This window comes from Saccopteryx leptura, chromosome 2, assembly GCF_036850995.1.
Source record: "Saccopteryx leptura isolate mSacLep1 chromosome 2, mSacLep1_pri_phased_curated, whole genome shotgun sequence".
NCBI classification, from domain to species: domain Eukaryota; kingdom Metazoa; phylum Chordata; class Mammalia; order Chiroptera; family Emballonuridae; genus Saccopteryx; species Saccopteryx leptura.
Genome location: NC_089504.1, coordinates 1,464,348 through 1,603,358, shown reverse-complemented (window position 1 = coordinate 1,603,358; position 139,011 = coordinate 1,464,348). Strand labels below are relative to the sequence as shown.

The 139,011-nt window shown below is 59.5% G+C and overlaps 2 protein-coding genes across 6 annotated transcripts; both read left to right on the top strand.

The window, feature by feature from the left end:
* The first annotated feature begins 35,850 nt into the window (after nucleotides 1-35,850).
* TMEM250 (transmembrane protein 250) lies at nucleotides 35,851-40,555 on the top strand. The gene is made up of 2 exons (XM_066366685.1): nucleotides 35,851-35,989; nucleotides 38,338-40,555. Exon 2 carries the CDS (start codon nucleotides 38,388-38,390, stop codon nucleotides 38,868-38,870), a length of 483 nt encoding a protein of 160 aa, XP_066222782.1. The 5' UTR covers nucleotides 35,851-35,989; nucleotides 38,338-38,387; the 3' UTR covers nucleotides 38,871-40,555.
* On the top strand, nucleotides 35,856-138,768 carry NACC2 (NACC family member 2). Of its 5 annotated transcripts, none has more exons than XM_066366680.1 (6): nucleotides 35,856-35,989; nucleotides 102,926-103,862; nucleotides 131,915-132,079; nucleotides 133,856-133,961; nucleotides 134,367-134,464; nucleotides 137,716-138,768. In XM_066366680.1, the coding sequence occupies exons 2-6, from the start codon at nucleotides 102,986-102,988 to the stop codon at nucleotides 138,219-138,221; spliced, it is 1,752 nt and encodes a 583-aa protein (XP_066222777.1). In that variant the 5' UTR covers nucleotides 35,856-35,989; nucleotides 102,926-102,985; the 3' UTR covers nucleotides 138,222-138,768. The 5 variants fall into 5 exon arrangements, with proteins under 5 accessions (XP_066222777.1, XP_066222780.1, XP_066222776.1 ...); XM_066366683.1 differs by lacking the exon at nucleotides 35,856-35,989 and adding an exon at nucleotides 48,146-48,215; XM_066366679.1 differs by lacking the exon at nucleotides 35,856-35,989 and adding an exon at nucleotides 58,657-59,397.
* The last annotated feature ends 243 nt before the right edge of the window (nucleotides 138,769-139,011 follow it).

Here is a 139,011-nt window from a genome sequence, read left to right as displayed (position 1 = left end):
GAAAGCCGGAAGAATTCTTCACCCGCGAACCCACAGGACAAGAAACGTTAGAAGGAAATCCTTCCAAAGAAAAGAAAATGATTATCCCCAGTAGCGAGATAGCTCCACCAGAAATGAAGAGCTCTGGAAATGGTCTGTGTGCGTGCATGGGAAATACTTTCTTTCTAATTAAGAAAGGACCTCTCACAATTATTGATTGTTTAATGATTTACTGATTGGTTTTAGAAAGAGAGCAGAGGGGAAAGAGAGAGAGAGAGAGAGAGAGAGAAACATCGGTTTGTTGTTCCACTTAGTAGTAACTCCATTGGTTGTTTCTTCTGTGTGCTCCGACCAGGGGTGGAACCCGCAACCTTGGTGTATTGGGATGATGCTCTAGCCAACTGAGCTACCTGGCCAGGGTTTAATTGATTATTTAAGACAAAAAGAAAAAAAGTAATAATGTATATAGTATGAAGCCTGTGATGTACGTAAATGTAAGAAACAACAGCACTCGACCAGGGGGGAGGGTGCAGGGATGTGCAGCACTGTGTGTGGTCCCTGGACGCACATGAAGTGGTGTGACATCACCTGGACACAGACTGTGATCACGTCAGAGTAAAGAGTCACCCCTAGGACCCAGATTCGAAACCACCAAGGTCACCAGCTTGAGCGGAGGCTCATCCAGCTTGAGCGCAGGGTCGCTGGCTTGATCGTAGACATGACCCCGTCCGTGGTGGCCGGCTTGAGCCCAAAGGTCATTGGCTTGAAGCCCAAGGTCGCTGGCTTGACAAGGAGTCACTGGCTTGGCTGGAGCCCCCCTGGTCAAGGCACATATGAGAAAGCAATCAATGAATAAGGTGCCACAAATATAAGTTGGTGCTTTTCATCTCTCTCTCGTCTTTTCTCTCTCTCTCCCCGCCCTCTAAAAAAGGAGCCATCACTCATAAGCTGACAAAGGAGCTGAGATGAAATCCTACAAACCCTTGATGACTCCAGAGGAAGGCAGATGAGGAGAGGGAAGGGAACGGGTACAGATAGAGAAGCAGGCTACAGGCGACAGCAACAGCCGCATTAAACGTAAAGGGTCCAAACATTCAGCGAAAAGACAATGATTGTGCCATTTGGCCTTTTAAAAAAGGATGAAAGTTGGCTGCATGTTACAGTGTGGATGACCCTTGGAAATGCTCTGCTCAGGGAGAGAAGCCACCACAAAAGACCCCATCCTGTAGAATCCCCTTGGTTGGAAGTCCCCAGAGCAGCCCAGTTCCCAGAGACAGAAAGTGGAATGCTGACTCCGCGGTCCCGCGGGAGGGAATGGGGAGCTGGGGTTCAATACGGGGCCTCCCCTCCGGTGGCGGTGACGAGAGCGTTCTGGAAACAGGGGGAGGTGGGGGCTGCACAACAGAAGGCATGTGATCAGTGCCGCTGAGTTGTACGCTTGAATGGTTAACGTGGCCCGTTTTATGTTGTATGTATTCTGCCACAATTTTAAAAGCTAATAATGTAGTACGTCCAAGCCCGCTGAGTTGCATGGTTTCCGTGGGTGACTTGAATGGCGTGTGAACTGTGTCTCAGTGACACTTTGCAAAAGAAAGGGGCTGCAGAATCGGTTTTAAAATCATCCAGCAGCGTGAATGCCAGGCTCTGTTCTGGACCCTGGTGACGGAGCCAGCAGGAACCCGCCAGAGCCACCCGGTCCACTGCAGGACAGCTAGACACCGAGGAGGAGCCGCTGTGGTGGATGTGACCAAAGAGGGGACGAGGATGACAGCAGAGAGGGGCTTCCGGGAAGGTCTGGGCCAGGAGCTCCGTGGGCATTAGGAAGAGGGTTTCGGCCTAAGAAGGCCCCTGGGATGGACCCCACATGGCCAATGTTGGCCACATCATTTATAATAGCAAAAAACCAGCATCCTTCCAAATGTCTAAATGTCGGGGAGACTATGAAGGGTTTTATGCTACAACCAATCCATGCAGGATTCTGCCATCATTAAAAATATATATATACTTTTCAAAAACAGTATTGAATAAGTTGGAAAAATGGTTGTTTCAGTCAGCTAAAAACATGAACTAAAATTGGTCATGTGATAAAATTATGGCACACAGCACAGGCTGGGCATGTGCACACACACAGGTGACATGCAGATGTATAAATATATACGCACATGCACACACACAATTGCACATAGATACACGCACACACATACATGCATATGCAGATGTAGATATGCACACGTGCACACACAGATGCACACGCAGGTGTAGCTATGCACACACACAGATGCATATGTGCACACACATGCACGCACACACAGATGCACACACAGGTATAGCTATGCACACACAGAGATGCACACGTGCACACACATACACGCACACACAGATGAACACACAGGTGTAGCTATGCACACACACAGATGCACACATGCACACACACGCACACACAGATGCACATGCAGGTGTAGCTATGCACACACAGATACACACGTACACACACATGCATGCACACACATACACGCACACACAGATGCACACGCAGGTGTAGCTATGCACACACACAGATGCACATGTGCACACACATACACGCACACACAGATGCACATGCAGGTGTAGCTATGCGCACACACAGATACACACGTACACATACATGCACGCACACACATACACGCACACACAGATGCACACGCAGGTGTAGCTATGCACACACACAGATGCACACGTGCACACACACGCACACACAGATGCACATACATGTGTAGCTATGCACACACAGATGCACATGTGCACACACATACATGCACACAGATGCACACATATACACACATGCACACACACACATGCACACACAGATGCACACGCAGGTGTAGCTATGCACACACAGATGCTCACGTACATACGCATGCACGCACACACCGCACACCTGGTGTCGCCCCTGCCTTTTCTGCTGAGGAACTGAAGCCTAGGGGATGTGACCAGCGCAGCCTTGGGCTGGTCCCCCTCGAGTCGGCCACTGGGGTCGTGCCCTCCGGTCCGGGATGCCTCTCAGGGTCTCTCCCAAGGTGAACCCAGCCCCCGTGTGGTGACACCTCCCCTCTGCCCCGCAGCCCCCTGCCACGGCCCCGTGTCAGGGCATGTAAACAGGACTCTGCCGTGCCCTCGGTGCGCCAGCCCTGTGTCCTCAGAGCAAATGAGAATCTTACTGGAATCCTCATAAATCTTCCCTTCCTGAGAAGCCCGGGGAGGAAGACGAGGGGACCAGGGGGAGGGGAAGGAGCGGAGTCCCTTGCTAATTCTTTCAAACTGCTGTTTATTGAAATGAGGCACCAGGGATCAACCCGAGCTGGATCGATGATGGTCTGTCTAATACAATCAGCGAGGGCCGCCTGCCTCCCGCCCCCACCCGCCGGCCCCTCGTCCAGGGGAGGGCCCGGAGCGAGGCCCAGAGGGCCGGCAGACCAGGGCCCAGACCCTGGTACCTGCCCCCACCCACGGGGAAGCAGCACGTCCATCTGTGGACATCAGGGTGGCTCCTCTCTCCCAGCTCCTGGCTGACCGGCCCCCACCCAGGCTCTCTGTCCCTGCAGCTCCCCGGCCAGCCTGCAGCTCGGCCACTCTGCACCCTCCAGCTGCCTCAGGGCTGGGGCCAGGGGCAGAGAGCATCAGCAGCATCTCCTGACCTGATCTCACCATCGTAGCCCACCTGGGGCGTCATGGGCCCCTCCTGGCTTTAGGTAACTGGCACCCCAGCCTGGGGCCTCTGGGACCTGTGTCTGGGCGTCCCCCACACGAGCTGTGGCCAAGCAGCCCCAGGCCTGGACCCTGGAGGTGGTTTCTTTTACAGGAGGGACCCAGAGGATGGCAGGGGGCCCAGCCCACTCCATGCAACAGGCTCACCTGGAGATCTTACCCCTCCACACCCGGTGCCCTGGAGACTGACCACAGTAGGAAGGCTCTCCCGGGGCAGTGGGATGGAGATCTTGTTCTGGGGGCGAGGGCAGTGGGATGGGGCTCCCATCTCTACCAAGTGGACCTGACATTCTCGGTGGCCTGGGCCGTCGACTGCCCAGCCGCGTGTCCTTATGTCCAGGCCACACGAGACCTCGAGGCCAGTCCAGCAAGGATGCAGGAACCCAAGCCCACTGTAGTGTCATGAGAGGGCTGCCTCCTCCCTGATCTGGAGACTGGAGGCGGGGGTCTCTTGGAAGAGCCTGGGAGGTGTGGGGGTCACCCACAGGCGCCGGCTGGAATCCCCGGTACCCCGGCTGCCGACTTCCCAGCGATGATCCATCCGCCCCCACCCCCGCGCTTTATTTTGAAGCTGACAGACAGTCTGAGAGTGACTGTGATGGATGGCTCGGGCTCAGCACTGAGAATTAGTCTCCGAGAGTGGATTCCTGGCTCTGCCCACCAGGTGAGGAGCATTAAAGGCGGGAGGAAGGACAACGTCCTTGTCCTCGTGAGGGGCGGTGGCCAGGTGAGGTACCAGCTGAGAGAGATGTCACTGGGAGGCTCAGCCATGATCTGAGAAACAGGCCCCCACCGGCTGCGGGCTGAGCCCACCCGGGCTGGAGCCATGCGCTTGCGTCCACGCCTTCCGTGCGAAGCCAAGTCCCCCCCCCCCAACCCCTGCCCTGGTGTAGCTCCATGTCTGACTTCCTGCCGACCCCCCCCTGCAGGCCTCAGTTTCCCTGTCTGCAGGGGAGGGGTTCGGGCAGCCCCCTCTGGCCCTGGCATGCTGAGATGAACTGGCAGGCAGTGCAGCCCAGGTTGGGGAGCCGGTGGGTGTGCTGTCTGCACCCTCTCTCCCTGAAGATAAAGATGGGGTTTCCTTGCGGTTGGTTTTTGCTTTGTTTCTTAAAAGCCCCCAGCATGGGACAGCCCCCAGCACGGGACAAGCCCCCAGTGCGGAACAAGCCCCCAGTGCGGGCTGGAGGGGCCACAACGGGCAGCAGGCTGGGTGGGCACGGACCCTCTCTTAAGTGGACCACCAGACACAGAGTGGCGAGCCCCCAGCAGAAGGGGGCAGCCTCGGTGGTGCCCCCCGCCCCGCCCCGGGATGGGGGAGGGCGGTCCTGGCCCAGCTGGCCCCAGGGCTCCAGAGCGGGGAGGGAGGGGGGGAGGGGGGAACACAGCAGAGACGGAGAGGAAACCAAAAGCAAATTATTTTCGGGATTATGGCTCTGGAGCCCCGGCAAGATAGTGCCCATTTTTCATAGCAGACAAAAGCATTTTCCAAGGGATCAATTTTGCCTGTAGAAGTCTCCTTCTTTCAACCCACAATCCATCATATTCCCCCATTTGCAATTTCTCGGCGTCTGAGTGTTTTAAGTTTCCTATGAATTATTTTATAAAGCCTCCTTTCTTCCTGCTGAACCAGGGTGCTCTGGCCCCACCGGAGGGCCGACAACAAGGGGCTGGGGGCCCCGGGTTCGATCCCCTGGGGGGCCAGTGGCGTCCGCCCGCCCGCGGGGCCTTGGTGGTGACAGGGTGCAGAACAGCCTTCCTGGTCAGAGGAGCCCCCGTCCTCTGTCGGCCCCTGATCCAGGTGGCCGGCATCTGTCAGAGATCCCGGGCGGACACAGGCACCCGGCCAGGCAGGTGGGGAGCTAGCCGGGAGGGGGGGGGTGAAGCCAGCCAGCCAGCCAGCGAGGCCACCAGCCACCAGGGGCCGGGGGAGGAAGCTCTGGGAAAGTTTGTGAAGAGATTTATTCCGATACGCTGTTGAGGGAGGGTCATCCTTCAAGAGGCAGCGTGTATAAAAATTTCCCGGCCTGTTGATTGGTCTGTCATAGTGATTTGTGGCTCTTCCCCCAAGGTAATGGGGAGCAACTGGGCTGGTGAAAGGCAGCCGGACAGATTGCTGAACAGGACGGGGTGGGGGAAGCCGCCGCAGCCCTGGCAAGATTTATTGACCTCGACCCAAGAAGGTCCCTTCAGCACTTTTAATCTGGCCTCTGAGCCTGTCACCGGCACTGATTACGGCCGGACCGCTCGCCGTGGGGACCTGGGGGGGGGCAGAGGCTCGGGAGCTGGCACGCCATCTGGCCCGCTGTCCCTGGGGTGCCCCCTCCCCGAAGGCGAGGATGAGGAGAGGGCTTCCTCCTTGCTGCCCTGACTTACCATCCGCCAAGACGGCTGCTCCGCTCCCCCCTCCCCCGCCGAAAGGAAACAACTTTATTGAGATAGAATTCACAGACCGTGCCGTCCCGCCGTGGAAAGCCGGCACAAGGCCCTGACGAGTGGATTCACAGATCCGGCGAGACCACTCCGGCCGAGGCTGGAACACGCTCATCGCCACAGGAGACCCCGAGGCCGTTCCCTATGGTCCAGCCACCTTGCTCCTTGGTATTTACGCTGCGGCGTGGAAGACTCACGTCCGCGTGGGAACCTGCACGCGGCTGGGCACCGCGGCTCTGTTCGCAATGGCCCACACCTGCGAGCGGCTGGCCTGTCCCTCAGGAGGGTGCTGGATAAATGAACCCGTGGTCCGTGCAGACAGCGCAATGTTACTTGTGTGCTAAAAAGACACCAGCTGAGAAGCCGTGAGAAGACCTGGCTGAACCTCCCATGTGACTGGTCACTGGAAGGAGACTGTCCGGAGAGGCCACGGACGTGCAAATGAAAACCCTGTCAGGTATCACCTGGACGAACCTCCCGTGTGACTGGTCACTGGAAGGAGACTGTCCGGAGGGGCCACGGACGTGCAAATGAAAACCCTGTCAGGTATCACCTGGACGAACCTCCCGTGTGACTGGTCACTGGAAGGAGACTGTCCGGAGGGGCCACGGACGTGCAAATGAAAACCCTGTCAGGTACCACCCCACCTCACACCTGTCAGAATGGCAATTATCAAAAAGACAAGAATAACAGGCCCTGGCCAGTTGGCTCAGTGGATAGAGCGTCAACCTGCCGTGTGGATGTCCCAGGTTCGATCCCCAGTCAGGGCACACAGGAGAAGCAACCATCTGCTTCTCCACTCCTCCCACTTCTGTCTCTCTTCCCCTCCCGCAGCCAGTGGCTCGATTGGGTCGAGCTTCAGCCTCAGGCACTGAGAATAGCTCGGCTGATTCGAGCATCGGCCCCGGATGGGAGTTGCTGGGTGGATCCTGGTCGGTACACAAGCAGGAGTCCGTCTTTCTATCTGCCCTCCTCTCATTAAAAATAATAATAATAATAATAATAATAATAACAAGTGTTGGCGAGGGTGCAGAGAAAAGGGATCCCTCGTGCCCTGATGATGGGAATGCAGACTGATGCAGCCACTGTGGAAAGCAATGTGGTGGTTCCTTAAAACATTAAGAATAGAGTATCCACATGACCCAGTGATCCTTCTGCCTGAAAAAAAAACTTGAAAAGATGTATGTGCAAGATATATGCACCTGCTATGGAAAAAAAAACCCAGTATGGAGGTTCCACACGTCAAAAAATTAAGAGTAGAATGACGTGTGATCCCCGCAATCCCAGTTCTGGGTATTTATTTGGAGGGAATTACATCAGGATCTCAAAGAGATCACCTGCACCCCTACGTTCATCACAGTAGTCAAGACGTGGAAGCAACCCGTGTCCACCAACGGCTGAGTGGATACAGGAGACTCCGCTCTCGGCTACGATGGAATACCCTCAACGCGGAAGAACTCCTGCCATTTGCAACAACACGGATGGGCCCCAAGGGCCTTCTGCTCAGTGAAAGAAGTCCGGGGGAGAGAAACACCGTGTGATCTCACCCTCAGAGGGGATCGAAACCAGAGACCTGATTGGTGGTTGCCAGGGGTGGGTGGGGTGACAAAATGGGCGGGGAGGGGCTTGTCAAAGGGCACAAACTAACAAGTTATACGATACAGGAGTCCTGGGGGTGTCATGTACGGCTCCGTGACCGGAGTTAAGGCTAACGATGCTGTGTACAGGGGGTCCTCGGGTTACGGCCGTCTGTCTCAACATATGACGTTACGAGTTTAGGACATTCACTCCCATAAACACTTAAAAAAATGGAGACGTGAGTGTTTCGGCCTACGTCCTTAGCGTCCTACTTATGGACGATGTGGGCGAGCCGCTTCGTTTGCGTGCGGAAGAATACGCAGTAACGCGTATGGGTGAGGGAGTTGGCGTGTAGTGTTGTGTGCGTGTGCGTGTGCGTGTGCGTGTGCGTGTGTCCGCTTACCGACGCCAGTTTGGACTGTCACTACAGGACAGTATATCGATGTCCTTTTCCTTCTTCTGTGGCGCAGCTGTGCGTTTTTGTCCTAGATGATGGTTTGACAACTGTGTTAGGATAGGTGAGGGGCTTAGTTAGGCCAGGGTGTGTTTCGACTTACACCAGAGTTCAGTGTATGTCACTGTTGTAGGGACAGAGCTGGGTGGTAGCCCGAGAACCCCCTGTATCTCGAAGGTGCTAAGAGAGTAGATCTTAAGAGCTCTTCTCATCAGGAGGAAAGAGGTGGCCACGCAAGGCAATGGTGTGGACCAGGTACTGTGGTGACCACTCCCCGGACACCCGTGCATCGGGCCATCGTGTTGTAGTCCTGGGACTAAGACAGTGCTACGTGTCGGTTATCTCTCAGTAAAACTAGGGATGGGGGGAAGGCCACATGCTGTGGGATTCCACCAATGTCATGTTCTGGAAAAGACTGACCGTGGGGACAGTAAGGGGTCAGGGGTGGCCAGGGTCAGGGTCCGAGGCGGGGTGAACAGGTGGCTCACAGGGAACTTCAGGGCAGTGACACTGCTCTGTATGATGCTCTCATGGTGGACACAGGACATCAGACATTTGTCCAAACCCACCACCAAGAGCGACCCTCCCGTCAACCGTGGGCTTGGGGTGATGGGGACGCGTCCAGACAGGCTCGTCGGCTGCAGCACACGGACCGTTTCCGTCCCTGGCCACCACGGCTCTGCTTTCTGTCTGTGGCTTTGCCTGTTCTGGACGGTTCACATCAGTGGGTCAGACGCCGTGTGGCCCGTGGTGTGTGGCTTCTTCCACGGATGTGACGCCTCCCAGGGCTCCGCCGTGTGGTGGCCGAGGAAACGGTCCATCTGTTTTTTTCCCTCCTCTGTAGACGGGCACACGGCGTGTCCACCTTTCGGCCGTCGTGGACAGTGCTGTTCCTCGCGTCCCATGAGTTCCTGTGTGCAGGGACGGTCTTGTTCCCCCCGGGGGACACCCAGCAGGGAGGTCCGGGCCACGTGCTGGGTTTCAGTGTGATTGTCCGAGGAGCTGCTCGCTTGCTGGAGGCTGCAATGTATTTATTTTTTACTCACTATTATTTTTAAATTTTCTTTTTATTGATTTTAGCAAGAGAGGAAAAGAGAGAGAGAGAGAGAGAGAGAGAGAGAGACAGGCAGGCAGAAACACAGATCTGTTCCTGTAGGGGCCCTGACCAGGGACTGAACCGGCCACCCCTGGGCTTCGGGATGATGCTCTATCTATAACCAACGGAGCCATCTGGCCGGGGCACTGGAGGCTGCAGTTTAGTCTTCCCTGACACGCTCATTGTGCTAAAATCTATCAAGTACGGAAACTTGTTGAGAAGCAGGAGGAACGCCTGCCCTCGCCCAGTGCCCCGGGAGGCAGGCTGACCGCTGGTGCCGGTGCCCTCACCCGCCTCTTCTCCCTGGCCCGTGTTCCGCGCTCACCGGGACCGCTCGGTATTCTCAGCTGTGCACTCGCCTTTCTCGTGGGGCTTCCGACTCAGCATGAGGGGCCTGCCTTGTTGGAAACCCTCCTACAGGTCGCTGGAAGTGGCCATCTATCAATCCAGCCGGGGAGGGGGGAGGGGGAGGGGAGGGGGAGGGGAGGGCCCCCCACTGGCCGTACAGTTCTTTCCAGGAGCCCCTGGGACCCCGGGACTGCCTTGCTGGGCCACCTGGGCAGAGGCCCTGTGTCTGCAGGGCTTGGACGGTGGCACAGGGTGATCAGAGTGTGTCCAGGGTGTCCCCCTGGGGGTTGGCCCCGGCCAGCCTTCCCTCGGGTCCGTGTGTGATCATGGCCGATGCCGGGGCATCTTGAGGACAGCGCCCTGCGCAGCCCCACGGGGAGGGGCGGGCTCAGCTGAGGGCCGTTGCCCGGCCTTCCTCGCACCCAAAGTTTCTGAGCCCCAAGCAGCGGGGTCTCCTGTGGCTTAGCTGCGTGGAGGACGGTCCCGGTGGCCGAGGGCAGTCCGGAGACCACGGCCACCCCCGCCAGACTTCTGAAGGACCAGGCCCTCTACGGGGCTGGGGCTGAAAGCAGGATTGGGGCCCCTTGCCCTGGAGTCTTGGGGAAACAGGGAAGCTATGGGGTGGTCCCCCTGTCACCTTCACGGGGACTGAAGTCTCCTTTCTCCAGAGGGCTGGGAAACCTCTTGCATCTAAAAATCAATAATAACTCCGGGTAAAACCAGTGTCCGGACGGAGACGTTGAAGGGAAGTGACACGGAGCAGAGAGCTCATCGCCTCTTCAGAGACACCTGTCCCCGAGGCGCCCCCAGGGTGCGGGACGTCCTGGGGGTGGCCTGCAATCTATAACCCTGCGCGACTTGGAAATTAAATTCCCTTTAGCCAAAGAGAGCCTGGGCTTCAATCAGCCTGAAGTGCGTCCTGTCCTTCTCCTCGGGGGGGGGGGGGGGGGGCCAGCCTGTCCCTCCCACCCGCGGAGGAGGCATCTTTTAAGTATGCAAATGGGGACACCTTGCTAACAGGTCAGCCCGATTGATTCTGCTGGTTTCATCAGGGAAATGAAATTAAAACGGAGCCGCGGCTGCCGGGGGCTGCCCCTCCCAGTCTGTCCTTCAGCTGCCCGGCTATTCTCCAGACACCCACCGCTCTCTCAGGCCCCGTCTGGCCCCTGACCCGGCCTCCTGGAGAACATCCACAGGGTACAGGGGTGAGGGGGACACGCCTGCCACAGGGCCCCCAGATGGGTCAGGCTGCACGAGCACCGTGGTCCCTGGTCGGGAAGGTGGGCCCCTCCAAGTGAGGGCCGGACCACACTGGCCGGGAACGTGACAGGAATTTGGGTCCCGGGTCCCACGGAAGACCGGGAAGGGGGTAGGTATTGCTGGAGGGGGGCCTCCCCTCCCTCCCCTCCCTCCCCTCCCCTCTCCCCTCCCTCCCCTCCCCTCTCCCCTCCCTCCCCTCCCCTCCCCTCCCTCCTCCCTCCTCTCCCTCCCTCTCTCCCTCTCTCCCGGGAGTCAATGTGGGAGCGCTCATTCTTCACGGCACTACCCACCCGCGTGCCCGCTCGTTTGTTCCGTAGACGGCCACAGGGTGCTTGCTGTCTGACCGGCGCCTGGTGCTGGACCGTGCAGACACAGAAAAGACCCTCGCCCAGAGCTGATGAGAAGAACGTTGCTGCCCCAGAGGAGCCCCTGGGAGAGGGAGGGGTCTCCAGGACCCACCAGGATGGCTCTGCGGTGGTGGGGTTTCCGGGCTGGGATGCGGGGCGCCTTCCCGGTGGGCGGCCGACTGGATCGGCAGTGGTCTCGGCCTTCATCACGACTCCCTCACCTCCCACAGCTGTTGGTTTGGCCATCGGCCTTCCTCCCACCCCCAATGTCGGCTCTGCCAGGCCAGAGACGTTGTGGTGAGCAGAGCTGGCCCCTGACTCAGCGCTGGGGACACTCCAGCCTCCGCGTGTGTGTGTGTGTGTGTGTGTGTGCGCGCGCGCACGTGTCCTGACCCCCCCTGCAGCCCCGCAGGCCTGGCTCCAACATTGCCCTGTTTTATAAACAGAACTGGACCCCCCGAGCCCTGTTCGCCGCCCTGGGGGGGCACTAAGTCCTCTCTGCCGGGAAGGGAGCCGGCTGACCGGACCGGGCGGCACCCTAGAGTGACCTGCTCCCTGTGGTCCTGCGTCCCGGGTCTCACGGGAGACCCCCTCCCCCGTGTCCCCATGCTGGGGTGGGATTTAGAGCTGTAACGTTAATTATCACACGCGCTTCTCACCGTGATTAAACTGATCCGATCCCAACAATCAAGGCTACGCTGCATAATATATTTAATTAGCCAGATTTCCCGTGCATGTCGGTGGGACGGAAACTGGCAAGTTCTCTGTGTAATACACTTAATTCTGAGATAAATCATTGTTTGGAGAGACGCACGCTGGGCCCACCCCACCCGGGGAGCAGGGGCTCTGGGGGGGGGCTCTGGCATCCACCGTGGCCCCCAAGCTGGAGGGGTCGCCTCTTCCCGGAGCAATCCTATCCTTCCTGGTATGTGTGTGTGTGGGGGGGGACACTGAGTCGGGCTGGGACCCTCGGGGGTGCTGGCAGCAGAGCCCCGCCGTGGGCTCTGGCCCCGGGCCCTGGGGGTGGCAGTTCTTGCTCTTGTCCTCAAAGACCCGAAAGGCACAGTGCCACCCCCTCAGCAGGCCCACCTTCCCTTCCCACCCCACGAGGACCAAGCATTTCTCCCTAACGGCTTTGCGGTCACTCCCCGGGGACAAGCCCTCGACCCTGGTGACTCCAGAGGGACGTCCGTGACTTTGGTGTTTCAGGAAAAGGCAGGAGTGACCAGGCTCTCCTGGTGGCTGGGAGTGAGGGGGGCCCCGGGGGCAGACAACACCGGCTCCAGGGACAGCTGGAAATAAGGTCCCCTGTCCCCAACTCAGCTGGGCCCCCAGTACCCTGCCACAGCCCAGCCCTCGCCGTCCAGCTGGGTGGCCACCTCTCCGAGGACACCCGGCTCCGGACAAGCATGCCCTGCCTGCCAAGCCCTCTCAAGGCGGAGCTAGGAGTCTCCTTTTTTGGGGGGTGCCCAGGTCCCCCTCTGAGCTCCAGGAGGACGAGGTGGCCGCCAGGGCCCGCACAACATCACGGGTGGAGAGGAGAGCCAGGCGCGGAGGGCCGCGCTGTCCCTGGGGCCCAGCTCTGCAGACTGCGTCCCTCACATGGGACTCTGGGACAGGAGAGGCTCCTGGGAGCGTGGCTCCCTCTTGACCGCGTGCCCGCCCCAGGCTCCGGTTACCATGGGCGCTGCCATCTGCCACCCATGGGGCTGGGCCTCCTGCATAATTCAGGCACCTTGGAGAGGCCCCGGCAAACGGTATTGACAAGGCCCAACTGGCCCGATCGGATGTCGTGACATTGGACACGCAGTGAACAGGACACACGTGTCCTTTTGCCCCGTCTGGGCAGCCGTGACGGGCTGGGCAGGGAGCGACGTGGGTGGTCTCCTCCCTGGGCCTAGGGGTCCTGTTGGCCCAAGACACAGCCATGGGATCAGGTTGCCTAGAGGGTGGGTGGCCGTGGGCTCGGACCCCAGCCTCTGACCCGACGTGTAGCTTTGACCAGATTACCACACCCTTAGCCCCCCAGCCTCAGTTTCCTCATTTGTGATAAGGACCCAGGACAGCAGCTGCTGCTCAAGGTTGGGGGGGTGTGAGGGGCACCCCCGCGTGAGCCGTCCCCAGGCTCCCGGAGGCCAGCAGCTTGGGGGTCAGCTCGAGGTTGGGGTCCTGGAGACCTGGTGACCCTGTGGCACTACGCACCCCCCCCCATGCCCTGCCCTCCTGCACGGGGAAACTGAAGAGGCAGCTGGCTCTTCTTCTCGTGTGTGACTCTGATGACATCTCAGCGCCCGGAACCACGGCCACCCGCATGGCCACACGGCCTCTCCAACGGGACCTCCTGCCGCATGCAGCCTGTGTCCTGGGCCGGTGTGGGGATCAGACACCATAGGAGCCCCGGGCGGGAGGGGCTCATCAAGGATCCAGGGACGCTTCCAGGATGCCCAGGGCTCGTGGGGGTGGAGGGGGGCTGGGACTCTGACCTTGTCCTTCTGTGACCGGGCTCAGCCCTCCGGGCACCACTCTTGTCAAGTGGGCACCCGCAGGGCGGGTAACCTGAGCCCGCCTCGCTGCTGCTGCTTTTTTAAGAAAAGGGGGATCCGTCCCTTAAATAATTGATGACGGGCATGAACAGTCACCCGGAGAACATCTGGCAGCTGAGGGCTCGCACCCCGTTGGCGGCATCAGGTTAAACTGACTCGGCAGAAGGGGAGGTGCTGGCGGGGGGTGGTGGGGGGCATGGCAGTGGGAGGGGCCGGAGCTGTGCCGCTGCCCGCTGCCCGGCCCGCAGGGCGGAGGTGCCCGGGGCGGGTGCTCTGAGCTCGGGGCTGCTGGGCTGAGTCCCAGCAGCAGCTCAGAGAAGCACACACACCCACTCAGGCCGGTTCGCAGGCCCCATGCATCACACGTGTCCGCGTGCACACTGCCACACACACGTGCAGACTCGCACTGGCACCTCCACGTCATCCGTGCACGCACACGCCAGACACACGTGCAGACTCGCACTGGCACCTCCACGTCATCCGTGCACGCACACGCCAGACACACGTGCAGACTCGCGCCGGCACCTCCACGTCATACGTGCACGCACACGCCAGACACACGTGCAGACTCGCACTGGCACCTCCATGTCATCCGTGCACGCGCACGCCAGACACACGTGCAGACTCGCACCGGCACCTCCACGTCATCCGTGCACGCGCACGCCAGACACACGTGCAGACTCGCGCCGGCACCTCCACGTCATCCGTGCACGCGCACGCCAGACACACGTGCAGACTCGCGCTAGCACCTCCACGTCATCCGTGCACGCGCACGCCAGACACACGTGCAGACTCGCGCCGGCACCTCCACGTCATCCGTGCACGCGCACGCCAGACACACGTGCAGACTCGCGCCAGCACCTCCACGTCATACGTGCACACGCACGCCAGACACACGTGCAGACTCGCACCGGCACCTCCACGTCATACGTGCACGCGCACGCCAGACACACGTGCAGACTCGCGCCGGCACCTCCACGTCACCCGTGCACGCGCACGCCAGACACACGTGCAGACTCGCGCCGGCACCTCCACGTCATCCGTGCACGCGCACGCCAGACACACGTGCAGACTCGCGCCGGCACCTCCACGTCATCCGTGCACGCGCACGCCAGACCTATACGCACATTCCCTCCCGCGAGGGACCTGCCGCCCCGGCCCTGACTCGGGGGACGCCGCCCTTCAGCAGCACCCAGGGAGTCTCTTCACCCCCGGGCGGCCCCTCTCGGGACAGAGTGAGCTGCTGTCCAAGCCCCTCCTCGGATTTCTCTCCATTCCGTCCCCATCACTGTTCTACGCTGAGGAGACCGAGGCTGGGAGCGGAGAAGCCTGCCCATCGCCACCCAGCTGCGCACCAGGTGGCCAGATGCCCAAATCCTCACTCTTACCTCCCGTGGCCCCCGCCCTGCCTAGGTCACACGGGGGCCTGGCACCCGGAGCAGCTGGTGTGGAGGCCCCAAGGGCAGGCAGCCCAAGCACGGGGCTTCCCACCAGGTGAGGGAGGCTGGGGTCCCACCTGTGGGCTGAGGGGGAGGGGCATTCCTTCCCAGCTCCGGAACCTTCCGGGACTCTGTCGCAGATTTAGGAGTGATGTCTGTGGAGAGGAAATGGAAGAGACCCCCAGGCCAGGCAGCACCTGCTGGGGGTGAATGAGGGAGAGGTCTTGTGCCCCCAGCCCAGGGGGCCCTGAACAGGTGGCTGGGGAGTAGACGAGCCAGCCAAGCGGGAGCCCCCGCAGTTCTGGCCTCAAGGCGCTGGAGTTCTTCCCAGAGAGCGACACCCCTGCCTGCCCCTCCGCCCCCCAGCCCAGCCCCCCAGGGGGCATCTCACGCTCTGGGCCCCACCTGCAGCCTCCTCCCCCCCGGTCCTGTGAAGGGCCCCCTTCCCAGCGTGCCCCCCCATCTCCCTGATTAACCTCGAGTCAGTGATTTTCTTATTACAGAAACACCGTGATGTGTCCCTTAATTCTGCCTGAGTTCCTGGACTCCCAAGGATGTCACCTGGTCGATGTCTCCGCTGACCGTGAACCTGGGCCACGTGTGCAGTCAGGGGAGCCCACCTGTCCCCAGAGAGGCCGTGTCCTAAGAAAGCTGGTCCCTCGGGAGATGCCTCCACTTCCCCAGCCAGCTGGCGAGCGGGGTCCAGCCACAGAACCAGCACCTCGGGCCTCAGTACTCCTGTCTGTCCAGTGGGGCTATCATCCCTCAGACCCTCTCACGGAAGTGAACACCCCTCCTGTCCTCCTCACGATCTGCCTCTAACTCACTGCCCTGTCCTCAGGGCCAGTGCTGCCTGCCTGGCCGGGGCTTTGGGGGGTGTCCACCCTCTTGAGCCCTCACCCCCACCCCAGGACTCCGTGGCAAAAGCCAGGCCTGTTTGCAGATGGAGAACTCAAGATCTGAGGGCCGAGGTTCCCTGAGCCATTCCTAAGTGGCTGGACTGGGCGGCAGAGCCGGCCACACAGACAGACCCCAGAGCGTAGCGAGTGGCAGTGGACTTGTGAGCTGTGCCCTTCACCCCTCCTTCCAGCCTCTGTCCGGGTCAGTCTGCAGTCCTGCAGCAGGGTCCAGGGACAGCGGGCCTGGTCACTGATTCCGCCAGGACACACCCACCTGCCAATCCCCTTTAGCACCAGACTGACCACCTCGAGGCCGAGCAGGGTGCCCTGCTGAGCGGGCCAGGTGACCTTTTCCAGACCCCTCCAGGGGACAAGCTCCCTGAAGCCAATCTCAGTCAGTCCAGAGGCCCGGGGGGAGACTGAGGCCAAGGTGGGGAATCATGGGCCTGTGTGTCTAGTCTTTCTCGGTCCCTGGTTGAGACTCAGGTGGGCCCAGCGCCGTGCATGGGGCACAGTAAGTACAAGGGCCACCCCTGGGATGACCCCCTGCTCATGTCCCGGCTCTGACGCCTGTGGCAGCGACGCAGATGCAGGTGTTGCAGAGGTCATGGTGGGGCGGGTGCGGCTGTCGAGCACCTCCGAGGGTGGGCAGTGAGCTTCGCACCCACACGGCTCTGCCACCCCTCACCTCCTCCGAGCAGGCCCCCTGGACTGTGAAGCCGAGGTGGGGCAGGTTGTCCCAAGCATCCGGGGTGAGCCGGCCCCCCTCCATGGGATGGGTGACCAGAGGCACCTGGGAACTAGATGCAGGGGGAGGGCAGACCCCGCAGCGGCCCACTCCTCCCGGGACATCCCCACCCTCTGCGGGCGCCCTGGTCAGCCGCCCAGGTCACCCAGGGCAAAGGCCGCCCGGGACACGCGGGGACATGAATCATGTTTGAGGTTTCTCAGTTTTACAACCTGGAGACGGGCTTTTAAATGGCTTCAGCAGAGGTGAGAAATGGGGGTCTCGCTTTTATGAGGGAGGCTGATGGGCCCCAGGCACGCACGCCAGCCCCCACCCGGGACACCCTCCCCAGCCCCCCGGGGAGCCCCTGGCCGTGACCGATGATGAGGGTGAGCCCGGGGGACCGTCCCTTCAGCTTCTAGAATAGTGATTCTGCCCCTCCATCATTGATTTCCCTGAGTTTTTAAAGGAAATTTTATTTGTTTGGGGTTTCTAGTCATTAGGCTAAAACCAGTAAAATAGAGCAAAATCAATACGTACGGGACAGAGCACAGCCAGTCCATACCACGATGTAAAGCAGACAGAATGAATTGCGGCCAGGATTCAGCCTGGGGTTGGGGCTGGGCACACGGGTGGACAGTGGACGTCTGTCAAGAGGAACCTCGGGTCGGTGGAGGGGGCAAGCCTCAGAACCCGGTGCCCTGGGTCCTGCCCGGGCCCCTCGAGCCCTCTGCCATGGTTAGAGCCTCTCCAATCCCAACACCATGGCGGCGAGCTCGAGGGGTGGGAGCGCTGGGTGACTCGGCCCTTCAGAGCGTGGCCAGCTTTGCAGCCGGGTATCAACCGCACCAGCCCCCGCCCCAGTCTGCCCCTGCGTTTTGGGGGGAGAGCCCACGTGGACGTGGCAGAAGCCCTGCATATGGGTAACCCCCAGCCCTCCTCTGGGCGCCCGCTATGCGCCAGGGTCACTACCCCCCCACCCCCGTGCGGGACGCCAACGCAGCTGCATGAACACTTCACTGGGACAGGAGAGAGCAGGACTAAGCTTCAGAGAACGGCTGCAACCACACAGCTGCCGCCCCAGAAAGCTCCAGAAAGCTTCCCATGCTGCTGGGGAGGCCGGGGCTGGGCAGAGCTGAGGTTCTGGGACCACCGAGCAGATAGAATAGACCCCTGACCACCCCAGGCTGGGGCTCCTACAGCCTCTAGCTCAGTGGGAACCTTCAGTTGACAAAACCTGAAGTGTGTGGGGGGTGGGAAGGAGGGCGGGGCAGCAGTGGGGGGAGGGCAGTGGTGGGGGCGGGGCAGCGATGGGGGGCGGGGCAGCGGTGGGGGGAGGGCAGCGGTGGGGGCGGGGCAGCGGTGGGGGAGGGCAGCGGTGGGGGCGGGCAGCGGTGGGGGTGGGGCAGCGATAAGGGCGAGGGCAGCGGTGGGGGCGGGCAGAGGTGGGGGGAGGGCAGCGATGGGGGTGGGCAGCGATGGGGGCGGGGGCAGCGATAAGGGCGAGGGCGGCGGTGGGGGAGGGCGGCCGTGGGGGAGTGGGTGTCCTGTGGGACCTGATACCAGCACGGTGGGAGCAGACCTCCCCACTCCCAGAGGCCTGTGATTTCTGGGCGCCTGTCACGACAGAGGTGTCTGGCACTCAAATTCCACAGAAAATTAAATCAATTATTACAGCGTCTAATGAAGAAACCCAGGTTTTAATTAAAGTAGGCTTAATTAAATGGCGAGCATGGTTCTGTCGATGCCCTGATTAGGCCCGGAGCTGGTGGGGCTCCAAGGAGACGGCACCAGCCTCTGGTGGGAGGAGATTGATGGGTCCCACACCTGAGGGCTGGCGGCAGGTGTGGCACAGTCACGGCAGCCAGGCCCTGCACCTGTGTTTCTGCCCGTTAGCCCCGGGCCCTGCAGAGAGCCAACGACTTGCAGCCCAGCTGGACAGACCCGGCAGACAGCCCGCTCAGGGCCACCTGACAGAGGGGCAGAGGGCCCAGAGCCAGCGACACAGCAGGCTGGTGCCGGGGCCTCCCTATCCTTCGCCTGGGACTCTCTCTTCACAGGTGTCATGGGCACCTCGGCCACAGCGGCAGCCTGAGGGCACTCAGCATGGGCTTTGCATCTAGCCGGACCTCTGACCTGAGCTCCCTGCAGAGCTCTGGCTGGCGATGGATGAACCCCTCTCCACCTGCACATCCCGCCCTGATCGCCTAAGTTCCTCAAGCTCCCCTGGCCCTGAACCCCCGGTCGTCATGGTCAGTAGATGCAGAGGTCTGGTCGGTCAAAGCAGTTGTGTTTCCATAGAAACACCACCTGCTTCCCAGCCTTAGGTGTTCAATGGAGGGTGGGGGGTTCAAGGGTGACCTGGTGGACAGGCAGGATGGGGTGGCTGCCTGGTCGGCAGGGCACGAGGGGACAGGCCTGGGGTGGCTTCTGCGGGGTTGAGAGCTTGGGGGTACACGAGGGAGGCTTTGCCTTGGAGCCTGGGGAGGCACCAGCAGGGGCCTTGTGTGAGCAGTGGACAGACCTGCATGCGGGTCATTGTGACTTCACATGTGGGTGCTTCTGCAAACCGGAGGTGGAAACAGTGGGGCCCAGGGCCACGCTGGGCACAATGGCTGTTGGGGACCGAATAAATAAATGGTATTTTTGCAATCACATTTTTTCTATGAATAAAAGTGGATGTGCTTTGGGGTGCACGAACAGTAGAGCCTGTTTGCCGTGGCGTCCTCCTGAACCCATCTCTGTGTGTGTGTGTGTGTGTGTGTGTGTGTGTATCTTTAAGTCCCTGTTTATCATTTATTTCAATTCCATACCTTTTCCCGTTCGAAGACCCCGTAATAGACTCGTCATGGCTGGACCACGACAATTGGCGCCCATACTTGTGGCCATCGAAAAAGGGAAAGAGGAAAGGTTATGGAACTCCCCAGAAGTGTGCACATGGAGTAAGTATTATAGCTTCTAGAGAGTGAAGCTTTTAAGTCGAGTTTGAGGGGAGAGTATAAAAATAAAGTCACACGAAGTAAGTATAAAGCTTTTAGAGAGTAAAGCTTTTAAGTAGAGTTTGGTGAGAAAGTATAATAAGAAATAATTTGGGAGAAAAATAAATATGGGAGTTGTAGGATCAAAAGTGAGGGACCTTCTTCTTTTTGTACAAATGTTTTTATTTATTTATTTTTTATTTTTTTGTATTTTTCTGAAGCTGGAAACGGGGAGAGACAGTCAGACAGACTCCCGCATGCGCCCGACCGGGATCCACCCGGCACGCCCACCAGGGGGCGACGCTCTGCCCACCAGGGGGCGATGCTCTGCCCCTCCGGGGCGTTGCTCTGCCGCGACCAGAGCCACTCTAGTGCCTGGGGCAGAGGCCACAGAGCCATCCCCAGCGCCCGGGCCATCTTTGCTCCAGTGGAGCCTCGGCTGCGGGAGGGGAAGAGAGAGACAGAGAGGAAGGGGGGGTGGAGAAGCAAATGGGCGCTTCTCCTATGTGCCCTGGCCGGGAATCAAACCCGGGTCCCCCGCACGTCAGGCCGACGCTCTACCGCTGAGCCAACCGGCCAGGGCCTGTACAAATGTTTTTATTTGAGAAGAAGCTGTTTGAACAGAATGAGGTAGAAACAGAGGAATGTAAATATGAGAAAAACTTGGAGTCTGAGAATAACTCGGGAGATGAGACTATCACAGCTTTGGCCATTTTAAACTCTGCCTCCGTAGCTCTCTGCTCCCAAAGTCTTTGCCTCAGACCCCTGGAGATCCCCCTCCAACAAGCTTTGGATCGGGCTCAAGATGCAGGGGGGAAAATGGAGGAATTCAGCAATATTAGGCAAGGTCCTGATGAGCAATATCAAGAATTTGTTTCACAGCTGATTCCGGCAATTGAAAGAATAGTGATAGAAAAAGAAGTTTATATCAGAATATTCACTGATGTTGGGATTTCATACATGCAAGGTCTTGCTTTTGCCACAGCCCTTAAGGTGAGGATTCCAAGAATTTTTGATAAAAGGCAGGACAAATGAAAGAAAGAAGGTCAGGGAAATACTTCTGCCTGTGAATCTTGTTTCCAATGCGGCGGCTGGGCTGGGCCCAGACTGGTGGAGGCTGCAGCCAAGGGGAAGGTAAAGCAGGGAGGTGAACGGGGAAGCCTCCCCCCAACCCCTGGTAAACTAGGTCTGCCGCTCAGCTGGGATTGAGATGGAGGTTTGCAGCAGCCCTCGACTCGGCATGATTAGGGTGCCAGTTGCAGCAGCTATTGGAATTTGAGCTTTAGTAAATAAAAAGACGTAAGAGTTTGGGGAAATTACAGCTTTTTCCCATTATTCTCTAACTTTCTCTAAACTATCATTTTTTTTTCTTTCCTATTCTATGCCTGGAAAGAGGGCGAAGGGGGAGCCTGTTTGGATGTGCCTAAACAAAAGTCTCACAGGGCTGACTCGAGATTTTTCAAGAGAGACTTCTGTTTAGTATTTATCCTTACCACGTTCCTATTAAAATAGCCCTATGTAAGATCAAGCAGCCTGACCAGGCGGTGGCGCAGTGGATAGAGCATTGGACTGGGATGTGGAAGGACCCAGGTTTGAGACCCCGAGGTCACCAGCTTGAGCACAGGCTCATCTGGCTTGAGCAAAAAAAAAAAGCTTACCAGGTTGGACCCAGGGTCGCTGGCTCCAGCAAGGGGTTACTCAGTCTGCTGAAGGCCCGCGGTCAAGGCACATATGAGAAAGCAATCAATGAACAACTAGGGAGTCACAACGCGCAACAAAAAACTAATGATTGATGCTTCTTATCTCTCCGTTCCTGTCTGTCTATCCCTCTGACTCTGTCTCTGAAAAAAAAAAAAAGATCAAGCAGGCCACATTCTAATCTCTAAAATCCTGGGTTTCACTCTTGATTTGTGTAATGGTATGTGAAGTCTCTGTTTAATGTCTAAATGTGTCTGTTTTCAAGGCCTGAATTATGCTCTTGCATGCAAAAATTGGAAATGCTGGCTCTAATATTATAAAAATTATCATCCCTACAAATTTAAAATTTTAATTGGAACAAGTAAAGCACACTCGTTAAAATTTGGATAAAATAAAATGTAGATCCTAAACTTCCTAATTTGGCCAAACTGCTCCAAGCTAAAGTTGCTGCAGCTACAAAGCTTGAAGCAGGGTGGATTTGCTTAACAAAGTTGTACATTTTATTTATTCTTTTACTCTTTGAATTGCCTGTTGATTGATTGGGTAGAAGTGTTTTGATGGATGTGGGAATGCTGCTTGAAAGTGCATTTGCTGTATTTTGTTGGAGGTTGGCATTGAGACGGGTGTTTCTTGCAGTTTTTGAGGTCAAGGTGTTGTGGAGTGTACTCAACAAATGCTTAAGGGTCAATTGTAAATAATATAGAGAGGGGGCGGGATTCATGTCCTGGAACTCCTGCAAATCTATTTACTTTGAAGAATTTCTTTTGAATGCTGATGTACAGGAGACACCAAACCTCTTTCTTTTGCAAACTTCTACCCTCTTTTATTTGATCCATCTAGTAACACTGTTGGTCTTTTTCTAAATAGTTCCAGATGTACAGAAAAAGTTTATATAGGTGGATGTGGACCCTCAAAACCCTCAGAGAGATCTTCTGAGCATGGCTTTTCAGGTCTGTAATGACCAAGAGGAAAAGAAAAGGTAGACAAAGCCCAAAAGAGATCAGGAAAAATACCAGCTCTTGGCATATGCCCTTAAAGCCTCCAATGCCCCAAAGGGGCCTCATAGGACTCATCAGGGCTCTGCTTCAAGAGTGGAAAGGGAGGTGATTGAGCTAAAGCCTGCCAGGCTTCTCTGCCCCCACCAGGGCCATACCTTTGCTGTGGGAAAAAGGGACACTGGAAGGTAAGCTGCCCCCTCACTCCTCCAAGGGAGGGTTCAGTCTCTTCCAGCCCTGCTCCAGCCACCTGTGACCTAACCTTGCCCCACCTGCTGGGACTTGTCACTGAAGGCTAAAGGTGCCCAGGGCCATCAGCCCCATCTCACGTCACCGTGGATGAGCCTAGGGTATTTCTTCCAAGTGGCAGGTAAACTGATCTCATTTCTTGTGGACACGAGGGCCACTTACTATGCCTTGCTTAAATATTTGGATTTTTATTCATCCCTCAAAGATCTATGTTGTGGGTGTTAATAGTCTTATTTTCTGCTGCTTTGTTTAATATATAGTGTCTCCTTTATTCCTCCTGCCTCAATGCCCCATGCCTATTTTAGGCTGGGACCTGCTCCTAATTTAGATGAATTTACCTCTGCCACCCAGCATAGTGTATCCCAAGGTTCTCTTCACCACCCCACGGCTGCAGAGCTGCAGGGAAAGGCACCCTGGGTTCATCTCTCCAGTTTAAAGAAAACAGAAGCTCCGTCTCCATACATGCTGCAGATGGCTTTTCCAGTCTACCTGAATTTTTACCAGCTAGAAGCAGTGGTCATTGGGACTTGGACTCTAGCTGCAAAGTGTGGAAATGTGACCACAACTCCAGTGCCTTGTGGACTTTTCCTGAATGTGTGTGACTCCTGCTCTTTGGGACACTTCTCAGACTGAAGTGGGGTTGGGTTACATTTACAAATAATATGAAGCGGTGATGGTGTCAACATGGACTTGGTGAAATTACGCTTAACGTGTTAAGGACATTTAAAACTATAAGAATTTTATTATAGATCCCTGTTGTATTTAGTTAAGACTTTGCTTGATAATCTAATAAGCTCTAATTACTTAATTGTATTAGGATACTTGTTTTAGTATCTGTTAGCATTGGTTATTTCAATTTTGTTGTTTCTTTTATAGTTTTCCAGTCTGCCTCCAAATTGGAACATGGGAATTCAGATGAGTATGACTCACAGCACACGAATTCAAGTTTTAAAAAATAAAAATAGAAAGGGGGATCTGTTGGGGACCGAATAAACAAACAGGGTATTTTTGCAATCTGGACAGAGGTGCTGGGCCCAAACCTCACCTCACCTGCCTAGTTAACAAAGAGCTACACCTGATTCTCATCTGGCTCACCCGTGTTCTCCAGAGGAGGCTGGAAGCTAGTTTCTTATTAGTGTAAAGTAGATTTGGATGGTGTGGTGGGAGTTGTCTTTGAGTTGCCTTGGAAACTTACTTGAATTGCTGATGGACCACATTTTTTTTTCTATGAATAAAAGCGGATGTGCTTCCGGGAGCAGGCACGTTATGGCTCAGGACCAGTACAGACTGTTGGCTGTGGCGTCCTCCTGAACCCGTCTGTATATATATATATCTTTAAGTCCCTGTCTATCATGTATTTGAATTCCACACCTTTTCCCGTTCGAAGACCCCGTAATAGACTTGTCGTGGCTGGACTGTGACAATGGCAGAAAGAAGCTGACATCTACACACACTTCGTCCTGGCCAGACAGCTCAGCGGGTTAGAGCGTCGTCCTGAAGCACAGAGGTGGCCGGTTCCATCCCTAGTCGGTCAGGGCACATCCAGGAACAGATCTATGTTCCTGCCTCTCTCTCTCTCTCTCTCTCTCAAAACCAATAAACATTTAAATATAAATAAATAAAATCTACAAACACAGCTAACTCGACCAAAAAGCAACCCCAGCTGGTGGGACCCCTCCTGGACCCTCCCACCCGGCTCCTGAACCAGGCTGATGTCCCGAGGACATCTGGACACTCGGGCATTGTTTCCCACGAACGGTCGCCGCTGCTCGGGCAGATTCAGCGGGAACGGCGGCTTCAGGCGGCCCCCCGGGCAGCAAGCTGCCCCTCACCCCTGTGCCCTCAGTTGGCAGGCTGGGTCAATCCCCTCTCGTGCTGTTACCTCCAGAGGGAGCCCGCCTCCTTACCTGTCTGTCCAGCTGTGGACACCCCCTCCGGAGCACTGAGGCCCCTTGGGTCCTGCAAGCCTCCCCTCCCCTCCAGCTCTGTCCCATTGACCCCCTCCCCATTCTTGGGCTTACAAGCTGTCCCTACACCCCGTCCAGGCCCCCAGAATCTGATGGATGTATGTCCCCGTGATGCTGTGTGCTGTGAGCGTCCTACCTGGGTGCCGAGAACCAAACGGCATCATCATAATAATAATTTTTTTTTAAAAAGCACCTTGGCTGTGACTGTCTGATCTATATTTATCTCACACATGCCGAATTAATAAGATACCGGCTTTAAGGAAACCATGGCAACCGAATGCAGAAAGGCTTGTCCCGGCAAATAGATGAATTCATAAATAACCCTGAAGTGCTGATATCAACAGTCGCAGGGCCCTGCTGCAATGCTAATGCGGTGCGTACCTCATGCCCGCGTCCAGGCTGGGCCACCGTGGCATCGCCCTCAGGGGTGACAGACCCCCCAACTGTTACCTGGAGCTTGCGTGAGGTGGGTGAGTGCTCTGTGGCTGGTTGGGCAGGACCCCTTGCAGAGCTCAGTCCCCGCCCCGTGGGGACAGTGTCTGCAGATAAATGGCCCTGGGGTGGGAAGGGTGGACACACAGGGAAACCAGCTCTCTCCCTCCATCTCTGACAACCAGGTGGGGGCAGGGGAGAGGGGGGTGGGGCTCTGGTAAGGAGAAACTCCTTCATTCTTCCCACAGATGTCTACCGGCCTCCAAGAATGTGGGGGGCGGCCGGGCAGCAGCATCATGGGAGCCTCCCGACCCCGGAGCAGGTGACCCTGCTATGCGCACTCGGCGCTGACTGACAGTGCCCTGCAGGCTTCCCCTGATCCAGAGCCTGCCAGGACCCCCACCTCCTCACCCCAGGCCCCCAGGGACCCCTGCTTTGGCTGCCCGGGCCCTTCAGTTTAGCATTTGAACAACTCACTGGGGCCGATTGTGCCCAGAAGCATGAGCCCACCAAGGGGCCACCCGCAGAACATGACTAAGCCACGCTTTCCAGGTGTGTGTCCACGTGGAATTGGGCACTGCCCGCAGTGGGGTCTGTGAGACAAGGCCAGTGGTCAGGGCTTGGCCTGGTAGCTGGCCCATCCTGAGGGCGTGGGTTCCTTGGCCCCCAAGCCGGCATCTTCTCTTCTAAAGAGTGTGAGCCCGGCTCTGGCCGGTTGGCTCAGTGTGTGGAAGTCTAGGGTTCGATTCCTAACCAGGGCACACAGGAGAAACACCCATCTGCTTCTCCAACCCTTTCCCTCTCCTTCCTCTCTGTCTCTCTCTTCCCCTCCCGCAGCCAAGGCTCCACTGGAGCAAAGTTGGTCCGGGCGCTGAGGATGGCTCCATGGCCTCTGCCTCAGGTGCTAGAATGGCTCTGATTGCAACAGAACGATGCCCCAGATGGGCAGAGCATCACCCCCTAGTGGGCATGTCAGGTGGATCCTGGTCGGACGCATGCAAGAGTCTGTCTCTCTGCCTCCCCGCTTCTCACTTCAGAAAAATACACACAAAAGAGTGTGAGCCCTGGCCCCATCTAGACTGATTCCCAAGGGTGAATCCAGATGAAAGGGTGAGAGCCGGGTTGGGGGGGGGGGGACAGGGGGAGGGAGCACAGGGGACTTTAGGGTCAGAGAAACAGCTCCGAATGATGCTACAGTGGTGGACACAGGACACTAGACATTTGTCCAAGCCCGTGGAATATACACCGAGTGACCCGGAAGTCAACCATGGACGTCTGCATTGGTTCGTCCATTGCAATAAATGGGTCACTGTGGTGGGGAGGGGTGGTATGTGGTATGCATGAGTGGGGGGAGGGGTGAACAGGAAATCTCTGTTTTTCTCAGTTTTACTGTGAAGTAAAAAGGAGTGTGTGTGTGTGTGTGTGTGTGTGTGTGTGTGTGTGTAGCAGAACCCTCTGGGTGGGCCTCCACTGCCGTTACTATTCATGCTCCTATCAGACCATCTCCTTATAAGAGGCCTTCTCTGAACCCCCCAAGTGGCCCCCTAATGGAGCTGTTTTTCCCAGGCATCACTGGCCTGGGTGTGAGGCCCCCTCGTGCCCGGAAGAATCATTCGCCCACCAGGTATAAATGTTTGTCTCAACCCTGAGGAGCTGGGTGGGGCGGCTGGGGACACAGTGGGCAGGGCTAGGGCTGCCTGGGGTGGGACTAGACCCCCCAACAGCCCCGGGGAAAGGACACTGTGAGCCACTCAATGATGCTGCAGACTCCTGTCCATCCTTGCCCTGACCACCCCGGGGGGGGACCCTGGGGCCAGCAGTGGCCAGCAGTGGCCAGCAGCCTGGAGTCGTGAGGATGGAGTAGGGGCCACTCCTGGAAGGCCGCCAGCTTGTCCTTGGGGTCGCTGACTCTCTCAGCAACAGCTGGGCTGAGGGCTCCATCAGCATCCCAGTGGCCTGTGGACTGGCCTAGCTCAGCTCCCTTAACAGGGGACTGATGAACGCCCAACTCCCCGATGTGCCCCAGGCAGGGGAGCCTCCAGGAAGGCTGGACCCCTGACCCAGCCCTGACCTGGCCCTGAGTCCTAAGAAGGTGTCAGATGCCTGCCTTACCCCCCCTGCTCCCCTCCCTGCACAAGCGGGCTTCTCACTCAACTCCACGTCCTCCATCTCCTCACCTGTGGAGTGGGGTCCCCTGCCTCTCTCCCTCGGGGTGTCTGTCTCTGTCTCTCCCTGTGCGTGTGTGTGTGTGTGTGTGTGTGTGTGTGTGTCTCTCTGACCGTCTCTATTTCTGTGTCTCTCTGCTATTGATTGAGGAAGGGACCTTATGCTGCAGCCTAACCTGCCGCCTCTCCACGCCCACCTGATGACAACATTGTTTCAGGAGGGAGGAAGCCGGGACCCCCTTCAGGCCGCCCCGCTTGCGGGGGTGGGGTGGGGAGGGTGAAGGTGGGAGAGGGGACCTCTTAGCATTGGGGGGGTGGGCGGGGAGCTGCGGAGTAAGTCCTGCCACCTCCACCATGGCCACCCACATCTCCGGGCGCAAACCTGGGGTCCAGGGAGCCCGCGGGAAAGGCCACGGCCGCCCCCTAGTGTCAGCAGAGGGAGCTGCTCAAGGCCCCCCCCCCCCCCCGCTGACACCCCGCCCCCCCCACACCCCTACTTCCCACACACGCCTCCACGGGGGTGGGGTGGGGGTGGATACGAGCCTCCAGGGACAGAGACTACCCAATGAGCTCCTGCGGGTTCCCCATATCTGTGTGCCCCCCACCGTGCTCCGGGGGTCCCCATATACAAGGGGGTGCAGGTCCCTTCTGGGCTCACCCCTAATAGTGGGCACCCGAGATGCTCCAAGGAAGCCTGGGCCCCGGGAGCGGCTGCACCCCGACCCGCAGCAGCGCCCCACCTCGCCCCCGTCCCGCAGTCTTGCTGACGTCCCTGAGATTAGCTGGGACTCCAGTAGGAAACTGAGGCACAGAGAGAGGGAGCGACCCGACGTGCCCCGGGTGCAGAGCTGCCCAGCCTGCACGCGGTCTCAGGGAGACGCTGCGGCCCGAGCCTGGGGGACCCCGGCTGGAGCGGCATCCTGGCCCGGGGGCGCCCCCTGCCGGCCGCCGCGCACACAGCAACGCCGAGCGCAGGCGTGGAGCGGAGGCGCGGCGTGGGGACTCTCCTCGGTCCCCGCGTGGGGCGTGGCGAGGTCCCCCTGTGCCGCGGCGCGGGCACCCACAGCAGTGGTGCCCGGTTGGCGTCAGGGACCGCTCCTGCTACACTGCGCAGGCGCTAAGATGTGCACCTGTTCCGGTACGATGCACACCTGTCGGTGCTGACACCTCCCATGGTCCTCGCAGGTGAAGGGGGGACGATGCCAAGCAATATCTTCCGTTCTCCGCGGCAAATAAATTGATGGTGGGCCCGGGGGCCATGCAGTCCTTTTGGTTCATGGAGTTGGCAGCCCTGAGGGAGCGCAGAGGGCTGTGATGATCCCCTTTAACCCAGAGAACCTGCCCGAGGATGCAGCCTCTATAAGGGGCAGGCTCTCCACCCTCCAGGACTGAGTGTGAAGGGCCGCAGGAAGCCTCCCCGCAGACCCAGACCACGCGTGGAAAGGGAGCTCGTTGAACAGCCGGGGCAGCACAACACGCGAAGGTGGGCGTGGAGGCCCCCGCGCTGGGCGGCCTTCGGGGCGGGATCCATCCCAGCACCTGAGTCCGGGACCTGCAGACCCTCGGTGCTCCCTGGAGCCAGCAGGGGAGCCTCATGGGACCCAAGGACAAGAGGGATAAGAAGGAGGAGGTCTTCCATCTGCCGAAATGTCATCCCAGGCTGTCCTGAGAGCTGTGCTCTCCTGGACGTGATCATTGAGCGTAGCGTCTCCATCTAAACCCTTCGGTTCAGCTTCTACTGTCGGTATGTTTAAGTGTGTACAGCAAAAATCCAGCATTCTTTTTGGGCCCCTGGCCCTGTGCACACCCACCGTCTCCACCACTGTAACCATGGGACAGCACACATTTCTTCTGAAAAATGACCTCCTTCAGGTGTCTGTGGAGCCCACCGCCTCAGCGATGACGAGGGCTCTCTTTCCCCAAGGCCTGGGTGTTTTTTTATGGCTTGTTATGGAAATGACAGGAGACATGATTCCATTAGCTGGTTCTCAAAGCTGGTGTCTGTCCCAGGGAGAGGGGGTGAGGGTTGCAATGGCAGAAACTCAGGTCCCCAGCCTGAAGCCTTGCCCCCCTCGGTTATCTGCTGCACAGGGGCAGTGGGGGGCTGGCCATGGCCAGTCTCAGGAGGCTGGAAAAGTCAGTCCATGTCGACCACCCATCAGGAGGGACGTGAACTGTGCGTGCACACGGCGTGATTTATAAGAACAGAAACTGGCACGGATGCACGTGTCCAGTCAGGGAGGGGGGACGAGGTGGCAGGACACTGGACAGCAGATGCACGGATGCATGTGTCCAGTCAGAGAGGGAGGATGAGGTGGCAGGACACTGGACAGCAGATGCACGGATGCATGTGTCCAGTCAGAGAGGGAGGACGAGGTGGCAGGACACTGGACAGCAGATGCATGGATGCACGTGTCCAGTCAGAGAGGGAGGACGAGGTGGCAGGACACTGGACAGCAGATGCACGTGTCCAGTCAGGGAGGGAGGACGAGGTGGCAGGACACTGGACAGCAGATGCACGGATGCACGTGTCCAGTCAGAGAGGGAGGACGAGGTGGCAGGACACTGGACAGCAGATGCACAGATGCACGTGTCCAGTCAGAGAGGGAGGACGAGGTGGCAGGACACTGGACAGCAGATGCACGGATGCATGTGTCCAGTCAGAGAGGGAGGACGAGGTGGCAGGACACTGGACAGCAGATGCACGGATGCATGTGTCCAGTCAGAGAGGGAGGACGAGGTGGCAGGACACTGGACAGCAGATGCACGGATGCATGTGTCTAGTCAGAGAGGGAGGACGAGGTGGCAGGACACTGGACAGCAGATGCACGGATGCATGTGTCCAGTCAGAGAGGGAGGACGAGGTGGCAGGACACTGGACAGCAGATGCACGGATGCATGTGTCTAGTCAGAGAGGGAGGACGAGGTGGCAGGACACTGGACAGCAGATGCACGGATGCATGTGTCCAGTCAGAGAGGGAGGACGAGGTGGCAGGACACTGGACAGCAGATGCACGTGTCCAGTCAGAGAGGGAGGACGAGGTGGCAGGACACTGGACAGCAGATGCACATGTCCAGTCAGAGAGGGAGGACGAGGTGGCAGGACACTGGACAGCAGATGCACGGATGCATGTGTCCAGTCAGAGAGGGAGGACGAGGTGGCAGGACACTGGACAGCAGATGCACGGATGCACGTGTCCAGTGAGAGAGGGAGGACGAGGTGGCAGGACACTGGACAGCAGATGCACGGATGCATGTGTCCAGTGAGAGAGGGAGGACAAGGTGGCAGGACACTGGACAGCAGATGCACATGTCCGGTCAGAGAGGGGGGACGAGGCGGCAGGACACTGGACAGCAGATGCACGGATGCACGTGTCCAGTCAGGGAGGGAGGACGAGGTGGCAGGACACTGGACGGCAGATGCACGTGGCCCTTAAAGGGAAGTTAGGCGAAGAATGTTCACTAGCAGGGAACCGTTCATTCTGAGTCAGGGCAAGCCTGGTGTGCAGCACGGTGCCTGTTTTCACAATCAAACAGCACGAAGCACTCCACCTGGCTGCTGCCTTGCCGTCCAGGGTCCCGGGGCTGAGCCGGCCTGTCCTCCCAGGACATCCCACAGGGTTCAGGGGATGCAGGGGAGGCAGAGTATGTGCTGATGACGGTCAGAATGTGGGGACAGGGGTAAAGAGGGGTCCCGAAAGCACAAGTCCTGTGTGGGTCTCGGGGCATCAGCGGTCTGCCCGGGTGTGGATGGTCCCACTGGATGGACAGTCTTCTGCTGGTCAGTGTCCTGAGTCACGACCACCCACATATCCGGGTGTGCGCAAAACCTGGGGTCCAGGCAGCACATGCTGGGGTCCCCACCGCAGGGACCTCCTCTCCCCCCAGGTCCAGGTGTCAGGCACGGGTTCATCCCTGACCTGACTGCTTGTCACTGCACCTCCTCCCACAAAAAAAGGATTCAAGCCAGCTGAAGTCAAAACCCTTGTTTACTGAAAAATCCAAAGTAGGAGCAGGCGGGCTCTGAGGGAGATGTCAGGCGAATGGAACTATCCCAGGGACGTGCTTGTCCTCACTGTTCTGGAAAAGACAGAGGGAGCCAGAGCTCACAGCTGACGTGAGCACCGGGGCTTGGGAGCCCAGCAAACCAGAGTGGGATTTGTGTGAGGCGGTGATGTGGGGCCTGGTTCATCCATGTCACACACACACACGCGAAGGCCACTGTGTTCCCAGGACAGCCTGCCTATAGATAGACGCTACTACGTCCACGAGAGGGAAGGGAAGCAAGCAGCTGCCCACCCAGAAAAGCGTGGCCCCTGACCTCTGACCTCCGAGGTCCTGTCCCGTGCTTGCTCTACGGAGGAGGACGGAGGACGGAGGACGGGGAAGCGTGGCCCCTGACCCCTGACCTCTGAGGTCCTGTCCCGTGCTTGCTCTACGGAGGAGGACGGAGGACGGAGGACGACGGGGAGGGGGCTGCACCGCCCCTGCTCCCGGTGGGGGGCGTGCCCCATGGCCATCCATCATTTCCGGCCTCCAGATCATTCTGGGGCTGATTAAATTAGCGGATGCAATCATGCTCTGAAGCAAGTTAATTGAGAGAATTTATTTGGGCCTGACAGTTTTATGCATGTTTGATTAAGTATTATAAGGTTGGTTTTTGATTTTGCATAATTTAACTTTAAATCCTGCGCTGGGGGGGGCCCATCAACCACTAACGACCAAAATAAACCTCTTTTAAGATGCATCTATTTATAATTTATTTCTGAGAGCAATGTCTTTTTTTTTTTTTTTTTTTTTTTTGGTGCTGTTGTTGGAGTGACAAATATACTCCAAGTAACATTTTGAGCCATTGCGTTTGCCATCGAAATCTTCTGCAATGTGTACGATTCATTAAAAAGTTTTGAAAGAAGTGCCGGTTTGCATTTATATTGCAACAAGTGACATATAAAGGCCTGTGTTTGTCTTCTGAGCGTGCGGTAAAAATATACAGCCGCCTGGCCAGGCTCCTGGGAACCAGACAGAATGCTTACACCGGGCGATGACAGCTTGGCCACAGACCGTCCCTGCTGTCAGCACAGCCCTGCTCAATCACCAGGAGGATGAGTTGTGGCTTCCGTGAAATTAGCGCAGAGAAGACAGGCAGCGGACAGGGGGCCAAGCCAGGGTGCGGGCTAACCTTGAGGGCAAGCTGCCCATGCCCGTCGTGGCCTGGGTCTGGGTTTTAGGAGGGCACGTCCATGTACTGGCAAGGGCTTGCTACCTGGGAGGAGGAGGTCAGAGTCACTAAGAAGCTGGGCTGTGTGACTTCTTCGTTGTCCCCGGGAGAAGGTGGGGTCCGGGTGCTGTCCGGCTCACGGGGAAGGCTGCACACTTTGGAAGGGGAAGCCATTTGTCCAAACCCAGAGCTGGCTCCTATAACTTGGGGGGTAAGGGGGGGGAGGTAAGGGACACACTTCCGAAATGAGGGCAAATCTATAAACTATAAGCTATACTCCAGCCTCCCCGGACAGTCCCAGCATCAGTCACAGAGCCCGCAGACGAGGGTCCCTGTACCCTGCCCTGCGCACATGTGTGACTGCGTCTGTGGGGTTCAGACTGAACCTGGGTGGGGTGGATGTCATGGGTGTCACCGGCTGATGCCAGGCTCTCACCTGTTGCTCTCCACAGCCCAGGTGTCCATTTTATTTTATTTCTAAGATTATTTATTTATTTATTTATTTATTGACTTTAGCAAAAAAAGAGAGGAGACAGACAGACAGAAACATCAATCTGTTCCTGTAGGCGCCCTGACTGGGAATCGAACTGGCAACCTCTGCACTTCAGGAGGGTGCTCTAACCAACCGAGCTACCTGGCCAGGGCATCCACCTCCATTGCTTGAATGCCCAGCATAAGTCAGGCACTTTCATCGACTGATCAGTCCAGCAGCCCCCCCATGCGCTACCCCGCACACGATCTCCACATGACTGCCATCTGCTCCCCATGTGCTCCCTGTGTGCCCTCTCCTCCATGCGCCCCACACCCCCGTGACCAGCATCCCCCCCCAGCACCGCAGCTGCGTGCTATAAGGGAGCTTCCCGGGAAGTCGGGGTGGATGCCCCACAGCTGCCTGTGACCTTGTCCAGGAAATCATGGGGGGTCCCTGGAGCCTCCGGATCTGGTCACTAAGACAGCCCAAAGCCAAGGGGGAAAAGTCTCTGGATGGCAAGGTGACTGCAGGGCTGTTTCGGAGGTGATGCCTTGGCACCAGCAAGTGGGGGAAGGGGCTGGGAGCGCAGGGCACAGCCAGGAGCAATACCCCTTTAAAGGCCAGTCAACAAACTTCCCGGAAAGAGCAGAGAGAGATTTCCGGATCTCCTAGCCATTGGGTCTCGGTCTCGGGGGCGACTCAGCTCGAAAGCAGCCACAGAGAACCGGGGACAGGTGAGATTTGGCCGGGTGCGCCCTAGTTTACTCCTGGGGTCCCAGCCTTACTTGGGTCCTCATGGGGTACCCACTGCCAGTTCTGGTGGTTCTGTGGCACTGTGTTCACCTTGGCCAGCAGGTGGCATCAGGGGCTACCAGCCTCTCCGTGCTCACTGGGCGGGGGTGGGGGGTGGGGGGGGGTCTGGCCTGGGCTGACCAGGGACTGACCTGGGGAAAGGACATCCAGGAGGATGGAGAGTGAGATGGGAACCAGGGCAAGCCTGCGACCAAACACAGCGTGTGTCGGGGAGACTCCTCGGGGTCTGCCACGGAGCTGGCCCTGAGGACACGGCCCTGTCCTCCGTCTCCTGACCAGTGGAGGTCTGGCCACAGGGGGGTGTCATCCAGCACCTCTGCAGAGCGTGTGGCCAGAAGTATTGGTTTGGGAAGCTTCCGGAGTTGTTCAAACTCGTGCACGTGTGGGCTGGAAGGCGGACAGAGATCTTACTGTGGTGAGAAAACTGAGCTAGTGGGAGAGACAGGTCCATACAGGAATCTTCGCAGCTGTGGGGGTGGAGGAAGGGAAGACAGAATCCTCCCCGCCAGGGGTGGTACCCGGTTGGAGGCGGCTTCCCAAAGAGAAAGGGGATATTTGATTCAGGTTTTGAAGATTGAGTAGGAGCTCGGCAGGTGGAGGAGGGGCAGAGGGGCATAAAAGCAAGTATGCAGGAGCGAGTCATGGACTAGAACAATGCGGCGTCCTCACAGAGCTGAGGAGGGAGCCCTCCTGGGGCGTCCCAAAAGGAGAGAGGGCTGGGCCAGGGGCTGGAAGGGAAAACCACCAGTGCCCAGCTGGGGGAGCAGAGCCAGGGCCAGCTCAGGGACCCAGTCCCCAGAGGAGATGCCTGTTTAAGACACACTTCTAAAAACATCTCCCTTCTCTCATCCTCTCCTGTTGCTGCACAGCTACTCTGGAAACTTCTCAAAACTCTGGGCCTCTTGCCCCGGCTCCCCCTCTCCATCTGACCCTGCTGGACCCTCCCCACCAGCGGGGCAGGAGCTGAAGAGCCAGAACCACAGGTGCCAACAATATTGGGTCCTTCCTACACAACGGACGGAGACTGGGTGTGAGCCGGTTGGGGTCAGGGCTCAACTAAGTGACATGCAGCCAGGTAGCTCCTGCAGGTGGGAACGGCTATTTCCACAATCTCTGAACTTGATAGAATCCAGGCAAATGGAACTTGCTAGCTACGTTCAAATAGAAGTGTCTCCCTATCCTGACTCCTCCATTGGATTAAAATATTTTATTTTTTAAAGATGTTTATTGTATTGATTGGGGGGTGGGGGGGGGGAGACAGGAACATTGACCTGCTCCTGTATGTGCCCTGAACCAGGCAGGAATCAAACAGGCAACCTCTGCGCTTTAGGACGAGGCTCCAAACCAGCTGAGCCATCCATCCAGGGCAAGGGATTAAAATATTTTAAAACGTCTGCATAAAAAAAATCCGCATCCTCCTGGGATTAGGGCAACCCGAGCATGTGGGTGTCAACCAGCCCTGCGCGACTTCCTACAGTTGGGGACGTGTGCCCGTCAGCCCGCCCCTCCGGGCCACCGCGGGATCGGGTCCCTGCCCCACCCCAACGCCCCGCAAACTGCCCTGTGGGGTCGCAGACACCCGCCCCGCCCCCTCCAGGTGCAGGAGGCGGAGCGCCACTCCTAGCCCCGCCCACGGAGCCGCGCGCCTGCGCACTGCTGACCGCTTCGGTTGCAGCGGCGCGTGCGCAGATGAGCTACCTCGGACCGCACGCGCAGACCCCCTATCTGCGACTGGCTGAAGCGCCAGCGGGCGTACGCGGGGGTGATGACGTCAATGGAAACGTCATGGGGCGCGCGCCGCGCTCGCACGCACGGACGCACGCTCGCACGCACGCCCTGGGAAAACATCGAGTTCCGGGTGTTCAAAGTCGGCCCCGAACTGGGGCGAGGGAGGTGCTCTCGGTGTCGAAGTGGGCGGAGAGGCATGAGAAAAGTCCTACGGTGGCCGCAGAGGGACGGCGCTACGGCTCCCAGGTTGGGCCAAACGCCGCAGGCCGCCGGGCGCGGTAGCCTCTGGCCCTTCCGGGCAGGTGGGGACGTGTGAAGCCCCGGGCCCCGCAGCCACTGCACCGTCAACACCATGCGACCGCCCCGCTCCCGGAGCACGGAGGGACAGGGGGGCCCGCAGGCCGGGACGCCGGCGCGGAGAAGGCACCCGGTGAGCGAGCGAGCGGGCGGGCGGGGGTTGCCCCAGGCGTCTCCTGGGCAACGGGCTGGGCGCGGACGGGCCCCTGGGGGTCCTGGCTGGTCGGTCCTGCCCCCGCGGTGGCCGGTTCCCCCAGAGGCAAGCGGGCAGAGCTGCCTTTTGCCCGGGACACGTTGGTCCCGAGACTCGGTGCCGCCTGCGCGGCCCAGCGGCCCCCAGCGAGATGGTGCCTCGGCCTCGGCCACCTGCCCCGATCCCCCAGCCCCTGGCGCGGGCGTCTTCGGCTGCCTTGCCCCGGCGGCGAGGTGATGGTGACCGGACGGTGGCCGCGTCCCCGCAGCGATGAGGGAGTGAGGGGCGGCTGTCAGTGACCCTCCAGACGTGGGGGGGCAGCGACTGTCTGAATGCCGTTCTGGGCGGTGTGAAGCCTGGATGGATAGACCAGGTTCCGGTCAAACGCTGCGCGAAGGGCTGGGCCTGGAGGAGGACGGGAGGGGTGGACGCCGGGCCTCCTCACTCCTCCGCCTCTGGCCAGACCGGCAAGCACTGGGCGACCATTTGCTCCGACCAGTGGCTGGAGAGGGAGCTTGGAGCAGTGTCTGCAGCCCTTCAGTCCCGGTAACCTGTAACCAGCTTTGCTATTGCTACTTCACAGGTTCTGTTCCTATCAGGGCTTTCTTTCCACCCACAGATTGTTCAGGCAAGCTTCAGTTCAGCCGCAGCTACTAGGTTAGAACGAGAGAGCCACGCGCTGCCGCAGATCCCCCTGGCGGCCGGGTCTGCAGGCCCACTGCCCTGTGATGGCACAACCTGCCACCAGCTCTCAACCACCCTGCCAGGCACGGCGGGTCCTCAGCCTGCGTCGCAGCGCTGTGAGCCTACCCGTTTTGCAAAGCTGTCTAGTTCCCGGCACTTGCGTGTCAAGTTGCTGAAGCGAACTGCTGGGTGTGTGCCCAATGGGCACCGCCCTTCCTCCTCCCGGTACTGTTGTGGGGTGCCATCCACGGACTTTTATGCACCCTGGAGAAAGGGGCTTCAGAAGTCCAGGCAGGCCTGGGCACCCAGATCAAAGCCACAGGGAGAGCGAAGTGGACTGGGGAAGCCTGGGGAAGGGTGAGGCTAGCCAGGGCTCGTGTTGGCCTCCTGGGCTTCAGCATTGACTCCCTCCAGGGCGGTGGTGGGATTCAGCCAGTTCGCACCGGTTTCGCAGACCGGGTACCTTGTTATTTGCTGAGTTCGGCAAACTGGTTGTTAACATGGCAGGTGTCATCAGGGTTCTCTCTAAGGTGGGCGCCTGGGCAGCCGCCCCGTGTGGAAATCACAAATTTACATTCCTTCCTCTTTTTTTCTTTTATTGTTCATCTGCGCAATAGCATATTCTAAGCACCCGTAGTAATGTTCATTCTGACCACAGGTAAAAAAAAGTTTGACGGAACTATGCTTGTAACATTTATTCATGTCATAAAACTCATTATACCTTTGATGAAATACTACATTTTAATTCCCTTGCATTTGTTACTTCAGTAGGAAGTGAGGAGGCCAATCAAGAAGCAATATGGCCTGACCGGGCAGTGGCGCAGTGGATAGAGTGTCGGACTGGGATGCGGAGGACCCAGGTTCGAGACCCCAAGGTCGCCAGCTTGAGCGAGGGCTCATCTGGTTTGAGCAAAAGCTCACCAGCTTGAGCCCAAGGTCGCTGGCTCGAGCAAGGGGTCACTCGGTCTGCTGAGGGCCCACGGTCAAGACACTTATGAGAAAGCAATCAATGAACAATTAAGGTGTTGCAATGTGCAACGAAAAACTAATGATTGATGCTTCTCATCTCTCCGTTCCTGTCTGTCCCTATCTATCCCTCTCTCTGACAATGTCTCTGTTAAAAAAAAAAACAGCAACAATATGGAAATATCTTAACAGTTTTAGTATTTTTTGTCAGGTATTATTTAATATTTTTTCATTAGTGCTTTAAAACATTCTTATAATCTAGTTTTGTGTACCTCTTTTATTGCTCTTATTTAAGTATTAAGTTTGTGAAACAACAAACTACTTTTCCGTGTATCTTTTTTTTTATATTTAAAAAGGTCACTAGGGCAGAGAACCGGTTGTTCTATTATTTGAATACCACCGCTGCTCCAGGGGTGTCCCCAACCACTGTCCTGGCCCTTTTTCCCAGGGATTGTTAGCACTTTTGGTTTCCACTGATTGTGTGTCCTTTTGGAGTGCCCTTCTTATTAGCGCTAGTGGCAGATCTAGCGTCCTAGGCTTGGTTTCCCCAACTGGCAGATGTCGGGGACAGGGCCGCGCTCACTAGCCCGCTGCTCCTGGGGTTGACTCTGCCCCTCTGCTTGTCGCTCTCCTTGCAGGCGCGCGCCTCCCCAGGTGCTCAGCTGCAGGCTCCCAGGCCTAGGTGCCCATGACGCTGACCACCACCTGGACGCCACCTCTGCCACGAGCTAGCGCCGCCGCCCGGGCCCTCATGCCGGTCATGCCCATCCCGCGGCGGGTGCGCTCCTTCCACGGCCCGCACACCACGTGCCTGCACGCGGCCTGCGGCCCGGCGCGCACCTCCCGCCTGGCGCGCACCAAGTACAATAACTTCGACGTGTACGTGCGGGCGCGCTGGCTGTACGGCTTCATCCGCTTCCTGCTCTACTTCAGCTGCAGCCTGTTCACCGCGGCGCTCTGGGGCGCCCTGGCCGCGCTCTTCTGCCTGCAGTACCTGGGCGTGCGCGTCCTGCTGCGCTTCCAGCTCAAGCTGTCGGTGCTGCTGCTGCTGCTGGGCCGCCGGCGCGTGGACTTCCGCCTGCTCAACGAGCTGCTGGTCTACGGCATCCACGTGACCATGCTCCTGGTCGGGGGCCTGGGCTGGTGCTTCATGGTCTTCGTGGACATGTGAGCGCCCGGCAGCCTGGTCCGGGCTTGGTGACCTGTGGGTGAGTGGGATTGAGGCCTGCGGCCGGGGTCTCTTCTTGACGGTTAGTTCTGGGCCCTGGTCCTTCACGGTCCCTCCCACAGATAGGGGTCTGCCCGGGAGAAGGACGGGCTGAGCCGTCTCTGGAGGGGATGCTGCGTGCCCCCCTCCACCCCTGCGCTGGTTTTCTCTGACTCCCTGGTGTGCACATTCAGGTGCAGTGTCCCCTTGGCTGGCGCCCCGGGGGTTCCAGGCTGTGCTTGGAGACCCTCTGTGTCCCTGTCTCTCCTCCAGGACACTGGCATCACCGGTGTGACCACCCCCTTGGAGAGGTTTGCTGCCCAAGAGCAAATCTGGAAGGGGGTCCTCCTGGCCCGTGCACCCCGGCCCCTGCCCCAGCCTTAGGGAAGCGTCAGGCTCCAGTTCACCACACTGCCACAAAGCTGTTCACCCGCCCTGGGCCACCCTGGGCCTGGGCCAGTCTCCGGGGTCACCTTGGTTTGCAGGCGCAGTCCAGCAGGGAGCCACGGCCCTGGCAGGGTCGCAGGTCGGGGTCCGGCCCAGAGACGCCTCCTCTCCCTCCGGGCAGGGCTGTGGGGACCGCCAGCCCCTTCGGCCGTGGACTTCGGGGGTGGTAGCACAATTCCTCTCTGGCTCTGGGGGCTCCTTTTCTCTGAGGCGACGTGCGGAATTGAGACTTCTGTGTCGGGAACAGACGTCAGAGGACTTGGGAGGTGCGCTGAGTGTGCACCACGAACACGGGCAGACTGCTGAGAAGCACCTCTAGCGCTGAGGGCGGAGCCCAGGGCTGGACCTCTGAGTGAGGGGCCCGGCTGGCCCTTTGCTCCTGCCTTAGAAGCTGTCTAAGAAGTAAGAAACAGAAATGAATGTTGGCCGGGTGGTCCCGGGGTGCTGTTGGTCACAGAGAACGCACTCCAGAGGACCAGCATCTTGTCCAGACCCCTCGCTCTGGCCTCCTGCACCGGGGACGGGGTGTCCACGTGGTCTAGTGGCCGCTGTGGACTTCCTTGGCGAGTGAGGGCTCTGAGTAATTATCCTGGGACAGGACACAGGGCCAATGCTGCTCCACCCCAGGCTGCCCCCGCACCCCCCGGGCGTGGCAGGTGGCCCCTTCGACTCTGGCCAGGTGAGCCCGTGTCCCCAGGGAGCTGTCAGGACAGTGGTGTGCCGCTGGAAGAAAGCCCAGATCAGGTAGAGAAAGCAAAAAACACCTGGTGTCACTAACTTGTGCCCCCAGTTTGTAGCCTGTTCGGTCGCATGGTTGTCAGCCTGGGGCCCGTGGGGAGGCCCCCGGCAGGAAGGTACAGGTCGTGTCCGAGTCACTGGGCAGCAGGCGAGGAGCTGGACCCGGGGACCCCACTTCTCAGCGCTGCAGAGAATCTTTTTGCACTAAATCATGCTGTTTCCTAAAAGCTTTGTTTTGTGTTAATTGACTCATGTTCCTCAGATCCTTCGAAGCCCCTGGCAGGGGCGGGCACGTGCCCACGCCATCGGGGAGGCGGGAGGGGTCTGGCCGCGTGTCCCCTCGAATGTCTGTGGGGCAGTCCTCGTAGTTGACACGCTCAACATGAAGCTGCTCGGGGTCTTGAGTGCCTGTGAAATTCTCTATGAAATGAGCCACCTGCATTAAACTTATTTTTTTAACGTGTCGATGGAGTGGTTGCTTAAGGCTCAGAAAGTCGATTCTTCTTTTTAAGTCTATTGATGACTGAAAACAAGTAGAACTGGGTGATGCTGGGGGGTTAGGGGGAACAGGCTGCAGAGGGGATACCTTGACCTTGAGGCCGAGGGGGGGGTCCTGTGGCCGGAGCCTGCCCTGCGGACAGGACAGGGATGACGGAGAACCGGTCAGCTGCCCGAGGGGCCCATGAGGACTGAGTTCAACCCAACAGACAAGTGTGTGGCGTCCTTAAGTGAGATGGGGACACCCTCACGGACCAGGACGTGGGAAGAGGGTCTGGGTCTGGACCCACTCACTTTAGGGACGAAGCCCGTGCGCCGAACAGGAGGCAGGAAACCAAAGTCACGGCTCTCGTTGAACAAGAGAGCAGTCTGAGACAGGAGGGACACATGACTCCTCAGGAAATATCTCGAGAAGGTTCCCTGGCCCCTGCAGGGAGGGGACAGCGCGGCGATGACCAGGGGGATGTCCTTCAGAGCAGCCCCGGTGGCCAGAGCGTGTCCTTGGGAGGGAAGGTTGCAAACAGTTCGCGAGCAGTTTTTTTGTTTCGTTTGTTTTAGAGGGAGGAGGAGCGAGAAGCATCAGTTCATGTTAGTTGTTGCTTCTCACAGGTGCCTCTACCCGGCAGGCTCCGGGTTTCGAACCCGCCACCTCGGCGTTCTAGGCTCCGGTGCCTGGCCCATGGCACCCCTGCAGTGCAGGCTTCTGTGCACTGCTGCTGGGCGTCTGAGGAGCTCAGTGTTTTAGGAGGACACCCGCCTCGTTTGGGGTCCAGCTTCTGAGAGAGGAGTCAGTAGAGCCTCCCCACAGCCTCGGCCCCTGAAGCGGCGGAAGAGTTGTTCTGTCGGAGCCGCGCTGAGCCCGTGGGGCGCTGCTCCCCGGCCGGCCTCACCCGTGACCCGCGGAGGGCGCAGGAGTGTGCCTGCGGGGGAGCCCACTGCTGCCCCTGCGTCCTGTCCCCGTCCCCGAGGGGCCGAGTGGCGGCTGGTGGCGGGGGCCCTGCCTCCGTCCTCCCAGGCTGGCTCTCCCACGGCTCCGGGCCTCCCCACACCCAGCCCTGTCTGGTTGTCCCGTGGGTGTGGTGGCTTGCTCAGGGGCTCTCCAGGCCAGTGCTGTCCAGTGTGGCAGCCCCAGCCCCGTGGGGCCCCCGAGCTCGGGAACCGGGGCTGCTGTGACCAAGCAGCTGAAGTTTGAATAGATCTGGCTGCACGTGACTTGAGGTCCCCTTACTGGACGGGCCCTGCTGCTGGAGTGTAACAGTGTTGTGTGTGCCGCAGACGACTCCCCTTCCCTGGGCCGAGTTAACCTGAGGTCCCCTGTGTGACAGTCACCATCTCCAAAGACGACCAGCAGCGTGGCCGTCAGGGAAGGCAGGGCCTGCCCAGACCCTGGGCCCCCCCAGAGAGGGCTCTAGTTACCAGTTAAGGATCTCCCCAAGGAGGGGCCGGGGCCCTCGGGGCCCCAGGGAGGTGCAGGGGGCACCCCAGCAGCAGCACCCCAGGTGGAGCTGAGCCTCTGCCCTCGGATTCCTGGGACTAGGCATTGACAGGGATGCGTTAGAGCAGATGCACTTCTCACTATGGAAATGACCTGCGTGCTCAGAGGGTGGGGGCTGGTTTAGGAGACAGGGCTAGTCCTGGCAAAGCCTCCTGTCCTCAGCTGTTGCCCCCTCCTCACCCCTCAGGTGGCCCTGGCTGCACTGCCAAGGTGGAGACAGACTCGGGAGCACTGGAAGGGGGGAGAGGGTGGAGATGGAGACCCGAAAGCCCTGGAGTGCAAATGGAAAAGGAGGGGGAGTGCCCAGAGATCCTGCAGGGCGGTGGCCAGCTACCCGGCGGGGACAGCACCTGGACAGATGGTGGCAGTGGGTGTTGTTGATTCGGGGTCAGGAGCTGGGTGCCGAGACCCTGTCTTTAACCTGGGAGGTGGAGGGCGGGCAGGCGTGGACCCCACAGCAGGGTAACTGCCCGCGAGGAGGAGGAAGCCGGTGTGAGCCAGGAACAGCACCAGAAGGAGAGCTGGGTGGGGCGGCCGTGGGACTCAGGGGCACCTGACTGAGAGGCTGGGCTGGGGGAGGCACAGTCACACTGGGGGTGGGAGGAGAGAGGCAGGGTCTTCAAGACGGGGAGTCAGGGCTGGAGGTGGGAGGTCAGGGTCGAAGGTGGAGGGAGCGTTCTCCCCAAGGAAGGTCAGAGCCGCTGAGTGGGGCCGTCCCGCTGCAGGTGCTGAGGGCACACCATTCAGCAGAAAGAGCCCAGCTGGCCTCAGCCTGCAGGCTGGGCAGGAGGTGGAGAGGAGCAGACAGGGCCGGGCAGGAAGGCGTGGCGCTCCGGGACTTTCTAGAAGCCACAGGCTTGACTTGAGAAAGTCTGGGTACTGTCCAGGTTCCTGGCAAGGATGGCAGCCCCCCTGTGTCCCCCTTCCTCCCTGCCTCCCCCCCCCCCGTGGTGGCAGCTGGCTGGACAGCCTTGGGGGAGGGGGGATGGCCCAAACCAGAGTGTGACCCCAGTGCGGAGGGGGACAGGGCCGCCCAGGGCTGCCGCCTGCCCGCCCCGCGCAGGGTATTGATGTTCCCTGACCTTGAGCGGTCCCTGTCGCTCCCTACCAGCCTGTGATTGGACGAGGGGAGTGCTGAGTCGGCACTTTCTGGGGAGGGAACGTGCTCCCTCCATCCGCAGAAGCCTCCCTTCCCCTTCTCCCTTTTTGGTGTTGTTTGGAAGCTGCGGGCTGTCTCCGCGAAGCCCCCAGCCCGCCCGCCGCCCCGCCCCCGCCGGGAAGGCCCCTTCCCTCCTGCCCCGGGCTCCGTGCGGGGGCGGGGCGCTGGCTGCGGGAGCCTCGCTGCAGAACCCCCAGCAAGCTGGCACACCTCCCGACAGCTCCCCCGAAGAGGAGCGTCTGCCTGCCTCCCCAGCATCCTTGCCCGGGAGGGACGATGGGGACACACAGGGACATACGGTGCCGCTGATTCAGCGGCTCCTGACCGTGCCCCCCCCCCCCCCCCCGCCGCAGTGGGCAGCATGCCCAGACATGCTGGCAGCTGTGTCACACAGAGCCTCTGGCAGGTCGCTGTGGCTCTCCGTGTGTGGCCCGCACTGCACCCGCCCACCCGCCTGGGGGGCGGCAGGCTGATGCTGGGGGCGGGCTGCCAGGTGCCCCCCGCCCCCCAGTGCAGTCACACTTGTGCCTGCCCCCCCCCGAAGTGGCCCCACAGGAGGGTGCGTGGGTGAGCAGGCTACCGTGGGTCCCCAAGAAGAAAGAGTGTCCTTAGCCCAGAGATGGCGCTCCACCCCCTGGGGGCCCCATGCAATCATCCCAGAAGCCCTGGTCATGGGATGAGCTCCTCCGTCCCTGGCCTGTCCAGCCCTGGTCACTTGTCACCCAGCAGGGACAAGCCGAAAGGGGTGGGGACCAGCCCGCTGAAGCAAGCAGCCCAGGCCGGAGGGGGGCAGGGCCTGAGCCCGAGCCCAAAGGGCCTGGCATGGGCTGGCTTTTCTCCTGACTGCAGTGAGACACTTGCGGTGGCAGGCGGCCCAGTGGACACAGGGCAGGAAGGGGCCAGTGCCCTTGTGACTTGGAGAGGGGGCCCTCCTCAGTGTCCCTGGGACAGACCGGGTGGTGGGGACACCTGGACAAACCCCTGGAGAAGGGTGGCGAGCCGTGCAGGCCTGGAGCCCCCCGAGGATGGTGCGGGGGGGGGGTAAGGAGGGGAGACAGGTACCCCACCGGGCAGTTCATCCTGCCCCCACCAGTCCATGGTCTGCCGGGAGAGGCCTCAGACAGGAGGAGCCCTGAGTCTGTGGGCAAGTCTGAAACGTCCACACGCCACGTCCCGGTCAGCTGCGTGCTGACCCCTCGTTCTGCGAGAACGGTGGCCCGCTCTGCTTTCTTAGAATATAAATGGCCAGTCCTGGCTGAGCCGCCCCATGAATGTTGATAGAGAAATCTGTCAGTCTAGCCCGGCTGGGATGTCACAGGGGCAGGAGCAGCGAGCAGCATGGTGGCCCAAGGAGGAGGAAGTGTGTCTGTCCCCTGTGCCATGGGGGGCTGGACTCTGGGATGGGGGGACAGGTGACATCCACTGGGAGCCCAGAGGCCGGGCCAGGCGGCAGGCCCTCCTTCCTGGTGGGCCAGAAGAGGTCAGCTCTCCTGCAGAGGGTGCCCCTCCTCAGGCAGGCAGGGAGCGGTGACTCCTGCCCTCACCGGGGTCCGGACATGCAGAAACGGGCAGTCTGGGCCCAGGGCCAGGTACAGCCAGGTGTGCGGGGTGGTGTGGCCCGTGCTCCTGGGGAGCCCCACATACAGCCTGGGGTTTGGTCAGTGCTTCCACGCCCCGATGGGTAGGAACATTTCGGTCACTCTGACCACGTGATGCTCCCAGGGTCCACAGGACGGAGTGTGAGGGCTTCCGGCTTCTTCCGGCGCACCAGCGGTGCGTTCGTCCCTAGCTGCGCTGCAGCCGTGGCTGCTGCCCGCTGTCAGGTGCCCCCCATGCACGGGACCGGTGTGCTTTTCAGCACCAAGGGGGCCTCTGCACCGTGCTGCTGCCCAGGGCGGGGACAGCCTCCCACGATGATGTGTGACGTGTGAATTCTTTTTTTTTTCCCTGAAGTGAGAAGTGGGGAGGCAGTCAGACAGACTCCCGCATGTGCCCCACCAGGATCCACCCGGCATGCCCACCAGGGGGTGATGCTCTGCCCCTCTGGGGTGTCACTCTGCCGCAATCAGAGCCATTCTAGCTCCTGAGGCAGAGGCCATGGAGCCATCCTCAGCGCCCAGGCCAACTTTGCTACAATGGAGCCTTGGCTGCGGGAGGGGAAGAGAGAGACAGAGAGGAAGGAGAGGGGGAAGGGTGGAGAAGCAGATGGGTGCTTCTCCTGTGTGCCCTGGCCGGGAATCGAACCCGGGACTTCCACACGTCCGACCAACACTCTACTGCTGAGCCAACTGACCAGGGCTGATGTGTGAATTCTTAATGGGGGCACGAATTATCTGTACATTTTCAAAGTGTCCTGTGAGGGGCCACATTTCTGTTTGATCCTCCTGCCATGCAGCTGGGGTGCACATGCGTGTGTGCACGTGTATGCATGCACATGCATGCCTGTGTGTGCATGCATATTGTCCACTGTCCTTGGATTCCAGTCCTGGCCCCTGAATTCTAGTTCAGACCGGGCAGGGTGTGGGTCCTGGCTCCCCGCCCTCTGTGCTCCGCACTCCTTCTTGGCGAGAACGGAGGGGCTCCAGCTCGCTCGCCCCTGCCCCCAGCCGTGGTCGTTAGTCTTCTGTTCCTGTTCCTGCCAAGTAAACAGCCTTTGACCGAAGCCAAGAGCGGCGAGGGCACAGCCCCGACCGCCGTGCCCACATCTGGGTCAGATGGGCAGTGTCTGAGCCGGCGCATAAAGAAGGTTCTGTTCTGGCCGCCCGGCTGCGCGGGCGGGTGGTGTCCGCTTCTCCACGCCCAGCCCTTCCTGTGAGATAAAGAGGAGGAAGTTGAGGGCCAGCTGGACTCGAGGCCTGCAGGGCACAGGGCTCTGGGGAGGGCAGCCCAAGGCCAGCATTCTCCCCCCGCCCCGGGTGTAGGTGGGGTGGGCAGCCAGGGTCCAGCCTGCTTACCCTGGGCTGGGGCAGCAAGGCCCTCAGGGGGCCCAACCTGTTCCTGGGCTTTGACCTCAGGGACAGGGGACAAGGGGCTGGCCTATAGGAAGAGCCAGCCTTCCCATGGAGCACTGTGCACACACACAGCTGCCGGAGGATGAGTGCACAGGTGAGTGAAGGAGGTGGCCCTGTCTCGGTCCTCGGGCTGCTGTGGCCCAGGGAGGCTTGGGGACAACAGACGTTACTTCCCCGTCTGGAGGGTGCAAGTCCCAGGTCCTGGTGCTGGCAGATCTGGTGTCTGGTTCGCGGGTGGCCGTCTTCTCGCTGTGTCCTTACTGGGCCGGGGGGCCAGGGGGGTCTCTGGAGCCTCGTTCACGGGGGCTGCACCCGCACTGCCTGCTCACTTCCAGAGGCCCCCCCCCTCGCCCTTCTCCTTGGGGCTCAGCACTTAGCACGTGAATTTGAGGAGACACACACATTCAGACAGTGGCATGTCCCCTTCTGTTCCCAGGGCCTGTCACTCAGTAGACCCTGGTGCACACTTTCCGCAGGACCGCGTACAGGGTCACTCCATGCTCTATGAGCTGAGCGGCGGGAGGTCTCCCTCCAGAAGTGTCCACAGGAAGGGGCGCTTCCTGAGCGATCCTGGCAAGGCGGCCCCACCGGTCAGGATTGGGCCCCGGAAGTCCTCCCCCTTGTCTCACCTGTGTGTCTCCAGCTGCTGTCCCTGAAGCCTCCCCAGGGGCCCATCGGGCCTCACCTCCGGTCAGTGGGTGCCCAGCTCTCACCTGAGTCCCAAAAGATGCTGACCACCCCCCACACTGTGTGCCCACCCTGGCGCGGACCCAGAGGAGGTGCCCGGGGCAGCCGCAGGACCCTCAGCCTCTCAGGAGGCGGGAAGCAGCAGCTGCACAAACAGCTGCAAAAAAAAAAAAAAACCGAGGGAAATTTAGGACGACAGAGGGAGACGGCGGCTGGAGGAGGCACACACAGCAAACGTGCTGCCCTGATTCTCACGCAGGAACCAAAATACTCACCCAGTTTCCCTCTGTGCACGGGGCCCAGACGCGCACGACAGGGGGCTCGCAGGCGTCCCCGTCCCCACAGCCGCCCAGGGCACGGCGGGCTCTCTCGGACCAGTTCATCTGGCCCGCGGGCCCAGGCCGGGCTGAGGTGGGAGGGACTGGGGCACTGGAAACACGTGGACCGCCAGGTAACCCCTCCCTCCCACCCCAACCCCTGCTCGAACCCTGTGGCCCTGGGAGGCGGAGCCCGACCCCGCTGGCCTGGGCGGGGCTGCGCTGGAGCGAACGTGTGCTCTGGCCGCTGGCCCGCCGCCCTGCGCCCTCCGCCTGCCGCCCCACCAAGTCAGTCCGGTCCGGGATGCTCAGGCTGGACAAGGTGGTCCAGTGGTGGGAGCAGGGGCCGCCCCCAGACGAGGGATTTCGGGAGGAGTCGGGGGACCAGGTGAACACATCTTGGTCTCCAAAGCAGCCCTTCAGCAGTTTGCAGCCACTAGAGGAGGGACCCGCCCTCAGTGCCACTGCCGCTGTCGCTGCCGGGGGTGGGCTGCCCTGTGAGTCAGGACGGCGGGGAGGCCGCTCCCCCCACCCAGACACTACCCTCCATGGCAGGCTCTCTTCACAGCCCTGCAGTGAGATGCTGGCACCGTCCCCACGCTGGGCGCCGGGCAGGTGCAGGAGCAGCAGGCCGACCCAGCGCTGACCCCTCCCTCTGGGGAGTTTAGGGACCTCTGCTCTCTGAAGCCCGTTTGTTGAGGGGCTGAGTAGGAGTTGACCCTCATGCCTTCCTGCCTGGTCCTTAGGTGAATTAAGGAGAATCCAACGTGCTCTCCCCGGGCTCTGGAAGTGGGGGTGTGGGTGTGGTGTGGTGAACACACAGTATTAAACCCAGCTGCCTGTTCATCCTTCAGCTGTGAGAGAAGGGCCCGGGCGCCCTCCCCAGCGGGACTGCAGAGGGTCAGCCGAGGCCGGCTCCAGCGTCTGCTGCTGCTCATGCCCTTGGGAGGGAACCAGGTGAGTTTCCTGCCCCAGGAGCAGCCTGGCAGGGAGGGGGCTGGTGGAGGGGGCGGGGGGCTGGGCCCTGTGCCCTCGCGCCCTGCTCTCCTTGTGGGCCCTCTCTGGTGGACGTGCTCGCTGCGCCCTGCCTCCCTGAGGGTGCTCCCGGAGACAAGATGCATCCCTGGGCTCCCGGCCGTCAAGGTCAGGGGTGTGGGGTGTGGTGTGTGGTGTGTGGTGAGCGGTGTCGGGCTGTTACAGCAGCAGAGCGGTGGCCCCAGCCCTGTGTCCTGAGCGGACACTGCTCCCGGCCCTGTGTTGCCGCCTGTGGAACTGAAGCCAGTGTATCCTGGTCATGCTCCTCCTCTCCCCCACCCGCCACACGTGCAGAGAGGCACCAGGTTCTCTGCAAGACCTTCTGGATTGTTCTGGGACACATTCCTGGAAGCCGCACTTCCCGGCTTCTCCAGTGCCCAGCTTCCTGGTGGGCTCTGCCCGCATAGAAAGTACCCAGAGGGTCCGTTGCCCTGACACGGGAGGTCCCCGGTGAGGCTTGGCTGCAGCTGTGAGGGGACCGAGGGTGATGGGGCCGCGGGGCAGTTCTGGGAGACATGACCACACACGCAGGCCAGGGGAGTGGGACTTCCCCCTGGGAGGTGGGGTGATGAGCAGGGGACGTCCCTTCCAGCTGGCTCAGGGCCATCCTCGTTGTTGGTGACTTGCAGTGTGACTGGGACCATCCGTGGCTCCCCCCCACCTTGCTGTTCTGAGCCCTGGGGTCTTTGGCGGGGGTTGGGGTCCTCACTTGGGTCAGGGCCGGGAGAGGAGAGATCCCTGTGGCCCCCCTTCTCCATGCTGCCCCTCTGAGCACACAGCGGGTGCCAGACCCCTTGCTGGCCCTGGGCAGTGGGGGAGGACTCGGCTCTTCCCCGAGCCGAGCTGGAAGGAGGACTGGAAGCCGCAGCTGGGCCGTCCTTCAGATTCCTCCGCGGGCTGGCCACGCCCCCATGCGATCCCCACGGGCCCGCAGGGCCAGGCCTGGGCAGCGCGGCCCTGCGGTGACCCAGGAGCCGGGGCAGAGCTGGGCCGACCCTGGCAGGCAGAGCACGTGGGAGCTGGGTTTGGGGGCGGGTGCCCACAGAGGGGCAGGGATACTGGGCACTCACTTCCCAGAGGGGTGGGGTCCCCCAAAGTGAGAGGTGTCCATGGAGAGGAGCCACCACCCCATTTGGGGAGCCGTCCCAGGCAGGGTAGGATGGCCACTTGGCCTGTATTTCTGACCTTTACCCCACAACCCCCTACCAAGGAGGTGAAACTGCCCTTGGAGAGGCTCAGGGGGTGGCGGGGGTGGCCCGCAGGGACCCAGGGTGAGGTCCAGAGAGCAGAGGGGACAAACCACGCCCTCCCCTCAGGAGGCCAGGGCGGGCATGGGGCGGCATCCAGTGTCGAGGGCACCACCTGGGTGAGGGTCTGGTACGGGCTGACCGAGGACACTGCGTCCACTTACACCACACTGGTGAGCCTGGCACCACCTGGGTGAGGGTCTGGTACGGGCTGACCGAGGACACAGAACACCAAGGACACTGCGTCCACTTACACCACACGGGTGAGCCTGGCACCACCTGGGTGAGGGTCTGGTACGGGCTGACCGAGGACACTGCGTCCACTTACACCACACGGGTGAGCCTGGCACCACCTGGGTGAGGGTCTGGTACGGGCTGACCGAGGACACAGAGAACACCAAGGACACTGCGTCCACTTACACCACACGGGCGAGCCCGGCCCCACCTGGGTGAGGGTCTGGTACAGGCTGACCGAGGACACAGAGAACACCAAGGACACTGCGTCCACTTACACCACACGGGTGAGCCCGGCCCCACCTGGGTGAGGGTCTGGTACGGGCTGACCGAGGACACAGAGAACACCAAGGACACTGCGTCCACTTACACCACACGGGTGAGCCCGGCCCCACCTGGGTGAGGGTCTGGTACGGGCTGACCGAGGACACAGAGAACACCAAGGACACTGCGTCCACTTACACCACACGGGTGAGCCCGGCCCCTGCCCAGAGCAGAGGGCTCTGCTAGCAGGCGTGACCACTGCAGATCCCAGGGGTACCCCGCCCCTGCTGTGCCTCCCAGGACCAGACCCTGATCTGAATCCACGGGGCCCGGGTCTCACTACACCGTCAGGTAGCGGCTCATGGTGACTGACCTCTTACCTGCACGCGCAGAACGCAGACCCTGAGACGCTGCCTCAGGACCGGGTTCCGCGGAGCCTGAGGTCCGAGCTGCCCGTCTGTCCCCCTCTGTCCATCCCCTGAGTGCCTGGGCTGACCCACAGCTGGTGTGGGTCTCAGGTTGGTCCCCGGGGGTGGGCGGAGGAGGAGGGACAGCAAGGAGAGGGACCCAGGACAGCAACCTGGCTCTGGAAGCCACTAGAAGAAGGTGTTTGAAGGAGGAGGAGGAGTAGAGTGGGTCAGCTGTATGGCCAGATGCAAAGAGGTTAGGACAAGATAAGGGACAGACCATCAGATTTGGGGCAGGGCCCTCCAGCCCTGTGCCCTTGACACCCAGTCATGTCTGGTCTGACTGCCCAGGGCCTTGAGTCTGAAGCAGCAGCTGCCACTTGTCACCTCCACCCAGAGGGTCCCAGCAGGTGTAAGCCCCCCCACCCCGCCATCTGAGGAAACGGCCCTCATGAGCCACCTGCCCGGCCACAGTCCAGGCACTCCCTGTCCAACTCCCTGTCCACCTTCCCCATCCTCCCGGCCACCTCCAGACCTTGCCCAACCCCCCTTCAAACCTCCCTGGCCCCCAGAGAGTGACCAGAGGGTCTAATAGAAAGTTCTCCACCCGGCAGCCAGGAGACCTGTCCACCACGCACACGGGCGGAGACTCGCCAGGTGTTCTGAACAGGGCGGAGCCCAGGCCCCACTGGCCAGCCCTGCACTCAGCTCCTTCTCGCCTCCGGGGAGCCTGTTCCCCGAAACATCTAGGTAGTGGTTCTCCTGCCTGGTCCCCTGCCTCCTGCTCTCAGCACCCAACACTTTGCTCTCCAAACCTTCATGACTTTAGATTTACTTTCCAGTCTGACCTGGCGGTGGCGCAGTAAATAGAGCATCAGACTGGGATGCAGAGGACCCAGGTTCGAAACCCCGAGGTCCCTGGCTTGAGCATGGGTTCACCAGCTTGAGCGTGGGGTCTCTGGCTTGAGCGTGGAATCATAGACATGACCCCAAGGTCGCTGGCTTAAAGCCCAAGGTCACTGGCTTGAAGCTTGAGGTCACCTGCTTGAGCAAGGGGTTGCTGGCTTGAGCAAGGGGTCACTCGCTCTGCTGTAGCCCCCCAGTCAAGGCACATATGAGAAAGCAATCAATGAACAACTAAGGAGCCGCAACAAAGAATTGATGCTTCTCATCTCTCTCCCTTCCTGTCTGTCTGTCCCTCTCTCTGACTTTCTGTCAAAAAAAAAAAAAAAAAAAGATTTACTTTCTGTCTTCAGCACGTCTGAGAGCACACACAATTCAGCGGCGTGAGGTCTGTTCACACTGTTGTGTGGCCGCCACTGCCACCATCCTCTCTGGGACTTTCTCATCTTCCCCAAGTGACTCTGTCCCCATGAAACACCCGCTCCTGTGTCCTCTCTCAGCCCAGCCCCCACCCACTTTCTGTCTCTGTCCTTCTCTGTCCGGTTCATTCCCCTCAGGACAGTGTCCTCGAAGTCAGGCCACGGTAGAGCAGGTGTCATGGTTTCCTTCCTTTCGGGGGCTGAATGGTCTTCCCCGGTGTGGCTGGACCACGGCGGGCGAGTTCACCCACTCCTCTGCCTATGGACACAGGTGGGGGGGGGTGGCGGGAGTAGCACCCACATTTTGCCGTTGTGATGTTGTGAATAGCTCGGGTGTGCACAGGTGTCTGTGAGACCCTGTTTGCAGTTCTTTGTTTGTGGTGCATGCCCAGAGGTGGGCCACGTGGGGTACCCACACGCTGCAGGGACCCGGCTTCTCCTTGCCCTCGCCTGCACCGGCCCTGGTTCTGGTTTGTGTCCCTAGCCGTCCTGCTCCGGAAAGTGGCATCTTGTCGCATGCCCAGCTCCTGTTTTTTACGTGATGTTGTTGGGGTTTGTTTTTAACTGTCTGTTCTCCCCGACTAGGGCAGAAGCCCCAGAACAACCCTGGTCCCCCTGGTTCCCCATCGCACCCCCGGGCTAAGGGGCAGGCCGGGCCCACATCGTGCTGAGGAGGAGCTGGACGTTTCTCTGCCCCGTCTGGAGGCAGGCGTGCTGGCCTGGCCGCCCTAAGGCATGGGGGCAGGGGGCCTGGCCCGCGGACTCTGAGGCCGTTGCATCTGTCTCCTGGTCCGGGGGTGCTGATTAAACCGTCTGCTCATCAGTGAAGGGGTTCAGCTGAGCTGAGGCCACACGTGGAGACTCAGTGCTGCTGAGAGCTAGCTGAGGGTCGGGTGGCCTCCCCGAGGACCAGGAGGGCGGACCCATGGGAGTGTGCTTGCTGACCCAGGGAGCACAGGTGGCCCAGGCAGGGGAGTGGCAGGTGGCAAGGCTGAGGAGTGGGCCGACCTCAGCCGTTCGGGCCTGGTGGGAAGTCACCGAGCACGGGAGAGACAGAGGCCCCTCCGCCTCCCTGGACCCGGACACCACCCTGGCCCCCCCCTCCCGTGTCTGCAAGATGCCCCGGCTTCCATCAGAACCCCTGAAGCCTAAGGGCCCCTCCACCCTCTTCGGGGGGCTGTGGGCTGGGACCCCAGGGGTCTGTTGCTAGATTCACTTGCAGGACAAGCTTGGTCCCTGGTCCAGCGTCGGCCATGCCACCCCCCAGGGCAGCAGGCCTTGCAGGGGTGATGGGCGCCCGGCCTGCATGTGGCACAGGGCTTCAGAGGGAGCACAGAAATGGCTCCGAAGAGAGCTGCCAGTGGCCACAAGGGTCCTGAGTGAGAGGCTCTGTGGCCCGCACTTCCCCAGGAGGAGCAGAGGAACTCTGAGTGTGTTGGGGGGGGGGGGGCTGGGCCGCCCTGCCTGGGGTTTTCTCTGATTCTCCGTGATCCCATCACAGGAAGTCATGGCAGTGGGAGGGTCCCCCGTGAGAGAGGGGCGCCTGCCTCCAGGAAGCTGGGCAGCTGGCCTCTTTGTTGGCGGTTCTGTGGGAGGGGATAGCACCTTCCTACTGCCCCACCCCTAGGGCAGTAATGTCCACGCAGCCCCACCCTGGGGCAGGTCACCCAGACGCAGTCAGTGTCCTGAGCCTCGGGGGCCCAGAGTGCCACGAGGTCCAAGCAGCTCCGTTCTCCTGGTCCAGCGGGCTGGCCTGGGCTCTCCATCCGCGGCTCAGTGGTGCCACCCTGGGGTCCTGGGCAGACGGGGTTGGCTGCGAGGTTAGACCGGGATGTTCTGGTATTACAAGAGGTGGCGGCCTCAACCTGAACCCTGAGCTGGGAACGGGGCTGCAAAAACCCATCTGCTACACCGAGGGCCTGACTTCCCCTCCCCTGCTTTGGGCCCAGAGTCCAGGGTGGGGTTGGGGGCCTGCTCAACCCCCACCAGGGGAGGGGGCCAGCCTGGGCCAGCCCGCTGCACCGCCTGATGGGCACAGAGCAGGGCCCTGATAAAGAGCTCCAGTGGGCTGCAGGCACGTGGCCCAATCTGGAGCTCCACTCTGGGCGGGGCAGGGTATGGAGCCCCCCACTTTTCAACAGCTGCCTGGCCAGGTTGGGTCTTTGCTGACTGTGCTCCTGGCGCCCAGCAGGAAGGCTGAGGAAGCCCCTGGCATCCTCTGGGCACTGGGACCTGAAGCCGATGGTCCTTTCTGAGCCAGGAAAGTGCTCTTTGGAGGGAAAGAGTCTCCTGATGTAAAGGCTGGCCACACCCATGCCCTCGTTTCTGTGCTGACCGGAGCGGAGAGGACAGACAAGCCTGCCCACTCACCCTGGACAGGGAGCCCCTGGTGCAGGGCGTGCAGCGGGCCCTCAGCATCGGCAATGCTGGGGTCTGTTCTCAGGCCAGCATTCCCGGCCAAGGGCCTGGTCTCTTCCTGCGGACCAGGCTCCCGGGACACAGGGGACAGGGAGGAGGCACGAGAACTCAGACAGGTGGGCAGGAGGGTCTGGGCCCTGTCAGTGAGGGCACAGCTCCCCTCAGACTTCGTATTCTGCAGCCGTGCCAGGCTCCTCCCGGGCCACGGATAGGGCCGTGGACAACTGGGGGGCCCTGTCTCCGGGGGTGCCATGGATGCCAGAGTGGATTCGTGCCAGGGTTGGGTCAAGGAGAGCTGACGCAGTGGGACTTCTGGGCAGAGACCCAAAGGAAGTGAGAGGGGAGGTGTGGTGCAGGTGGTGGGAAAAGCATGTGCAAAGGCCCTGTGCCATGTGCAGCAGCTGGAGGACCCACGCGGAGGCCATGTGGGCAGAGTAACCAGCGGTGCTGGAGCTCCAGAGGGACCACGCAAGAGGGGGCGCGTGTGGTCAGGGGCCCCCACCGAAGGGTCCGAGCAGGGGAGGATGTATTTTGCCTGGTTCAGAAGCATCTCGAGCAGTGCCGGGTGAGGACAGAGCAGACGGGGCAATGTGGAGGGGGTGGGTTCAGTTATGGGGCTGCTGCAGTAATCTGAGAGTGGGGGTGGAGTGGGCAAGGGGCTGTGAAATTCCTGACCCGACTTTAAGGTGGAGCTATGAGGCTGGGGGGGACAGATTGGATCTGGGGGGGTGAGAAAGATGACAAGGAGAATTCCAAAGTGGTGGGTTGCCCGACTGCAGGGGGAACCATCGCCTGCCCCCCCACCACAGTGCAGGTGTGTTGGGGTTTGTTTTTAACCGGCTGTCCTCCCTGACAAGGACAGAAGCCCCAGGGCAGTTCTAACAGGTGGTGAGGGGCTCTGGGTGGCCATATCGCGTTGGAGACCGTTGTCAATCACCCCCGTGGACCGGTTGAGGCAGCAGCTGGCTCAGGGAGTCTTGGTGGGCCCTGGTCCTTCTCTGTGACCAGCCTTGGATGGAGGAAGGGAGTCTCTTTCCAGAACCAGTGCCCAGCAGCACGCCGGCCCACCCATTTGCGTTCAGTGCAGGGGTCCCTGCACCCCTGAGCTCCGCACACATAGCCCTGGCGACCGCAGCCACAGGGTGGGAGCCTCTGACCTCCACGGAGCCCAGGACCATGGGCGTGGCAGGAGCCGAGTTTGGGTGTGTGTCCAGGAGGGTCCTGGTTGACTGGTGGGTGGACACAGGAGCCGTGGAGGACAGGCTTCCTCCAGTTCCTTCCTCCATAGAAGCGTTTCTCTGACAGGTCTCCGCTGAGCACTCGGCCACCTACTGCCCAGTACCAGAGGCCTCAGCCATCCGGGGGAGGACCACGCAGGTGTCCAGGCCAAAGTGTGGCTCCCAGTGCTCCCACCCTGACACCCCACCTTGGTGGCTCATCGGTAGGCAGATTTCTCTCTCCTGACTTCCCTCTGGCCCCCAGGCTGGTCCTCTCTGAATAAAAGGGGTAAAGAAAAAAAAAAACACGAAGCCTCAGATCCACAAAAGCTCAAGACCAAGATGCCAGGCCAGCCCCCTGAACCTGAACGGAGAGGACCCTTGTCGGCATCTCACAGGGGCTGACGTGTTCATCAGACCTCTCAGGAGAGGACGGTGGCTGTGTCTGCATACCAGCCAGCAGGGGCCGACTGGTCACAGGGCCACAAGGTCACAAGGTCTAGATAATCACAGCTCAAAGGGAGGGAAGGAGCTTCGAGGCCCCCACCCCTCAGTAGCTTGGAGTCTTCTCCACCCTGCCTGCCCAGAAACCCTGAGCAAGTGAGCCCAAGGTAGCTGCATTTCCTGCCTAAACTGTGTGTTTCTTCTCATCAGTAAAACTGGAATAGAAAGAGAGATCATTGTGAAAATTACATTAGATAACAAGCACAGAACACGGAGCGGAGGCTTGGAACTTAGCGTCAGCATTTAAAAATGTGCAGGTGGAGGGCACACCGCCCCACAGATGTGGCACTCAAGCCTGCTGTCCTTGGGGCGGGGGGGGGGGCAGGTTTCTGGTTCTCCGTTGTCTTCTAATTATGTTAATAGTGTCCAAATGTCCTTCGTTAAAGGAGAAAGAATTCCATTCATATTTAGAAAATAAAAGTGATGGTAATAACCAGAGCTAGTGAGGCAGTCACACACACACCTCCAGGATCCTGCGTGGGTGCCAGCCACAGCCACCCAGCCCTGGCCACCGGACGACCTCGGGGAGTGGGATAGCTTCCCTGGGCTGGAAGCGGCACCTGTCTCTGCTTACGCATCATTTGTGGCAGCCGATTTCCCAGGGGGCCCTGGGGAGTTAGCACTGCTGAGATCATCAATAGCACAGGGGCGTCCCTGGGGCTGCTGAGCTGACTGCCAGGCCCATCTCGTCTCTCGCCTGGCCCCAGAGCCTCCGCTGGTGCCCGTGCAGAGCAGGCTGCACCACGGCACGGGCAGTTGACCCGTCTCTCTCCTCTCGCACCTCCTGGGCCAGGAGCACGGCCACGCCGTCTGACGGTCTCCAGGAGACTTGGAAGTGGTTGTGGGATCTGGGACCATGTTTACATCTTTTTTTTTTTCTTAAATTCTTTTAAAATTTTATTGATTGGTTTTAGAGAGAGGGGGAGTGAAGCCTTCACTGGTTGTTCCACTTAGTTGTGCATTTAATCGGTTGCTTCCCCGATAGGCCCTGACTGGGGATCGAACACACCACCTTGGTGATTCAGGACGACTCTCTAACCGAGAGCCGACAGAGCTAACCGGCCAGGGAAGGTCCTGGGATCACGTTTGATAGATAGAACTGGGTGTTATAGTAAACATAAAATCAAATTAATGTAAAATATAAAAAAGGAAACTAAGAGTGATTTATGTTTACGTCCTTTTGAGATAATACCGTCTGTTTACGTCCAGTTTTAAAACAAGTGCGCAGAAATAGAACCGTCCACACAGTTTACGTCCTTTTGAGATAATACCGTCTGTTTTTTTAAATTTTATTTATTTATTTATTTTTTACAGAGACAGAGAGTGAGTCAGAGAGAGGGATAGACAGGGACAGACAGACAGGAACGGAGAGAGATGAGAAGCATCAATCATTAGTTTTTCATTACACCTTAGTTGTTCATTGATTGCTTTCTCATATGTGCCTTGACCACGGGCCTTCAGCAGACCAAGTAACCCCTTGTTGGACCCAGCGACCTTCGGTTCAAGCTGGTAGGCTTTTGCTCAAACCAGATAAGCCCGCGCTCAAACTGGCGACCTCAGGGTCTCAAACCTGGGTCCTCTGCATCCCAATCCGACGCTCTATCCACTGTGCCACCACCTGGTCAGGCAATACCATCTGTTTTAACTGCATGCCAATGCCATGTGTGGAATACCGTGGTTAATAGATCTCACGTAGAAGCCCGCTACGTAAGGCCCGATCACCAAGGCATCCACGGGTTTACTCCCGTTTCCGATAACTCCGTCTGTCCACGTAATCAAGCCCACGTGTGACTTAGGTTTGAAGTGTGATACTGTAACTCTCTGACAGTTATAAGTAGTAGTTGGGGGTGAAACTCAAGTCAGTCTCCTGAGATCCCAACGCCGACTCCACGTCACCCACCAGGACCGTTTGGCAGCGGCCGCAAAGCACGCTGCCTCTCCAAGCAAGTTCTTTCTGGGCCCCACCGAAGGGAGGACCTAGACTTAGCCGGCCCCTCGTCTTCACTGTGAGTGGAAAAATAAAGTTATTGAGCTTGCTGGGAGTGTCTTTGCCTGTTCAATGGACTCCTACTTACTTTCATTTTTCGTTATGAACTACTTAACGAACCCAGCTATATAACTTAATTATAGCCGGCTAAACCGTTTATCACGACCCTGGAGTTCTGGGGGTGCACCCATAGAGTCCTTGAGGGTTCATACCCACCAGACACCCCCCAGAGAGCAAGGCAGGGGTGAGCTGGTGGGGGGGGGGTGTTTTCTGTGCAGACCTTCAAGTTGGGTTTGGGGGGGGGGTGTCTCTCCACAACCAAGATCAAGGACCTAAGTATGAATCTGGGGCCAGGAATACTTGGACCAAGCTTCTGACAGTTGTCCTAGGAATGACCTTGGCGAACTGTCCTGCAGGGGTTTAGCCTCTGACCCCCACGGGGCCCAGAATATGGTCTGGGAGGGTAGGTAAGCGTCTTACTCTTCACTTAACCCCTTCCTCCATGTGACCCCATTTTCCTGCACGGACCCTTGTGAAGGTGAGGGAGCCAGGCTCCCTCTGCGCTGGGAGGACTAATGCTGCCTGTCCTGACCCCAGGCCCCAGGGTAGGGAGGGTGGAGGAGTCTGTGGTGGGGAGGCCTGTGGTTCGCTTCCGGTGTGGGGACGGTTCTATTTCTGCGCACTTGTTTTAAAACGGGACCTCTGTTGACTAATGAGGCAGCGCCCCCTAATCACCCGGGGCCGGAAAGCGGACCCTGCGTGTCTGCGCACTCCCAGGTCCTAGCCCTGCGCAGGAGGCTCCGGGGCCGGTGGTTCGCCCGGGGGCGCTCCTGGGACCCCGCTTTTCTTGGCCTCCCTGGTATCAGCTTCGGCCAAGGCCGCGCACCCCTTCCGCCCCGGCTCCCCCACTTGGCGCCGCATCCTGGAGGCTGTTCCGTGCCAACGCGGCCGCCGCGGGGAGGGGCGCTCCAGGGCCGGGAGTTGGGGTGGGGGAGCTCCGAGGCTTCCCGGGTCCTTGCGGGGCTCGGAGGGGCGGGGACCGTGTGGGTTGGCGCCGCGGTCCTAACCTGCCCGGCGGCCCGGCCCTCTGCCCTTCCGCGTCCAGCCCCGGCCCTGTGCCCGGCGCAGGGTCGGACGCCCGGAGCTGGTGCAGGCAGCGCGCAGGAGGGGCGGCGGGGCGCAGTTGCCTCCCACTGAGCCTCGGACCTCAGCGTCCAGGGTTGCCCGGCTCAGCCTCCCTCGCCCCCTTTCCGGGAGTTCCCTCTCCTCCGGACACCCCTCCCGAGAGCCCACCTGCTGGCGAGAGCGCGCGCGCGCGCGCACGGCCGCCGCGCTGTCCCTTTAACCGGCCCGCTGCGCCTCCCCCGCGCGCCCCGCCCCGCGGTGCGGCCGGTGCTGGGCGAGGCCGGAGAAAGTCCATGTGAGCGGAGCGCGCGGACGCCGGAGCACTTCCTGCCGCCGCGGCCGCCGCTGCCGCAGGCCGGACCGGGCCGGGCGCCCGCAGGTACGCCCAACTTGGCGCCGCGCGTCAGGGTCGCCGCCGCACTTCCCCAAACTCCGCGGCGCGGGCCGGCCGCGCTGCCGCAGTGCCCGCCGCCCGCCCGCAGCTCAAGTTCGCGCCGCGCGCCTGCCCGGCCGAGGGTGCCGCGGAGCCCGGGGCCTGGGGAGGCGCCCCGACCGGCGCCGGGCCGCACCCCCACCCCACCGAGCGGGCACCCCGGGCCGCGCGCTGCGGGCAGACCCCAGCCCTGGGCGTCTCCTCTTCCGCCGGGCTTCTCGGGACACTTGTTCCCCCCACCCTGGCTCTCCTCCAACCCCCGCGCCTGGGCTGACCTAGCCCATCCCTCTGGGGTGGGGAGGCCGGAGCGTATTTGGCCCCGGGCCAGGGCTGAGTGGACACACCCCTCCCTTCCCGGCGGGGGTCGGAGGCTGGCCGCTCGCCTGCGCAGCAGTCGGGCCTTGCACCTTCCCGTCCGGGTCCGGTGGGTCCCTTCGTGGGCATCACTGCCCTCGTTCCCTCGTCGTGCGGACCCCAGTCTGGAGAGGGAGGATTTGGCGTTCCCCCCCAACCTGAAGAGAGCCTGGGACGAGCTGCAGCGGGAGAGAGGGGCGCCCACCTGTCATCCGCAGCTGTGTCTCTGAATAAGGAGGTCTTGGGGCCCAGAACCCTTCTCCGGGAAGGTCAGAGGTGAGCTCTGAGCTTGCTGCTCACACCTCAGGGCCAGAGCAGGGGGACCTACGCCTGTCCCCTGGTGTGGGGGGTCATGAGGTCAGAGGTCACCTCCAGGTTCTGTTCTGGGCTTCTCAGAAGTTTTATCTTGGGGCTAGTGGTTGCCAGCTCTCTCCTGGTGCCCTTTAAACCTGTGGATTTGCTGTAGGTTCGTCCCCTGGAGCTGGGCTCAGGCCCTCCCCACGGACACCATCGCCCTCCTCCCTCTTACCTTCCCCACCCCCTCCCCGTCCCTGCCTCAGGATCTGTGATGTTTTGCCCACATGGGCATTTGGCTCTTTTCTAGTGGTATTTCTTGGAACCCGTTGGGACCCAGCGGTGCCTCCTCTGGCTGTAGGTTGTAGCTGACTGAGACCATCCTGTGTGTGTGTGTAGAAGGGGGGTGGGGGCTGGGCGGGGGAGGCAGGAGGCAGCATGCTTCCTGCCCTCCCCAAGCTCACCACCCGGTAAAGGTAAAGCCTGTCTTTCTGAGCACACGCCCCAGCACACCCCCTGTGCCCGCCCCCTCGGCTGTGCCCCCTCCTGCTTCCTGCAGCCCTCTGTCTGGTCTGCAGTGGTCCCCTCCCCACCCCCTCTGTTTCACCCAGATGATGCTAGTAGGGACTGCAGTAGTCCTCAGCGCAGCTCTGTGCACCGGGGTGTCGGTAGGGACCCCAGGAGAGGCAGCCTCCATTGTTGGCCCCATTTTACAGATAAGAAAACGAGCCTTGGCAGCAGGCAGCGGACACTCCCATCTCCCACAGACCGCCTTCCCTTCTCCCTGTGGTCCACTGCGCTCGCTCTGGCTCTCGGCGGTGCCCCCCAGGCCTGTGGGCATTTCCTTAGGGGTCGTTCTGCTGTTGAGTGGCGCCCCAGCTAGCCGGGAGCCTGAGCCAGAGAAACAGAAGATGAGACCCGAGAGAGGTTGGCCCCCCACTGTCTCCGTGCCAACATGGAGCCAGCAGGAAGGAGCGCAGAAGTAGAGCAAGATATCACTTGTCACCACTCAGTGGCCAGAGATCTGTTGTCAGGGGTTCATACCCAGGGTGGGGACGGTTCTCGACGTGGTGTCTGATACCTTGCTGACTGACCGTGATGCTCCATCCACCCTCAACTCAGGAGCCATGCCGGGTCTCCTGCAGGATGTGTGGGGAGGGGAGAGTGGGGGCCACCGGGCTGCCGTTGGCGGAGGGTACCCCCAGGTTCTGGGTCAGAGTCTTGTGCTCAGAGGGGTCCTTGCTGGGAGGTGGGCTCGTGGGTGACTTTGTACAGAATCCTTCAAACCTCTCCCTGTCTTTCAGTCAAAATGTAAGCATGCATTGTTTGTATAACAGGTTAAGGGTCCTGCTTGCTAGGTTTGTGTCCTGGGCTGGGGTGAGCCCAGTACTGTTCATGGGCCAGAGGACGTACTGTGGCATTGACCCTTTCTAGAATATTCCCAAGGCTCCACTCAGCACCTCTTCCTCGGAGGCCTCTGCTGCCCCAGAATACAGAGCCGGGGTCCGGCTGCACAGGACACAGTCCCTGCAGCCCAGGCCTCCCCGGGGCACCGATAAGGGTCAGACCTCAGCCCCCCCACCCCCAAGGCCTCGTTACCTCCACCCCTGTCAGCAGAGTCTCGTTGTCCTCGCCTCCCTGCGGCGGCCTGCTCCCCAGTCTGCCCCTCCAGCTGGCTCTGCTCTGGGCCCTCCGTGGCCTGTGCTGTCCCCTTGGGCGTTAAGGGTGGAAGGAGCCGCCCTGGGTGTGGGGGGCAGTGCGGTGAATGTCTGCCCAGCCCCTCCGGGTCCAGCGTGAACTGCAGCCCAGATCGTGGCCCCTTGCTCCAGACTCCCAGCCTGTTTCTTAGGAGAACCGGGGCCTTTGCACAACCTCAGTGTAACGGGCATACTTGGGAAGCTTGAGCTTGCCTGGCCCGCTCCTTCCTGTGGGCGGTGTCCCCAAGGGCTGCCCAGGGCTGAGGAATTTGGGGCCGGCTTCTAAGGCCTCGTCTTTGAGGGGGGGAGCAAAACCCTGTGGTGGGCTATTGGGGGACATCTCCCGAGGCAGGGTCGGGTGCCACCAGCCCCTGACTAGACCCGCAGCTGCTCCTGGTAGGCAGGAGCTGCTCAAAGCCTGCCCCACTGTGGGAGCTTGTCACGTCTGCTGGGTCTGGGCTCTGGCTGGGGGCTGGTGAGGGGGTCGGGGTCTGATTAGGGCTGGCTCCTGGGGGCCTCTCCCTGCCCCAGCCCGCCTGGCCACTGGCCCGCAGGGTCCAGGAGCCTCCCTGGCCACTCTTCTCTGAGCAGCAGCTGTTTCCTGAGTGGCACGCTTTACCGGCACCCCCTCTGTCCTCGCTGTCCCCCTTTTTTTTTTTACCTAAGAGGTAAAGGTCCAAGAGGAACTTAAGCTGTGAAAGCCATCGTCATCAACCCTGTGTATATCCGAGTGCCTGGCCCTGGGCACTCACTGGGGAGGCTGGAACTTATGGGTCAGAGCCAGGATGGGCAGCCCCACCTCCTGTGTCTCTCCCAGCCTCCTCCCCACCCATTTCTTCTTCCTCTCTCTGTTCTGGAGCCCGGAGGTCATGCCCTTCCCCACCCTCCCCAGCCTTGGACCCCAGGGTGCTGGCTGGGACAGACACGGGCCTCACCAGGCCCGGAGGCACTGCTCACCTCTGAAGCCGGCGGCATCCTCACCAGCTAGCAGGTCTGTTTCTCTCTTCGCCAGGGCCCTGGCCCTGGATGAGGTCATTAGCAAACTATGCTCGGGGGCTGGCCCCGGGCTTCCTCCTGGTCACCTGCAGCTGCCTCCTCCGGCCTTTTGCTTTTTGTCTTGTACGTTTAAGTTTAGGAAGCTGTGACAGAGGGTCTCCTCAGGGTGGGACAAGGTGGACACAGAGGAGTCTGGAAGCATCTGGGACATGAACTTTGGAGTATGGCCGGCCCCCCCCCCCCGGGGGGCCTGTGGTTTACATCCTCAGAGTGGCACTAGCACCCATGAAGACAGGAACAGCAGGTGCCCACTGCTGCTCAGGCCTGGGAGCGTTTCCAGGGAACCTGGGCTCTCTGCCCCCCCCTTTCCCCCCTCCCAGTTGCCGCTGGCTGGGCCTGTGTCCAGGCCAGGAGGCGGCCTAGGCTGGACTTCTTCAGGTCTCTCCCAGGTCACATCTAGCCCAAGGCTGTGTGACTTTAAGTGGGTGACTCGCCCTCTCTGAGCCCTGCCCTGTGCATTGTGATGCTGTTTAGTATCTTCCTTAGGCTGGGCTGGGAGGCTGCCGGTGAGCAGGCCTCGCCCACCCAGGGCCTCGCCCACCCAGGGCCTCGCCCACCCAGGGCCTCCATGCAGGTTATTAGGCTTGTCCTGGGAGCCCTCTCAGGGTGCCCCCTCCCAGGAAGTGCGCTGGAGCCCATGAGGGGCAACGCTTCTGTAAGGGGAGCTGCTCTTCAGTCTTTAGGGAGGATGGGAGCACATACTCTTCTCAGAGAAGGCTTCTCTGGCCCCGCGGGGAGCAGAAGCTGGCGCTGGGTCTCTCTGAAGGAATCTTACACCCCCCCCCCCCGGGCCCTGGCATCCAGGAGGGCACATGGCCATGGATGGGCCGGGAGCTCCTGGGCCCCACCCAGCGCCTTCCCCAGAGCCTGGGAAGCCAGCAGGGCTGGGGGCGGGGACCAAAGGGGCCTGAAAGTGTCCATATATAGTCACTGGGGTGAGCAAGGAGCTGGGCTGTGTCCCAGGCCCAGACACTGGGTCCCTGAGGGCCTCCCGGGATCTGGGGGAGGGGGTGGGTACCGAAGGGAGCTGGATTTGGGGTGAAGGGTCAGAGACAGCAGCCGGCACAGGCGGGATGCTCTAGGGAGTGTTTGTTGATTGAAAAATAAAAATCCGAGCCCGTGGTCGACGGGGGCTAAAAGTGTATTTCTAGAGACAACACCTTTAAAAATTGGATGCAGTAATACGTGGCTGCCGTCCAGATGTCCAGAGCTGTCTGGGGCCCCTCCTTGTGGACCTCAGGAGCGGGATGCCGCCCCAGCCCATGCCCCGCAAGGTGTCCCCCCATTATGACGGCACCCCCGACAAGCCCCTTCCCCATCTCTACGGGACTGGGGGCTTCTGCCGCTCTGGCTGGTTGTTTCTGGCATCCAGCCAGTGGGGAGAAGGTGGGAGCTGCTGGCCTCTCTGGAGGAGGTCCCCATCTCCTCCACCCATCAGGAGCAGAGACAGGATGAGGGGGGCGCGTTCTTTCCGGGGTACCCGCCCTGGCCCTCAGCACCCCCTCCCCAGGCTCCATCCTTGCCCCTCACCACGCGGGTAAGGGGAGGGGGGAGAAGTAACTGGTTTTTGCTGCGTTCTGACTTTTGTTCTGTTAGAAAATCCCAACGTTAACATAGTTTTTCTCATTTAATTTAGTTTCCCTTGGACTGCTAAGCGCCTTTGTTAAATTTTTGTATATTGATACATTTTGTTGTTGTCAGCAGTTTTTTTTCCTCTTTTTTTTTTTTTTTTGGATATAAAGCCATTAGGGTGAGAGAAGATTAAAAAGATACATTACAATTAAAATGTTAATGAAATCTGCATCATACAACTTTTGAAACCCTTTAGGCATTAATCTTGCCTGTGTCATGTCCATTAACTGGGGCTATTCTTATTCCACACTGACCCCTGCTGAGAGATTTGTGCTATAATTGGATTTTTTTTTAATAAAAAAAGGGGGGGAAAAGAAAAGAAAGCTTTTAAGAAAATAGAGGTTGAGTGGTGGCCTGGCTCCTAAACGCAGAGGCAGGAGAGGGGGGCACATGGCCTTTCCCGTTGCCCGCTGGTTGCTTGTCCAGAGGAGGGGGTGCTCCCAACTCCTGGGCCCCGCCCCCTCCAGCTCCCGCCTGGTCCCTCCGGTTCCCACTGGGGCCCGCTGCTCTGTCCAGGTGGGCCCTGTCCCCGCTATTCCTTCAGGGGACACTGGGGTGTGTGGACATGTGGCAGGCCCAGAATCCCCTGTGGGACATGCTACAGGCTGTCGTCGGGGTGGGGACGTAAGAGTCAGGATGAGTTTGCCGTCCTGGAAAGAGGCGCCTAGCCCGGGCCAGACGTTGGCCCCGGGGTGGAGTGGGGTGACGGGAGCCCCTGCCCAAACTGGGGTGCATCATGGCAGCTCCGGTGGGGGCCAAGCCTAAAGGCTTGCTTGCTGGAGTCCTCAGGATTCCGTGTCACCCGTGTGTCCCGTGGAAGTGGGCACTGGGGTCTCCAGCATGAGGCTGGACTAGGGGTGCGGTGAGGGGGCGCCCCCCTTGCCCACTCTCAGGGCAGTCAGGACCCCGGAGCAGTGGACAGGAGGTGCCCCATGGACTCCTCTGCACAGACTTGCCCTGGACAGTGGCCGGAGCGAGTGGTGGTTCAGATCTGGGCAGCGCCCCCTCTGGGAAGGGTCCCCGGGCCTGGGGTGCGGTGGGGGCACGGGGGTGGCCTGCGGCCTGCCGCATCGGGTTCCAGTGCTGCTGTCACAGCTCTCGCACTGCCGGGACCCTGGTCAGGCGGTTGGCAGTGGGGCTGCAACAGACAGATTTCGTGTCTGTGTGTTTTTGTAACACCTTTCTATAAAGGGAAACATAATTTAAAATATGATTACTTAGTGTTGTAACAGCCGCCTCAGCTCCACGCTATGCCGAGATCATTATCAGAGGCTGATATTAACTTGCAAAGAATATTATGCAAATTGCCCGCTGGAAACCCTCTCCAGGGACTGGGGATGTGAGTGGGGCTGGGGCATGAGGCTGCTCCCTGGGGGGGGGGGGGGGGACGGTGCTGTGCCCAGGGCCCATCAGCCAGCGGCCCCTGGGCTGTGTCTCTGGAGAGTGCTCGGAGTCTGTCCCCTCCTGCGTCAGCACAGGGTGGGCCGAGCGCAGGCTCCGGAGAAGGGTGAGGGCTGGGTGCTCGATGCACTGTCCCCTGGGCTTCCATGGTGGGCTCTGGCAGGGACTGGGCCGGGGGACTCCTGAGCTCCCCACGCTTGCTGTCAGCCCCTGAGGAAGGGACTGAGCCCCCAGAGCGGCAGAGGACCCTGTTGACTGACTTGCTACCTGGTTTTGCAGCTTGTAGGGGCTGGGGCAGCCCCCAGGGGCTCAGCAGGGGCTGTGTGGGTCACCTGTGTCTCACGTCCACGGTCCCCGCCCTTGGGGAGAGGGCAGGGAGCTGGGGTCTGAAGGTGGCTGGCTCCCTTATTACCCATCATTTCCTGCAAGCCGTGTCCCCTGCAGCCCCCAGCTGGTCTGGTTGAGAGGCGCTGCAGTCCCACCAGCAGAGCACGTTTGGGGTGAAATATCGCTGACCCCCTGGAGCAGGACCGTTCATGGGTTCTCAGCAACGGTGTCCACCTGGCAAGCGTAGAAGCCGAGTGGGTCCCCAGATACTCACACCCCAGTGCCAACTGCCATCCCTGTCACACACCTGCACTTCCTGTTCGAGTCACTTCGAGTCACCATGAACGGCAAGGTCGGGGAGCAGGGGCACTGGTGCCAGGGGCTGTCCCCATCCCAGGCGGAGGGAAGGGTCCTGCGCTCTCGGGGGCGGTCGTGGCTCTGGGGAGGCCGCCGGGACCAGCTGGTGTCCTGACAGTACCCAGGACCCGTCTCACCATCCTCTACTGAATGCCCACAGCCCGCACAGCCAGGACTCGGAGCTTGTGATTGGAACCCCTCCCTTCACGGTGCTGCTGGGGACCCTGGGCCTCGGTTTCCCCGTGTGTGAAGTGGGGTGAGCAGACTGTGAGTCGGAAGCAGGCACAGAAACGGGGTGCATCCACTTCTCGTCTCCCCAAAGCCGCCTTGTGGACTCGGTGCAGACCTCCTGGCTGGAAGGCTAGGAGGGGTCGCCACCTGCTTTTGTCCACTGCCCTGGCCTCTTTCCCCCTCCCCCACCAAGCCCACCCCCTTCTGGGTGGCTGCCCCCCTAAGTTTGTGACCGCTGGTCTGGGGCTTGCTGTGGGGTCTGTCAGCGATGTTTGCTTCCCTGTGAGGAGGTGATGGAGGGTGGGGTGAACCTGTGGGCGTGCTGAGGGGCGCTATCAGTGTCCCGGGGGCGGAGTGCGACCTTGGACTTGGTGGGCTTAAGGCAGCAGACATTTGGTCTCAGTTCTGGAGGCCACGCATCCAGAGTCAGGTTGTGGACCGGGCTGGTCCCTCCCGGGACTCTGGGGGGAGGACCTGTCACAGTAAACGTCACGTCAGGTGAACACGGAATGTATACGGGGAGCGAAGGGTGAGGCAGGGCTAGCCGGTTCTTTACGCCCCTTTGAACTAACACCGGTGTTTTAACGGCGTGCCAGTACCATGTGTGAAGTCATGAGATTGACTACCTCTTATGTAAAAGCCCGCTCGTAGGGCCTGATCCCCAAGGCGTCAACCGGTTGACCCCCTTTTGTGATAACTCCATCGGCCCCCCTTATCAAGCCCATGTGTGATGTATGTTTGAAGTGGGATAATGTAACCCTACAATGGGACAAGTGGCCAAACCAGATATAACATATTTTTCGCTCCATAAGATGCACCTAGGGTTTTTTTGGTTTGTTTGCTTTTTTGTATTTTTCTGAAGTGAGAAGCAGGGAGGCAGTCAGACTCCCGCATGCACCCGACCAGGATCCACCCGGCATGCCCACTGGGGGGCGATGCTCTGCCCATCTGGGGCGTTGTTCCATAGCAACTGGAGCCATTCTAGCACCTGAGGCAGAGGCCACAGAACCATCCTCAGCGCTGGGGCCAACTTTGCTCCAGTGGAGCCTTGGCTGCGGGAGGGGAAGAGAGAGACAGAGAGGAAGGAGAGGGGAAGGGGTGGAGAAGCAGATGGGCGCTTCTCCTGTGTGCCCTGGCCGGGAATCGAACCTGGGACTTCCACATGCTGGGCTGACGCTCTACCGCTGAGCCAACCAGCCAGGGCCTGAACCTAGGATTTTAAGGAGGGAAATAAGAAAAACTATATTCTGAACCAAATGCTGTGTTAAAATATTTAATAAAAGGCACCACAATAATATTTCAACAATGTAAACTCAGCAGCAGCATTAACAGCCGTTAGCACTGTTATTAACAAATGAGACTTTCATGTTCAAATACTCTTCTAGTTGTCCGGGAACCCACAGCAGCTTAAAAAAAAAAAAAAAAAATGAACATTTGCTGCACAAGACGCATGGGCATTTTCCCCTCCACTTTTGGGGGGAAAAAGTGCATCTTATGGAGAGAAAATTAAGGGTAAGTAGCTGTGGTGGAGATCAGGTTGGTCACCTGAGACTCCAACGCAGACTCCGCATCGCCCACCGTGGTGACCGTTTGGCAGTGACCACAAGGCACGCTGCCTCTCCCAGCAGGTTCTGTCGGGGCCCCACCGACACGAGGACTTAGACTGAGCCGGCCCCTCCTCTGAACTGTGAGTGGATTCACGTCTGCGTCCCTGAGCTGGCTAGCAGTGTCTCTGCCTCTTCAGTGGACTCCTAATTACTCTCACTGTCCGACGTGAACCACCTAACGAACCCAGCTCTAGAGCTTAATTATAACCGATGAACTAGTTTGCCACACGACAGTCGTCGGTGAGGATGGGATTCTAGATTATTGACAATTACAGATTTTGAAAATTGAAAATACAGATGGTGCCTGACCTGTGGTGGCGCAGTGGATAAAGCGTCAACCTGGAAACGCTGAGGTTGCCGGTTCAAAACCCTGGGCTTGCCTGGTCAAGGCACATATGGGAGTTGATGCTTCCTGCTCCTCCCCTTTCTCTCTCTCTCTCTTTCTCTTTCTCTCTCTCTCCCCCCCACTAAAATGAATAAATAAATAAATAAAAATTAAAAAAAAATAAACACCTTTATAAAAAAAAAGAAAATAAAATACAGATGGTAACTTAATACCGCATTTGAAATGTGCTGGAGTCTGGAATATTGACTGTTTTGAAACGGAACCTTCATTCACAGTCAGATGAAATGCTAAGGCTGAAACAGGCTTGGAATAGAATAAGGAAGGTGCCCCTAGGTGTAAAAGTAGGGTTTCTTTGTGCTTATCCACACAGGAAAAGTTATGGTCCATTAGGAAGGCACAGGCTGAGGAGAAAACTTGAAATAGTGCGCTGAGAAATGGGAGGTATTAGAAATTTCTTTAGGAGAATTTTTTCTTTTTGTATTTTTCTGGAGAAGCGGGGAGGCAGACAGACTCCCACATGCGCCCGACCGGGATCCACCCGGCATGCCCACCAGGGGGCGATGCTCTGCCCATCTGGGGTGTTGCTCTGTTGAAGCTGCAGTCATTCTAGCGCCTGAGGCAGAGGCCACAGAGCCATCCCCAGCTCCCGGGCCAACTTTGCTCCAATGGAGCCTTGGCTGCGGGGTATGTGTGTGTGTGTGTGTAGAGATAGAAAGAAAAGAGAGGGGGAAGGGTGGAGAAGCAGATAGGCGCTTCTCCTGTGTGTCCTGGCTGGGAATCGAACCCAGGACTTCCACACACCAGGCCAATGCTCTACTGCTGAGCCAACCAGCCAGGGCAGGAGAATTTTTAAGAAAAAAAAAATCCCTTTCATAGAATACAACCTCAGAGAGTCCCTGGGGGACCACTGGAGGAAACCCTAAGATAACGTTTTCAAGTCCTTGTGCCAGGAGAGATCCACTGTGATCTGAAAACACCCCTCAAGGGTCAACCCAGTCGCTGATAGATGACCCAGTGCCCAGGTCACAGGTTGATGCAGACAGGATCGAGGGAGAGGGGAACAGCTCAAAGGATAGTACAGAAGGTACAAGCAGGTCTCACCGGTGAGGAAGAAGCCAGTAAAAACAGGAAGAGGATGGACAAGAAGAAACTTCAGAGTTTGCCTCTTATAACAGAGCTGAACCGGCAGGATTGAGAAAGCTGATCATTCCAGGAGAAGCAAGTGATGTCGACTGGCTGCTCGTCCAACTCTGTGGGCGAGGGGGAGACACGCTCCGCCCATCAGGAGGTGAGCTCAGGGCCGTCAGGTGACGCAAGAGGAAACCCCACAGTTGAAACAACAGGTGGAAATACTAAATGCACTCGGAGCCCGCCACCTGAGAAGAGCGCCCATCTGGAGCTGGGTGACTGGCGCCCGGAGACAGGCTTGTCCAGCGTTAGGCCCGATAAAGGTCACAAGCCAGGGGACGCGGAGCGAGCTTAAAAGCTTCAAGGAGAGAGACGGTTAGGAAAACAGCGAGAGGAGTGTCTGTGAAGAAGGCGTAGGTAGCATCCCCGGGCGAGAACAAGGACGTCCGTGGGCTCGGAAGGTAATAAAGGCTCTGATATTCGGAGCACCCCCCTCAACGTAAGGTTCCTCTACAGAATCTACACACAAGGGAAGAAACAGGACAAAGGACACAAACACAGGAGGTGTTCACTCCTCATTACAGTACAGGTTCGGGACAGGGGGAGTAATAGGATTACAGCCAAGGGTCAGCCAAGTGGTAGGTTTCCCAAACCCCCAACCGAAGAACCACTAACAGGATCCAGTAGCCTCAGGAGGAATGATCGGAGTGATTGTCAGCAACAGAAGGGACAGTACAATCAAAACTGACCTGAGATCCTGGCTGGTTGGCTCAGTGGTAGAGCGTCGGCCCGGCGTGTGGAAGTCCCAGGTTCGATTCCCGGCCAGGGCACACAGGAGAAGCGCCCATCTGCTTCTCCACCCCTCCCCCTCTCCTTCCTCTCTGTCTCTCTCTTCCCCTCCTGCAGCCGAGGCTCCATTGGAGCAAAGTTGGCCCGGGCACTGAGGATGGCTCCATGGCCTCTGCCTCAGGCGCTAGAATGGCTCTGGTTGCCACGGGGCAACACCCCAGATGGGCAGAGCATCGCTCCTGGTGGGCATGCTGGGTGGATCCTGGTCGGGTGCATGCGGGAGTCTGTCTCTCTGCCTCCCCGCTTCTCACTTCAGAAAAATACAAAAAGCCTGACCAGGCGGTGGTGCAGTGGATAGAGCATCGGACTGGGATGCTGCGTAGGACCCAGGTTCGAGACCCCAAGATTGCCAGCTTGAGCGAGGGCTCATCTGGTTTGAGCAAAAGCTCACCAGCTTGGACCCAAGGTTGCTGGCTTGAGCAAGGGGTTACTCCGTCCGCTGTAGCCCCACGGTCAAGGCACATGTGAGAAAGCAATCAATGAACAACTAAGGTGTCGCAACGAAAAACTGATGATTGATGCTTCTCATCTCTCTCCGTTCCTGTCTATCTGTCCCTATCTCTGACTCTCTCTGTAAAAAACAAACAAACAAAAAAAACAACAAACAGAAAAATACAAAGAAACCCCACAGAAAACAAACAAACAAAAAAGCTGACTTGATCTCCACCCCAGCTCCTTACGGATGTGCTTTGGCCACCCATTGCACCCTAGGGTGACGTTATCCCAGTTCAAACGTAGAGGTCACACACGGGCTTGATAAGGTGGACAGATGGAGTTATCAGAAAAGGGTGTGCGCCCGTGGACGCCTCGGTCATCGGGCCTTCCGCAGCGGGCTTTGATGTAAAATGGAGTTCATCACGTTGATTCGCCCCTGGTGTTGGTGCACAGTTGGAAGGTGGAGTTATCTCAGGGCGTAAACCGGTTACACCTACATCATTGTTCGTTTCCTTTGTACACTTTGTGTGAGTTTGATTTTGTGTCTATAACAACAGGACCCCCGCCTCTCCCAGCTCCCTGGGGGTGCCGGCCATCCGGGGGTCCCTTGGCTTGTCGACACGTCACGCCCAGCTCGGCGTTCGTTGTCACATTGGTGGCTGTCTTCCCCTCTGTGTCCAAATTCCCCTCTTCTCCTCAGGACACCCGTCACTGGATGTGGGGCCCACCCTGCATCCAGGGTGATCTCATTTTGAGATCCTTACCTAATTACTTCTGAAAGATTCTATTTCCAAATAAGGTCAGATTCTGAATTCTGGGTAGACATGAGTTTGGGGAGACCCCGTCCAACCCCAGTGTGGTGGGGGAACACATGGAAACCCTTTAGGGCCCGGAGGGAGGGGGCTGTTTGACAGCGGGGGCCGACCTTGCAGAGACACGGCCGTGGATCTCAGCCCTGTGCTTGCCCAGCAGGGTGGACCGCCAGGCGCACGGACAGACAGACAGACAGACAAGCCCTGGGCGTGGCGTGAAGGGCCCCTGCAGGCTCGGCAGTCTAGAGCGAGCTCTGTTTCCAGGAGCAGGGCCGGGGTGCAGGGCAGGAAACGGGGCCACCGGGTGCGAGAGGATCTTCCTGAGGCAGCGTCTGTGGTTATGTAAGTTTGGGGACAGGAGGCGGAATTTGTGTTAATTGTCATAACCCAGTTTGGTCGGCCTGTCCGTGTCCTGTGAGGGGCCCTGCGGAGGAGAGGCGTGTGTTCACCGTGGAGCTCCCGGGGCTGCTGGACCCCAAAGTATAGCAGAGACTCGGGTCACATGGCCCTCAGTCCCCCCTTCCTGTGTGTCCTCACCCCCCCCGTCCCCCCCCCGAGAAGAACAGTAAGCTCGTGAAATTTGGGGAAATGACCAGTGAGGTAAAGAGAACAGCGAGTGGAGCCCCACCTAGCAGGAAGAGGAGGGGGTCCCAGGACGGGTCACAGCGTCCAGGGTGCGGGGTTAGGGTGCGGGGTAGGGCTGCGGGGTTAGGGTGCGGGGTAGGGCGCGAGGCGTCGTACCGCTGTTGGGGTCCAAAACAGCCCAGGCCTTGGAGTGAGGGGGTGCCATTCGCCTGGGACTGAGCATCAGGCTTGGGACTGGGCAGGTCAGCAGGGGACAGGCCTGGGGAGACAGCGTGTGGGTCGTGGGGCCTCTCCTCAGATTCCTAATAGCGAGGGAAAATGGAAAGCCCCCCCCCATAGCCCCCTTGAGTTCGGTCCCTCGTTTTGATTGGGGGGGCCTCTGGGTGTTGGGCTGCTCCTCCATCCTCCCCCCCCTCCGGCTGCCTGGCATGGGTGGGGTGGGGCTGATCCCAAGGGGGGGGCAGGACCAGCATCAGCCGCCCAAGCCCAGGCCTGTGGGGGGGGTGTGGGGGGGTCACAGCCACATTGGGAGACTGGCCTCTGAATGCCTGACCAGGGATTGGGATGGACCCCAGGAGCCAGGGGTTCTCCAGGGCTGGCCACTCCTGCTCTGGGGGGAGTCGTGGTGACAGTTTTGTCCAGCCCCAAGGTCTCAGAAGGTGTCCTCCGGGGAAGGCAGGCCCAGCTGTCACGTCACAGGGGTTGTGCCCAGCAGTACGTCAGGTTCAAGGCTTGGGCCTCTTCTGCTCCTCCTTCAGCCTGGAATGTTCCGTGGTCCTGCCAGGCTCCGGGCCACTCTGGGGGCCGTGCCCGGGACTTTCTGGATGAGGGATGACGGTGCCCTAAGGTGGGATTTGCACTGGTCAGAGGTCCCCAGGGAGTCAGGCGACCTGTGGGTACGCATATCCCAGATGCCCCACCACCACTCAAGGCCACAAGGCCGTGGCTTGGGATGGTACTGTCAGCTGCCCCCTGTGGCCTTTTTTTTGGTGGTGGGGGGGGGGAGACAGACAGACAGACAGACAGGAAGGGATAGAGATGAGAAGCATCAATTTGTAGTTGCGGCACTTGAGTTGTTCATTGACTGCTTCTCTACACACCTTGACCGGGTGACTCCAACCAAGCCGGTGACCCCTTGCTCAAGCCGGCGACCTTGGGTTCAAGTCGGCAAACATGGGATCACATTGATGATCCCACTCTCAAGCCAGTGACCCTGCGCTCATGCCGGTGACCTGGGGGGTTTTGAACCTGGGACCTCAGCATCCCAGGTTGATGCTCTACCTGCTGCGCCACCGCCGGTCAGGCTCTTGTGTCCTTTTGAAGAGAAGCCCCACCTCTCCCCTGCTCGCCTCAGGGCTTCCTGGGTGGTCTGGCTCCATGAGGAGCTGGCCCAAAGCCGTTGGCAGGTCAGCCAGGACCCAGGGTCTTTGGAGGGTGTCTGATACCTCTCACTTCCTAGAAGGGAGACAGTTCAGAGGGGTTGAGTCACAGAACAGATGGATGGCTTTCTTGGGGTTCCAGGGGCACAGCAAAGACAGCGGGTCCCCCAGAGCAGCCGTGGTCACCAGCTGCCCCTCACCCTGCCCTCACCTGGCACTGCGTTCTTACCTGGGCCAGGTGCAGCCAGGTCGACAGAGCCCTGGGGCTGCAGGACGGGTCCCGGGATGGGGCGGGAAGACAGGGGAGGGCGTGGACGCCTGGTGGGGCCACCCCTTCCCGGGTCCCTTTGGGCTTCCCTCAAGTTTCTGTTCCTCCTCGCCGCGGCTTCACCGCGCTTTCGTAATAATTATAACTGAACTGGAGACACAGAGCGGGCTTGTTCGGGGCCCCGGCAGCTGTGATTACATTACAGTCACTGATTTCCAGGAAACCTCGCGAGGGAGTTCGTTAGAGCCCGTGGTGGAGGCGGAAGACCCAGGATGCGCGCCGGGGTGCCGCCTTCCGGAGGCCGGGCAGGGAGCGTGGCGCCCGCCCGTGCAGCCGCACTGGTGGGAAGAGGTGCCAGCACCATGCCTGAGCCGGCCTGGCGCCCTCCGCCCCCTGGGAAGTGAGGTGTGCGGGTCACGGGTCAGGTTCACATGCTGACACACACGCACACACACACACACCCGCAGGTCACGGGTCAGGTTCACATGCTGACATGCTCACACACACACACACACACACACACCCTCAGGTCACGGGTCAAGTTCACATGCTGACACACACACACACACACACACACGCAGGTCACGGGTCAGGTTCACATGCTGACACACACGCACACACACGCACACACGCGCACACACACACACACACGCAGGTCACGGGTCAGGTTCACATGCTCACACACACACACACACACACACACACCCTCAGGTCACGGGTCAAGTTCACATGCTGACACACACACACACACACGCAGGTCACAGGTCAGGTTCACATGCTGACACACACACACACACACACACACACACACCCGCAGGTCACGGGTCAGGTTCACATGCTGACATGCTCACACACACACGCACACACACGCACACACACACACACACACGCAGGTCACGGGTCAGGTTCACATGCTGACACACGCACACACACACACACCCGCAGGTCACGGGTCAAGTTCACATGCTGACACACACACACACACGCACACACACACACCCGCAGGTCACGGGTCAGGTTCACATGCTGACACACACACGCACACACACACACACACACACACACCGCTTCCCCCTCTGCTCAGCCCCTGGGGAGCGGGCTGGCCTGGGCTCACCCCCTCCCTTTGCTCTTTCTCTCTGGGTTTCTAGCAGCTGGGGGGGGGGGGCTGGCAGGTCCCACAGTGGCCGACTGACCGTCTCAGTTCTGAGTTTTGTTGGCTCCTTGGGAACTCCTTCCTGTGACCCTGGTCAGTTCTGGAATTTATGAACACGGATGAGCATATGGTTTCTTTTCTCCCCTGAGATGATCTGAGATCCCTGACCTGGGGCTCAGCGCTCCTGTCACCGGCTTTGATCTGAGCAACCATGGAACGACCGATTAGCCGTCCCCGTCTCCTGGAGGGCCTGGCGTTGGGGGCTGGCCCTCCCAGGCCTGTCCACCATTCACGCTGGCTCCCACCCAGTCAGGCTAGCATGGTGACACGGGCTTTTTGGGGGCCAGGTCTCAGCTGCTTGTGAGGGGGAGAGCCCAGGGGGACCCCCCTCCCCCGTGTGGCACAGGGGCCCAGAGTGTTGTCCTCGGAGGTGAACAGCACAGCAGGGTGGTGGTCACTTACTCATTCTGAATTTTAAAAGTCAGCCTAATGCTAGTCTGGAAGCCTGGGCTGTTTGCCTCTCACTGCCCGCAGCCCTCCTACCCAGAACATGCCGTTTGGAAAGCTGGGGTGCTGCCCGCCGAACTGGGGGGGGGGCAGCAAGCCCAGTGTGTGCCACCCGCAGGCTGCCCCGTGCAGGTGTCTGGCTGGTGACCTCTCCCACACACTCTCCAGTGTCTGAAGCGGAGACTCCTGACCGGGTCCTCCTCCTCCTCCTCTTCTTCCTCCTCCTCCTCCTCCTCCTCCTCCTCGGGCCAGTAAGAAAGGAGGAGCATCACTCCGTGCTCTCTGTTGGCTGAATTCTGTGCCTTCCGGTCTGGGGGTGGGGGGCGCGGTGTTCTGGGTGATGTGGAGTTTTTTAAACTCCACTGCAGTGGCTGACACAGGAGGGGTGCTGACCACACAGGTCCCCTGTCAAGAGCCCCACGGGGCAATGGACAGAGGAGGGCGTCCACCGCTCCGGGTGGTCCAAGGGCTTTCCCGCTCCACCTGTGAGTGGACCTGGCCCCCCACCCCTGCCTCACTCTCTGCCCCCCCACACATGCACACACGCACACACACGCACACACGTGCACACACACGCACACACACACACGCGTGCGCACACACACACGCACGCACACACATACGCACACACGTTCCTCCAGTTCAACCAGAAGGCAGGAGGGCCGGCTGCCAGGGGTCCGCTGGGCTGGGGACCCGGTAGGCCAGGGGTCCCCAAACTACGGCCCGCAGGCCACATGCGGCCCCCTGAGGCCATTTATCCGGCCCCTGCCACACTTCTGGAAGGGCACCTCTTTCATTGGTGGTCAGTGAGAGGAGCATAGTTCCCATTGAAATATTAGTCAGTTTGTTGATTTAAATTTACTTGTTCTTTATTTTGAATATTGTATTTGTTCCCGTTTTTTTTACTTTAAAATAAGATATGTGCAGTGTGCATAGGGATTTGTTCATAGTTTTTTTTATAGTCCGGCCTTCCAACAGTCTGAGGGACAGTGAACTGGCCCCCTGTGTAAAAAGTTTGGGGACCCCTGCCGTAGGCCATGGGTGCAGGCTCTGCACCACCTGCCTGGCCCCCCCCGAGGTCCAGCCTTGTGCTGAGGGGGTGTCTGCTGCCCAGAGGCCAAGGGGGACACCCAGGCAGATCCCATGGGGCTGGGCCTCCCGACGTTCTTGTCGCCCAGCAGCTCGTGTTTGTGTTCGGGGAGCCGGTCTCCCCCTCATTCCCCCCACCCCGGGCAGCCTCTCGGCCCCCTCGCCACCCCCTCCCCTTGTGCTCTGGGTCGGTGCTCAGACACCAGACAGTCATTCCCAGGTGCCATACCCTAAACGAGTCGAGTCGTGTGTGCACTTTGTTTTAAAAAGCCATGATTGAAGTCAGATTAACGTATTTACCTTCAGGGCTCCCGTGGGAGCCGTTAGGGGATGCGAGAAGTGCCGTTGGTGACTGCCGCGTGAAGTGACAATGACAGGGGGCCGTGGCACCTGGCTCTCTGGGCTGCAGGGGCCGAGGCTCCTCAGGCTTGCTGGTCCCCAGTCCCTGCCCCCCCCCCTGCAGCTTCCCTGCTGTTCCCTGCAGTCTCCCTGCTGTTCCCTGCAGCTTCCCTGCTGTTCCCAGCAGCCTCCCTGCTGTTCCCAGCAGCCTGGGGAAGGCGGAGACTGGTGTGTGTGTGTGGGGGGGGCTGTGCTCTGGTCCCCAGGGCTGCAGGACCCCGACCAGGACCAGGAGGCGGTCACTCACCCACCTGCCCTCCGTGGCGGCCCCCAGCCCTCGCCGCTGGGCTTTGCTGAGCCCCCGTGTGGCTGACACCCAGGACCCTGAACCTGGGCCGTCCTCCGCCCTCTCTGGCCTGTGTGCCTGTGTCCGTGTCCGACCCTGGAGCCCTTTGTCCCAAGTCCTGCCTGTGGACGAGGGAGGGTGAGTCTCGTGTCCGCTCTCAAGTCCAGGTTCCGGGTCCCGGGCCAGGGGCCAGTGTCTTCCCTCCCTGAGTCTCGGTTTCTGTTTCTAAGATGGGCCGACGGTATTTCTCCCGGGCTCGTTGAAACTCCAGACAGACGGGAACGGCTCTGGAGAACCTGGGGCTTCAGGCCACGGAAACAAGACCTGGGGTTCTTTGGGAACCCCATCCCCCCAACACGTGTCTGCTTTTCTCCTGGAATCAGCCCTAAGGCAGAAGGGACTGAGGTTTGGGGGACTTGCTGAGGGCAGCCCCTGGCGGAAGAGACTGAGGTTTGGGGGGCCCGGCTGAGGGCAGCCCCTGGCAGAAGGGACTGAGGTTTGGGGGGCCCGGCTGAGGGCAGCCCCTGGCGGAAGGGACTGAGGTTTGGGGGGCCCGGCTGAGGGCAGCCCCTGGCGGAAGGGACTGAGGTTTGGGGGACTCGCTGAGGGCAGCCCCTGGCGGAAGGGACTGAGGTTTGGGGGGCCCGGCTGAGGGCAGCCCCTGGCGGAAGGGACTGAGGTTTGGGGGACTCGCTGAGGGCAGCCCCTGGCTGCTTCTCAGTGGATGGGGTGTACTTGGGTCCTGTCGGTGGGCTCACCCCCCAGACCCCATCATTGTCTTTGGAAACTAGTGAATGGATCGCTTAGATACAATACTGAACTTTTTTTTTTTTAATTTTTATTTTATTTATTCATTTTAGAGAGGAGAGAGAGACAGAGAGAGAGAGAGAGAGAGAGAAAGGGGGAGGAGCTGGAAGCATCAACTCCCATATGTGCCTTGACCAGGCAAGCCCAGGGTTTCGAACGAGCGACCTCAGCATTTCCAGGTCGACGCTTTATCCACTGCACCACCACAGGTCAGGCACAATACTGAACATTTTTGTTTTAGATTTTATTTATTTATTTTAAAAGAGAGGAGACACACACAGAGAGAGAGAGAGACAGAGAAGGGGGGAGGAGCAGGAAGCATCAACTCCCATATGTGCCTTGACCAGGCAAGCCTGGGGTTTTGAACCGGCGACCTCAGCATTTCCAGGTCGACGCTTTATCCACTGTGCCACCACAGGTCAGGCCTTTTTTTTAATTTTTATTTTATTCATTTTAGAGAGAGGAGAGAGAGAAGGGGGGGAGGAGCTGGAAGCATCAACTCCCATATGTGCCTTGACCAGGCAAGCCCGGGGTTTTGAACCTGCGACCTCAGCATTCCAGTTCCACGCTTTACCCACTTCCCAGCCACAGGTCAGGCAATGCCGAACATTTTATGGTAAAAAGCTATTACCGCATTTCCCCATGTATAAGACACACCCCTTTTTCAAAAAATTTGGGGTCTAAAAACTGGGTGCGTCTTGTACAGTGGTTGTAGATTTTTTTTACTTGCATTTCCTGCTTTTTCACCCTTGTGCTCATTGTTGAAGACAGTGATTCGTCATCAGACACAGAGGAGGACAAGCTCATGGATGGGAGTTTTGACAGCAGTGAGGAGTTGTATGAATTTTATGATGAATAAAACTTGATTTCAATAACTTTATGTAATGATTTTTTTTTCCTTCAAAAAATTGAAAAATCAGGCCCCCAAATTAAGGTGCATCTTCTACGCGGGAACGTCTTATACATGGGGAAATACGGTGATAGAGCAATGTTATTTACCCAACTTTTTTTTTTTTTTTTTAAGGGAGCACATCCTTGCGGGATGGAGTATAACCAGGCGTTTAAATTTGTCCTTGGGTTCTGGACCTGCCTTTCCGTACAGCAGAGTTTGCAGGTCCCAAGTGCAAGGTTTTGTCTATATTCTGGGTCCCAGTCTAATGCTCTATCCACCGTGCCACCACCTGGTCAGGCTGATTTTGTCTATATTGATGCCACCAACACGCCTAGGCGACCAAGGTGAAGGTCAAGTCCACATTAAGGTGTGGCCCCCCCTGACCTTCTTCCCTCACCACCCCCACCCCCAGCCTTTTTAAGGTTTTGTTTATTGACTTTTATTTTTATTGGTTGATTTGAGAGAGAGAGAGAGAAAAGGAGGGGAGGAGCAGGAAGCATCCACTTGTAGTAGTTGCTTCTCATGTGTCTTGACCGGGCAAGCCCAGGGTTTCGAACCGGCGACCTCAGGGTTCCTTTATCCACTGAGCCACCACAGGTCAGGTCCCCCCCCCCCTCCTGCTTTCTGGTGCCTGGATGAGTTTCCTGTTCTTGAGTCTCATGTACGTGGCTGGGATTAGCCACCTTTGCTTGGTCCTGTGACTGACAGGTGCACAGGTGCCTCCCGGGGGCAGATGTGGTCGCAGAAGGTTTTCTGGCGAGCGTCCTACGGGGACTCTTCTGCTTCCTCAGTGTCTAACCTGCTGTGCTGAGCGCTTGGGTCGTGGCTTCAGGGCTGAGCTAGATACCCCGTGCCAGGAAGGACTAGGTGTGCGTGCTGGGGACTGGTATACCCACGCCTTTGCGTTTCCCGGACGACCAGTGCCCCGCCCGCCTTCCTGTGGGTTCGTGCCTTTAGAGGTTGGTTCCCTGGGTTCCTCTCACGAGCCTTCACCTCCCTCCCTCCCTCCCTCCCTCCCTCGTCCTTTCTGACTTTTCCATTTCTTGACCGACTTGTAGACTTCTTCAGCTCCACTGACCATCCACCCTCTGCCTTTTAGATATCACAGGGCAGCTCCTCCCCGCCTGCCCCCGCTTCCTTGAATTTCTCGATTTTAATGAAAATACGGTTCAGCCACAGTTCCCCTCACGGTTGGTGCTGCGTTGCTGCATCTGTGCCGTTTGAGGAAACTTGGCCGAGGGTCAGGGACGCGTCTCTTTCGTTCTTGAAGCGTAACTCTGTGCCTTTCCCATGTAGGTCTGATACAGTGTAACCTTAACATTTTAAAATCGTGGCCAAGCGCAATGTAACAATGTAACATGGTCCGAGCACACCCACGGCTCAGCGGCACTGGGTCCGTTCACGCTGTTCTGCAGTTTCTGCCACGACCGTCCTGTCCAGGACTTTTCCTTCTTCCCCAGCTGACCCTCTGTCCCCGTTGGACACTCACTCCCACCCTCCTCTCCCCCTGCCCCTGCGCCCACCATCTGCTCCCTGTCTCCGTGGGTCTGAGTCCTCCAGGGACCCTGTAGGAGTGGGAGCCCACAGCCCTGTCCTCCAGGTCTGGCCAGGTTGCACCGGAGTTCAGGACTTCCTTCCTTTTTAAGGCTGAGTAACAAACATTCCGTGGTGTGGACAGGAAAGCTGGCTCGGAGCGTTTGAGGAACCGAGTATTTATAGTCCTTGAAGAAAGAACGCGAGACGCAGACTGTTCAGTTAGTCAGGGAATTGCTTCATGTCCCCACCGGGGGCAGGAAGCCGTGCCCTTCAGGGTTGTCTTGGCGACTGGACAGAAATCATCTGCATCTCTTTCTGGGCATCAGCCTACGCGTTAACCTGTCTCCGGGTCTGGGACATGATCCATATCAGATAGCCGGTCACACATGACATCCTGGCGGCCTGCTAGCCGGCCCCCCTCCCCGTGACGCAGGGAAGGGCGTGAGCTGCCCGTTGCTGTCTGGGCAAGTGCTGATCATCACTCTTAGCGGTGGCATCCCTCCGTGACTGTCAGTCACCTCCAAATAAAGTGTCAAAAAGCAGCTTTTGTTGCGTTCTGTCTGATGAATGACCCGTCCCATCTCGGCAGCCGGAGCCCTGGGCGGTGGGTGCCCGGGGCAGCTGGGGAAGCTGGCCGGCTTCCCTCTGGGCAGCTCGCGAGGAAGCGCCATCAATGGCTCCAGAGGTGACCTGTTACTCTCCGGGCCACGCCAGGGAGCCCGAGTCACATCTGTGGGTCAGTGCACCAAGTCCTCAGCTGCACGGTCAGCTGGTTCATGTCAGGGTGCGAGAGGCCAGGTGTCCAGGGATCGGCTGAGACGGCTACATCACCGCAGACAGCGTGGGGCTCCGCCAGCCCGTGTTCCGAAACCCCGTGGCCCCCAGAGGCTCCGTGTGGCTTGCAGAGCCGGTCTGCATGGAGGGCTGGAAATGAGGGGAGGAAGGAGAGGGAGGCTCCCCCACTTCCAGGATTTCAGGGTGAACACTGGCAGTCAGAACTCGCTGCCCGGTTCTCTCTCTCATCGCGGTCAGCGTGGGCCTCGGCTGGCGGCCCGTGGGGTGACAGCTGTCTGAGAGACGAGCCTTCCTGGGAGACATGTGTCCTTCTGTGTGTGGACAGAGCCCTTTCTGGCCCCCAGGGGACAGCGGCCACCTGTTGATGACCCGATGGAACTGGTCATTTCACAAGGAAGCCGACAGCGCCAGCCTGGAGGACTGTGTGGGTGTCACACAGAGCCACCGCGTGTGGACGTGATCACCGTGTCCTCGGAGCGGGGACGAGCGTGGAGGGCGAGGACATGTGAGGATTGAGTTCCCATGAGTCACACACTTGGTCCAGGCTCGACCCCAGGAGGCCGGGCTCCGGGGCACCGCTCCCCGCGGAGCTGAGAAACAGGACACTCCGGGCAGATCAAGTCACCCCAGCACCCCGATCAGAAGCTGCAGACAGGCGCTGACGATGGATGGGGTCCCCGGGAAGCCCCAGACAGCTGGAGCCGATTTTCGTCGGGACCGTGATTAGAGGAGCTGTGGACGTCTGATAATGACGACAATGAATGGTTCTAGCCGGGCTGCCCATGAATCAAAGAGAGGAGAGAGTATTTTAAGTAGTCTTAGAAATCAGGAACACCTTCGTAAGGAAGCTTAACGGCTTTGGGCGTGAGGAACTTTCAGAAAACGTCCCGGAGGAACGGTCAGTGTAAAGCAGGGATGGTCACTCTGGGAGATGCAGGGTCAGCCGCGGGGGCTGGGCACATCTCTGCCAGCCCTTGTGCTGGCCCGCTCGGCTCCAGAGGAATAGGTACCAGGCTCTAGATCAGGGGTCCCCAAACTGCAGCCCCCTGAGGCCATTTATCTGGCCCCCGCCGCACTTCCAGAAGGGGCACCTCTTTCATTGGTGGTCAGTGAGAGGAGCATAGTTCCCATTGAAATACTGGTCAGTTTGTTGATTTAAATTTACTTGTTCTTTATTTTAAATATTGTATTTATTCCCGTTTTGTTTTTTACTTTAAAATAAGATATGTGCAGTGTGCATAAGAATTTGTTCATAGTTTTTTTTATAGTCCGGCCCTCCAACGGTCTGAGGGACAGTGAACTGGCCCCCTGTGTAAAAAGTTTGGGGACCCCTGCTCTAGATTATAGGAACACAACACAGGGCCTTCCCTTTTAAAGTAATTCCTTTATGAGCCTGACCAGGCGGTGGCGCAGTGGATAGAGCATCGGACTGGGATGCAGAGGACCCAGGTTCGAGACCCCGGGGTCGCCAGCTTGAGCGCAGGCTCATCTGGTTTGAGCAAAAAGCCCACCAGCTTGAACCCAAGGTCGCTGGGTCCAACAAGGGGTGACTCGGTCTGCTGAAGGCCCGCGGTCAAGGCACATATGAGAAAGCAATCAATGAACAACTAAGGTGTTGCAACGCGCAATGAAAAAGTGATGATTGATGTTTCTCATCTCTCTCCGTTCCTGTCTGTCTGTCCCTGTCCATCCCTCTCTCTGACTCTCTCTGTAAAAAAAAAAAAAGAAAAGAAATAGTAAAGTAATTCCTTTATGAAGAAACGCACCCAAACCAAGCAGGTGTTGCCCCAGTTAAAACAGGTGTTAGAAACCGGGGGGGGTAGAGGTCCCTCTCTGCCCCCCTCTAGCTTCTCCGTGCAGCCACATGAGGGCTTAGCTTCTCTTGTCCGCCTTTAGATTCTGGAACAGCCAGACTGTTCACTCGAAACAAAATGCCTCCTGCCTGACCAGGCGGTGGCGCAGTGGATAGAGCATCGGCCTGGGACGCTGAGGACCCAGGTTCGAAACCCCCACGTCGCTGGTGTGAGCGTGGGATCATAGACCTGACCCCATGGTCGCTCGCTGGCTTGAGCCCAAAGGCCTCAGGCTTGAAGCTCAAGGTCACTGGCTTGAGCAAGGGGTCACTCACTCTACTGGAGCCCCCTGGGCAAGGCACATATGAGAAAGCAATCAATGAACAACTAAGGAGCCACGATGAAGAATTGATGCTTCTTATCTCTCTCCCTTCCTGTCTGTCTGTCCCTCTCTCTGTCTCTCTCTTGCTAAAAAAAAAGAAATAATTTAAGCCCTGGCTGTATAGCTCAATTGATTGTAGCATTGTCTGAACTATAGAACTTGCTAGTTTGATCCCTGGTCAAACAACTCCATGTTCCTGTCTCTCTCTCTCCCTCTCCTTCTCCCTCACTCGCTGAAGTCAATAAATAAAAATTTTAAAGAAAGACATAATCCGTAGACTGTCCAGCTCACCCATCCGGTGTACAGGTCAGTGGTTCTCCGTCCACTCGGGTTGTGCGACCGTCACCATGATCAGCTTTATAAACCCGTTATCTTCCGTCCCCCCCCCCCAACCCCCCCTGCTCCCAGCTGCAGGCGCCACTGGTCTGCTTTATGTCTATAAATCGGCTGCTCTGGACGCTGCGTATAAATGGAATCGCATAACATGTCACCTTTTGTGTCTGGCTTTTTTCTTTTTTTATGTAGCATGATGTTGTTTTAGGCTTATCCATGCTGTCTTGTCGCATGATTCAGCACTCCATTCTTTTATAAAGTCTGGATTATGTTGTGTGGATAGACCACATTTTGTTTATCCATGTCCCATTGATGGACTCTTGAGTTGTTTCCACTTTTTTTTTTTTGTATTTTTCTGAAGTGAGAAGCGGGAAGGCAGTCAGACAGACTCCCGCATGCTCCCGACCGGGATCCACCCGGCACGCCCACCAGGGGGCGATGCTCTGTCCATCCGGGGCGTTGCTCTGTTGCGACCAGAGCCATTCTAGTGCCTGAGGCAGAGGCCACAGAGCCATCCTCAGCACTCGGGCCAACCTTGCTCCTTGGCTGCGGGAGGGGAAGAGAGAGACAGAGAGGAAGGAGAGGGGGAGGGTGGAGAAGCAGATGGGCGCTTCTCCTGTGTGCCCTGGCCGGGAATTGAACCGGGGACATCCACACGCGGGACTGATGCTCTACCACTGAGCCAACCGGCCAGGGCCTGATTGTTTCCACTTTTGACCATTGTGGATAATGCTGCTCTGAACGCTCAGGCGTGTAAACGTGGACTGGTGTTACATCTTCATTTCCATCAGGTGCACGCCTAGACATGCCACGTCTCACGGAAACTGTGTTCAACCTTTTGAGGAACCTCAGACTATTTGCTTTTCCTCTCCTTTCCTTCTTCTTTCCTTCTCTTTTCTTTCTTCCCATCTTCCCCTTTTTTTTTCCAAGTACAAGGAGAGGAGACAGTGAGACAGACTCCCACATGCACCTGAACTGGGGTCCACATTGCAACCCCCATCTGGGGCCATGCTGGCAACTGAGCTATTTTTAACTCTTAAGGTAGAGGCTCCACGGAGCCGTCCTCAGCGCCCAGGACCATGCACTCCAACCAGTGAAGCCATGACCGTGAGAGGGGAAGAGAGAGAGAAAGGAGAGGGGGAAAGGTGGAGAAGCAGATGGGTGCTTTGCCTGTGTGCCTTGGCCGGGAATCGAACCCGGGACTTCCACACGCCTGGCCAATGCTCTACCACTGAGCCAACCATCCAGGGCCTCCGAACTATTTTCTAAAAGCCACTGCACCACCTTCTGTCCCCACCACACCTTCATCAACACCTTTATTCTGCCTGACCTGTGGTGGTGCAGTGGATAAAGTGTCAACCTGGAAATGCTGAGGTTGCCGGTTCAAAACCCTGGGCTTACCTGGTCAAGGCACATATGGGAGTTGATGCTTTCTGCTCCTCCCCCCTTCTCTCTCTTTCTCTCTCTCCCCCCTCTCTATAATGAATAAATAAAATCTTTAAAAAAAAAAAAAAAAAAAAAAAAAAAAAAAACACCTTTATTCTGTCTTTTTTTTTTTAGCCATTCCGGTGGGTGTGAAGTGCTATTTCACTGTGTGATTTGCATTTCCCTGAGGGCTAATGATGTTGCATGTCGTTCGTGTGCTTTGAGCATTTCTGTCTCTCCTTTGGAAAGATGCCTCTACACTCTCTTGCCCATTTTAAAATCAGGTTATTTGTATTTATTGTTGAGTTGTCAGAGTTTTTTATTTTTTTTAATTCAGTGAGAGGAGGGAAGGCAGAGACAGACTCCGGCATGCACCCTGACTAGTATCTATCAAACAAGCCCAATAAGGGGCGATGCTCTGCCCATCTGGGTCTTCCGCTGCTCCACTGCTCAGCAACCGAGCTCTTCTTAGCACCTGAGGTGGAGGCCACAGAGCCATCCTCAGCACCCAGGGACAATTCACTCCAATAGAGCCATGGCTGCAGGAGGGAAAGAGGGAGAGAGAGAGAGAGAAGGGGGAGGGGTGGAGAAGCAGATGGGTGCTTCTCCTGTGTGCCCTGGCCAGGAATCGAACCCAGGACTTCCACACACCTGGCTGACACTACCACTGACCCAATTGACTAAGGCCTTTTTTTTTTTTTTTTAATATATGTTCTAGACCAGAGGTTCTCAACCTGTGGGTCACGACCCCACCGGGGTCGCCTAAAGCCATTGGAAAATACACAATGCATATCCGGTATTTACATTCCGAATCATAACTGTAGCAAAATTACAATTATGAAGTAGCCACCAAAATTATTTTTGGTTTGGGGTCACCGCAACATGAGGAACTGTATCGCGGGGTCATGGCATTAGAAAGGTTGAGAACCACTGTTCTAGACACACGTCTCTGCTCAGAAATATGATTTAGAGATACTTTTCCTCATTCTTTGTCTCTTGTGTTCTTGCTGTTGTGTCCTTGGCTGCAGGAAGGTTCTCCATTTGGGTGGCGGGTAGTTGATCTTCCCCCCTTTTGTTGCTTGTGCTTTTGTGGCTCCGTCTAAGAATGCATCATCGTCGAATCCCAGGCCACAAAGATCTGCCCTGCGTTTCCTTCCGAGAGTTGCATAGCGTTGTTAACCTTCCCGTTTAAGTCCTTGATTTGTTTTAAAGACTTTTTGCGTCTGATGTGAGGTAAGGGGTCCGGCTTCGATCTCTGTCACGTGGATGAAAAGACTGCCTGCCTGCTCTGTTCCCATTGGATGGTCTGGGCCACCCTGGTTGAAAAATGAGGTGACTGGCGTATTTTCTAGACTGTTACCTCTGTCTCGTTGATCTGGGTCTGTCCTGGTTCCGGTACTGCCCTGTCCCTCCTCATGGCTGCAGCCCTGTGGCATCTTCTGAAATCAGGAGGTGTGAGTCCTCCAAAGCCGTTCTTGGTCAAGATTGTTTTGGCTATTCTTCTGGGTCCCTTGGCGTTTCAGTGGGAGTTTTAGGGTCGGCGTGCCCGTTTCTGCGAAGATGCCAGCTGGGGTTTTCAATAAGGAGTGCACTGAGTCTGCAGGTGAATGTGGGGGGCAGTCCCCTCTTGACAATAACAGTAGATCCCCTCATCCACGAGCATGTGTGTCTTTCTGTTTACCACCTTTCCCCACGTAGAAGACAGGCTTTTTCTTGAAAAATTTGGGGTCTGACAAGTGGGTGCGTCTTACACAGCGGTTGTAGTTTTTTTTCCTTGCATTTCCCGCATTTTCCATGCTTGTTTTTGCACCCCTTGTTGAAGACGGGGATTCGTCGCCAGATGCAGACGAGGACAAGCTAGTGGACGGCAGTTTAGACAGTGATGAGGGGTGGTATGGATTTTACGATGAATAAAACTTGAGTTGATAAACTTTATGTAATACTTGTTTGTTTGTTTTTTCCAAACATCAGCCCCCAAAATTAAGGTGCATCTTAGACATGGGAGCATCATATACCTGGGGAAGTCATGGATTTAGATCTTTAGTTTCTTTCAGTGAAGTTTTTGCATTTTCGGAGCGGGGGGGGGGGTCCTCTGGTTACGACAGTCTCGACAGACACGTTTCGAGTTTATGACGCTCATGCCCATAAAACGAAAAAAATTGCGACGTGAGTGTTTTTGGCCAACGCCATTAGCGTGGTACTTACAGACGACGTGGGCGAATGAAGTCTGGCTGCGCGCAGCGGAAGAACACACAGTAGTGTCCGGTACAGAATGTGTCTGTCCTTCTCCTTGTTCTGTCGCTGAGTGATGTTTTCATGTTCTGGATTATGGTTTTACCACTGTGTTAGGATAGGTAGGGGACTTAGGAAAGGGCGTGTTTCGACTTAACCCAAAAGTCGGGTGACATCCCTGTCGTAGGGACAGAGCTGTGTCATAATCCAGGCACCCCTGTATAAGTTGTCTGTACTTTTTTTTTTTTTTACAGAGGCAGAGATAGACAGGGACAGACAGACAGGAACGGAGAGAGATGAGAAGCATCAATCATCAGTTTTTCTCGTTGCGCGCTGCGGCTTCTTAGTTGTTCATTGATTGCTTTCTCACATGTGCCTTGACCGTGGGCCTTCAGCAGACCGAGTAACCCCCTGCTCGAGCCAGGGACCTTGGGTCCAAGCTGGTGAGCTCTTTGCTCAAGCCAGATGAGCCCGCGCTCAAGCTGGTGACCTCAGGGTCTCGAACCTGGGTCCTTCCACATCCCAGTCCGACACTCTATCCACTGCGCCACCACCTGGTCAGGCTGTCTGTACTTTTATTTAATGTATTTGTAAGCATTTTATGGGTTGATTTTTTTTTCTTTTTTCTTTTTTATTTTTTTATTTTTTTTTATTATTATTCATTTTAGAGAGGAGAGGGAGAGACAGAGAGGAGAGACAGAGAGAGAGCAGGGGGGGAAGAGCTGGAAGCATCAACTCCCATATGTGCCTTGACCAGGCAAGCCCAGGGTTTCGAACCGGCGACCTCAGCATTTCCAGGTCGACACTTTATCCACTGCGCCACCACAGGTCAGGCGATTTTTTTTTTTCTTTACATTTTATGTTTTCTGATGTCATTATCAATGGAATTGTTTACTCAATTTCATTTTCGGCTTGTTCATCGTAAGTGTGTAGAAATACACTTGATGTTTCTATGTTGAGTTTGTATCCTGGGACCTCGCTGAACTTGTTTATTAGTTCTCATAGTTTTTCGGTGGATTCTTTAAGAGTTTTCTTTCTTTCTCTTTCTTTCTGTCTTTTTCTTTGTGTGTGAAAGAGGCAGGGAGAGAAAGAGACAGAGAGAGAGATAGGAACACAGAGCTGTTCCCGTATGCGCCCTGACTGGGGATCGAACTGGCAACCTCTGCACTTCAGGACGATGCTCCAACCAACCAACCAACCGGGCTATTTGGCCAGGGCTTTATTTTTTATTGATTGATTGAATTTTGGAGAGACAGAGAGAGGAAGAGAGAGGGGAAGGGGGAAGGGAAGCATTCATTTGTTTCGCTCAGTTGTGCACTCATGGGTTGCTTCCTGTGTGTACCCTGACCAGGAATCAAACCTGTAACCTTGTCGTTTCAGGATGACCGCCGACTGAGCTACTAGCCAGCCAAGGCCTAGAGCAGGGGTCCCCAAACTACGGCCCGCGGGCCGCATGCGGCCCCCTGAGGCCATTTATGCGGCCCCCGCCGCACTTCCGGACGGGGCACCTCTTTCATTGGTGGTCAGTGAGAGGAGCATAGTTCCCATTGAAATACTGGTCAGTTTGTTGATTTAAATTTACTTGTTCTTTATTTAAAATATTGTATTTGTTCCCGTTCTGTTTTTTTTACTTTAAAATAAGATATGTGCAGTGTGCATAGGGATTTGTTCATAGTTTTTTTTATAGTCTGGCCCTCCAATGGTCTGAGGGACAGTGAACTGGCCCCCTGTGTAAAAAGTTTGGGGACCCCTGGCCTAGAGTTTTCTCTTTATAGCAGATCATATCGTCTGAAAGTCCTGGCCAGTTGGCTCAGGAGTAGAGTGTCGGCCTGGTATGTGAAAGTCCCGGGTTCCACTCCTGGTCAGGGCACATAGGAGATGCGCCCATCTGCTTCTCCACCCCTCCCCCTCTCCTTCCTCTCTGTCTCTCTCTTCCCCTCCCGCAGCCAAGGCTCCATTGGAGCAAAGATGGCCCGGGCGCTGAGGATGGCTCTGTGGCCTCTGCCCCAGGCGCTAGAATGGCTCTGGTTGCAACAGAGCAACGCCCCAGATGGGCAGAGCATTGCCCCCTGGTGGGCGTGCCAGGTGGATCCCGGTCGGGCGCATGCGGGAGTCTGTCTGACTGCCTCCCCGTTTCCAGCTTCAGAAAAATACACATACACAAAATAAATAAAGGCAAAAAAAATTGTATCCTCTCCAAATAGAGATAGTTTTACTTTTTTCCCTCTCCACTCCATGTCTTTTATTTCATTTCCTTGCCTAACTGCCCTCGCTAGAATCACTCCAGGGCAGGCTGGTCTGGTCTTGACCCTGCTCTTCCCGGAAGCACCTCGTTCTGCCCAGAGGATGCTGTCAGCTGTGGGTCTGGCACGTGTGTTCCTCTGTCAGGCGAGGAAGTTCTCCCTGTTCCCCGTTCGCTGGGTGTTTTTCTGTGCCGAGTGGTTATTTTCAGATGGCAGGTGTTAGAACGATCTGACAGAGGTTTCTCAAGCAGCAGAGCGAGAGTCTCACATGGTTCATTTTGAGAGCCGTTTGTCAGAAGTATTCGGCGGTGTCGACGCTCTCGTCCTAGATGTGTTCACGATCTTGAGCATCGTGGAAACGCCGTGCCAGCCTGCTTCTCTGATCTCGGGACGTGGTATGAAGAGTGAAAGGTCCAGACGGACAGCTCTCTCCTCATGAGAAAAACAACATCCTGATCCTCCCAAAACTGAGTCGTGCTGGGTTTATAAACCAGGGCAGGACCTTCAGCTGTGTTCTGTTATTTAAAAAAAAAAAATTTTATTTAGAAAATTAACTTGAATAGCGGGATATGGATCAATAAGAATACATAGATTCCAGGTGAACATCTCTGCAGCGTGTGAACTGGTGATCGTGTTGTGTGTGGGCCCATCACCCCACGTCAGGGCATTTTCTGTCGCTGTATATATGTGTCCCTCAAGCTGTGCGTTTGACCCAGGTCACCAGAGCAGTCTGGTGTGTCCGGGATCTCCTGGACTGTGCAGGATTTGGGGTGCCGTATGGAAGTGCTTTCTGAGCTAATGCGTTCTCTGAAAAAGAGTCCCCTCCCCTCTGAAATGCTCCTTAGAATATTAGAAGTTGTTTCTATATGTTGTGTGTGTGTGTGTGTGTGTGTGTGTGTGTGTGTGTGTGTGTGTGTGTGTGTGACAGAGCCAGAGAGAGAGAGACAGAGAAAGGGACAAGAGGGACAGACAGACAGGAAGGAAGAGAGATGAGACGCATCAATTCTTCCTTGTGGCTCTTTAATTGTTCACTGATTGTGTTCTCATATGTGCCTTGACCAGGGGGCTGCAGCAGAGTGAGTGACCCCTGGCTCAAACCAGCGACTATGGGGTCATGTCTCTGATCCCACGCTCAAGCCAGACGAGCCCATGTTGAGGCCGGATGAGCCCGCACTCGAGCCGGCGACCTTGGAGTCTCGCACCTGGGCCCTCTGTGTCCCAGTCCGATGCTCTGTCTATGGCACCACCGCCTGGTCAGGTCGTTTCTTTATGGGTTCTAGGAATTCTTAATGTATTTGGTTTATAAGATTGCTTCTAATCTCAGCCCCCCTGAGGACACAGCTCTTTGAAGAGATTCTGTACGTCACGGAAACCTTGGGGGCAGAGAAGCATTCCACCCTCAGTGTGAGGACGGGCTCCTCCGGGGTCCGGACCCACAGAGAACCTGCCGCTTCAGCCACGGGCTGGAAGGGAGCACAGGACACCCCTCGCCTCCCCACGTCCCAGAGCGATCTTCCTTTGCGGGGGACGTGAGTTGTTGCCTTGATGAGCAAACACGGCCAATCCGGAGAGCGAAGATGCCTCTTGTCAACCCCCCTCTGTCACCCCGTGGTCAGACTGGACAGCCAGCCCCCAGCCCCTGCCACCCCACACACCGGCTCCCGGGTCTCCGTGCCCCGACCATGTGGCCAAAGACCTGCCTGGCGGTGTTGTTGGTCCTCGCCACGGAAAAGGGGTGTGGCCCAAACCACCAGTTACAGAGGAGTCCAATGGACTGACGGACATGTCTGACAACCAGAAACAAGACCGAGATCTGCGCCTCCCCTTTCACGGGGGGCAACGAGACCCGGGGTGGGGCTGGGGAGGAGGGCTCTGCCGGTCTGAGCTGCCCCCACAGGTGAGCAGTGTGAGGACCTGTCCAGTATCGTTCGGACAGGGGCTAAGGCAGATCCTGTACAGACATAAGTGGGCGTGTGCCGGGGGTGGACGGAACTTGGAGCGCAGGGGCCCCAGGTGGGGCGGTGGCTGGGGGGGCCAGCTAGACCTAAACCCAGCCAGTGTCCACCCAGCCAGTGTCCTGCCGGGCAGACCCTGCGGTCCTCGGGGCTGTCCTTTCTACAGAGAGCTTTGCCTCCCCCCGGGACAGAATGAACAGGTTTGCAGGGAACTGGACAGAGCCCGGGAGAGCGTGTCTCAGGGCGGTTCTCCGGACAGTGGATGAACCGTGTACGCTCAGGCCGGGGCATCCGGGGACACACATGCATGCACACACGCACACATGCACACACACACACATGTATGCATGCAGCCCCCACCCCAGGCTCTCGGTGGTCCAGTGTGTCTGGGGCTGGCCAGCCAGTGGGAACGAGCAGGGGAGGGCTGGGGTCCCAGGGCCTGAGGGCTGGGGTCCAGCTCCCGAGGGTTAGGGGTTAGTGCCCACCCTGCTGCGTCTTTTTTTTTTTTTGTATTTTTCTGAAGCTGGAAACGGGGAGAGACAGACAGACTCCCGCATGCGCCCAACCGGGATCCACCTGGCACGCCCACCAGGGGGCGACGCTCTGCCCACCAGGGGGCGATGCTCTGCCCCTCCGGGGCGTCGCTCTGTCGTGACCAGAGCCACTCTAGAGCCTGGGGCAGAGGCCAAGGAGCCATCCCCAGCGCCCGGGCCATCTTTGCTCCAATGGAGCCTTGGCTGCGGGAGGGGAAGAGAGAGACAGAGAGGAAGGGGGGAGGGGTGGAGAAGCAGATGGGCGCCTCTCCTGTGTGCCCTGGCCGGGAATCGAACCCGGGACTTCTGCACGCCAGGCCGACGCTCTACCACTGAGCCAACCGGCCAGGGCCCCCTGCTGCGTCTTTGAGGCCTTCCATCCAGGAGCCTCTCCGGCCGTCTCGTCCTCTGTCCCAGACCTTTGAGGCCTGGTTGTGCGTGAGTGGGCCTGGGCCTGATTCTCTGGCCCTCAGAGACCCACTGAAGGCCTTTCCCCCCTTTACCTTGGTTGACCAGCTTGTCCTGGGGGTCCTCCTGGTCCTCTGTGTGGTGCCAGCACTGAGCCCCCTGGTTCTGGGCAAATCCATGGTCTGGTCCCCTCCCCATGCCTCAGTTTCTGGAGACTCTGGGTGTCTGCGCCCCCCACCTCCGGGCTCGCTGGGGAGCCCCAGGAAACAGCAGGGTGGGGCTGGGTGCTGGGACAGGGTTGTGGCCATGTGCTGGTGGGAGGCAGGGTCCCTGTCCCAGAGTGGCTCCCCTCCACTGTGCCCCACAGAGGAGTCGCCTCTGGGGGAGGCGAGGGGGCCAACCGCAGCCTGGACAGTCCTTCCAGAAAGAAGGTGCCACCTTCCACGCCGTCAGCACCCCCGGCGGTCACGTCGGCTGCTGTATCTCTCTGGTCTTTATTTTTCATGTCAGCAATTACCTTTTATGGCCTCCGACTCCCAGATTCCCGCGAGCACAGGGCTCCCCCCCCCCGCACCCCCCCTCCCCACCTGACTGCCTCCACCTTCACTCCGCCACCTCCCTGCGCCAGGGCTTCGGGGAGATCTGGGTTTGTGGTTCACGTCCTCACTCTGCAGCGCGGGGACAATTATGTGGAGCTTTTTATTCAGCCCCCAGGATTCTTACTGCATTATCCGTATTTCCTTTAATTTGCGGGATTTCTAGTAAACGGGTTTAAAAATAGGTCTGGGCGTGGTGCCAGGCAGATGCGGGCAGCAGGCAGGCATCTCCGCGTCTCTCTGTAGAGGCAGAGAGTGGGGTCACCCCCGTGTCGCTCGGGCCGGGCCTCCCCTGCTGGCGCCCCGAGGTGGCCCCACCACCGCGCCCGAGAGGAGCAGGGCTGTGCCGCCCGGTCCAGCGGTCCGAGTCCTGGACCTGCAGTCAGGCTGGTCCTGGCTGCCTTGCGGTGGGGGGGGGGGGGGATCAGTTCCGGGTGTTTGGGGTGTGTTTGAGGGGGTGGGGCTGGTGCCAGCCACGAGGCCAGGGAGTTCCAGGTGCTGCTCTGCCACGGGTGGCCCTGGTCACAACCGTAGCTAGGTGTCTTTGCCCCCCGACCGGGAGGGCGTGTTCCAGATGCCCCTCTGGACAGGAAGACAGAGACAGACAGTCCCTGCCCAGGTGGTGACCAGCATGAGACCAAAGAGCCCGGGAGCCGGACATCCGTGTGGGTGGGTAGCTGGGTGTCCCAGGCAAAGAAGGGACACCCTTGGGAGACGGTGGGACAAGCTGGCCAGCCCCTGAAGTGCTGGGGGTGTCTCCTGTCCCCTGCCCACACTCGTCTCTTACTAGAGGGCCAGCGTGGGTGTGGCCTGGGACCCTCTGCCCACCTGCAGGCCACGTGGGCTTCACCAGCAGCGGCCCCCTTGCCGCCGGCGGTCCAGGGTTGGGGGGGCTGGTGAGCTGTGACCCCGTCTCTGCGTAACTGGCACCCCCTTCTCACCCCGGCGGCTGATTTAGTGTGTGTGTGCGCGTGTGTGTGTGTGTGTGTGTGAGTGTGTGTGTGCCGGCCTGATTTACATTAGATTTTTAAGCATAATTAGAAATGCAGGGGAGCTTTCTGTCTTACCTCGACTATTTATGGCAGGGTATGCAGATGAGGGGAGCAATGAATATTAACGAGACTGTGCGTGCAGAGGGGCTGTCTGTAAGGAGCTGGGTGGCCGGCACCGGCCCCCCCATGCCCCCCAGCGCCCCTCTGCCCATGACCCTGAGACGGGCTTCCTGGGCCCCGCCCCCTGCCCCCCTCAGCTGCCCTGGGACCCCACAGGCCCGTCAAGGGGAGAGCATGGTGCCGTGTGGGGCCTAGGAGGGGAGTCCAGCTCCTGGGCGGCCGGCTCTGGCTGGGTGGCCCTTGCTGTCCCTGCCAGCCCCCCCACGCCCTGTGCCCCCGAGCGCAGGGGGTTGACAGCGGAGACCCTGCCTCTGGGCTGTAACTGAGGAAGAGGAGGAGGTGCGGAGGCACGCGGAGCCCGTGCGGGCTTTTAAGTTATTAAACGATGCCCCTGGGAGACACTCTTCAAGCTTACGTTATTTAAATTACAAATACGGGTGAGGGATTGTCGGCTCTGTGCAAAATACTTCTTAATTCTTGGGAAACCTTCTGGAACCGTTTTTTTGTGGCGAGCGCGCGTGGACTTGGTGGGTCTCAGGGCTTGAAGCCGGGTGGGAGGGAGGGCTGGGTGGGGGCCGGCTCCTGGGTGGGCCACTGACCCCTGTCATCTGAGTGACCACCGCTGCTGCGCGGCTGTTTCTCTAGCTTCAAGCCGTGTTTGTTTGGCCACCACCCACACTCCAGTCAAAATATTTGAGAGTGGCGGGGGGGGGGGGGGGCTGGCAAGTCAGTGGCAGGTGGTTGTGCCCGGTGGGTGGTGTCGTGTCAGAAGGAGCCACAGGCTGTGTCTCCCCTCCCGGACGTGGGCTCAGCCTGGCCGCAGAGACCAGAGACCCCCTAGACTGGCCTGTCATCAGAGCTCACGGCTCAGGCCCTCTGTCCCATCGGATGGGGTGACCCCCAGCTCGTGCCCAGCCCCACGGTCCCTGTGGCTGGTGGATCTGATGAAGTCCTGCCCGCCTCGTGCCCTGAGCCCTCGGGGCTGGGTTGGGGGCGCTGGACAGCAGGGCCCCCCCGGACGCTGAGGCTGGGGTCTCTCTGAGGACCGGCCCTAGGTCTGTGGCTCTCTCCTCAGGGCGGCAGGGAAGGGTTGATAAGCACATTTCTGAATTTGCGGATTCTGGCATGCTGCCCTTCTCTGTTTGGGAAAAAAAAAAAAAAGCTTCCAGGCAAACATTTGTTAGTGCAGTTAAAATCGGCTTTTATGCTTGAAGCCGGTCCAGGCTGTGGTCTGGGGCGGAGGCTGCCCAGGTGCCTGGCCGGACGCTGGAGTCCTCTTACCTCTGCCTCTCAGGCTGGGGGCCCAGCGAGCCCGGGTGGGATCTCCAGGCAGGACCCCGAAGTTTCAGAGGGCCTGTGTGCCTTCTTCCTGCACCCAGGAGGCCCCAGAACAGCCAGGTCCAGAGGCTGGGGTGGAATTCTTGTCCCTGTAGCGGAGTCCTGGCAGCCCGGGGTCAAGGCTGGGCCTCAGTTGCCCCCCGTGTCCTGCGGGGTCCACCCTTGCTCTCTCGACGACTGAAACTTGTTCGAGGCCCTGGGTGTTGAAACCAGGGGGCCAGGGAGGGTGGTGATGGGGTGCAGGTCTGGGCCCGAGGCCTCAGCAAGAAGCCCGCCTTCCCCGTGCCTCGGTTTCCCGCCCGCACCCAGGGAGGGGTGGGGGTTGGGAGGCAGGCACACAGTCGGTGCCCCCGGTGGTTGTTGGGGTGGTCGTTGGGGACCGTAGGGAGGAGCTCCCAGCCTCCCAGACCCTGCCCCCCTCCCGCGAGCCGCATGCGGGGCAGCTGGACCTCCCTCCATTAGCGGTGAGGCCGAGGCCGCGGTGGCCCTGCTCTGCTTTATAAGGCATTAAAAGTTTAATGCAACCCTGAGGCCCGAACCGTTGGGCCTCGCCCAGCCCCCAGGGACCTGGCCTTCCCCGAGCTGGGCAGCTGCAATGCGAACGGGCACCTTGACCCCCCGAAAGGCCCACCTCCGGCCGGCCGCTCCCCTCGGGTCTGGGCTCTGCATTAGCGGGCGGGCGACGGGGTGTCCGCGCAGGCTCTCCTCCGGCCTGCCAGCCTGCCGGCCGCTGGTAACCGGAGCCTGCTCTGTAATGGAAAAGCATGCGATTGCTCTGCAGGCCACTGTCCAAAGTGAGGCCCCCCCTCCCCTCTCCCCCATTCCCTCCCTCGGGCCGCCCGCTCTACCAGCCTGCACAGCGGCCTGGGCCGTTCGGACGCTCCCTGCGCTCACCTCACGTGTGTTCGTGCTGACTCACAGAGGAGCCTGCTGCCCCCCCATCCCGTTCTAGGGATGCGACCACCCATTCCGGGGGCCTCGCCCCAGACTCCTGAGCCCCCTGACTTGTGGGAGGTGTCAGCCAGGCTGGCTTCTGCCTGGACGGCCAGGCTTGGAGCTGCCCTGAGGACAGGGCCTGCCAGCTGGGTGCAGGGGAGGTGGGTTGGTGTGGGCCCGCAGGGTGGGGGCTCCATTCCCCCCGGCCAGGTTGTTTCCAGGGCACCTGCCCTCCTCTCTCCCGACTGCGGGACTGTTGGATGGCTGTGCCTTCGCCCAGGTCCAGACCTCTTATTAGATTGGTAAAATTAAATCCTGCACAATCATTTTATTTAATTTAATGTATCTCGCCTCCCTATCCCTTGCTGGTAGTGATCCCGCAGAATCAAACGCTGCATTCCTGTGCCTTGCTGGGCCCTGGCCCCAGGAAGCAGTTTAGAATCTGGGGTGGGCAGGGGGCGGGGGACGCGGTGGCCAGTCTGGCTGGGTTTCTGTGGGACACCCCCCCCCCCCGCATGCGTGCATGCATGCTACTGGGGCCAGTGGCCGGTTCCCTAGGCGCTGTGCTGCTGACCCGGGGCAGAGGGGAGCTCCAGTGGACAGCCCCAGGGCCCGAGTCCCTGCCGTCCAGACGGGGGGGGGGATCACAGAGAAGAGACCCCCCACTCCGCTGCCCTGGCCGCTCACGTTTTCTCATTCTGGGGGGGGTCTCGGAGTCCGCGGAGGGCGCCCACCCCACCCCTCAGGCTGTCTGTGGGTGCCGGGCTCTGGCTCTCTGGTGTCAGCAGAGGCTTCCCAAAGGGGGTGCCATTCTGAAGGGCGTCCTGAGGGGTGGGGTTCTGGGCGCAGTGGCTTTGAGGATGGCCACGGGGAAGCGAGTCAGGGATCTTGGAACCCGGAACCCGGGCTCCTCCCAAGCTTCTGCAGCAGGTGGGCGTTGGGGAACGGGAGGGGGGGCATCGCTCAGGAAGCAGAGGCACAAAGGGACAGGGGCGCCTGGCGGGGCTGGGGCCACCGCCGTCCCCAGGCAGGGAGAGGCGAGGGAGGTGCCGGCCCTCCTGGCAGACGGCATCCGGCGCCCTTCGCCCCCCGGGCCTCGCCCCTCTGGCTGCCACGCAGGCTCCGCCCCTTGGCATGTCCGCTTTCACAGCCCTGGGCGCGTAAACCAAGCCTTTATTTTATTCTTTTCTCCTAAAGTTCAGCTTTGTTCCTGGCCCAGCCGAGGCTTCTAAGAAAGCAACCTAAAACCAGCTTGCGTCGGGCTCCCATGGGCCGGGCAGTGGGGCGCCAGCCTCACCCGGACAGGTGGCATGAGGACACGGCGGCAACGGTGCCAGCTGTCCTCGGTCCCCAGGGGACCCAGACAACCTCGTCACCTTCCAGGGGAATAATGGCCCCCTTCTCCGAGCGAGTGGTCCAGTCCCAGCCCTGGGGCGCGGGACCCTGGAAATGCAAGGCTGAGGCCGGTGGGTGGGGAGCAGGCAGGTGTGCCGAGGATGCCCGCCTCGACCATCACCACCCTCCCACCTGGGTCACAGCAGGTGACGGGCACTGGTGACCAGGAGCAGCTCACCGGGTGGAGAGGGTGCCTGGCTCCCACCAAGGGTTTTTACCAATAGTATCAATCTCTTGGACCCTACAGGAACTGCTCGAGGGGGCACCTGACCCCCCATTGAACACCTGAGCATCTCAGGTGCTGCCTCATTTGCTTAAAGCCACAGGATGTGGGTGTGACATGGTTGGGGCCGGACCTGGCATATGGGGACGGTGTCCAGTGGGACCCAGGACCTGTTGTTGGAAGGGACAGGTGACAAGGGCTTCACGCTGTCTTCCTGCTCTCCGTTCAGGACCCTGCCACTGAGCCCTGGGCCGTGGGGACCTTCTGCAGGCCGGTGCAGAGCACCTTTGTGGGCTTCTGTGCACCCTGGCCCAAGGCCGGGTGCCCTGCTCCTGCATTATGACACAAGACACCGCACCCCATCTGGCTCAGGTGACCCTAGTTCGCTCCCTGAGAGGCTCCTGGTGGTGAAGGGGCCCTTAGGGGCCCCTCCACACTGTGCTGTGTGTTGCTGAGCAGCACAGCCTATAGGCAGGCATTGGGCAGACCCACGCCCACTGAGCTCATGAGTGCACCTGGTGGGCTTCCTGGAGGAGGAAGCAATGAAGCAGGGGCCTGAAGGTGTGGCGGCTCTGTGCCAGGGAGGGCTGGGGCAGGCACAGCTCCGTGGAGGCGAGGGGCCGTGTCCTGGGGCAGCCACGTCCTGAACTCAGGCCAAGGTTGTCCCACACAGATCTGGCTGTCCCTCAGTCTCTGGGTGGCTCTGTTTCCCAGGGTGGCGCTCTTCGTGGCTGGGTGGGCCTGTGGGGCCCTCACACTCAACGCTAAGGTCCTACCTAGCCCTTCGTCTTGGGGCCGCTGAGCTTTCCCTTGGCCCCAGGAAAGGAGGCCACTAGAGGGACAGCCCCGTCTGGGGGCCTGAATGGGCTTCTGCAGAAGTGTTTCAGGGCCGAGAGTCCCGGTTCTGGATAAAACCGGTTGGCTGGGCTGCCTGTGCAAACACAGGCCTCCTGTGGATGACACAGCTTCCTGAGGGCTGAGAGGACGGGCCCTGGGGGCTGTGGCCCGAGTGTGCCGGGCCCTGGGGCTCTCTCCCCCCAGCCTGTCCTGTAGCCCCTCTGGGCTCAGCCCACCTGGCCCACACAGGGCAGCTCCCGTCACCCAGCTGAGGGGAGGAAGCCCCAGGTCTGGGCTCTGTGGACCGGCCAGGGGATCTGAAGCCCGGCCGGTGCAGAAAGTGGGGCCGCACGCAGCACGTCGAGGGTCAGAGCCCCATCTCGTCGAGGGTGGGCACAGCCCCCGGGTGCTCAGAGTGGCTGAGCTGGGACCATTTCTGTGCCTGCCGCAGTCACAGGCCCTGTCTGGTGTGACCCCACCCATTGTCACTAACTAGCCCAGTGTAGGGGGCACACAGAGCCCCTTCCGAGGAGCCTCTGCTGGCATGTCTCCCGGCTGTGGCCCCCACGTGGGTGTCCACTGCCCACCCTGCCTTTAGCTGCTTTTTATCTGGTCTCGGAAGCTGGTCCCGCAGCCTGTGCGGCTGGGGAGGCGTCAGGGGCCCTTTCTCTCGGGGGAGGGGGGAGGGAGGCGAGCTGCCTGTCTCCGGCCCCCTCCCTGCCCCAGCCACCACCAGGGTTAATCCTCAGGTGACGCAAAGATGCTTCCCTGCAGGGGACCGGACCTTGGCCACCTCCGGTCAGGACCTTGCCCCTTCTTGCAGGCGGCACACGCTCTTCCTAGGGCCCCAGTTGGTGGCAGGTGAGGAAGCAGGCTGGGCGGGCCAGTGGTTTGCCCCAGGGCCCCGCGTGCTGACCAGCAGGTGGTGGCTTGAGCCCAGAAGGAGGTGTCCACACACCTAGCACAGTCCTCTCCCCAGGAAAGCAGAGCTGGGGCGCCGAGGGCCTGCCTGGGCAGCCCAGCCCGCTGCATCGCCCGAGTGGGGCTGGGTTCTTTGCTGCGGAGACAGGTCCCTCAGCGCCCGGCTGCCCCTTCAGGAAGGGGGGGCCGGGGAGGGGTCCCTCGTTGCTGCACAGAGTTGCTCTTCTTTAAACTCTGACCCAGGTGGGGTTTGGGGGGGTGAGTTAACTGGGGTTATTGGGCTGGACTAGCCGGTCCTGCTGCTCTGGGACCCCCTAAGGAGAAGCAGAAAGTGGGGGCACTGGGGTCCTGTGGGGCTGGGGGGGGAGGGGGCACCAGCCTCCACCTCCCCACTCATCCTGGGTCTGTCCCTGCAGTTCCTGCTTCCTTCTCTCATCATCTCCCCTTCCCCTCCTTTGCCCAACTTCTGCCTCGTCTGCCCCACCCTGGCCCCCTGCCCCCTCGCCCCCGCCGGCCTGCCCTCCCGCCTGCCCAAGCGGCTTTGCCAGCCCTGCAGACTGTTTGGAATAGTTTAAATGCTTTGACACCCGGGCTGTGCCGGATGGCAGGGGCGGCAGTTTACTGGGCAATTCATATGCAAAACTGCACGATAAATTCCCAGGCTGTCTCGGTGGCCGCGGCACCGGGAGGCATTTCTCCACGTTCAGTACAGTATTTCTGCCATCTTTGTTTGCATTGCAGTGAGTCATCAAAAGTCTGTCTCGTACCAACACCCGGGGAGCCGTGCATTCCTCTGGCACCGGCACGCCACTGTTTTTAAAAGCTGGGGCCGGGAGCTGGCATTTGCTCGGGCTCCCAAATCAAAGGCCGCTATTCATTCCCAGGAGCAGCCTGGATGTCCGTCTGCATCCGGCCTCTTCATTTAGATGCCGAGCGCTGCCCGGGAGAGCCGGGCTGGGTGCAGCTGAGCCTCGGCCTCCCAGCCCAGCGCCGAGAGTCTGCCCCCCTCCCCCTCCTCCCCTCCCCTTCCTCCTCCTCCTCCTCCTCCTCCTCCTCCTCCTCCTCCTCCTCCTCCTCCTCCTCTCCGGGCTCTCTCGCCCTCCCCACCCCAAGGGCTCCCGCTCTGTTTGCTGCATTCCCGGAGCAGCTGGCGGCTGCGGGCGGGCGGACGGGCGGGCGAGCGGGGGAGCGGGGGAGCCTGCCCCTGCCAGGCTGAGCGGGCAGTGCGGGGCCACCAGCGGCAGCAGCCAAAGGTAGGTCTCCCCCCTCACCCCCGCTGGGTCGGACCCACCCGGTCTGCCGGCAACTTCTCCGCAGCGGGGGCACTGCGGGTCCCCCCCCCCTCCGGCCCGCCAGCCCGGCCGCCCGCCCGGCCAGGGCTGCCCACCTGCCCAACTCCTGCGGTGGGTCCGGGCGCTCCGCCCTCGCGCAGCGCCCCCCTCCCTCCGCCGGTCCCCTCGCACCTCTGCGGCCGCAGGCACTTTCCTCCCGCGGGACAGAGCGGCCCTTTGTGCGGCTCTGTCCGCGCAGAGTTGAGCCTGCGCCCTCTCTGGCCCGTCCGTCGGTCCGTCCGTCCCGGACCCTCTTCTTCTCAGAATCGGGCCCGGGACCAACGGCACCTGGAGCCCTGTCCCCGGCTCTGGGACGCCCGGCAGCATCCTCAGCCCCTGGCCAGTCCCTGCCCCCAGCCTCCCCCATGACCCCTGCGGTCACCTGGGCTGGGAACGAGCCCGTGGAGACCGGTCGGTGCTGGAAGCCGGGTGGCCGGGGGCTCGCAGCGGTCGGGGGCAGGCGGCTCGGGACCCGGGAGCCCCTCTGGCTCTGGAGGTCTGTCTCCGCAGGACAGGGTGGGGGACAGGTGGCAGAGCCCGGCCTGTGGAGTTCCCTCAGCTCTCACTTCCCTGGGCGCCCCTGTCCCCTGCCCCCTGTCCCCTGCTCCCTGTCCCTGCGCTGCTGCTCCTAGAAAAAAAGGGGAAAAGCAAACCGGAGTCTCGGGAAAGACCCCTCTGCGGTGCCCGGGGGGCCGCACCTCCTGCTCTGGGTTCCGGCCCCTCCCCGGGGAAGGGCAGCGAGGGGCTTCTCTGCTGCTAACTTTTTCCTGGGGAAAGAGTTGTGCTGGAGCGAGCGTCAGATGCCTGCCCTCGCCCCTCCCAGCTCGGTGGGCTGATGGCCCCGTTCTCTCGTTCTGTCGTCCTGTCCCTGCCGTGGTGCAGACCTCTCTTCTGTCTTCTGCTAAGACGGGTGTCTCTGGTCCAAGGGCTCAAACTCTCCCCTGGCGGGGAGCGGGGGCTCCACGGGGCGGCCCACGGGTGGTGTGGGGGCATCTCCTGGCTGGGCACGGGGCTCCGGGCTGGGAGCATCCTGTGTCGTTCTGAGTTCTGAGCATCGGCTCAGCCAGGGTCCCGTGTGAGTGAGGTTGCCCCGGGACCTCTGGTCAGTTCTGGCCGGAGGGGGTCTGGGGGAAACAGGCAGGGGGCCGCGCTGGAGCAGAGTGTGTTTGGGGTGTCATTCAGGGCTTGGCCCTTCCAGGGAGGGCGCTGGGCATCCAGGAAGCTGACGGTGGCGCCCCCGGGCCCTCTCTGTCCCGCAGATGTGCCCGCTCGGGCCGCTCCCGCGCTGAGAGTCCGGAGAGCCCGTGAGCCCGCCCGCCATGTCTCAGATGCTGCACATTGAGATCCCCAACTTCGGGAACACGGTGCTGGGCTGCCTCAACGAGCAGCGGCTGCTGGGCCTCTACTGCGATGTCTCCATCGTGGTCAAGGGCCAGGCCTTCAAGGCCCACCGGGCCGTGCTGGCCGCCAGCAGCCTCTACTTCCGCGACCTCTTCAGCGGCAACAGCAAGAGCGCCTTCGAGCTGCCGGGCACGGTGCCGCCCGCCTGCTTCCAGCAGATCCTGTCCTTCTGCTACACGGGCCGGCTGACCATGGCGGCCAGCGAGCAGCTCGTGGTCATGTACACGGCCGGCTTCCTGCAGATCCAGCACATCGTGGAGCGCGGCACGGACCTCCTGTTCAAGGTGAGCTCGCCCCACTGCGACTCGCAGACCGCCATGATGGAGGACGCCAGCTCGGAGCCCCAGAGCCCCTGCAACCCGCTGCAGCCGGCCGCCCCCGCGGCCCCCTACGTGGTGTCCCCCTCCGTGCCCATCCCGCTGCTGACCCGCGTGAAGCACGAAGCCACGGAGCTGCCGCCGGCCGCCGGCCCGGGCCTGGTGGCCAAGCGCCCGCTGGAGTCTGGGCCCCGGGACGGCGCGGCGGGCGCGGCGGTGGCGGCCGGCGCGGCCCCTCTCAAGCTGCCCCGGGTCTCCTACTACGGGGTGCCCAGCCTGGCCACCCTCATCCCCAGCATCCAGCAGGTGCCCTACTCCCAGGGGGAGCGGACCAGCCCGGGCGCCAGCAGCCTGCCCACCACCGACAGCCCCACCTCCTACCACAACGAGGAGGACGAGGAGGACGACGAGGCCTATGACACCATGGTGGAGGAGCAGTACGGCCAGATGTACATCAAGGCCACCGGCAGCTACGCAGGTAACGGGCCGCGGCCGCCCGCGGCGGGCGTGGGCGGGCCTCCGGGCCCTGCGTGGGCGCCGAGGCAAACCTGACCCCCTTCCCTGTGGCGCTCCCAGGGCTTGCTGGGAGGTCAGGACACCTTGGGGAGGCCACAGCATCGGAGGTGTGCCAGGCAGGGAGCCCCTAACCTAGCCCAGACTCCGTGAGCCAGCAGGAGCTGAGACCTGAGGCAGGACTGGCCCTCCTAGGTCAACTGTTGGCAGGGCCTCGGCTAAAGGACTTTAAACTTGATCCTAGAGGAGATGAGAGGCCGCGGGGAAGTGATTAGCTGAGTGAAACCTGCTGGAAGCTAGTGTAACCTATAGGAGGGGGCCCTGTCTCCCATTGGACAAAGAGACTGAGGGTCCCAGTGGACCAAGGATCTGCCAGAGGGGGCTCACAGGGTACTGTGTGACCCAAGCCAGCCACTCACCTGCTCCCAGCCCCGGTGTCCCTGTCCGTGAAGGGCCTGGCTCCACAAGCACCCCAGCGGGCCTGTTAACCTTAGCCCCCCCCCCCCCCAGTCTTGCCTCTCAGTAAAGCCCGAGAGTCCCCGGTACCCGTCCCGTTTGCTGCCACCTCCCTGGGCCCAGCACCAAGGGACAGGCCAGAAAGCGCCTGCTGAACTGAATGAGCTGCCCCCCGCTTAAGGGGAGGGCTCCCCCCACTCAGGACCTACAAACCCGAGATGCCCTCGTTTGAGACGCCTGGTGTCGCAGACTGCGTCACGGTCCCTGGAGACGGCTCAGGATTTGCTGGGCGGAGGGTCCCGTCGTTGGGGCCCCAGATCGGGTGTCCCCCTGTCTTCTGTGTTCCCCGAAAACTGGCCGTGTGCCTGGGCCCGCTGCCTGCCCTGATTTGCATGCGGGGCCCGTGTCCAGTGGACTGAATCCGGACACACGTGCCAGCAGGAAGTGACGTCCCAGAGCTCTGGGGCCCCGAGGGGCGGTTTGGGGCTCTCTCCTCCTCCTGTCCCTGCCGTGTCCTCGTGCCCTGTGGCCAACCCTCCCTTTTTCTCCCTCCCCCCCCCGTGGGGGGCTCCTTCATCGGCCCTGGGAGGCAGGGGGCGGAGGGAGCTGGCCCTTGGGACATCTGGGTCCCCAGGAGCCATCAAGGACTGGACGGCTGGCTCTTGTGTCTGGTCTGCCCAACTCGGGTCCCTCTCAGGGACTCTGGGGGGTGCCTCTCCCCAGAAGGGATTTCTTTATCGAAATGGGTAGTGTCCTAGGTGCATGAACCCGCAGGGTGCTAGCAGCAGCCACCTCGATTGGACTTGGGTTTTCTTGTCGTGGCTGAGGCGAGTCTGGTGTTTCCGGGACCGGGACACCTGCGAGCAGTGGCCTGGCCCTTCCGAGGGCCCCCAGGGTCCAGGCCTTGCAGGGACCTCTGCGAACCTGCCCGTGGGCCCACAGCCACCAGGGAGGTGAGGGAAGGGCCACATGGAGCCCCAGGCTGGGCAGATCCCATGGGTCTCCCTTTCCCTGGGGGGCAGGCCACCACCGGCCCAGAGCAGACCACAGCAGTGTCCTGAGGGTGCCCAGTCTTCACGCCGCCAGCTGGACAGGGCTTTGTGAGAGGGGCTGTGTGTGTATGGGGAGCATTTGGTAGAATCTGCCAAGGGCCCAGGGGTAGGGGCTGCCCTCTCCTGGCCCACGGCCGTCCACGTCTCCCGGGGTCCTCCCAGCACAGCCAGTGTGGCCATCCACGTCTCCCGGGGTCCTCCCAGCGCAGCGCCCCCTCCAGCCAGTGTGGCCGTCCACATCTCCCGGGGTCCTCCCAGCACAGCGCCCCCTCCAGCCAGTGTGGCCGTCCACGTCTCCCGGGGTCCTCCCAGCGCAGCGCCCCCTCCAGCCAGTGTGGCCGTCCACATCTCCCGGGGTCCTCCCAGCGCAGCGCCCCCTCCAGCCAGTGTGGCCGTCCACGTCTCCCGGGGTCCTCCCAGCGCAGCGCCCCCTCCAGCCAGTGTGGCCGTCCACATCTCCCGGGGTCCTCCCAGTGCAGCCAGTGTGGCCGTCCACATCTCCCGGGGTCCTCCCAGCGCAGCGCCCCCTCCAGCCAGTGTGGCCGGGGCCCTGGCACAGTCAGGAGAATGGCAGACCCTCGTGTTGGATTGCTGGGGGCTGGCCCCCCTGCCCCTCCTGAGCTTGGAGCTCTCTCGTCACCTGCACAGTGGTGGCCCCACCTGTGTCCTTGGCATTCCTGAGGAGCCAGTGGGACGGTGGTCATCGAAAGGCCAGAGTGAGAGCTACAAGGTCCAGCTGCCCCGTGGCCTTGAAGTGCCTGGACCTTCTCACCGAAGCCCTCACCCCCAGGACTCAGGCAGAGGTGTGAGTCCCACCGCGGCCAGGGCCGCTGGCCTGAGGCTGCAGGGGCTCACCCCTGTCTGGAGGGCCAGGAGGGGGCTCCGCGGCCATCAGACCCCCTTGCCCCACCTCCCAGGGGGTGTGGGAGGTAGAACGGGCTTGTAGGAGGCTGGGAGGCCGGCGGGGGCGGGGTGTGGGTTCTGGTCCTGCCTCCAGCTGGCCCAGGATGCTCCATCCAGCCTGGGTTTTCTCCTCAGCGAGCCCATAAGTGGGGCAGGGAGGGGGGGTTGATTTCTTGGTTAAAATCTAGGTTATTGGCAGTGACGTTGCTGGCATCACCGGGCACCGGCGTGCTGGGAGGAGTGTTGTGGGGGAGGGGCCCTGGGGGCAGGCGGGTGGGAGGGACCTGGCCCCCGTGGGTGCTGGCCTCCCTGACCCGGACTCCCTCTGTGCCTCAGCCTGGCCAGGTCCGGGGACATCCTCGTGCCCCCTCTGGTGGCCGAGCCGCCTGCTGCCCCAGCCTGGGGTCCCCAACGAGGGCTGGGCAGAGAGCTCTCTGGGTTGGTGGAATCTGGAACATTCTAAGGACACTTGGGAGGCTTTTCTCTTTTCCGGCCTCAGTTTCCTTCCCTGCCCAGGGCTAGGTTGGCCTGAGTGGCCCTCAGGGGTCTTTGATACCCGCTGCAGAAAGCAGGGACACCAGGGACCCAGTGACCCCATCTGTCCCCTCACCTCATAGGGACAGTCAGGGCAGCGCCTGTGTGGCCGGTCTCCCGTTCAGGAAATCAAGGAACTAAATGTTGCCGATCAAGCTAATTGTGTCTTGACCCCTAGCGGCCCGGACGTGTCTTCCCACCTGTGTGTCTTCTCCGGCTGTCCCCGGTCCCATGTCATCCCACCGTCTGTTGGTGGGGACATCACGGCGATGTGCCCAGGCCCCACTAGAGGACAGTGGGTCGTGTCATTTCTAATCTGTTGATGTCAGGAGCGCCCTGACCATGGGGGGTGTTCGCGGGGCTGAGTCGAACTCCCCGCCCCATCTCAGCACCTCCCCCCCCTTGGCAGGGCGTGGCTCGGGCACGGCCCCCTCTGGGGAGGGGGCAGCTTGGGCTAGATCGACCTCCTGGGGGCTCAAGAGGCCATGGGATCCTGGGGGTCAGTGTTGGTTCCAGGGTGGGTGGGCATGAGGGCAGGCACCCACTCCGGGGTGGTAAGGGGTCTGGCCCTGAGGGTTCTGTGCCGCCTGGGCACGTCTGTCCCCACAGGCTGGGCACGTCTGTCCCCACAGGCTGGGCACGTCTGTCCCCACAGGCTGGGAGCGTCTGTCCCCACAGGCTGGGCACGTCTGTCCCCACAGGCTGGGAGCGTCTGTCCCCACAGGCTGGGCACGTCTGTCCCCACAGGCTGGGAGCGGCACTGACCGAGATAGGTGTGGCCCCCGCCCTCCCATTGGAGTAGACAGACAGCAAACAGGGCCCTGAACAAGTATTGGATCATGGCTGGCTGGCCTGTCACCCCAGCCAAGGTTGGCAAGGGTAGCAGTGAGGCAGAGATCACTGCCTCTGGGCCCCCCAGGAGTGAGGCTGTGGGTGGAGAACTAAGCCAACGGGCAGGCGTGGTGGCATGGGTGTAGCACCCACCTGGGTGCCCTCCCTTTTCTGTGTGGGGAGGGGGAGGGGGAGAGGGGGGGAGGGGTAGGGCCCCGCCCCGCCCCGCCCCGCCCCTGGGTCTGACCACTTTTCAGGACACTGTGCTCTGGGCAGCGTTTCCCGTGGTGGTTGGACTGCAGGTGGGGCCCCTCCCCACAGATGTTTGAATGGGAGGCAGATGTTGCCCCCTGTGGAGGTCTGAGACAAAGGCACGCCTCCCTATTTTGACACCAGCCATTTAGACACCAGCCATGGGCTGTCCCAGATAACCCTTTGGGGGGGAGAGTGGGACCACCCAGGGGTGCTGAGCTGGGTGGCCTGTGAGCTGGTGGCCCTGGGTGGTCTTGCTCCCCCTCCCTGTCGGGGGATAGCCAGCTTCCCCGGTCTGCCCACTGTCCCATGTGAGCTGCTCTGTGGGCGGGGGATTCAGGTGTCCATCACTGAGCTCCAGCCCCGTGGGACAGGACTAAGAACGGGCCTGCGGTACCGGAACCTCGGGAAGGTTTAGCCGCGGCGTGGCCGTCCCAGCGCGCGGACACAGGACGCACATGGGGAGCCCGTGTGTTCCTGGTCCACCCTCTGCTCCTGTGTGCTGAGCAGGAGGCAGGGAGCGTGTTTGAACTCTGCCCGGGCCGGACCCCTCTCCGTGCCGCCTACGCGGTCAGTGCTGCTGCCCTCTCATCTTATGGGTGCAGCCCAGGCTCGGGGGAGGGGGCCTGGCCTGCAGCCGTGGTCTCTCCTGCCGGCCTCGCCCACAGGATAGGATGCCTTGTGGAGGCCACCCCACCCAAGCCTGACAACTCAAGGACTGTCACCTGGGGTCCCACAGAAAACAGATCAGAAGGTGGGATCTGTTCTAGAACCTTCCCACTGCCCGCCAGCCCACAGGCCTCCTGGCCTGGGCCAGGGTGTCACCCTGTGAGCCCCGCCCAACCTCGTATGGGGCCCTGGGAGCAGGGACACGGTTGTCTCTGGCCTGGCTCAGGTGGGACCAGAGGGGAGAAGGGGTGGTGTGGGGCCTGGGGCAGCTCCTGTGGGTGAAGGAGGTGCCAGTCCTGGTGTGTCCGTCCCGCCCGGCAGCTCCTGTGGGTGAAGGAGGCGCCAGTCCTGGTGTGTCCGTCCCACCCGGCAGCTCCTGTGGGTGAAGGAGGCGCCAGTCCTGGTGTGTCCGTCCCACCCGGCAGCTCCTGTGGGTGAAGGAGGCTCCAGTCCTGGTGTGTCCGTCCCACCCGGCAGCTCCTGTGGGTGAAGGAGGCGCCAGTCCTGGTGTGTCCGTCCCACCCGGCAGCTCCTGTGGGTGAAGGAGGCGCCAGTCCTGGTGTGTCCGTCCCACCCGGCAGCTCCTGTGGGTGAAGGAGGCGCCAGTCCTGGTGTGTCCGTCCCACCCGGCAGCTCCTGTGGGTGAAGGAGGCGTCAGTCCTGGTGTGTCCGTCCCACCCGGCAGCTCCTGTGGGTGAAGGAGGCGTCAGTCCTGGTGTGTCTGTCCCACCCGGCAGCTCCTGTGCGTGAAGGAGGTGCCAGTCCTGGTGTGTCTGTCCCACCCGGCAGCTCCTGTGGGTGAAGGAGGTGCCAGTCCTGGTGTGTCCGTCCCACCCGGCACCCAGGAGGCTGCCCCAGGCGGGCCTGAGGGCCAGCGGGCACTCCCAGTGCCATCTGGGGCTTGTCCCGGGAGCCTCCTGGGGTGGCCTCCCTGGGTCCCTGTCCTCTCAGTCTCTGCTGGCACAACAGGTGCCCGCAAAGCTGTGCTGTGTCACGTTGAACCCTCAACCCCTGATGGCCCTGAGGGCTCTGAAACTGGTTTATTGAGGTGTGATTCAGGTGCCTGAAAGGGACGGCTGTAAAATGTCCCATGGGAGCCCTGTGGGGAGACACCGTCAGAGGGAGACCTTCCGTCACCCTGCAGGCACACGCGCCCCCACTGTCCCCACTCCCGCCCGGGCAGCTGGGTCTGCTCTCGCTCACTCGGTCCTCTGGCTGTTTGTTCTAGGACGTCCCGTGAGCAGGGTCTGGCTTCTTTCACTGGCAGAGCGCGCCCGAGACTCGGGGCTGTGTGGACCCGTCCTGCCTTTTCTCTCCCTTCTGTTTACGAAAGTGTTTGTGCTCAGTATAATGTGCTGATTCCTAGTGCACCGGCGACGGTTTGGTTGTTGTGATCAGTCCGGCGCCCTGGCCGCAGCTGTGACGCAGAATGTTTCACTGCCCTAAAAGTGACCTGGTGGCCCTGGCCGGTTGGCTCAGTGGTAGAGTGTTGGGCCGGTGTGTGGAATCCCAGGTTTGATTCCCAGTTAGGGCACACAGGAGAAGCGCCCATCTGCTTCTCCACCCCTCCCCCTCCCCCTCTCGCTTCTCTATCTCTCTCTTCCCCTCCTGCAGCCATGGCTCTATTGGAGCGAGTTGGCCCTGGGCATTGAGCATGGCACCATGGCCTTTGCCTCAGGCACTAAGAAGAGCTCAGTTGCTGAGCAACGGAACAGTGCCCCAGATGGGCACAGCATTGCCCCCTGGTGGGCTTGCCTGGCGGATCCCAGTCGGGGTGCATGCGGAAGTCTGTCTCTCTGCCTCCCCACTTCTCACTGAATGGGGGAAGAAAAGTGACTTAGGTCCTCACCACCCTGCCTGCCCCCTCCCCAGCCCCCACTTTCTGCTTTGTGAGTGAGATTATTACAAAACAGTCTTATTTTTCACTTTTTCTGGTTACGGATCTTGAAAGTCATCCCGTGGTTGTAATGGGTCCTAGGTGCCCTTGGTGGCTCAGTCCTCTCCCTTGCTGTGGGCGTGCCGCCAGTGGTAACGGACACAGTGCGTGGTTTCTGGGGAGGGGCTGCTGTCACCGTCCCCCACACACCCCACAGTGTGCAGGGGCTGCTGTGACGTTTTCTGAGCGTGAACATGGCTGGGTCCTACGAGAGGTGCGTGTTTAACTTCCGAGCTGCCACACAGATTCTCCCGTTTTCTTTGTAAACCTCGAAAGAGGCTTGAATTTCATCCAGTGTCTTTTGTTCGCGGGTGGATGGTGTGTTACATCAGCTCCTGTTCAACTGTGGAAGCTGGTTGCATTCCCGGGACACACCTCCCTTGGTTACTACGTATCCTATCGTTGCATTCCCGGGACACACCTCCCTTGGTTACTACGTATCCTATCGTTGCATTCCCGGGACACACCTCTCTTGGTTACTACGTATAGTATCGTATTGTTGCATTCCCGGGACACACCTCCCTTGGTTACTACGTATCCTATCGTATCCTATCGTTGCATTCCCGGGACATACCTCCCTTGGTTACTACGTATCCTATCGTTGCATTCCCGGGACACACCTCCCTCGGTTACTACGTATCCTATCGTTGCATTCCCGGGACACACCACTCTTGGTTACTACGTATAGTATCGTATCGTTGCATTCCCGGGACATACCTCCCTTGGTTACTACATATCCTATCGTTGCATTCCCGGGACACACCTCCCTTGGTTACTACGTATCGTATCGTAGTTTCTCTGGACGGCTTGTCGATATTTTTTTCTAAAAGACTTTTGCACCTGTGTTCCTGCAGGTTAGTGTCGGTTTTCTTACATTATCTTCGTCTGGGGTTGGTGTCAGGACATTGCTGACCTTGACGCCCTTCTTTATTTCTGAAGGACCTGGTGTCACTGTGATGCTTGTTGTTTCTCACGTGTCTGGTAGACCCCAGGACCTACGGTTCTGTTGTTCACTGCGGGAAGTTTTCCATCACGGGTGGCGTGACCGCAGACAGGGAGCGAGATGGGTTTCTCCTCTGTCTTGCCCCAGCGGTGGACATTTGTGTCCTCCGTGGAACGCACCTGTTTCTGACCAACTTTGGCCTTAATAAACCGCTCGTGGCCTCCGTACACCTAGGGTCTCCCGGCCTTGGCTGATGCCGTTGCTTTACGTTGTTAACCCACCTGCGGCGGAGACTGGCGTTTTTATCTCGTCTGTCGGATCTCCGGGTCTAAACACACGCCCATAGTCACGTGATCACCTCCGCAATCAAGGTCTAGAAAGAACAGTGTCCTCCGCCATGAAAGCCCCAACCCCCCCTACCATCGGCCCCTTTTTAGTCATGTCTTCGCTCCCCTCCCCTGCTGACTCCTGTCCTCCGCCCCTCTGGTTCCTGTCACTTAACCAGAGTCACTGCAGCATGTGGCCTTTTGTGCCAGAAAGCGTGCGCCCCCCCGTTTGCGTTGCAGCGTGAACTCATAGCTCGTTCTTTTTTTATTGCCGAGGAGCATTCCGTTGTATGGCTGCCCCCGTTTGTCCATCCGCCAGCTAAAGGAGAGTGAGCTCGCTTCTCCCTTTTTGTTATTATGCATTCATCTGCTCTGAGCTTCCTGTGTACAGGCTGTTGCACATACTTCAGTTTTGTTTTGTTTTTAAAGATTGTATTTATTGATTCTAGAGAGAAGAGAGAGAGAGAGAGAGAAAGGGGGATGAGTGGGAAACATCAACTCCCGATTGCTGGCCATATGCGCCTCGACCGGGCAAGCCCGGGGTTTTGAACCGGCGACCTCGGCGTTCGTTCCAGGTCGACTCTTCCATCTACTGCGTCACCACAGGCCAGACGCACATACTTCTGTTTCCTTCATTCCCCTGGAAAAATTAGCCTAGGAGTGGGGATTGCAAGTCCTCTGGCGACTGTATATTTAACTGTGTAAGAACCAGCCACACATCAGCATCAGGTTGTCCCATGTTCTCGCCAACACTTGGATTTGTCCTCTTTTTGTTTTTAAGCCTCTCTTACGGTGGTGGTCTTTCCCGGGGGTTTTGTCTTTCTGCCTTATCTAATGTGCTGGTTTGCCATTGTACACCTGCTCTGGTCAAGGGCCTCTTTAAGTCTTTGCCCTTCTTTGTTGTTGTTGTTGCTTTGTTTCAGTATTAAGTATTGTCAAGTATCATGCATTCTTTGTAGATTCCAGATCAATGTCCTGCATTGGACATGTGATTCATAAACATTTTCTCCCGGACTGGAGTTGTTTTTGTTCTCTGAATAGTGTCTTTTATAGCCAATTTAATTTTTTTTTTTTTTTTTTTTTTTTTAATGAGAGGAGAGGAAGCAGAGACAGACTCCTGCATGCGCCCTGACCGGGATCCACCCCGCAAGCCCGCTAAGGGATGATGCTCTGCCCATCTGGGACGTTGCTCCTTTACAACCAGAGCCATTTTTGAGCACCTGAAGCGGAGGCCATGGAGCCATCCTCAGCGCCCGGGGCCAACTCACTCCAATCAGGCCATGGCTTCAGGAGGGGAGGAGAAGAGAGAGAGAGAGAGAAAGAGAGAGAGAGAAAGAAGAGGGGGGGGTAGAGAAGCAGATGGGCGCTTCTCCTGTGTTCCCTGACCGGGAATTGAACCTTGGACATCCACACACCAGCCAAACACTTGGCCAGGGCTAGACGTTTTTAAATTTTGATGAAATTAAGCACTCAGGTGTTTCTCTTCTAGAGCATTCTTTGGTGTCATATTTAGGTCTTTACCTAACAAGATTAGAGGATTTTTCCTGTGTTCTCTCTAGATGTTTTATGGCTCAGGTTCCATGTAGTCTATAGCTCATCTTGAGTTAATTTTTGTATAAGGTGTAACGTATAGGTCAAGGTTAGATATATCTTTTTTTTTTTTTTAATTAGGATGTCCAATTTTTGTGTGCGTGTGTGTGACAGAGACAGAGAGGGACAGACAGGAAGGGAGAGAGATAAGAAGCATCAATTCTTCATTGCAGCTCCTTAGTCTCCTTAGTTGTTCATTGATTGCTTTCTCATGTGTGCCTTGACTGGGGGGCTACAGCAGACCGAGTGACCCTTTGCTCTAGCCAGCAACCTTGGGCTTCAAGCCAGCGTCCTTTGGGCTCAAGCCAGTGACCAGGGGTTCATGTCTATGATCCCATGCTCAAGCCAGCGACCCCGCACTCAAGCCAGATGAGCCGCCACACTTAAGCCGGCAACCTCGGGGTTTTGAACCTGGGTCCTCCACATCCCAGTCCGACGCCCTATCCACTGTGCCACTGCCTGGTGAGGCAGGATGTCTGATTTTCTTTCAAAGACATTTATCATATGGAAGAAAGCCCTGGCTGGTTAGCTCAGTTGGTTGAAGTGTCATCCCGATACTCCAAGATTGCAGATTTGATCCTCAGTCAAGGGCACATACAAAAATCAACCAATGAATACATAAACACATGGAACAGCAAGTCCATGTTTCTCTCTCTCTCTAAAAAAAAAAAAAAAAAAAAAAAAATTTTAAATAAATAAATAATTTTTTTAAAACGATGGAAAAGAAAACCCTTTCCTACTTACCCGGATACGTACCTTGTTCTGTATACTTCGTGTCGACCGGAGTGCCCCTCTGGTGTCACCTTGCTCCTGCTCTAAGACTTTCCCCACGTCCCGGTGGTGGACCCGTCATAAGTTCTGAGAAACTGAAAGGGTCCTCAGAGCACTTTGTAAAATGGTCTCTGCCCAACGGAAGTATGATTATTCACATTCCATGGAATTAATTCATCACGCTGACGAGAGGTCACCTTCCCTCTTGAAGGAGGCCATTTCCGCTGGATACAGAATTCTGGGCTGACAGTTACTCTCTGCTTTCCGTCTGCCCCGTTCTCGTCTTCTGGGCTGCTTTTCTTTTCTGTTCTTTTTTTTTGTCCTCACGAGAAATGACAGTCCTTCTTCTCTGGCTGTGTGTCTTTCTTTACGGACTGTTTCTACCTCAGGTTGTGATGCGACTTTGTGTAGTTTCAACTGTGTTGGTCCTGATTCGGGTTTGCTGAGCCTTTTGGACATGAGTGTTTATACCGTATGATTTCTTTGAATATCTCTTTGTGTCCCTTCCCCCAAACGCCAGTTAAACTCGTTTTTGTCCCTGAGGCCACCACGGCTCTGTTTACTTGTTATTCTTTAATATTAATTTTACCGATTGAGCGATTTGCGAGAAAGAGAGAAACACCGACTTGTTGTTCCGCTTATTCGTGCATTCATTGGTTGACTCCTGTATGTGCCCTGACCGGGGATCGAACCTGCAGCCTTGGCATATTGGGGAGCTGCTCTAACCAGCTGAGCTACCTGTTTCCTTAGTCATGTGTGGCCTTTTCCCTGTCCAGGTTTTGGATTGAATAGTTTCTGTTGCTCTCTCTTCTTGCTCGCCAGTCTTTTCCGTAACTCCACTGCGTTTTTATGTATCCTTTCCATTTTCCCCACGGAGTCCCCATTTTTACGTGGAAGAAAACAACATTTCTGGTCTGTGTATTTCAGCTGGATGGAAGCCGTGGCCTGCCAGTGCCGTGTTCTTTGTCGTGTCTCGATCTGTTTCTGACCGGTGTTCCTCCTCCACAGCCCTTCCTGGGGCTCCACGTGGCTGCTGCTTCTTGACCAGACGCGGGACATCGTGACTGTCACGTGGCTCACCTACAGCTCACTGCCTGGGTCTCTCACTGTGGTGTTGCTTTGAATTTTCTTTTCTTCATATTTTTCTGAAGTGAGAAGCAGAGAGGCAGTCAGACAGACTCCCACATGCGCCCGACCGGGATCCACCCGCCATGCCCACCAGGGGGCGATGCTCTGACCATCTGGGGCGTCGCTCTGTTGCAACCAGAGCCATTCTAGCGCCTGAGGCAGAGGCCACAGAGCCATCCTCAGTGCCTGGGCCAAGTTTGCTCCAATGGAGCCTCGGCTGCGGGAGGAGAAGAGAGAGACAGAGAGGAAGGAGAGGGGGAGGGGTGGAGAAGCAGATGGGCGCTTCTCCTGTGTGCCCTGGCCGGCAATCGAATCCAGGACTTCCACACACCGGGACAATGCCAGGGCTTAAATTTTTTTTTCTTTTTGTGACAGAGACACAGATAGGGACAGATAGGGACAGACAGACAGAAAAGGAGAGATAAGAAACATCAATTTTTCATTGCAACACCTTAGTTGTTCATTGATCGCTCTCTCATATGTGCCTTGACTGCGGGCCTTCAGCAGAGTGAGTAACCCCTTGCTCGAGCCAGTGACCTTGGGCTCAAGCTGATGAGCTTTTGCTCAAACCAGATGAGCCCTCGCTCAAGCTGGCGACCTCGGGGTCTCGAACCTGGGTTTTCCACATCCCAGTCCGACGCTCTATCCACTGCGCCACCGCCTGGTCAGGCCAGGCTTGAATTTTCTTTTTTTTTTTTAATATTTTATTTATTGATTTTTTTAGAGAGAGAGGAGTGAGAGAGAGAGACAGAGAGAGAGAGCAGGGGGAGGAGCAGGAAGCATCAACTCCCATATGTGCCTTGACCAGGCAAGCCCAAGGTTTGGAACTCGCGACCTCAGTGTTCCAGGTCAACGCTTTATCCCACTGCGCCACCACAGGTCAGGCCTTGAATTTTCTTAGTGAGCAATGGCCGTAGCATCAGGATGGCTCCCTGGGAAGTGGCTGTTTCCCACTTTTCTAGGGACCTTTCTGTCTTTTCTTTCAGTGTTTCACCAGGTCTGTGCACTCCACGCAGACCTCTTGTCAGACACGTGTAATAAATATCCCCCCCCCCCCATTCTGCAACTCTTATTTTCTTAATATAATTTTGACAGTGAAGTTTATTGGCTTTTTTTTTTCTCTTTATCAATAGTGGCTTTTACAGTTTGTTTAAAAGGAATCTTTCTTTGGCCCTGGTCAGTTTGCTCAGTGGTAGAGTATTGGCCTGGTGTGTGGATGTCCTGGGTTTGAGTCCCAGTCAGGGCACACAGGAGAAACACCCATCTGCTTCTCCACTCTTCCCCCTCTCGCTTCTCTCCCTCTCTCTCTCTCTCTCTCTCTCTCTCTCTCTCTCTCATGTCTCTTCTCCTCCTGCAGCCATGGCTCAATTGGAGTGAGTTGGCCCCGGGCACTGAGGATGGCTCCATGGCCTCAGGCACTAAAATAAGCTCTGTTGCTCAGCAATGGAGCAAGAGCCCCAGATGTGCAGAACATCACCCCCTAGTGGACTTGCCAGGTGGATCCCAGTTGGGGCGCATGCGGGGAGTCTGTCTCTGCCTCCCCTTCTCTAACTGAATTGAAAAAAAAAAATTCTTTGCCTGAAGATCATGGTGATGCCCCTCTCTATGTATTCTTTAAGTGAAAAACAAAAACAAAAACACTTTGATTTGCAATCATTACAGGGACGTTTCAGGTCCGGTCCAGAGAATCCCGTGTAGCCTTCACTCACTCACTAGTAAGAACCGGCAGCGCTGGCTTTGTTGTTTCTCTCTCTCTTTACCTGTGTTGGGGTTTTGTCGTTGTTGTTGTTTTGCCCCTTGACCCCCAGAGGCTGCGCATTTCTCACAGACATTCTCTTCCAGAGACTCGCTGCCCTGTGCCACGCTCGGCGGGCTGGGTTCCAGCTCGGGGTTGGGATGTGACGCATGGCGGTCCCCGTGGAAATGCTCCGGTGTCTGCCTGCGGGCCCCTCGCGCTGCGTGTTTTGGACCCGCTGTTGAATTCTAGAGCCACGCCTGGCACTCTGGGCTGTCCTCTTTGGTCCCTTCATTTCCAGAGCCGTCCCCCAGCCTCCCCCCTCACCCCCCGTCCCTGGCCTGGTGCCGTCTCGGGCACGGTTCAGTTGCTCTGCAGAATGCCCCCTGTGTTTGGGTCTGTCCGATGTCGTCTCGTGACGGGGACGGCGGTGGGGTGGTGTGTTTCAGCTGGGATTCCACAGGAGCTTGGCCGCATCCGGCTCAAAGAGCGCGTCGTATTGGGAGGCACAGGACACCGGCCTGGCCCCGGCGGGGGCGAAGCCCACCTTTGATCACTCGGTTAGAGTGTGACCTCTGCTGGGTCAAGTGACTGTTTTCCCTTTGGGAGAAGAGACTGCATCCTCATCAGTGAGTGTTGACCGAGGGTCCCTTCTGCATTGATGCGCCAGCCGTCTTGTTTGGGGCCAGCGTCCCCTACCTCCCGCTTCTCGATGCTGTTCCTTCGTCGACCTCTGCTACTTACTTCGTGTTCGTAAGGGGCTTACAGTGGAAAGCGAGTCCCACGTTCAACAGGCTCGTTCAGTCTCGCACTTTCTGTGTCGTCCTCGTCCGTCTGTCCGTCCGTCCCCCACCCCCCACCCCGGCTGCAGGATCAAACTGGCTTTTCCTTCTCGCGGGGAGAGGCGCTTAGAAGCCGCAATCTCAGGGTGAGGGCTGCTGATTGCTGCTGGGGCCTCGCTGATGGAGCCGTCAGAGCTGGGAATTTGTACAGTTGACTGTTGTGGTCTCCTTCCGCGACCCAGGGTGTTTCATCTAGAAGTAGGATATTTGCTCAGGACTTCTTCCATGAGACACCTGTGATCAGATGAAGGAAATTCCTTTTCCAAAAGCAGGCGACACCCTCGGGCGCCTGCCTTGCCTTCCTGTCTCCCTGACGTCTGCTTCTGTCCTCTGCCTGTGGAGACACAGTGCCCGGTTTACCCACGGAAGGGGTTTCCCTCTGCCGTCCCCTGGAGTTTTTTGTTTTTTTTTTAATTAATTTATTTATTATTTTTTTTTTATTATTATTTTTTTGTATTTTTCTGAAGCTGGAAACGGGGAGAGACAGATAGACTCCCGCATGCGCCCGACCGGGATCCACCCGGCACGCCCACCAGGGGCGACGCTCTGCCCCTCTGGGGCGTTGCTCTGTTGCCACCAGAGCCACTCTAGCGCCTGGGGCAGAGGCCAAGGAGCCATCCCCAGCGCCCGGGCCATCTTTGCTCCAATGGAGCCTCGGCTGCGGGAGGGGAAGAGAGAGACAAAGAGGAAGGAAGGCGGGGTGGGTGGAGAAGCAGATAGGCGCTTCTCCTGTGTGCCCTGACCAGGAATCGAACCCGGGACTCCTGCACGCCAGGCCGACGCTCTACCACTGAGCCAACCGGCCAGGGCGAGTTGCTTTTTAACGTGTGAGGTGGGGATGTAGACTGGCTTCTCCCCGTTAGCTCTCTGATTGATTCACCGCCTTCTAGTCGGGGGTCCACCTCTTTTCGTTGCGGCCCTGAGCGGGGGGACCCCCTCTTTACGGACCGGCTGGCTGTCGGCAACGTGTGACTTCTGCCAGAATGCACCCTCCCTCCCTGAGGGTCGGGTGGTGGCGGTCTTTCAGCCTTGTCTCACTTCCCGGTGCCTTGGCAATGGTGTGTGCGTTTTTCTATGCCATTCAGAATGGATTGGTCAAATTTCACACGGTCCCTGCGGGAATTTGGCTGGGGGAGTGCTACCTTGTCGATGAGTCTGGGGTGGACCTATCTCTCTCTGTCTGCTTGGGTGGGTGTATTCCGTTGGTTGTCATCTTTTCTGGCTCTTCTTAGGAATATTTTGTAGCTCTCTGCCCATCTTTTTGTTCTCCCAATGTTTATTGTATTGATTTTAGAGAGAGAAGAATGGGGTAGGGGGGGAGAGGGAGGGAGAAAGACAGGAACATCAATCTGTTCCTGTATGTGCCCTGACCGGGGAATCGAACCGGCCACCTCACTGGATAGCTTCTGTTCAATTTCTTCCCAGAGATTCATCTCTTGTTTTGATTTACATGGTATTTAAATTTTTCATTAGAGGATTAAAAAAAAAAAAACACCTGGATTATATATTTAGAAATCTGGCCACTAGATAAACTCACTCATGTGTTCTGCATATTCTTTGCCTGCCTATCATTGCGGATTTTCATCTGGCAACAGTAACAGTTTTTATTTACCCCCATTATCGTTCGCTTTCTTCCTTCCTTCCTGGCTCCGCTGTGCCGACCAGATCTCCCCTCTGCCGTCATCCCAGACTCAGAAGCCTTCCCTCTTTCATCTGCGAGGAGGATATTTGCTCAGGACTTCTTCCGTGAGACACTTGATCAGATTAAGGGAATTCCTTTTCCCCAAAGTAGGTAGGTGTTGAGAGTTTTAGCAAAAGCCTTTTCTTCACCCACGTGGTCATATAGCGTTTCTCTGCTGCTCTTCGTGGTTTCACCGACATTGATTGCTTTTCAAACAATAATAATTAGAAAGGAACCCTTGCAGCCCTGGCCGGATAGTTCAGTTGGTGAGAGCATCGTCCCGAAGCATAGATAGAGGTTGCTGGTTTGATCCCCACTCAGGGCGCACACAGGAACAGCCTGATGTTCCTGCCTCTCTCCCTCTCTCCCTCTCTCCCTGTCCCTCTCTCTAAAGTCAATACAATAAACATTAAAGAGAGAGAGAAAGAGAAACCCCTGGATCCCTGGCACAGATTCAACCTAGGTATGACTTGTATCCTTCTTACAAACCTAGATTCAGCTTCCTAGTTTGTGTGGGGCTCCACCCCCCATTCTTGGTGCCAGTCCCGAGGTGTGAGACCCTCCAAGGTGTCCATTTCCCGGAATGTGCTTCGGGCAGAATTGGCAGGTGAAGTGTCCGGCGCCCAGCAGTAGCCAGACCTGAGGGAGCTGTGCAGACAGCGCCCCTGGTGTTCCTGGCACCCACGACCCTGCAGAATGCCCCCACCACAGCACATGCTGTGTGGGCGCCAGTGGGCACACCCCAGACCCACGTGAGAGGAGGCAGGTGGGTGGGCAGACCAGGGCCCGGGGCCGCGGTCTGGGTTAGATCGGCGCAGGGAGGGGCCCCAGCCACTTGGGATGAGTCTTAGGTTGCTCATTTGCTAATGGTTTCTTTAGGATTTTTTTCCACCATGTTAGTGGGGGTGGGGGGGTGGGGGGGCACGCCCTCTGCGTTCCCTGTAAGGGAACGAAGGTCTCACGGTGGTTGTCCGGGCCAGCCGGCCTCATCACGTGGATGGACCATTATTCCACGTTCTCTTTTCAAAGGGTCCGGGAGAGTGTGTATAAGATCACGCTGTTTCTTCCACAACCGTCTGAATACCCCCCCCCCCCCGCGCCCCGCCACCCCCGCTGGAGCCAGGTGGGGCGGGTCTGAGCTCCTCACCAGGTGCAGACGTCCACTCCTCCTCGGGTTGGTTTGGGTGAGTGGTGGTTCTCCGGGAGCTTGTCGGCTTCATCTAACTTCCAGACTCGTCGGCCTGCGTGTCTCCCCGATATCCTCGCGAGGTCTTCCTGCTGTCCCCCGATATCCTCGCGAGGTCTTCCTGCTGTCCCCCAGGGGACGTGAGCAGGTCTGTCCCATGGCCTGTGTGTCCCCCGATATCCTCGTGAGGTCTCCCTGCTGTCCCCCGGGGGACTGGTGTGCGAGGTGTGAGCAGGTCTGTCCCGTGGCCTGCGTGTCCCCCGATATCCTCGTGAGGTCTCCCTGCTGTCCCCCGGGGGACTGGTGTGCGAGGTATGAGCAGGTCTGTCCCATGGCCTGCGTGTCTCCCTGATATCCTCGTGAGGTCTTCCTGCTGTTCCCCGATATCCTCGCGAGGTCTTCCTGCTGTCCCCCAGGGGACGTGAGCAGGTCTGTCCCATGGCCTGTGTGTCCCCCGATATCCTCGTGAGGTCTCCCTGCTGTCCCCCGGGGGACTGGTGTGCAAGGCGTGGGCAGGTCTGTCCCGTGGCCTGCGTGTCCCCCCGATATCCTCGTGAGGTCTTCCTGCTGTTCCCCGGGGGACAGGCGTGTGAAGTGTGAGCAAGTCTGTCCCGTGGCCTGTGTGTCCCCCGATATCCTCGTGAGGTCTTCCTGCTGTCCCCCAGGGGACGTGAGCAGGTCTGTCCCATGGCCTGTGTGTCCCCCGATATCCTCGTGAGGTCTCCCTGCTGTCCCCCGGGGGACTGGTGTGCAAGGCGTGGGCAGGTCTGTCCTGTGGCCTGCGTGTCCCCCCGATATCCTCGTGAGGTCTTCCTGCTGTCCCCCGGGGGACGGGCGTGTGAAGTGTGAGCAAGTCTGTCCCGTGGCCTGTGTGTCCCCCCGATATCCTCGTGAGGTCTTCCTGCTGTCTCCCGGGGGACGGGCGTGTGAAGTGTGAGCAAGTCTGTCCCGTGGCCTGTGTGTCTCCCCAATATCCTCGTGAGGTCTTCCTGCTGTCCCCCGGGAGCAGGTCTGTCCCGTGGCCTGCGTGTCTCCCGATATCCTCATGAGGTCTTCCTGCTGTCCCCCGGGGACGGGCGTGCGAGGCGTGAGCAGGTCTATCCCGTGGCCTGCGTGTCCCCCCGAAATCCTCGTGAGGTCTTCCTGCTGTCCCCCGGGGGACTGGCGTGCGAGGCGTGGGCAGGTCTGTCCCGTGGCCTGCGTGTCCCCCCGATATCCTCGTGAGGTCTTCCTGCTGTCCCCCGGGGGACTGGCGTGCGAGGCGTGGGCAGGTCTGTCCCGTGGCCTGCGTGTCCCCCCGATATCCTCGTGAGGTCTTCCTGCTGTCCCCCGGGAGCAGGTCTGTCCCGTGGCCTGCGTGTCCCCCCGATATCCTCGTGAGGTCTCCCTGCTGTCCCCTGGGGGACGGGCATGTGAAGCGTGGGCAGGTCTGTCCCGTGGCCTGTTTCTGCACAGCCCACGGAGCTCAGCCTGCTGTTTGTGTTTCCAAAGAGCTGTTTTTTTAAAAAAAAAGAATGCAGAAACAAACAAGAACATGCAACAGAAGCCAGTGTGGCCTGAACGGCCTAAAGAAGCCGAGGGGGCCTCTTCGGCGAGTGCTGACCCTGGTCACAGACTCTGGCGCGTCCCTAGTGTTGGGGCTGTATCTGTGTCTTTCCCTGTTGCTTCTTCACTGAGACTTTTTCTTTTAAGTGAGAGGTGGGGAGGCAGAAAGACAGACTCCCGCATGCGCCCAACTGAGATCCACCTGGCATGGCCACCAGGGGGCAATGTTCTGCCCAGCTGGGGCGTTGCTCCGTTGCTCAGCAACTGAGCTATTTTACCACCTGAGCCGTGGGCCATGAAGCCATCCTCAGTGCCTGGGGCCAACTTGCTCCGGCCGAGCCATGGCTGCGGGAGGAGAAGAGAGAGAGAGGGAGAGAAGAAGCAAGAGGGGGTGGAGAAGCAGATGGGTGCTTCTCCTGTGCCCCAGGAATAGAACCCAGGACTTCCACATGCTGAGCTGATGTTCTCCCGCTGAGCCAGCCAGCCAGGGCCTGCACTGAGACTTGCTGTGGATTTCCCGTCACGCTCGTCTTTTCAAAGGACCCACCTGGGTTGTTGTTTTCTCTGTGACAGACGCTGACACGTGTTTTAATTCCACTTGACCTTTTTGTTTGAGTTTAGCGAGCTCTTCTTTCCTTTGGGTCCTGGATTTCTCGACCCGTTACACTGTTTCCACGTGGGGCTGTCCACATCGCAGGCGGTGGCCGATTCTGTCCGCCAGCACGCACCGTGTCAGTTTGTCGTCGTCACTCAGCTCACAGTCTCCTCGTGCGCCGGCCCTTTGCGTTCTGACCCCTGGGTGGTGTGCTGTTGTGTTTGCTTCGTTTCCAGATACGTTGTGGATTTCCTGGTCATCCTTTTGCTATGATTTCTTTTTATTTTTAACGTTTCTTTTATAACTTTTTTTTTTGGTGACAGAGTCAGAGAGAGGTACAGAGACAGACAGACAGGAAGACAGGAAGGGAGAGAGATGAGAAGCAGCAACTTTTCGTTACGACACCCTAGTTGTTCATTGGTTGCTTTCTCGTATGTGCCTTGACCGTGGGCCTTCAGCAGACTGAGTGACCCCTTGCTCGAGCAGTGATCTTGGACTTAAGCTGGTGAGCCTTGCCCAAACCAGATGAGCCCGCACTCAAGCTGGCGACCTCAGGGTCTCGAACCTGGGTCCTCTGCATCTCAGTCCAACACTCTGTCCACTGTGCCACTGCCTGGTCAGGCTTTTATTACTTTTTTTTAAGTGAGAAGAGGAAAGATAGACTCCCACATACATCCCAACTGGTATCCACCCAGCAACCTCTGTGTAGGGCTGATGCTGGAACCAACCAAGCTACTTTTAGTGCCTGAGGCTGGCGCATTTGGACCAACCAAGCCACTGGCTGTGAGAGGGGAAGAGGGAGAGAAGCAGAAGAGGGAGGGGGAGAGAAGCAGATCATCTCTTGTGTTTACTGACCAGGAATCAAGCCTGGGTCATCTGTACGCCAGGCCAACGCACTGTCCACTGAGCCGACAGGCCAGGGTGCTATCAATTTCTAAGTTGAATTCCGCATGGTTGCAGGGTAGACTCGGACCACGTCGTTGCTCTGAGATTTGTGGAGGCTCACAGACGCGGTGCTGCTCAGCCTAATGAGCTCACCGGCAGCTCAGTCCCCTCTCCGTGGTCCTGGTCTGCTTGTCACCCTTTGGGCTGGCTGAGGATGGCGTGCTGCAGACCCGAGCTGGGGTGCAGGGCTGCCGTGCCCCCTTGGTCCTGCCACTCAAGGTTCCCGTTGGGGTGTGTATTCACTACACGCTGCTCTGTCCTCCTGTGGGATTGGTCCCTGGGTCTCTGTGACACGGCCCGAGGTGACCCAGGCGGCTCCTGCTGCAGAGGCTGCGTGCCCCCCTCTGGGACAGCTCCCCGCGCGCTCGGTGGGGACCTGGCCCGTCCTTCTCTGTCTTCTCCTTCAAGCTTCCTTTGTCCTTTGCTTCGGGGCTGTCCCTTGGGTTTCGTATTTTCTTATCCGGTCTCCACAAGCTTTCCGTTTTAGCGGGAGGATCGGGGGCCAGTCCGTTTTCTTACCCGTGTTTTGGGCTTTACCTCCCGTCCCGTGCGTCCCACCGTTCCAGTCTGTCCCTCTGAGCTCGTCGCTCCTGCGTCACTAAGCGTCTTGTGCTGGCTGTTCCCCGTTCTGTGGTGAGTCTGTCACTGCGGTCAGCGGGCTGGAGACTCAGGCCTCAGCCTGGCTCCTAGACGGTGGTGTTGATTCCGTCTCCTGCGCCCTACACCCCACCCCCGACGTGCCTTCCTGTCTTTTTTTTTTTTTTTTGTATTTTTTTGAAGTTAGAAGTAGGGAGGCCTGACCTGTGGTGGCGCAGTGGATAAAGCGTCGAACTGGAAATGCTGAGGTCGCCGGTTCGAAACCCTGGACTTGCCCGGTCAAGGCACATATGGGAGTTGATGCTTCCAGCTCCTCCCCCCTGTCTCTCTCTCCTCTCTGTCTCTCTCTGTCTCTCTCTGTCTCTCTCTCTCTCCTCTCTAAAATGAATAAATAAAAATTAAAAAAAAAAAAAAGAAGTAGGGAGGCAGTCAGACAGACTCCTATATGCACCCAGGATCCACCCGGCATGCCCACAAGGGGGTGTTGCTCCACTGCAATAGAAGCCACTCTAGTGCCTGAGGCAGAGGCCATGGAGCCATCCTCAGTGCCCCGGCCAACTTTGCTCCAATGGAGCCTTGGCTGCGGGAGGGGAAGAGAGAGACAGAGAGGAAGGAGAGGGGGAGGGGTGGAGAAGCAGATGGGCGCTTCTCCTGTGTGCCCTGGCCGGGAATCGAACCCAGGACTTCCATTCACCAGGCTGATGCTCTACCACCGAGCCAACCGGCCAGGGCCCTGCCCTCATTTCTTGACCCTTGTCCTGCGGCTTTGTGTCTGGTCGGCTCAGGCATTCTCAGTCACCACGCACCCTCCCTTCGCCTGGGGCTCCTGTCCCACCCGCTCCAGGGACTTCTATTCCGTGTTCTGATTTCCTCCTTTTTTCTGCGTTGAGTTGAGCTCCTGCCCAGCTCACAGCTCTTCTGATCGCTCCGTTGAGGAGTGTTTCCAGAACTCTTGTGGGTCCGAGCTGTCTGGTGATGTTCTCCCTTTCGCACAGATTGGGGACGTCATGGAGGGCGGGTCACCTAGGGTCCGTCTAGCACCCTCTGTAAGTTGGTTTTGATCGGTTGGGCCTGTGATGTTGTATTATTCGAATGCTCGACTTTGTGGGAAAACATTTGGGAGTTCCAAGCAGGCTCCTATTCTGAGGTCTGGGGACAGCGGTCGGAGGGCCGGGGACCACAGCCTCCTGGTGGCCCTGCTCCTGGGCACAGCCCTTGCCAGCTCTCAGCTGCAAGGGGGGGGGTTCCCCAAAGCACTTCCTCCTTGGCAGGCCCCCGAACGCAGCGTTTGTCTTGTCTGATGCGCGAGACACCAGATCCTAGACCTAATTGTTCTGAGTGTCTTGGCAGTGTTTTCTGCAGCTCATCCTGCAGACGCTGCTTCGTGGCCGACTAACCCGTCGAAGCAAAGTTGGGAAGTCGCACCCGAGGCCGGTCTCAGGGGGCCGTGACCCACACACTTGGGTCCCTGCGGCCCCATTCCGCTCGGCCCACTGCGGTGCCCCTTCTCCTGGGGGCCCCTCAAGTCCAGGCAGCTTTTCCCGTCGTTCTTGGCGGGGGTGAGTTCAGCATGAGCTGCCCCGCCCCCCGCCGGGGAGTCTCTGGGGGGGAGGGTCTTACAGGTCAGGCCCGTTCGTTCTGGAGAGCAAGTGGAATAGGAGAGATGGTGCAGTGGGAAGATGTCCCCCGAGGTGCTCTCAGGGGCGCCACAGGACGCCTGCGTCCTCTGCATGTTTCGTCCACGTGCAGAGCATTCACATGCGTGGCTTCTTCTTCTTTTTTTTTTTTTTGTATTTTTCTGAAGCTGGAAACAGGGAGAGACAGTCAGACAGACTCCTGCATGCGCCCAACCGGGATCCACCCAGCACGCCCACCAGGGGCAACGCTCTGCCCACCAGGGGACGATGCTCTGCCCCTCCAGGGCGTCGCTCTGCCGCGACTAGAGCCACCCTAGCGCCTGGGGCAGAGGCCAAGGAGCCATCCCCAGTGCCTGGGCCATCTTTGCTCCAATGGAGCCTCGGCTGCGGGAGGGGAAGAGAGAGACAGAGAGGAAGGAGGGGGGGAGGGGTGGAGAAGCAAATGGGCGCTTCTCCTGTGTGCCCTGGCCGGGAATCGAACCCAGGTCCCCCGCACGCCAGGCCGATGCTCTACCGCTGAGCCAACCGGCCAGGGCCACATGCGTGGCTTCTTACATGAACACGCTCCCAGTGCGCACAGAGCCCTGGTGGGCGGACGGGAAGGCTGCGTGCGTCCCGAGGACAGCACCGGGCGAGCCTGAGGAACTCACAGGAGGACGCAGAATAGAAAAGGGTGGTCAGACCAGCACAAGGAGCAGGTGCTGGGACCACTGTGTGGGGGGGGGGGAGACCAGTTAGGGGACCAGCAGGGTCCCCAGGGCCAGACCAGGGAGACCAGTTAGGGGACCAGCAGGGTCCCCCAGGGCCAGACCAGGGAGACCAGTTAGAGGACCAGCAGGGTCCCCAGGGCCAGACCAGGGAGACCAGTTAGGGGACCAGCAGGGTCCCCCAGGGCCAGACCAGGGAGACCAGTTAGGGGACCAGCAGGGTCCCCCAGGGCCAGACCAGGGAGACCAGTTAGGGGACCAGCAGGGTCCCCCAGGGCCAGACCAGGGAGACCAGTTAGGGGGCCAGCAGGGTCCCCCAGGGCCAGACCAGGGAGACCAGTTAGGGGACCAGCAGGGTCCCCCAGGGCCAGACCAGGGAGACCAGTTAGGGGACCAGCAGGGTCCCCCAGGGCCAGACCAGGGAGACCAGTTAGGGGGACCAGCAGGGTCCCCCAGGGCCAGACCAGGGCAGGAGACAAGAGCAGCGTGACCCACTGGGGCCGGGGTTGGTGGTGGTCAGGCCGTGGCACCTGCTCGGATGGAGACGGCTGAGTTGGGTGGGGAGATGCCCAGAGGGAGGTTCGAGGGTTCTGAGCCGTCTCACGGGCTGGCCGGTCAGCGGGTCCTGGGGGCCCGTGGTGCGGGATGGCCTTGGCCGCAGGCTCTCTGGGTGCTGTCCAGGGGCTGACCGCTCTCCACCCTGCGTTGTCCCCGAGCACGGGGACCCCAGGCAGCTGCCCGGTCCCTTCCTGCCTCAGCTCCCGGGGACCTGGGGTCGTGGGTGTTTGCACACAGGTCCTCACTTTTTCTGTTCCCACCTCTTCCTGGTGTTTCCCGGCAGACTGTTGTTATTTCCTACCCGACCGGCCATATATCATGGTCTAAATGTGTTTTGTCCCACAATTCGGCGTCTGTGAAGTGGGGGGCGTCTTATGCCTGTCGGAGTGTCACTTTTACTGTGGTGGCATATCTGTCTTCTGACACATAAAGGACAGAATGATGACTGTCACGACCCCCCCAGTCCCTGCCACACAGGCCTGAGCGCCCTGCGGGAGCCGCCCCCCGCTGTGTTCTAAGGTGCAGACACAGCTGTGTTAGTGCCGACGGACGTCCTCACGGGGTGGCCCTCCTCTGTGCTGCCCCGTGGTCATCCACCCCTGTCCCAGGCAGACACGGGTCTGTTCTCGGTGCCAGTGATGCTGCCTTTCAGAGATCGCCGTGCAAAGGAGTCACCCCGCTCTCGGCCAGTAGAGACGGGCTCCTCGCACGCGGCAGAATGAGTCTGAGTTCACCCGCATACGCTGACCTGTGACCCGCTGTCTGGGTGTCTCCCTGTGTGTCACCTGTTGTCGGGCCCTGGGGCCGTTTCCCATTTGGGACACTTGTGGTCAGAACGGACACAGACATTCTTGTACAAGGTGCTGGGTGGACAGTCTTCATTTCTCATTTCTCCAGGGTTATTACCTGGAAGTGAAATTGCGAAGTGCAGGTGCAACTTTCTAAGAAAGCAACTAGCCCTTTTCCAGCCCGTTTTCACTGACCAGGCCGGTGGTTTTGTTGCACTGCATCCTTGTCCACACTTAGTGTGCTCAGGTTTGCAGGCTTAGCCGTTCTCCTGTGTGCCACGTGGTGTCTCTCTGTGGCTTGATGTTGCTTTGTTCTAGCGGCCGACATGGGCTTGTGTGCCGTCTGGATCTCCTCTGGCAACATGTCTGTCCAGATCTTTGTTGGGCTGTTTATTTTCTTCCTGTTGAGTTTTGAGAGGGCTCCGTATTTTCAGTACAAGCCCTTTATATCAGACCCTTGATTGACAGGTCTATCCTCCAGTCTGTGGAGAGCTTGTTTTTTTTCACCCTTTCCAGACAGGCGTTTTCCCATTTTGATCAAGTCCAGTTTATCAACGAGTTGTTTTATGGGTTGTGCGTTTTGGGTGAACGTCAAAGCTTTTAGCTGAACCCCAGATCACAAAGGCTGTCCTCTGATTTGGGCGAAAAGTTTTATCGCTTTGTCTCTTACGTCCAGGCTGGTCATCCCTTCCTGTGAGGTCTGGAGGGAGGGCGTGTCTGTGTGTATTTTGTGTGTGGGAGCAGTTACCAGGGGCACCGTGTGTTGAACGGCTGTCGCCCCTCCGTTGAGTGACCTGAGCAGCCTTTGTCACCCGTCAGCTGAGCGGGCTCGAGTGGGTCTCCGTTGGGGGTCGGGCCAGGGACGGGGTCTCCGTCCGCCTCTCCTGAGCGTCCGTCTGGGAGTCAGACAGTGTGAGTCAGGCCTTGTCTTCACGGTTGGTTTCCAGTTGTATTTTTCTATAGAGTTCAGGGCTGGGTGGGTGGAAGGGGGTCCTTTTCCTCTTCTGCCATTTTAACACGTGGCAGGTTCCTCGGTGGCGTGGGTGTCACCTCCCCTGTCCCCCCTTCCTCCGTCTCTGCTGCTCGGCCTCCACTCACGTGGGTGAGGCTCCCAGGGGTCCTGGGCTGCCTGTGCCGCCTCGAGGGTGTCACCCGGGTGGTTCCCCAGGGGCGCACTGTGCCTCTGGGGACGGGAACGGGGATTCTCCGTGCGGGGGGCTCTGACGTGGCGGCCCCCGTGGGCCGGGGCCGTGGTGCGTGCTGCTGGGGGAGGAGGTCCGTGGCTTTCTTCCGGTTCTGAGTCAGTGGCCCACAGGAGGTTGAGCAGGTTCGAGGCGGAGGCCAGCGTGACCCTGCAGACCGGCGGCACCTGTCACCCTTCCCGTTCACCCTTTAAAAATCACACTGACCATCTTCCCTGTTTGTAAGCGCACGGCTCGGCCGCGTGAGGCCCATTCGCACTGTTGTGTGGCCGCCGCCACCGTCCTCTCCGGGACTTTCTCATCTTCTCCAAACTGACCCTCAGTCCCGGTGAAACACTCTCCCCACCCCCACCCCCTCGCCCTCCCCCGGCCCCCACCATCTACTTCCTGTTTCTGTGGATTTGACTCCTCTGCCCCCCCCCCCCCATGCATGGCTCACACAGCATCTCTCCCTTTGTGTCAGCCCATCTCCCTAGAATAATATCCTCGGGTCCTAGTCCTTGGTTGCTGGCTGGACCCATGCAGGGTCACAGGGTCCTTGAGGCCAGAGAGCAGGGCCTGAAGGCACACGGGGACCCCTCTGGATCCCCCACTGGAACCCCTGGAGGGTCCACACACGTGTCCCGTGACCACACTGGTGTGTTCTCCGGCCAGTGCGACCCGCTGCCCACCCCTGAGGCTGCCACCCCCCCCCCCGTTTGCCTAGGTCACCCGCTGTTCCCGTCGAGACCCTGGTGACCGTGACTCACCTTCCCCCGTGGCCGCAGTTACTCGCCTCCCAGCACAGCGGCTCACGGCCGTTCAGGTGCTGCTGCTCTCCGTGCCCGGGCCGGGTGTTTGGGGCCGTGACCCTGGAAGCCAGGTTGCTGCTGCTGCTTAACACGGGGCCTTTGATGGTGAAGGTGGCAGCCCTGCCTCGGTCGGTGGCCGGTCCTGGGGTGACAGGAGAGCATGGTGTCCCTGCGCTCTGGCCCTGCCTTGGTTGGTGGCCGGTCCTGGGGTGACAGGAGAGCACGGGGAACCTGTGCTCTGGGCACTTCCGGTGTCATCGCTGTCTGCAGGTGGTGACGACCCCGCCCCCGCCCAGTGCCCACCCAGGGGCTTCCCCCCGCCCTTGTGGTCAGTCTGGAGTGACCCGGCCAAAACCAAAAACCCCGGGGACATGCCAGCGGCCCCATCACTGCGCCCCAGGCACAAGCTCGCTGGGTTTCCAGAACCTAGTTGCAACTCGAGGGGGGCCCCTCCTGTTTCAGAAAGAAGGAGTCCGGCAGGGGCTGGGGCGCGGGGAGGGATTTGGGGCACCTTTCCAGGCGCGCCCCTCGGGTCTGGGTATTTTTAGCTGGCGCGGCACCGGCACGTGCTCAGCAGGAACAGCGAGCCCTTCTCCTGCTCTGGATCTGACGGTTTCTGGCTCTCGGGGAGCCGGGCAGGGCGGGGGCTGGGGGGGGGGACACAACACACAGCGTGTGCTGTTTAGAGAAAGCACAGGACCCGGGTGGTGGGTGCAGCAGGCAGTCTGCACATGCCCGTCTGCCTGCCTGCCGTCTGATCGCAGCAGTGGCTGCGGGGGGGCAGGGGGGCCGGGCGGGAAGTCAGCTTTAAAATGTCATCGGGGTTTCTTTGTGTTTTTTTCCCTGTGCCCCCCAAGCCTCTGGGTGATACTCTGGGTTTGGAAGATTCTCCATGGTTCTCTGCTGATTCCCCCACCGCCCTGCTGTGTCCCCAGCATCCTGGTGGGAAGTGCCCCCCCCCCACACACAGTGGCTATCTCTTACTCTGCAGCTGGGGAGGGGGCTTCTGCTAACCTGGAAGGCTTCCTCCTTCCCCCTGGACCTGGGCCATGCCTGGCCTGAAGGCTCAGACCGCTCAGACCGCTCAGACGGGCCGGGGCCTCCCTGCCAAGGGGCTGCGCCCAGAGCACAGGCAGAGGAGTGACTTGGGGTCCCTGGGTGGGGAGATGGGGCGACTTGAAAACTGGGTGTGGCTGGGTCCTCTCCACACTGCCTGGCACGGCCCCGCCCCCTCAGTCCTGGTGCAGCAGAGGGCTGCGGCCGGTGTCCAGCAAGTGCAGCAGAGGGCTGCGGCCGGTGTCCAGCAAGTGCCCGACAGACCCGGGCAGGCCTCCTGGAGCACCAGAGGGGAACTCCCACCCCGGCCACGGGAAAGACACTGGCAGGAATGTGGGGGGCCCGGCCGGGGTACGGGGAGGGCAGGGTCATCTACTTGATGTCTGGCCTGCAGCCCTTGTGCCCACTGTGGCTCAGGGACATCAGAGGGAGCCTCATCCCCCCCCATTATAGCTGCAGGGCTGGTTCACTCTGGTCCCTGACTATCCCCCCCCCTCGGCAAACACGCCAGGAGCTGACTCTCAGCCAGGTGCCGTGCTGCAGCCGCTGGGGAGGCCCCCACTCACCACTCGGGTCGACCTCCTTGCCCTGAGCCCTCCCCTCTGCCCGGTCTGCAGGCCTCTGCCCAGCGGGAGCCCCCCAGGAGCCTCCCCGGCCTCCCAGGGGCCTCCCCAGGCCTCGGCGGCCTGTTCTCAGGCCTGCGGGGGGGGGGGGGGCAGGCCGGCACAGAGCGCCCCTGACCGCCGGGTCTACGCCCACAGTGCAAGAGAAGCCGGAGCCGGTGCCGCTGGAGAGCCGCTCCTGCGTCCTCATCCGCCGCGACCTCGTGGCCCTGCCCGCCAGCCTCATCAGCCAGATCGGGTACCGCTGCCACCCCAAGCTCTACTCGGAGGGGGACCCCGGCGAGAAGCTGGAGCTGGTGGCAGGTGAGGCCCCGCCCCGCCGGCCCTCGTGGGCGATGATGGTGCCCTCAGAGGATTTTCCCTTGGGGGGGGGAAGGGGGGGCGTGAGCAATGAATGCACTCATCACACCCATCGGTCCAAAAAAAGAAAAAAGAAAGAAGAGCATCTTCTATTTCCTCTAATTTCCTTTTAGAAGAATGTGTCATTAAGAGGAGTTATTCAATTGAATTATTTTAGCATTTTAATTGAGTCCCCTGGGCTGGTCTCACTTCTGATTGGTAGTGGAGGGGGGGGGGGGCAGCCACGATTGTGTTTTAATGTAGCGATTGTGTTTTAATTCAGGTCGCAGATAAACCCACGCAGATAAACCCAAGCCGAATGCAGTTTCCCAGCCCCCTCGGCCCCGCCCCACCTCCGTCCTCCCGCCCCGCCCCACCCCATCCTCCCTCACTCCCAGAGTGCCTGCTGCTGGGCAGGGGGGGCTCAGAGGGGCCTCTCGCAGGGACAGAAACAACTCGTCTGAGGCAGAGCCCATGAGGGCTGGCGTCAGAAATAGTGATCTCGTCAGTGGGATTTGTTTTTTTAGATTTTAAGGTTATTCGAGGGGAACAGGGACATGGGAGGCACTGTCATCCTAGCTGGTGGACGTGGAGCCCTCTCCTGGGATCCCTGCCCTTGCCCACGAGGGGTCCCACAGACAGGCTCCCACAGACAGGCTGGCCAGGGCCCAGAGGGCACCACCCTCCTCCTCGGGGCTCCACACCATTCCTCTGTGAGCTGCCAGGTCCCTGACGCCCGTCTGTCGGTGTTGGGGCTCAGGAGGGGCGAGGATTAGCCACCTTCCCTGGCCGGGCACTCGGCTGGACATCATCAGGTTGTAAGGCCCCACCGGGCCCAGCCCCCTGGATAGGTCTCTCCCACGACAAGGGGCCTGCTCTGCGGTTGAGTTTGAGGCTTTGCAGATAGGAGATGGGTGGACAGAGGACCTCAGGGACACCCGGCATGTCATGGCCAGGGGCTGCTGGGCAGTGCTACCCTGGGGGTGGTCTCCACGCAGAACTGGCCCCTGTACCTCTTTAACCAGCAGCTGCCGGCTCCCCTCGAAACCTAGCTCGTGGGAGAAACATGGTTCAGCTGGGGACGGTCCCCCTGCCTTGTCCCCTTTCCCGATAAGGGGGCTGGGCACATTCCCTGCAGAGTTCAGATGGTGTGTCCTTCCGGGATTTCACACTGCTGCTTCTCCAAAGTCGGGGCACCCCCCGGCTCCACAGGTGATGTCCAGTATAAGAGGACGTCCCCATGCTCCCCGTGGGTCCCGCCAGCTGTTGTCTTGGTCTTTTGTTCCCAGCCTGGTGGGCGTCCGTACCTTGCCAGGCAGGCTCCTCAGGGTGGACGTGGGTTCAGCGGTTGCACTTGTCCCTGGGCTGGTGGCTCCCTTGCCCAGAGGAGGCCTGTCCTGGGTCCGATGGATCACCAGCCCAACCTCCGTGACCCTCTCTCTCCTATTTGGGAACCAGGGGCTGCAGGGCAGGACAGAATGTTCTGGGAGCCCCGCTGAGCCAGGGAAGTTCCCTTGCAGCTGGAAGGGAACCAGCGAGGCTGCCCCCCGCCCTCGGTGCCCAGTGCGGCCCCAGGCCTGGGCGGAGGCCTGCAGGGTGGCTGTGACGCGGGCCGGGGTCCTGCTCACTGGAGTCAGGAGGCCTCCGCTGCCCCTCGGCCCCGCTGCCTGCTGCCGGCTGCTGGCTGCCCGCCCCTGGGGAGGCCCGGCCCTGGCCTCACAGTCTCTCTGCCGGCCGCAGGCTCCGGCGTCTACATCACGCGCGGCCAGCTGATGAACTGCCACCTGTGCGCGGGCGTGAAGCACAAGGTGCTTCTGCGCAGGCTCCTCGCCACCTTCTTCGACAGGTAGGCCGCCCGCGGCCCCTCGACGCCCGAGCTCTCTGCTCCCGGAGGCCCCTCGCCTGTCCAACCTCACCCCGCAGTGCCAGCCGAGCTCCAGGGATGTGTGGGGAGGACGTGGGGTCCCCCAACAAAGGAAGAGCCACCCTCCTCCCTTCTTGGGGGTTCAGAGCCACCCGTTCCCCTAAGGGGCTTTCTTTTCTCCCGTCCACCAAAGGGCATGGGGCCGGCTCCCCCCACACATGCCTGCACCCCCTCCCTGGGGTGAGCACCAGTCCACAGGGGAGGCCACAGGTGTGTTTCCCACCCCACCCCCACGCCCATGGGCTCTCGGCTCCTCCGTCCAGCACGTGGGCGGGAAAGCCCATCCCTGCGGTCACCTGTTCTGCCTCCCCCCCACTCCCCTGCCAGGAACACACTGGCCAACAGCTGTGGCACAGGGATCCGCTCGTCCACCAGTGACCCGAGCCGCAAGCCTCTGGACAGCCGAGTCCTCAACGCTGTGAAATGTAAGGGGGCCTGCGTCTCGGGGGGGGGGGTGTCGGGGGGGGGTGTCGGGAGGAGCCCCATGGTCCCAGCCGGGGAAGTGTCAGGAGACAGGACAGGGCGGCTCTCTGGACCCAGGTCTCGAGGTGTGAACGTTCTTGGTAGGTTTCCAAGCGTGATGAATTCAGCTGCGGAACTATTTTCATATGTGAAATAGATCTAATTTTCCTTTTTGAACAAAAAACCCTTTATTTACACTGGGAGGTTATTTTGAGCCTTTGCCATCTGCTCGGTGGCTTCTGCCTCCTCCCCCTTCTGGGCGCACGGGGGTGGGGAGGGGGGCCCGGCCATCGCTGGGCCCTGCAACCCCATCTCGGAAGGAGCTGACAGGTGCCCGGCGCCAGGCACGCTGGCCAGGTGTGCGTCCTCAAGCAGCCGTGGGCACACGACCCCTCTCTCAGTTTCTTGCTTAAAAACATCTCCTGTTTTAGAGCAAAGAGGGGCCTTGGCAGTCGGTAAAGTGGGTGGTGCCCGCCGGGTCTCTGGGAAGACGCTGGGCAGGGGTGTGGTTGGTGCTGCCCGGGGCACCTGCCTCCGGACCCCGTGTTCTTACGGAGCTGGGCCTGGTGGCTCCTGGGGGAGGAAGTGGGAGAAAGGGTTTGTTACTATCGCTGCTGGTGCCATGGCCGCTCACTGTCCCCAGGCTGGGCATCGGCCTCCTCCTCTGCCCTCCTTGCCCAGCCTGTGGGTGGGTGGGTGCCCGGGCTCTTCTGGGACTCCTCCTCTGGCCAAGGCAGGGGTATCTGTCAGGGCTGTCTGACCAGACCCTGGGTGCCGAGTGAGGAAGTGTGAGGGCCGGACCGGCGGTGGTGGTGGTGCAGAGTGAGGAGGTGTGAGGGCCAGACCGGGGGTGGTGGTGGTGCAGAGTGAGGAAGTGTGAGGGCCAGACCGGGGGTGGTGGTGGTGCAGAGTGAGGAGGTGTGAGGGCCGGACCGGCGGTGGTGGTGGTGCAGAGTGAGGAAGTGTGAGGGCCGGACCGGCGGTGGTGGTGGTGCAGAGTGAGGAAGTGTGAGGGCCGGACCGGCGGTGGTGGTGGTGCAGAGTGAGGAAGTGTGAGGGCCGGACCCAGCGGTGGTGGTGGTGCAGAGTGAGGAAGTGTGAGGGCCGGACCCAGCGGTGGTGGTGGTGCAGAGTGAGGAAGTGTGAGGGCCGGACCCGGGGGTGGTGGTGGTGCAGAGTGAGGAGGTGTGAGGGCCGGACCCGGGGGTGGTGGTGGTGCAGAGTGAGGAAGTGTGAGGGCCGGACCCAGCGGTGGTGGTGGTGGTGCAGAGTGAGGAAGTGTGAGGGCCAGACCCGGGGGTGGTGGTGGTGCAGAGTGAGGAGGTGTGAGGGCCGGACCCGGGGGTGGTGGTGGTGCAGAGTGAGGAGGTGTGAGGGCCGGACCCGGGGGTGGTGGTGGTGCAGAGTGAGGAAGTGTGAGGGCCGGACCGGCGGTGGTGGTGGTGCAGAGTGAGGAAGTGTGAGGGCCGGACCGGCGGTGGTGGTGGTGCAGAGTGAGGAAGTGTGAGGGCCGGACCGGCGGTGGTGGTGGTGCAGAGTGAGGAAGTGTGAGGGCCGGACCCAGCGGTGGTGGTGGTGGTGCAGAGTGAGGAAGTGTGAGGGCCGGACCCGGGGGTGGTGGTGGTGCAGAGTGAGGAAGTGTGAGGGCCGGACCCGGGGGTGGTGGTGGTGCAGAGTGAGGAGGTGTGAGGGCCGGACCCGGGGGTGGTGGTGGTGCAGAGTGAGGAGGTGTGAGGGCCGGACCCGGGGGTGGTGGTGCAGAGTGAGGAGGTGTGAGGGCCGGACCGGCGGTGGTGGTGGTGCAGAGTGAGGAAGTGTGAGGGCCGGACCGGCGGTGGTGGTGGTGCAGAGTGAGGAGGTGTGAGGGCCGGACCGGCGGTGGTGGTGGTGCAGAGTGAGGAGGTGTGAGGGCCGGACCGGCGGTGGTGGTGGTGGTGCAGAGTGAGGAGGTGTGAGGGCCGGACCGGCGGTGGTGGTGGTGCAGAGTGAGGAGGTGTGAGGGCCGGACCCGGGGGTGGTGGTGGTGCAGAGTGAGGAGGTGTGAGGGCCGGACCGGCGGTGGTGGTGGTGCAGAGTGAGGAGGTGTGAGGGCCGGACCCGGGGGTGGTGGTGGTGCAGAGTGAGGAGGTGTGAGGGCCGGACCCAGCGGTGGTGGTGGTGCAGAGTGAGGAAGTGTGAGGGCCGGACCCAGCGGTGGTGGTGGTGGTGCAGAGTGAGGAAGTGTGAGGGCCAGACCCGGGGGTGGTGGTGGTGCAGAGTGAGGAGGTGTGAGGGCCGGACCCGGGGGTGGTGGTGGTGCAGAGTGAGGAGGTGTGAGGGCCGGACCCGGGGGTGGTGGTGGTGCAGAGTGAGGAGGTGTGAGGGCCGGACCGGCGGTGGTGGTGGTGCAGAGTGAGGAAGTGTGAGGGCCGGACCGGCGGTGGTGGTGGTGCAGAGTGAGGAAGTGTGAGGGCCGGACCGGCGGTGGTGGTGGTGCAGAGTGAGGAGGTGTGAGGGCCGGACCGGCGGTGGTGGTGGTGCAGAGTGAGGAGGTGTGAGGGCCGGACCGGCGGTGGTGGTGGTGCAGAGTGAGGAGGTGTGAGGGCCGGACCGGCGGTGGTGGTGGTGCAGAGTGAGGAGGTGTGAGGGCCGGACCGGCGGTGGTGGTGGTGCAGAGTGAGGAGGTGTGAGGGCCGGACCGGCGGTGGTGGTGGTGCAGAGTGAGGAGGTGTGAGGGCCGGACCGGCGGTGGTGGTGGTGCAGAGTGAGGAAGTGTGAGGGCCGGACCGGCGGTGGTGGTGGTGCAGAGTGAGGAGGTGTGAGGGCCGGAGATGCTGAGGGGCTGGCCCGAGGCCACACCGCCAGGCGGGGGGTCAGGGAGGGCCAGAGCCCCTGAGCCCTGCTGTCCACGCCGGAGCCATGGTCTTGCCTGCCACCCCGATCGTCTCTGCTCCTTGAACGTTCTGGCCAGCCCGGCTCAGAGCGTGGTGTGGTCTTCCAGCTGAGGCCTGGACAGCTCAGGGTGGCCACATGGTCTCCGTGCCGGTGGGAGCGGAACCCAGCCCCTGTCCCCGGAGGCCCAGGAGTGGTCACTCTGACCCCGTGACCTGTCCAGGCCGCCTCGGCTGGCTCTGGGGCCTCCTGGGAGACAGAGGGTCCGCAGCCGTGGAGCTCCGCGGGCAGCGGCCGCCCCCTCACGCCCACCCCCCACCCCGCCACCCCCCTGTGCTCCTAGTGTACTGCCAGAACTTCGCGCCCAGCTTCAAGGAGAGCGAGATGAACGTGATCGCGGCGGACATGTGCACCAACGCCCGCCGCGTCCGGAAGCGCTGGCTGCCCAAGATCAAGTCCATGCTGCCCGAGGGCGTGGAGATGTACCGCACGGTCATGGGCTCCTCGGCCGCCAGCGTGCCCCTCGACCCCGAGTTCCCGCCCGCCGCGGCGCAGGTCTTCGACCAGCGCCTGTACGCCGAGCGGCGCGGCGACGCCGCCGCCATCGTGGCCCTGAGAACTGACCCCGTGAGCGTCGACCTGGGCGCCGCCGCCAACCCCGCCTTCGAAGCCGGCGAGGAGGCGGACGGGGCGGCCGGCTCCGTCATCCAGGAGGTGGCGGCGCCCGAGCCGCTGCCCCCCGACGGCCAGAGCCCCCCGCCGCCCTTCGAGCAGGGCAGCGCCAGCTCCAGCCGGCCCCAGACGCCCGCGGCCAGGAGACCGGAGGGCTCCTATGCGGGGACCTTGTAGGGGGCCGGGGGCCGGTACTAGCTGCTTGCATGCGTTACTAATACAAACAAAATGTGATCAAGCCACTTACCTACTGAACTGCTGTTGCCTGAAAACAATGTGATTTTTATTCTGCTTGTATTTAAAATCTACGAAGGAAACAAACGCATTCGTGACACTGTAAAACGATGAGGCCCCCCGCTGCCGGGCTGCGAGGAGGGACACAGGGCCCCTGTGGATACTTGAGGTCAGTCTCCCAAAGTGTAGCTTCCTCCCCCCCCTTCTCGGGGCGGGGGGGCAGGCGAGAGGCCGCCAGACCCCGGTGCCCAGCCCTGCCCGAGTCTCCTCCCTTCCTGCTCCTCTGCCGGCACGAAGCCAGGGGGGCTCTGTGGCATGGGGCCCCAGGTCCTGACCCGTGAGGACCCCACCTGCCCGCCCTGGGGCCACGGCCAGGGCTGGGCCCCCCCAGGGGCCAAACTCTTCTGCTTTCCCTTCTTCCTGAGACACGGAGGGTCAGGCCTTCTGGGTCCGCCGTGGCGTGCGGGTGTGTGAGGACGCGCCCCACGTGTGCGTGCGCGCCCTCGTGTGAGGACGCGCCCTACGTGTGCGTGCGCGCCCACGTGTGCGTGCGTCAGAGCGTGCGTGGGGGGGCTGCGTGAGGGGCCGTGAGGGGCCTTGCTGTCCCTGCCAGGGGAGAAGGGGGTCCTGGCTGTGCCTGTTCTCAGCCCCGAGGCCCCTCGGTGCATGAGCCTGGCCCCTCCAGCTCCTGCCGGGCCATCCCCGGGGGCCCCTGCCCTCAGCCTTTCTTAGG

Excerpts from the sequence above, each read along its gene's own strand:
- TMEM250 (XM_066366685.1), top strand. The coding sequence starts at position 38,388 with ATGACGCTGACCACCACCTGGACGCCACCTCTGCCACGAGCTAGCGCC.
- NACC2 (XM_066366680.1), top strand. The coding sequence starts at position 102,986 with ATGTCTCAGATGCTGCACATTGAGATCCCCAACTTCGGGAACACGGTG. Across the intron at positions 103,863-131,914 it reads GGCCACCGGCAGCTACGCAG|TGCAAGAGAAGCCGGAGCCG; the intron begins GTAACGGGCCGC and ends CTACGCCCACAG. Across the intron at positions 134,465-137,715 it reads AGTCCTCAACGCTGTGAAAT|TGTACTGCCAGAACTTCGCG; the intron begins GTAAGGGGGCCT and ends CTGTGCTCCTAG.